The following is a 110943-nucleotide window of genomic DNA, read 5'->3' on the forward strand; positions in this document are numbered from 1 at the left end:
TAAACAAATTAAGTTTTTAATCAGAATTGAGAGCTTGTGGAGCCAACAATATGAAACAGGAATATGATAGGGGTGGGGGAAGGGGGGAGTCCCAGAAAGTGGATATATGAAAATAAGGTTCTGAATGTATATTAACTTTTTACTTTCTGTATTTTTGAAAATTTTAATAAACATTATTTAAAAAAAAAAAAAATGATATGTACATTAATGTGAGGGAACACTTACTGTGCAGATTAGTACATCAGCATTTGTTATCCCACCGTTCTTGTTTTGTAGAGGACAGTTTAGTGGGACTTTTTATAGATAGATGTTTTTCCTTTGATGGCAGTGTTAATACATCACTCCTTGTGGAAAATGGAAGTCCCATAGTGGCAGGGATATTTGTTAATATGAAAATGGGAACACACTCACGTAATAACAGTGAACGTTTCCAATGTACTTCAGTAAAATGGATATCATGCTTCTCGTTGAGGCATGAAAAAGCTGGACAAACAGCAGTCCTAGGCACGAAGGACATGATAAAATTAAAAAACACAGAGTTAGCTTTGTGCAAATGAAAGATATACAGAATGATCTTCTAATTTGTAGTTTGATTCACTGAATCCCTGGCAAATGGCACCAAGCATAATGTAGCAGAAGTTCTGCCTTTTATTTACAGACCTGTGCATATTATAGTCAGACCCTTAGTTACACTTCATTCATATAAGACAGCTGAGCTGAATGAAATTATTGCCTTTGTGCTGTGGAGAAGATGATAATTAATGAATTGAACAAGACTGGCTAAAATTCTCCAACTTTATCTTCAAATGGAAAATAATAATAATGGCAAGTTCCACTCCGCCAAGACATTAAAAACCATGTACAGTCACACAGTTTCCTGGTGTGTTTGAAAGTAGCTTATTATAGGTTGTTCCAAGGTCTACTCATCCAAACAGTATCGACATAAGTTTTTTGGAAAGGCAGAGCTTATGCAACACTTCTTCAAAACAGCACCTGCCGGTGGAATCTTGCGAGTATTTACTCAGAAGTAAGTCCCACTTTGCTCAATGGGGCCTACTCCCAGGTAAGTGTGCATAGGATTGCAGATCAAATGTGCAAACGTCACTATATCTCACCAACCTGAATACAACACTAGACAGGTAACATGTTTAAATCTGTTCTGTCTGTTTGATATGGCTGTATCCTGCTCCCTCCCAAAAAGGTCTCCTAAAATCCTCATGGTTAAGTTTTTGAGGGCTCCACAGCAACCTATATGAATCTGAAAAGAAACCACACACATTTTTTTCTTTGTTAAAAAAAAAAGAAAGAACTGCACTCATGCACAACTGCAGCAGATTCCTGAATATACCGAATCTGAAGCACAGACTCTAATGTCCGGAGGGGTTCCTAAGGCTGTGTGATGAAGGAGAGCCAGAGAGGCTTTGAAATGTTTCTAGAAATGCAAATAACCCCACACAGAAACAATTCCCCTCCCCCTGAATATTATTGCTATTATGACTTGTTGTTGTTGTTTCTTTTGAGCAGCTCCTCCTAGTGAACGGAGGAGTTCTATACTTCTAAACCCACGTTGTTTTGATTTCCAAGGTCCTTGGGTGAATGTCATTTAGGCCTGTCAGGTTGAAGGCTATCAGTCAGACACTTCAGCTGCTCCTCCCCAAGTTTGATTTTGTCCTCCAGCTCTCGCTGTTCGATTATGAGGGCTGACTTCATTTTGACAAAATGCTCATAATCGGCAAGGCTCTCGTCGCTCAGGTAGTTGGCCAAAATGTCAAAGACAATGCGTTCCCTTCGGTCCAGGTTCTCCTTCAGTTCCTTTGCATCTTCGTGCTGCTGTGTGAGCAGCTTCTTCTTCTCCACCAGGATCCGCTTGAGGGGGAGAGAGCAAAACCATTCCAGGTCATTTCAGGTGCAATTTGGCAGGTAAGTCAGCCTGGTCTCACTGCTACATGGCTGTAATAAAATCTGCTAAGAAACCTACTCACTGAGAGCATATCGAGAAAGCATAGTGAAGATAAGAAATGTGCATGATTACAAAGATGGCATCAACAGGACTTGAAAAACCCCTTTAAAAACAAAACACCACCACCCTCCTTACTCCTATGCTTAGAGAAACACCCAGTTCTTAATTCTCTCTTTTGCACACATGTTTACTTGTGCAAAATCATGAGGCTTTCAGGGGGGAAAAACAGAGGAAGAGGTTATTAAGTACTGATGGGTTTATAAACGTCAGTTAAATAAACTGTAATCAATTTGAGCCCCTTATATTGGGGAAAGAAAAACTGTGGAGGCCAGCAATAGGACAGTAATATAGGCTGTGGTTGTGGAATAGAGAAGGGCTGAAAGGTGATGCTCACAGGATCACAAGAGAGATCAAAGAAAGGCAAGGCAGAATGGAACAAGTTTTAGGAGCTATATAGAAACACAGGCTTTTAGTTTTCAGTTTTAGTTCCTTGTGTCACATGGTGAACATTTTAATTTCCTTGCTATAAAGGAAGAATGCTAGTAAAATCTAAGCACATCTCATAGGCAAATTGCGGAGCACCTTTTAGAACATCATCATATTCACCAAGACATTTTGAAACTTGGAATGATTCTTCTATGTCTCAGCTTGTCTTAAAATCTTGGAATCGCTACCCCTCTGCCACCTGTGTCTTTTTTGTGGTCTTTGGCTAGCTTTTTTGCTTTGGATATCCTTGCTGGGGCTTTTTTTTTGTTTTATTTTTTTAAACTTAAGGTCAGCTATTGTCACTGAAGAAATCTACTTGCTATCAAGAGAGCAACATTAGATAGGAGCTCTTTTAAAAAAACACAAGACTTACCCGCTCTTCAGGAGAGGCATTTTCATCCAAGTTGTTTAGTGCATTTTCTACTCGTGCCAGACGGCCAGAGAGTGACAGCAGGAGGTTGACCACTTTATCCAGGTCCCCAATAAACATCCGGAACTTGTCAAACTCATTGGATTTGCAGACCTCTTTGACAATGGCCTCCACTTCATCTCCAAGCATATTGTTGGCCTGAATGTCTTCCAGGAGCGTCTCACGAGCTTCCCGCAACACTTGCAGCTTTCGACTTATGCTATCTATAAGTTCTTGCTACGGAAGAGAAAAAAAAAGGGGGGGGGGGAGAAGTAAGCTCAATTTATTTGGCATAACGGACGCAATCACAACTGAACCTTCCCAGCCCCATTTCACTCCGAAATACTCTTAAGGCCGCATCCATACCATATTTTTAGAGCAGTATCATAACAATTTGAACAGCCATGGCTTTCCCAAAGAATCCTGGGAACTGTAGTTCATTAAGGGAACTGAGAGTTCTTTGGAGACCCGTTTCCCTCACAGCAATACAATTCCCAGAGTGCTTTAATAACCAATCCCTCTCCCAGGGAACTCTTGCAATGTGCTCTTGCAATGTCTCCTACATGCTTCCTTTTGAGGAAATTTGCAAAAGTGAATAGTCAGGTGTAGCAATTCCAATGCCTCCGGCTCCTACTTGTAAGAAAGTTGTTTAGATTCTACATCCAAGGCGTCACACGCATATTTCAGTTATTCTTGCATAAGTTGCATTGTTGGTTAGTAAAAAAAGGAATTGTCTTCTTTGTCAAGACACAAGACCACACCAACCAGTTCCCTTGGTTTGACTGCCAACTTCACATTTTTGACATGGTATCATCTTCAGACTTACTTCAGACATACCTACAATCACCTGGAGCTGGGAGTTGTTTTCCCATGAGGCAATCCCATGCAGGTGGGAGCTGCATCTGGCTGGCACAAAAGATGGAGGGAGAGATGCAGATCCCACCCAGCAGGGCTTGCTTCATGGAAAATGCCACCCCCCACCCCCGGGCCCGGCTGCAGATACATCTGAAGGACTTCTCTGGTCACTTCACCTATGTTAAGAAAAAAAGGCTGCATATGTAGGTGCGCCGAGGCACATTCCCACGTTCCTCATTATTGGAGGGGAGAGGGTGCATTAAGAACCCAAACTGGAGGAGAGCTGCGTTTCTGGTTGCCAGAGCTTGAATGAACAACCTTTGCACTTGGCCTGAAGGAACACCCATTTAAGCAGAGAATACATATCTCATTGCCTAGGATAAGCAATAATGTAAACAGCAGTTGAGCCAGGCCCTCAGAAGGGCCCTAGTGTTTTGCCAGAGGAAAGGCCCAGCCAATTATGAGGCAAGTCTCCCTTTTTATGAGCCCCAGAATAAAGGAGCTGAGAGACTTTAGGGCTGTGTTCTCTCAGACCTGGCTTGGTTCAGGGAAACCCATAAATCTATATTCAATCAAGATTTTGAAATCTAACCAGAACTGGTTTATTATGAAATGGCAGTGTTGTGTGTTTGTGTGTGTAGGTGTCGAGATACCAACATCAGATAAATAGATTGTTATCTCCAGATATGAACTTGTACTGTATGGACCATGTTTCTGCTGCGCAGTGTTGCTGCATGTCTTGGCCACCATGTTGCGTTGTGAAGTTGGCTCGTCCAATACAAAAGCCAGCTGCTGTTCAGTCAATTGCTCCTCCTGACATATGAGTGAAGTGAGGCAAGGACTCCTAACATTACCAACCCCCTTCTGCATTTAGGGAGGGGAACACAGCTCAGCGCAGAGCTACATTCCTTACATCCAGGAGGTCCCAGACTCAGCTCCTGGTGTCTCTGGTTTAAAATGTCATAAGGGGTGTGAGCGAAGCAACCTCTGTACCCAGTTCCAAGAACCTTCCATTCTGAGTGGACAGAGAATAATAGACTGACTGGACATAAATAAGGTAGCTTCCTGTGGTCCTGCATGGCATATCTGTTTAACTGAAACCTTACTTCCCTGCCCACTCTCCAGCTGGTTGTCCTATAGCTTTCATTACGTCTGAGAGAAACCTTTACCATCCATCTTTTGTGAGTTGCGATGCCAGCTTGCCAGCTCCTGTGCTGTCACACAGCTTCTGGCCTGGCCACATTTGCTTTTGGCTGGGCTGGCTGCAGTGGAGATCTACTAGACGGCTCTAGCAGCATGGATTTCAACAGCATGGGTTGGTTTTTAAAAAAGAAAAAAGAAATACAATCTTACCTTCTTCTCAGATAGATCATGGTCTAGCTCATCCTCAGAATCCTCACTTTGCTGCTGCTGCTGCTGCTGTTGCTGCTGCATGTCCTTCATTTTGTTCAGCAGTTCTGCCTTGGGTGCAGATGTGCTGTAGTAAGTGGAATTGGTTGTCAAGGGGATAGCTGAAGGCAGGGGCTGCTCCTCTTTCCTAAGCCAAGGTGAAAAAAAGAGCAACACCCAATTCTAATTCGCTTCCTGACATTCTGCACATTGAAAGGAGGACAGTAATCATTTCGAAACACTGTTTGCAGCAAGTAAATTGTAGGGCTTCGAGAAAGGCTCTTTCACCCTGGGGCTATTGCAGGGGCTAATGTCTCGCATGAAATAACCATATCATTCTGGCACTCTCAGACCCTAGCTAAAGAGACGGGCAATTAAAAGAAACTGCCAAAATGATTGCCTGAAAATGCTGATTTCCATTTTGCCCCTTAATTGATGCTCCCTTGTCAGTGTTTAGATTTCCACACTGTATCCTTGATTATATGGCCAGTGGCAGGAAGGTAATGTTTAAACCTCTTTGGGGCTCTCATTAGCCCCGACTATATAATCCCATAAGCATAACTTTTAGTGAAAAACACAGCTGCTCTTGTTTCATTATTCACAATTCTAATGCTTAAATTGCAAGCCTTAAGAGGGTCCTGTTACTGAATGCAACCTTTTGGAAAAGCTATTTCATTGCCATTTTGAAAATAAGATAGCGAAGGCACTATGAGCAGGTTCGCGCAAAATACTAAGCTAATGCAAACCTCAGCGAGGTGATGTGAATGCGCAGGCTCTGTGCTCCTCCCTAGTCCTTTTTGCAAGATTTGGCTTAGGGTGTTGTCTGAACAAGGACTCCAAGATAAGCACTCTCTTCACTCAACACTAGCTGTAGCCAAGAACAAACCTTGGAAAACAGAATGTGCTAGCTATTACCCGACAGAAAGGTAAATTGCAATTGGCTAATTTGCAGCCGGATCCTATGCATGTTTAGTTCAAGGTAAGTCCCACTGAATCCACTTGGCTTTACTCCCAAATAAACATGCATACACAGGGTTTTGTCAAATAAGATTTATAGAATTTGCAAACTGGTTGCTGCCTATTTGATCAAGGTGGTTTACATCCCTTCCCCCAAAGGTAAACATTTAGAATGGGACTAGGCAGCCTACCAAGAGTCACACCAGTCTGAGGAAAGACTTGAGAAAACTCAACAGGACCTACAACTCTTTGAACTTCTGCCATAGATAAGACACACTGTTTTCTGGCTTCACCCCCTTGGATGATCTGGACCCAAATAGGCAACACCATAAGAGGAACTATCAGGTGGGCAGGAAGGAGATAAAGACTCCATCTCATTTGGCTAGAAGCAGCAAGAATTTAACCAGTACTTGCTTGGATATCAAATTTGAGATTTACTTTCCCTAGTGAACGCATACTGGGGTTTAAATACTGTGGGGTATTGTTTAAGGAGAAAATGTTTGGGGAAAGACCGTGACGGTTTGGTTTTCCATGCCCTATTCATTTTTAGAAGGGTGCTTGCAATTTCAAGTATGAGTCTCTTCTATTTCCTCAAAATTTCAAGGTCAATCTGATGGTATTTCTAGAACTAAAATACTGCTGAGCATTTGTTTGGGCACCAAGAATGCCCAATAACAATACTGACAATAAATTTATCTGTATATCAATCCATCTATGTGTGTGTAGCTTTCCTCACAAGCTTTGTACTGTAAAGCAGGGTATAAGTTTAGTTGACAGGCAGGTGGTGGATCAAGGCTGCATCTGCACTATACTTTTAAAGCAGTACAATATTCTACCCCTTAAAAAGTCATAGCTTCCCCCAGTGAATCCTGGGCACCACAGTTTGCTAAGGGTGCTAAGAGCTGTTAGGAGTTAGGAGACCCCTAGTCCCTATGCAGAGTGATTTAACTGTGAATCCCTTTTTCCAGGAAACTGGAAAAAGCACAAGCTGGGAGACCCATTTTTTCTTGATTTTCCCTACTGGGTCTTGGTAGATCTAAATTGAGACCCACTCTGGGCCTTATCAGGTCCACAGCCTGGAGATTCCCACCCCTCTTTTAAACTGTGGAATCTACTGACAGAAGGAGGATATATTAAAATGTCAGCAAATTAATGAACTTCCACTGCTACATAAAAATGTCAAGTAACAGTGTTGTCTCTGTGTAGGACGTCGCTGTCAACAGCAAATAGCATATAACAGCATGTTTGCAAGTTATGGCCAGGCTGCTACTGGGCTACGTCCAAGTTGCTGGCGCTAATCTATCGGCTCCTATACAGCTCATAGCCAGGCTCCTTTATAGACCAACTTATATACCCACTCACTGCAGTCTATGTGACAGCTTCTCCTCTACAACCTCCAAAGATATCAGAAGCCCACTTCGCAGTAACACAGAGCAGGGCTTTTAGTGTGACTGCCCCTGTTCTTCGGACCAACATTCCTGTCAAATTATGGCAGGCCACCACTATCTGCGTTTTCCAGAAACAACCAAAGAACTGCAAACAACCAATGAAGGTTACAGAAATCCATGCCCTGTTTGTAAGCTTACTGGAGACGTTTTGCTGCTTCAAAAAAGTGAAACGGACTATACGAACCCACAAGGACACATCTTGATTTGCATTTATATTATAAAAGTCCCTCTTTCTAAACAGAAAATAAGCTGATCAAATGCACACATTGGGCAAAGGAAAGGAGAAAGGATAAAAGGCTTAAGGTTAATATATTTCTACTCACTTGTCCTCTGCAGTTTTTGGTGAAGGGTTTTTTAGAAGCAGCTTTCTGCGTTGCTGGGCTTCTTCCAAGAGATGTTCGTCTTTCGGAAATATTCCCACCATCAGGTCCATTGTAGTTTTTATTTTCGCATTTGGGTCCAGAATGTCCGCTAGTGACTTATCCTTGCCCACAATCTCTCTGGCCAGCTCTTCCGACTTCCAGTCTTCCATGGTCTTTTCTTTGGCCCTCATATAGCTGACTGCATGGGCAGAAGTATCACTGTCCTTTGTGTTGTTCCCAGGCGCTTCGGTGGGCTGCAAACAAGGGAGAAGGCTTTTGTTCTCAGGCTCTGGCTCCACCCCCTGCCTCGTGTAAGCACAGAAACGGGAATAGGACTGTTCAGAAGTGCTGAGCGTTTTAATCTGGTCCTTCTCCAAGCCGCTTGGCAAAGCAGGAAGTTCAATGGTGCTTACAAGGTTCTGCCTACTTTCCTTCTCTGCGTGGCTCTCAGAATGTACAATCTTTATGGGAACCATCTTCACAGTTGTGTTGTTATCCATCACTCTTTCGATTCTTGAGAAAAGAGAACAACGTTAACGGCTCAAAATGGCCCATCACATTTAATTTGCGCAAGATATTTAGGGAAATATATAGGGGCCAACAAATGTAAGGCGCAAACAACACATCAAAGTTTTACCTTTCCTTTCCTTTCAATTGGTTAGGCAGCAGGAAGCAGAGAGTAGGCATAAATGGACAGTTCTCTAGATGGAGGGATGCAGAAAGTGGAATACCCCAAGGATCAGTAATGGGACCTGGACTTTTCAAACAATCTCACATAACTTGGATGTTTGCCCCATTAACATTAAAATAAGTGAGCACAAGATTGCCAACTTTTCATTTGTTTGTAAGCATTCAAAGCTTTGGGTATTTTAAGCCAGGTATGCCAGCGCAGATGATGACACAGCTGATAGGCCACAGCAGCCATTCATAAATGGATTTGCGGTTTGCAAGTAGCATTACAACAGATATGATCTATTCTGATATATGCAGCATGTTGCTATAGCTACATTGATGCAGATCATTTATTGGGCCATATTGTCAGTGCATATCTTGAAGATCAGAAATCTTGCCCAACGCTGGCACAGCACGGTCATGTCCTTGAGACATATGTGATCTATGAGGCACTTATCTATTAATATAAGGTCACTATCTTTGCATGCAAATACTGCAAATATAGCAAGGAATTAAACACAGGATGATAAATTTACTTCTCTACATTTATCAGTTTTGAATATTTAATCTAAATAAGAGTAAAGTTATGTGCTTGCCAGCATATTTTGCATTGAATGTTTGACAAATTAAATTGAATGTCTTGAATGGTGACAGCCAACATTCACATTTGATGTTGACAATCCCAGACAAGTTTTGTGAATGTCTGAAAACTCAAGAGACACTGAGATTTACTCAGTATGAATAGCTAAGAATAAAAAAGGATTGGACTGATAGCTCCATTTGAAAGATAAAATAAATAAATTGCACAGTGTTTATTTGCAGATGATTTATGGACGGCAGTACCCATGAATGAAGAGCCAGGTGAATGTGAAATATAGTTGTACCTTGGAAATCACACAGAATCGTTTGACTTCCATAATGTTCGGAAACCAAAGCACGGCTTCCGATTGGCTGCAATAAGCTCCTGCAGCCAATTGGAAGCTGCGGAAGCCCCTTCAGACATTTGGGTTCCAAAGAACGTTCGCAAACCGGAACAATCACTTTGGGGGTTGTTCGGATCCAAGGTATGACTCTACAACATTCATTCATACAAAATTCCATAGGAGGAAATCAGTAGAGAAAAAAGTGGTCACAACCCTGTTAGCATAAATTCACTGCTGCAGCTGAGCAGGCTACAGGTAACAATAATTAATTAAGGGCAATAATAATGTCAATGTAAATCTTAAGACAAGATGGTTAACAATTCATGTAAAACTGCCTTACCTTGTGGGATTCTCATCCTGAACAGCCACAGGAGGCTTATCTGTCAACTTCTGCGGAGCAAATTGTGGAGAAGGGGACCTTGAGGTCTCCATTCCAGGTTTCAAATGGTAGCGATAAGTTGAAGATGGACCAGGTTCAGGTTTGAGGCGTGCTTTTTCTTCTAAGTGCTGGCAAACATTCTCGATGGGCACCGATTGGCGAGGCTCGGGCAGCTCAGTGCTTTTCAATTTTTCAAAAACCTTTACAGGAGTCTGAGAAGGAGACACGTTAACCTCAACCGCACTGGCAGCAATGGCAGAATGGGAATGAGCTGGCTTGCTGGGCGCTGTCAGTGAAGACTCTGAGGAAGCAGCAAGTGACGCTGAAGAATTGTCTTGTCGCCTGTATTTATTCTCTCGTTTTGAAGGGGAAGGCCTCTGGGGCACAGGCCCATGTTTCTTACTCAGCAGGGCTGGATCTTCCTGCAGGCTTCCCTCTCCTCTGATTTGTGGTGGGCAGAAGCGGTCCCCGTTGGATATTTGCAGCTCAGAAATAGCAAGAGGCAGTGCACTGTAATCTTTGTTTTTCTCCCTCACATTTTCCTGTGAGTATCTGTAATCACTGGGCAGTGTCCCAGATCTACCTCGGCTCCCCTGAGAAGCAAGTGTAGCCTGTACTGCATGTGAGGGCCTAGCAGACAATTTCCATTTGTTTCCTAAGCTGTAATCCTGCTGAGCGGCAGGCTCTTCGGCATGGAATTCTGAGTACCCTGTGTCAGATGGTCTAGAAAAACAAAGGGGAGAATCACAGTTGTTTAGCCATTCCCTGAGCATCACTACAAGTGTACCATGTACCTTCAAACGCCAAAGATGATGATATATAGTGGTACCTCAGTTTTCAAGCATCTCAGAAGCCAAACGTTTCAGTTTTAATACGCCGAAAACCCAGAGGTAAATGCTTCAAACTTCAGAGGCGGCTTCCTGTTTGAGTTTTCTGTACGTTTTGAGGCTTCCGTTTTGAGTTCTTGGTTTTCAAACATTTTAGAAGTCAAACAGTCTTCCGGAACAGATTATGTTCGAAAACCAAGGTACCACTGTACTTTCCTCAATTACTTATAAACAGCACCATGCTACTTATACAAAAGCTGCAAGAAAATATATGGTATTTCTAATAAAATCAAAACACAGTGTCAGGGCACATTCAAGTTATGTTGTACCATGCAAAGTGAGTTAACTCGGGGAGGTATACAACTAAGAAATACAGAATTTCCCCCTCTTTTGCTTGTGGAGGTGGTTGCGTGTATAGAATTATGCACAAACTGCCTGGTTCTCATTGATTAATGGGCTCAGTATCCAATTATATAATGATATTTAAAACAAATATTGCCACCTTCCCCCTTCCTATTTTTTTCTAGGAAGAAATTCAGACAGCTAGGTTATACTACACTTTGAGATGGTGCTGAAAGGGTTGAATAAAGCAGAGAAAATGTAAGTATTGTGCAGAAGAAGGTAACAAGATATGGCAGCATTTGAGTAAGAAGACCAATTGACCTCTACTGAATGTTACTGTGGTTAAAGAGAGCCGTTTGGGATGAGGCAGTAACCCCCAAGGTATACTCTGGTTCACTGAAATGGGCTCAGGGATGAACAATGGGGGAGGGAGCTTTGTCTGAAGGAACAGCCCAAATGGAGGGGACTATTGAGGGCAAGCAGGGGCAAGAAAGAGACAGAAAAGGGGGCAGTTGACGGGGAGACAGTGCACAGTACAGGGGATGGAAAAATGGATGGAGGGCCTGAGAAGGAAGGATTGGGCTCAGATGGAGGAGGAGATAGCAGAGGTGGAAGATTTGGAGGGGAATGCTTAGGTGGGGGGGATCAGTGGGAACAGGAGGTGCACCAAGGCCAAAGACAGCCAGGTCTCAGCATGTTTTAAAGGACTGAATTGGCCCTTTAAAAATGTACAGTATATGGTCAAATAGTGGTGTTTTTTTCTTCTTCAAGAATTAAAGAATTAAAAGCAAGCGGAAGTACCTCTGAGAACCAGCAAGAAGGCAGGTTTGCTCTCTGATTAGAGAAGGCTGGAGAGATACTGTGAGAGTAGAAAAGAAGCTGAAACAGAAAAGCAGGAGTCTTTAGGAATTCTGCTTCTTTACAGAGCAAGTGCAATGGTCTACACAGTTTCACTTAATGAACTAAACACATATGCTGAAATTCTATGAGTGTGGATGCTGAAGGAAATCTTATAGAAAGCCATGATTTTACTTAAATCTGCCATCATTAATTAAAGCTAAATTATACAGGTCTATATTTATTGAATTAATGTCAGAACTACTCTTGCTGTTCTGGAAAGAATACTGGTTCATGGCACCCAGAAATAAGTGAAATAACTACAAACCATTATTACATATTAGTTAAAATATATGTTCAAGGATGCTGCTCGCATTCCAAACACCTTAGCATTCCTTTAAGACTTTGCATCTGAAAAATGCCTTCTAACAAAAGCAAACTCCAGATGCTACTCTGGGTGACAATTTAAAATGTTTTTAATGCAGATAAGGCACATTAAAACATCGAAGTTACTTTTGGGATTATTCCAGCGTCATTTATGTGGGTTGCCTGTATATCCTGTAGCATGCTGTTAGCAATCACTCTGAAAATTAAAGAGAAATGCCAATTGTGGTGGCAACTAATATAAATGCATTAAAAAGATTTAGATTGATATGTGGATGATAGAAATATCAAGGGCTAGAGGGTGTGATATATCCTTAGCATGTCTCCTATTAACATCAAATTGCTTAAGACAGGCTTAGGTATTGTGTTTAGCACTGAATTTTATGAATTACCTGTCTGGCTATTTTAGGTAAACAGTGTATCAACCAAGGTAGAACAGTGATCTAATTCATCACTTCTTACCTCCCTCAAAGAGTTTCCTATGCTTTTCTGGGAATGAGGCCAACATTAGAATCTATTTGAAACTAATATATATGTGAGATTGACAGATTTTATACCTTTATGTATTATTATATATATTATAATCCTTATATATTCATTAGCTGCAGTATAGGGATGGGGAATCTGTGGCCCTCCTGATGTTATTGGACTTTAACCCTCATCATCTCTGCCATGCTTGCTGGGTCCTACAATATCTGGAAGGCAACAGATTTCCCACCGCTGATTGCATGTCTAAATCATTTTTAAAATTTTATTTATATAGTTGGGTAAAAGGGATCTTAGTATGCTGCTTCAGCTTCCAAATGTTACATTATTTTACCCATCTTTCTGCTAAAGTGCACCTACCATAAGGTTACCATACGTCCCCGTTTCCCGGTGAGAGTCCCCGGGTTTACAAATCAGTGCCCTGACAAAATCCATTGAAGTTGAAACCTTAACCTACCATACATACTATCGTCCTCTTCATTCCAACTTTTGCCACATACTTCAAAAATATACATTCTAAGTAATTATTATAATGAAAGTTTGGTTACATTAGCATTTTGGAGGTTGCTGTTATGGTTAGCACTGTTAAGACACCGACCGGGTAAAGGAGTCATTCTTCATTCTGGTCAACAGTTGAGGATGCCGGCTTCCATTCTAAAGCACCCTTACATAAATGGCTTTTACAGAATCCAGCTTTCCAGATGCATCTGAACACCAGCTGAGGTGCCAGAAGCCATCCTGCTCTGGAAAGTGAATTAGAGGAGGAAGAGGCAGGTGGGTCTCTAGCGGGAAGGGAGTTCCATGAGTGGAACTTCTATTCTAGTTATAGAAGCAAACTTAACGTAATTTGAAGAATTAAATATGGATGCTAAGGACCCTTGGTTGATGGAAGCCAATGGTCTGTCTGCCCATTAACTTCAAAAACAGAAGAATTTCACTCAAATGTAGGTTTATTTCATCTATAAGCCACCCCAAAGCATACTGAAGAAGAATGAAATTGAGAGATCAGACGTACATTAAGTAATTGGTACAGAGTTATTATATGCTAGAAAATGGCCACTATGATGACACAAGGGGGGGGGTGTTGCAGGGGCTTGTCTGCTGCAAATACCCCAGGGGGTAGGTTGCAGTGTGCCTGTGTTCTCTGCACAGAGATATGCATTGGGCTTCCCTGTAGGATCCTTGTCAGCCTGGCACTGCTTTTGTCATGGTGACATTAATATATTAAATCAAGTGGTAGGAAATATACAAAGGGAGCTAGCAAATGGAAGTAACCTGTGCTGTACTCCTACTGAAATGGCTTATAGAAAACTTTTTTTTAAAAAAGGCATTAGTATACATTCATTTTGTTATTATATTGTTTGAGATGAACCAAGGCAGACAAATCCTCATACTTTTTTTAATTGCACGTTTGAATGCGTGTTCATGCAAGGAAGATGAAAACAAGAAACTGGAGAGGTATTTCAACATGGAAAAGAAAGACACTCTGCATCTCAGCATGCAAATTTGAGAAGGGCCTGTAAGGAAGCCAAAACCGACAATATGTACGACTGACATGGCATGCTTGAACAAGAGTTTCAGTCTCAGATACAACTTCTTTAAGGATCCTTTTGGCTTCTAGCACAGTTGCAGAAGTAGCAAAATGAATACAACAACGTTGTCATTCGGATGACCTTACGAGATTTTCTGCTTGGCACCAACAGAATACTGTTCAGAGCACCAAGTAATTTCTTCAGAAGTGGCTGACCATTAGGGCTATAAGGAAAATCTAACCAAATTCAACACAAAGCGGTTTACACATCCAGGGTGGTGGTTTCTCATGCAACACATGCCAAGCATATTACCCCTGAAGAGACTGGATCTTACTGTTCAGAAAGGAGAAAAGAAAGAAAGCTTCAAGCAGCAGAAGAACCCAGAGGCAAAACCTGCAAAGTGTGACAGCAGAGTTAAGTATCAAGAAGTCCATACTGGGGTGGAGGGACCTACTATTACAATGTCCAAGACTTTGCAGAACAAACACACACAAGAAATGTAATTCAGAATGCTTCGTGTATCAAGGTCACATCTGAACAAAGGGAACAATTCCCACTGAAGAAATCCCCTTCTATAAAAGATAGCCTATCAGCCCTATCTCCCTATTCCCCAACAGAATCCCCCCGCCCAAATTAGGGCTGAAAACTCAACTTCTCCTAGCCCAGGCTTTTTTCGCCTCCACAGGCATGCGTACACAGAGGAATCACTTACTTCTGGAATTCTTCCGCTGGCTCTTTGGCCTAATAGGATCACAGAATTGTAGAGTTGGAGGGACCCTAAGGTTCACCTAGTCTAACACCCTGCAATGCAGGAATCTTTTGCCCAACATGGGGCTCAAACCCACAAACCGGAGGTTAAGAGTCTCCTGCTTGACTGCCTGAGCTTTCAGGTGGCCGGTGTTAATATTAAAATTCAAACCCACAGGCAATATTTCAGAGGCAATATTTTGAAAGCAGTGTTTATATCGAGGGGTGTAAAGCAAAGCTGCACATCTCACCTCCCACACTAATGAGTTAATCATCATCAACATCAACACCACCACCACCATCATCTAGTGCTGCTTTGTGAAGTGGCTCTTATTTCATTATCCCAAGAAGGTATACACAGATTACTTTCCAGTTCTGAATCTAACTGCAAGTAGGCACAAATGGGCCCAGGGATGGTAATTTAAGTACAGTAGAACCTCGGGTTGCGAATGTGATCCGTCTGGAGGCACGTTCGAAACCCGCAGTACTGTGTCTGCGCACGCGCAGGTCGTGATTTAACACTTCTATGCATGCGCGAGTGCCGAAACCCAGAAGTAACCCGTTCCGGTACTTCTGGGTTTGGTGCAGTGCGCAACCCGAAAACGCGTAACCTGAACTGTCTGTAACCCAAGGTACCACTGTACTAATGGCTTCATTTTTGTATAAGCATTCTACGGCATACTCATTTGTGTGTATGCGTGTGTATAGATATAGATAATTAAATATTTTCTTTGGTTACAAAAGTACATGCATTGCCTCTTTTTTCAAGTAACAGAATCATTTCTACTGATCAGTTACATTCAGTGTGAGATGTTAATGTTGTATACAGTATAAGGTTGGGGGAGAAGAGAAGTGGGGAGAAGGGGTAGTAAATCTTACATTATTTTACTTAATGTATGGGGGGGGTTGTGTCTGTGTCACTTGGGTAGGTTGTCTTTCTATTCATTTATTATTTTTCCTTGGCAGTGAGTGAGGTGGGGGGGCAGGGCATGGTTGGTTGTCTTTAGTTGACTGCAGTAAGATTTGTTTTGGTGTGTGAGGGGACAACGACTGTTAGGTCAAGTCAGCCATACTGATTCGTATGCTGTTGGTAGGTTTTTGTTGTTGTCTTGTTGGGCTGTGTATGTAATAAAGCACTATTGAAAGTGTTTGTGTTTAACTTGCATTTGGATAGCCTCCTTCCCCCCTCCCCTCTAGTTACACTGTAATGGCTATTGACTAAAAGCAATAAAAATCTGATTGACTTAACTATGGGCCATTATTTGTGGCGCTGTAAAAAAGTAATTCAGAGATACTCTTAAGGATTCCTCCCAAAGCTGTATAATAACGTTCCATGCAGTAACAGTCAGGCTCTGTAGGGATACATCTAAATTGTGCATTGTTCTTCCTCCTAATCCCTGTTCTGCTGAAAACCTCTTAATGCTCACCCAGTTTGACATGAGCACAGACTGAAAGCACATGATGTAACCATACTGAAGCTAAGCAGTTCTGTGTCTACCCAGTGCCTTAATGGGAAGGCATCTGAAACCCTATGCACACCACTTTTGAGTTTTATAGTGGGGGGAAACACATATATCCGAATGCTGTTGTTTATTTGGCTGTATGGGCTACACATAGTTAGAAATCATAAAGGTGTGTAACTATGTAGCCGATACAGCCAAATAAACAACAGCATTCAGGGACACAGATATAAATATATATCCTTAATAGTCTAAGATATTAAACAGAAATCCCATTTGATTGCAAAACACGTAATAACTCCCAGCTCAGTTTGTAAACTCCATTGAAGGGCATTGTGTCCAGGTTACATGCATGCATATGAGATATGTGCAAGCCTGCTCTTAGGAAAATTAAGCTGCAATCCTTTGCATGATTAACTGGGAATATGTCCCCAAGAGCTTATATAATAAGAGTGACTTATGGAGAGTCACTACCAGTGAGTGTGTAGACATTGTTGAGCTAGACGGACCAATGGTCAGACTCAGCATGCGACAGCTTCCTATGTTCTTATAAGGAGAGACTTGCAGGATCAGATCTGGCCCAGCATCCTGTTATCACAGTGGCCTATGAGAATCTCTCTGAAGCCACCAAAGCAGAGGACAGACATTACATCAAGAGAGGACTCCAAAAGTACATTGCTCAGCCACTCTGCATCCCAGCTTCACAAATGAGCTGGCAGAGCTGCCATGCCAGTGAAATGAATGTGTCTGTTTTGTCTCTCCCTTGCCGTTCCATTTTTGGCTGTCGTCCCCACTTCCTCCTTGTGCTGGGGAAAGTTAGCAAACTAATGTGTGTGCCTCGGTGCACGTGACAGGATGCTTTCCATCTCAAGCACTGGGATGTGGGGGAGAGTTGGAGCTACAGCAAGGAAGCAATAGAGCAAGCCTGGACCAATTTTTGCTGTTATGGTTACCCTGTCACCTCAGTTGTGATGCTGGGAAGGACCCACTGAGTTTGCTGCACTTGGTTTGCACCTGGCTCCCCCCCCCCCAAAATGCTCAACATTGAAAATCAGGATGAGTAATAAAGGTGGTTTTCAAAGTAATGATAATCATTATTCCCACTGCTTGACCCAAAAGTGCCCAGGTCACAAAGCAGCAGAATTCAGGTGCCCTAGGATTCTTACAGGTAAAATGGAACTTGGAGAAGCCTCTGAACAGTGTGCTGTGGGTTGTGGAGATGCACAGATTATTGGTTTGCAGAATCACAGAACTGTGGAGTTGAAAGGGACCACGAGGGTCATCTAGTCCAACCCCCCTAAAATGCAGGAATCTTTTGCCCAATGTGGGGCTCAAAGTCACAGCCCTGAGATTAACAGTCTCATGCTCTGACAACTGACAGCACTTCCAATTAGAGAATTTCAGGCAGCAAGGCCTAAGGCAATAATGGGGAACCTATGCCCCACCCCCACCCCTGATATTGCTGGACTCCAGCTCCCACCATCCCTGACCATTGGGCCATGCTGGCTGGGGCTGATGTGAGTTGATGTCCAGGAATATGGGGCAACAAGTTTCCCCAACCAATCCTGGCCCTCTTTGAAACAGCTAGCAGAGTAGACAGCTCTGATAATGCAATGGTTGGATCCAGCTGTTTGTTTGTTTGTTTTTTTAAAAAGCTTTGCATTTCTTATCCCATTGGAAGATCATTTATTTATGTCTCCTTATGATCTCAGAACACTGCCCTGGGAAAACTGATGGGAAGTATTGTTAAAGTGGACAACCAGATGGCTGTGGGAAGCAGGAGCTGAGCGCAACCACACTCTGCCCACCTGTGATTCCCACTAACTGGTATTCCGAGGCATACTGTCTCAGACCGTGGAGGTGGAACATGGGGGGGGGGGGGGAGAATGTGTGTAATGGAGTATCCCAGAAAAAGATATGACTGGCTGAAACCCTGAAGAGGAGGACTCCACACTACAACATTCTGTTGCAGGTTCCATTTGTACATAATGAATGCACATATATGCCATACTGTTCAAAGCATAGACAGCCTAAACAAACTGAACTGGAATAAGATAAGGTGTTCCTTTTTTTTTCAAAACAAGGAAGGGGAAGAGCTATGTTACAGGTCTGTACCTGGCCCAGGGAAACAATATTTAGGTACTGGTGCACAGACGTACACGCAAACACACACACTGCAATAAGCTCCCTAATTAATTACACATTGCATAGCCATCTCCTCTTGCAATTCTGAGTCCTAATAAGTTCACCAGCATGGACGTGCCAGGGTTTTTCTTCTCACCTAACAAAACATCTCTGATCCTTGAAAAACCAGGGAGAAGTTTTGGCTACAACATCAGGGCACAGGGTTCTTTTTAGCCCCAGGCTATACCACACCCACACAGTATAAATATACTGTGGTGGAAAAAGAATGCTTGTAACAAGCTAGAACAAAGCCTATCCTCATGAACTTGGTTAATGCTTACCTATAATCATAAGCAAGTTGTCATCATTCCCTCTTTTCCCCATTTAAGTCTTTGCACAAACGTAGCCAAAATGGCACCACCCGTGCTCAAGAGGGATATATCAGCAGGCTTGGGGTAACCTGGAGGTTTGTGAGAATATGGGCTTTTTTCAAGGGTTTCTTTGTACTAACAGCCAATGAAGACTGTGCATCCTTAGGGGCCATTGGAATGCTGATTCCTGGGAGGGAGAATTGAAAACTGGGTGGGAGGCAGAAAGAAATGGCTTGTGTTGGAGAAGGGCATGGCTGATTGACAAACAGTGAACAGGAACAGTCTCTGCTGCAGTATTTGTTATGGGTCCGACTTGTGTAGCATTATAATCTACAAAGCAGGTTATGATCAGATGTGTGCTGAAGGCAGCGCAAATCAAACATGGGCCTATTATAAATCTATAACAGTCTGAAACTGATGCATATACAACAAAAAGGCAGAGAAATGCATTTCTGAAACTCGCTGATGACAACTTTGGGTGGCATTCAAGTAAATTTCACTCAGGGTAAATTAATGGATCTAAAATAGTCATTTTACATTTATTTCAATAGGTCTGCACTGAGATAAATGCAGTTGAACGCCACTCTTCGTTATTACCATTTGAGCAGTAATGTAAAACACAAAAATCCAAGGTGAACAAACTATAAATAATAACACTACATTTTCCAGCCTATGTGTTGACAAAAGCTGATGGTTATAATGCCAATGGCTGCATTTGAAATATTTATTATGAACAATAAATACAGCATTATTATTTACTGTTTGATCACCTTGACTTTTGTGTTTTGCCTTGTGGTTTACAGAGATATTTTCTCTTTATTTTGGTTTGTTATTTGAGCAGGCAAGCCTTACAAAATGGCACGTTTACTTCTGCAGGGGTAACAGAGTCTCCCTCCCCTTTCCTAGCCTAGGAACAGCGCCCAGAAGTGCATTGCAGGGGGCTGAACCCTATGGATCCCTTCCAACCCTACAATTCTATGATCTAAGTTGTGTGTTGCAAACAATGCTATATCTATATAACCAATTCTATATCTGTGCGTGTGTGTACAGCTAAATATAAAAAAGGATCTGATCACAGAACAAGCAAATTAATAGTACTGGAACACATGAAGACATATCCAAGGACTTCCTGAGAGATATAAGGGAGAGGGGAGAGAGAGAGAGAGGAAAAATGCAAGTTCAAACATATTACAGAGATTACACGCTATAACCCCTGTAAAATATATTCTGATATTTTAAAATGTATTTCCACGGCCCTGAAAAATGCCTATTAGATGCAGTATCACTATGTCTAAGATGCATATATAATTTAGGTCATGAGAAATAGTATAACTGCTACCTAATAGTTACACTATAAATGACACTCAAATTCAATCTCATTCAGATTTGAACAAATAGTATAACTGCTACCTAATAGTTACACTATAAATGACACTCAAATTCAATCTCATTCAGATTTGAACAAGTCACTTATTTGAGAGCAAGGCTCTGACTCCCACCAGTTTAGCTAGCAGGGCCAATAGGTAGGGCAGATGGGAACTAGAGGTTAACAGCATCTGGAGGGTCATCCAGCTTCCCCATTCCTGATTTAAAGATTGTACTTGCCCTATTGCATCATAAGCTGGTAAAATGGTATGGGGGGAAAATTGAAATTTCTCGGCTTCTTCAGCTGCTCATGTTCCAATGTGACATATACCACCATCTACCAGCGATACCCTTCTACATTCTATTTAGGGCAAATAGGCCAGTTGCTATGCAAAATAATAAATGGGCTGAAACCTCTTATTTTAAATGGCAAAGTTCAAAACCAGTATTCAAAAACATTGCCCTCTCCCAGGACACTGTGAAAGTAGCCTTAGAGTGTCCATCCTGGAGCAAAGGAACTTCAAAGTGAGAAGGCAACATGAAACTACCGAATTACAATACATCAAAAGGGTCAATGCTATGCTACGGCTTGTGGGCTGATTTTTTTTTTAAAATCATATTATGCGTGTTACTTGGCTTACCAATGCCAGGATACCTGTGTTATCAACAACTATTTTGCAGACCTACCACTCTTGAATTCCTAATTATTCATTTTCCTCTGACCTCACTGTTCATAACCACATATATACCTGTAACAGGATAGCACTTCATATATCTAAGGAAGTAGAAAGCCGTCCATGAAAGCTTATGTTGTAATAAATGTGTTTATCTTTAAGGTGAAACAAGACTCTTTGTTCTTTCTGCGGCAGCAAACCAACACAGCTACCCTTCTGGAAATGGTTTCCAAAAGGATTTTATTTCAGCGAACTAAGCCATGACGATACATTGCCAGGCTCTTGCAGCAGATTCTAAACCAGCTGCAAAAAGGCAACCCACTTAAAAGGAGTCAAATCACATTCTATAAATGGCAATCACTATTGGAACAAAAGAAAAGAATACTTCGCATTGCTGCAAAAGGGTTGATACAAAAATCATTTGCATTCCTTGCACTTAGTCCTTAAAAAAAAGATTGTTTTGTGTGTGCGTGCGAGGGAGAGATTAACCCCCTCTTTTGAAGTCTCAAAGCAAGGCATACTGGTATTAAACGTTAAAAAAAGACCAACACTACACCAACAGCTAAACACTAGTAAATATGACAGTATAAGAGAAAAAATAAAATTACGTGTTTTACTAATAGCTGATTCTGCACAAGGCTAAAGAACAGGAAGCAAAAATAAATCCATTCAGTTCTCCCCCACCCCCCTGACCTATTTTCATCAGTTAACAAAGCAGGCACACCTTTCAATATCAGTTTTTCATTCCAACTAGGGTTTTGGTTTTTTTGTTTTTACTCACCAATTGCTTTCAGAAACCCCAGCCAATGCTTCCGTATACTAAGCCTCATCTTTCCAGATGCTTCAGCAAAAATAAATAGCAATCTCCATCTGAACCTGCACCACGCAGTGACAATTCTACTCAAAAAGCTGTAAGTATGGAGATCTCACATCACGCAGCAGCAGCAGCAGCAGCAGCAGCAGCAGCAGCAGCAGCAAGACAGGCTTGAAGCCACATAAATGAGGGATGGACAGGCTACGAGGCTCACACCAGAAAACAAACGTTTTTTGAAAAGCGCTGCTTTCTAATTCCAGACTGCATTATGCTAACTGTGAAAACAAAAGCAGCCACAAACTGCACACACAGCCCAATGCCTCTTGCTGCAGTGAAAGAGTTCCTCTGTCACAGTGTTCCTTTAAATAATGATAATAATAATCGGGAACTAGAAGATACATTAAAAACAAAAGTACTATATCAGGCAGTGCCTCACCCACTGTAATCTTTTATAGTACTTTCTGCAGGCAGGGATGGGCAAACACATCTTGCACGTAAAGGCAAGGGCTGCAATCCTGCCTACGATTATATGGAGAGAAGTTCCATTGATTTTAGTGGGATTTACCCACACATAACTCTGTGGTCAGGATTGCATTCTAGAAGAACAAAAGGAATACAGAGCGCTGCAGCGACAGCAAGAAAAATAAGCTTTGAACTTACTAATTAAGAGTCAATGCAGTACTTTATAGACCTAAGTGCTACCGGAGAACTAAGATTTGTCAACTTACCAGAATCTATAAACATTTTGCTGCTATTCAGATGGATTCAGGAAGGCTGCATCCTTGCAAATACATCCCAGCGAGGAACAGTGAATGGAATCTGCCCCAGCCTCTGTTTCACTCGCTGACATACAGATGGTTTTCAAAGCCATGCCTCACAACAGCTGGCTTGTTTTTGCCTTCTCATGTGACTGACAAGTTCATACAAGCACTGTCAACTTTAACCTCAGTGACAGAAGGCTCGGCTTGTTTTATACATTACATCACCAGAAATTATTGACCTTCAGCAGAAAAGGTTGTAGACTTCAAAGCTTTGTGTTCTTTTTTAACCCCTCAAAAAAGAATTTTGCAAATGCACTGTTGTGAGTTTCGTTGTTTTTATTATTATTAAGCATTCTAGTGTCATAAACAATAGGCGTGGAACCTGCAGAAAACATATTCTTGTGCTTGCTTAATTATTGCCTAATTGTGACAGGTACAAGGAAGGTATCTTTTATAATTGCCTTCAAAATCTCACACACTGCCCTGCAAATTACACCTTCACACTTTTTGGGTTTGGTCAAAAAAACAAAACAATGGAAGCTATCTTGCACACAGACACAACCAGTTTGACCAAAGATGAGAGAGCCACAAAAAAATTTGAACACATGTAATGCCAGAAACAATGGCTCTATCATGTTACCTTCACATCTCAGGGTGAGGGGGATATCTGTGCACAGCCTTAGTAAAGTGCCCCTGCTGTCAAAATTTAAGACCTTCAGTAGGTATACAGGAACTAAAGGGTTTGCTCATATTTGTGGCACAAATAAACATTCTGTGTATCTTTAAAAACAAAGCAAAAAATATAGTTTGCAATAACCTTTGAGGCTACAAACCATTCTTAGCCATTCACCAGAAAGAAAGGGATGTGCAAGCAGTTCAGTGCCACCAGATACATGTCTGATGAAAGCATGGTGTGTGAACAGGGTCAGAAACGATGCACAAGCTTGTTCCTCGTAAGAAGAGCCCTGGTGGATCACACCAAAGGCCTGTGCGGTCCAGCATGCTCTTTCCTACAGTAGCCAACCAGTTGCCAATGGGATGCTGAGCAGAGAACATGAGGGCAACAAACACTCTCCTCTGGAAAGCATCCCAGCGTGGTCTAGGAAGTCACTTCATTGAAGCCTGGGTTTGTAGGTTGCAACCTTAGTCACAAATTGTATGCACATACACCACACAATGTAATTTTATGTTAGAAAATTATTTACTTATATGTTTACTTATAAAGCATCTTGGCAAATCTGCCTAACCAGCATTCTTAAGTCATGAGGATAGTCAGAAATGGTAAAAGCAAAAAAGCAGCTTAAGAAGTGGCCACCTTGTGTGCCCTTCATATAATTTCTATTGCACAGCTTGATAAATTTCTTCTAACTATTCACACATTGGGTAAGATAAGTTACCCTGTATTATTTACTTGGCAACATGAAAAAAGGTGGTGGGTGGGAAAAGATTGTTGTTGTTGTTGTTGTGATTATTATTATTAAAATTCAGGACTGAAATATTCCATCTCTCAGTTTGGCAGTGCAATTTTGAAGTTTAAGAATACAGACTTGCAAACAACTTTTAATCCATATAAGATAAATGAAATCTTATTATTAATGAAGTTGCATTAAGTTTTATTTTTATTCAACTTAAAAACTTGTAAATAAAGCAGATCATAGTTCTTGCTCTTGCAAACTGGGTCATATAACCTTGGCCACAGGCATGACCACAACTCACTTCACCTCTGCTACTTTGTATGGGGAGGGTTATGATAGCATAAACCAGAAACATGTTATAAATGTACACCCTTTTAGTGACTTCTTTGACTAGCCTGAGCCCAACTGATAATCCTTCTCTCCAAGAACTTCGCCAATACATATATGCACAAACTTGCCACCTCGCTGCTGCAACCTGCCTGTGGCAGCATGGCAGGGCTGCACAAAAAACTAGATTTTTTTCTCAGAAGCCAGAGAGATTTCCATGTTTTGCATTAATCACAGTGTAAATATAACAAAACAAATAACACCGCTGGTTCCAGGACTCTTATGTCATATAAATTAACGATTTGTAGCTTACTGATAAAAAGGTAAATGTAAACATAAAATGTCCATGTTCCTTTGAAGTCTGTTAATATTTCATAGACTGAGAGCTTTTTGTTTCCCATGCACACTTCCAGATTACAATGGACAAGTTCCTATCTAGCATGTCAATACCACTTTTCTACAGATGACCTAAAAATGTCCTTCAAACGTGGGCCAAATACAGAAAAAATTAGCTTTGTTTCTTTTTTAAAAAATGTACATGGTAAAGTGACTTTAGTATGTGTAGAAATTTCATTATATTAAAGTAGGTAGACTTCAGTCTTGTATATGTAAGCCCCACTTCTAAAAAAATACTGTGAACAAACTACATACTTTTTCAACTAGGTGGTCACTAAACAGTTACATGCCAAATGTTGAAAGAAAACTTGATTTTAGAAGATTTGGTGTCTCTCTTTTAGGCTCACTGAAATGGGTGGGGAAGCAGTAAAAGGAGCCCTACACTAAACAACTAAGAACACCAATGTCCCATATGTATTTTATCAATGGCTATTATTATTATTAAATTTATTACCCATCCAGCAGCAGCAGCAGCAGCAGCCGGGATGGGTTATAACAATTTAAAGTTCAGAATTTAAAACAGTACTGTACAGCCAAAGGAATGGGTTTATTAAAAAATAAAACTTATAATAAAGTACCGCATCAGAATGTTAAACGTGCAACCCATTTCAGGATTTTAAAAATATGCTTTCAGTGCACATGTATGCATATATAAAAGGTCCCTGAAAAATACCATGACTTCCACTATATCCCATGTTTTTTTGCGTCTGGTCACAGTTTCCTCAGTTTGCTGCTGTTTCTTTCATGCAGCGGATACAACAAGGTCAAACAGACCCTGAGCTAGGGATGGGTGAGTAGGTCAATTTTGGTTTCTTTCAGTTTTTCATTCTTCCAGGATATCTAAGTATGCAGCCATGCTCTGAGGCACACTTCCAATACAAAATCTACCTATGCTTCCTATTTTGCTCCAACATGCTGTGGTGGCCATAATGCCATAGTGAAGAGCAGCAAAACCCTTTTGTGCACTTACGTGTGCTAAAAATGACAAAAATGGGGCCACTTTCCAAGGGCTGTGACAATAGTTCTCAAACTCGTCTCCTTGGAATAACGTACTTTTAGTCTTCTCAGATAGTCACAGTTAGCTAAAACGTGCACACACACACACAAATCTCCAAGCCTACTAAGCAATTTTTGTCCTGTCCATCAACAGGACATAGTCAAAGCTCCTTGTATGCGAAGGGATCAAGTGACACAAGGCTGCCCATGCCAATGTTTTAAGCCAAAATGAATAACCTGACCTAGTAAAGAAAACAAAAACAATCAGGCACCTCCTCTTATGAATGAACTATCCATTGTTCCATTCTTAAAAGCACTTTCGCTGAAAGCACTTAATGCATTCCCCAGAAATACAATTCCGTGCCAAACCTACATTGGCTATAAAGTACATTCTACAGGTTTCTCTCTCTCCCCCAAGGCATGATCTGGAGGCACGAGGCTATCATCTTGCTGAATCTAAGTAGGTCTGAGTCTGGTCAATGCCTGGAAACCTCCTGAGGAACACCAACACACTACCAAGGATTCCATGATTGAAAAAGGTGAGATATAAACAAACAAAACATGTGATAAAAGCGTTAACACTCCCCCAGGAATAGTATGTGAGAGGCTCAAAGGCACCTACAAGCAATCCTAACCACTTCTATCCAGAAATTAGTCCTGTTGAATTCAATAGGATTTATTGCCAGGTAAATGGGATTAGGAATGCAGCCTGGAGTCTTATGTGGATGTAAACAACTCTAACATATATGCAAGAAATATCTGAGAATTACCTCTGTAGTATTACTATACTCTTAACAGGAATTGCATATTTAATAGTGATTTTCTTTTTCCTTGAGAAATAAAGGCATATCACATAGATGAAGAATATTAAAAGAAAAAACAAAAAGACTATTAAAAGCAAGTTCTTTTAATAGTTTCAACTCCTGCTGGATAAAATTAAGCTAACCATATTCTGCAGTATATGCCAATAAGCCCTGTACACAGAAACACATAAAACTGCTTACCTTAAATTGCAGATCCTTTCACCAGATCTTGCTGGAGAGCACGTAAGATGTTCATCTTCCCTTTTATTTTCTGCATGTCTCCTTGCTTCAGCTGATGCTTCCTGAAAAAAGGTTTCATAACATAGTAAAGCACCAAATCATCAAGTTTCAGTCTGCAGAAAAATATATTATTACACACCCCTTCATTTGTGGGTTTGTTTAGAGTCCATAATGTATCCACTCTTATGCTGATTTGGCTTAAAGCACAATAGTATATTCCATGCAACCTCTCAGTTGGCTTTACAATCCTTGTACTCAAGTTACTAATTCATCTGACTGCTCTAGAAAGGAACAACTTTTTTTCACTTTGGCAAAAACTTGCTACTTGCAAGCATTTTAGGACTCTCAAGAACTGTGTGCGTGCACAAATGGGTGTGTTTTGGCACATGCACATAGGAAAGAGGATATATATATATATATATATATATATATATATATATATATATGAATGACATTTCTTTTAAAAGTAGTTAAGACATGGAGCTTTTAGAACTTAATTATCTTAAAAATGCTAAATAATCAAACTTGCAAAAGATGGGTGTACAAGACACCTTGTACAAGAAAGCTATTGCCAGCTACACGTATCTGTGCGCTTACAGCTTCCACACAGAACATACCAAATGTCTACTGTCCGCAGCTACATCCTATGCTACAACTACATCTGCTCCAAGACAGATCCAGAATAAAAAATGACACCACCACCTGTCACCTAGTTCCCAGCTAAACACGTTCCCATTATCCTCACTGATGAGCTACAGTCCATTCCAGATACTTCCCTCTCAAAGGCCTGGAATGGTATGTCCTTGTCCACAGATAGCATTCTCAGCCAATCTAAACCAGCTACTAATCAGCAACAGCAGACCATATATGAACACTCACAAACAAGGAGTAGACCCTCAAACCAACCCAGATATCAAGCTGTCTCTATATCTGGAAAGTTCTCTGTTGAACTGATGAGCAGGTCTGAGGAGCCAAACAGGAAACAACTTTATTAAAGGACTATGTACAACAGGCTTTCTGTCCTTTAGCTACTTTCTCACTTTGCTTCTAGCCCTGCTTCCTGTTTGGGCCTAACCAACTAAAGTAGACGTGGGAGGTGCCCTTAAAGGAACACTCCCTTACAATATCCATCCTGGCAACACTATTGCTGGTCCTAAAAATATTAGCTATGCAACATCAGCTGCTTGTTCACCTGTCCGTGTTCTAGGGTTGCATATGCTGTCATCTGCCACCAAAGGAACATAAAAGCTGGTACATAGTTAGACCACTGGCCCATACATGCCAGTATTGCTGACGCTGCCTTGCTTGTTCAGAATCCGCTGTTTAATAATTTAATTGTGCAACCCCAATTTTTTGTATTACTGGAGGAGAAAAAGTTTTCGCATTATGCATAATCTTATATACCTCTGTCATTACTCCCAATCAGTCATAGTTTTCCTGGACTAAAAAGTCACAAACTCTTTAGTTTTTCCTTGCAGGAAAGGTGCACTGACTCCTTGATTGTTACGGTTGCCCTTATCCGCAGCTTTTTCAATTCTGCAATACCCTTTCTAAGACAGAATGCCCAGAACTATACACCATATTCCAAAAATGGCCATACATAGATTCTCATCAACTCATCATGGTAATGGACCTAAATTGTCTCTACTATGGAATTTTCACTGCTACTGCAATTGTTTTCATTAAGTTATACACCATTAACAGTTAAATTAGGGCTGCCAGTTCATTGTCTGTGAAGTAAGGTCATGTCTGTTCCAATTTACCTAAGATTACATACTTAACATGTGCCATTTTGTTGCCCAAAAGCAAAGCTTAGAGAAATTATTTTGGGCCTATTTAATTTGCCTGGCACTTTACCGTCCTGAATAATTTGGAGTCATCCTGGCTACCACAATGCTCACCCTTGACTCCAGATCATTTATTAATGAATTAAATAGTACCAATCAAAATACAGGTCCTTGAAGGATCCTGTTGCTCACTTTCCGCTACTGGAAGTACTGTCCATTTATCCCTATCCTTTGGTTCTTGTTATGTGACCAATTATAGACTAGCAAGATGATCTGTCCTCTTATTCCAAGACTGATATTAATCAGAAACCTTTCGTGAGGAATTCTGTGAAAAAGTAGATAACGCCTATCAATACAATTCCTGTTTGGCTGGTAAGCCAAGCTGATATTTGTAGACCCTTCGGTATGTTTGTAAGCGTACAGCAGGCTGTAAAATTAAATGAAAATGAAAAGCAATCATGAATCTCCTAGATTACTGTCAGTTGGTCCTGTTAATCTCTTGGTCTTAAACATTTTTTTCTCTCCAAGGCAAAACATTTAAGGATAGGAGTAAAAGTGCCCTTTACCTGTTTGTAGAAATCTGTGGAAGGGGATGACCTGGACCGTTCATGTGTATATGGAGATTTCTCAAGCTGCTCATGGCCAGCATCAAGGATGTTGTCAGCTGAATGGTATCTTCCAGAGTTCCGAGTTTCTATAGGTTTCCTCTGCTCCTTCCATGATGCCTGGTATTCTGCAAAAGTTTCCAACCTAGGAGATTGTCCAGATTTTGCTTTGCGGCCACTGTAATGGACACTTTCTTTGGGTCTACTGCGTGCACCAACCATATTCTCAACTCCAAAAGAAGCTGACCTCATCCTCCTTTCATACCATGACCCTTCAATCTCACCTTCGTAAGAATTGGTATGAGGATCATTAGGAGTCTGTACTTCTGGCCGACCATAAGGTGCATGTCTTTGTGAAGATTTTTGGTAGGCAGGCTTGCTCGTTTCTTCAAAGAACTTCCACCTATCTGCAAAAGAACCCAAAGCTTCCTCAGAAGTAGTTGGACGACGGCGTGGCCGGTAGTCATCATCTGACACCCCCACTTCATTTATCTTCTCGGGCTCAGAATAAGATTTCAATTTTTGTTCCGTTGTGAACCTCTTCCTAGCTCCAATGCGAGAAACGTGGTGAATGTTACTACCAGGTGAAGTCTGTTTAGAAGACTGCCTAGCCCCAAGAAAGCCTGCCTCGTCTTCAGAGACAAGAGCCAGTGGAGAAGAGTTATAATTATTTGTTTTCCGGTCTGGAAGATAATCCGCAGAACTGGGCTCCAGGTCCCTTCGCTGGAAAGAGGTGGCCTTCAAGACCCTGGCCTGGGCCTCTTTCAGATTGTCTTTGTATACATTAGTAAAAGAACTTTCTGATGAGGAGTTTATCTTTTCTGCTGAATCGGGTTTCCAGTTCTCAGCATACTCTTCGGTCTCACTTGACCCCGCTAAGACAGCTGTGCTTTTGCTTTTCTGTAACTTTGCTCTTTTCATCTGGATCTCGTTTCTCAGTGTGGTAGCAAAACGATCACTCCTTCGTGTGTTTTTGCCCAGGTTAGCATCAAATGCAGGCTGCTTAGTCATCTCCGCTTCGGCAGCAGGATCAGCCTGGCTTTTCCCTTCCTGAGCTAAAGAGTGCAACATTGGGGTCTTCTGAGGAGAAATTTTGTAGCTCTCTTCTTGACTCCACTTGAAATCTTTTGGAGGAGCTTTACTGGTGGGCACTAAGGCACATTCCCGCCCATATTCCCGCTCACAGTAACTATCATGGTTCTCCTCAAAGTTCTTGGCTTGCACTGGCTTTTCAGGGAAACTTACCTTTCTAGATTCTTCCATTACAATTGTTCTAACATCCTCTCCTTTATTAACTATATAATGACTGCTCTTTTCACATACATCTAGAGAAGGCTCAACAGGCTGCTGAGGTAGACAGTATTTGGGACTTTGGATCATTGTAGTCATAGCAGGACTCTCCTGTGGTCCAGAGGAAGTGTGGTTCCCTATGCCAGTATTCCGACATTCATCTTTGAGTAGTGGTCTCAAGTTTCCCTGAACAGGCTGTTTCACTGTCACACAGTAATAGCGGCTTAGCCCTGTGTTGTCCATTTTCTCCTCAGCACTCGCGTCAGAAGAAGTGGCAGCAGCAGCAGCAGTACTATCAAGTATCCTAGCGTGGTTTGGATGACAGCTACGTTTGTCAGTGGGCCTTTCTTGAATTCCAGCATAAGTGGAGAGGTGCCGCTGCTCTTTAGGTGATGCAGAGACTTTTGCATTGCGAAAGAAAGTGCTTTCATCACTGTACTGGCGCTGGTGATGGTGGCCATAAGTGGACTGTGCAAATCGAACGTCCGTGCTGGACAGAGATGATTGCAGCCTGCTGAAATTTCCTATGATGTTGTTGTTGACCCTGTCCCCGGCAGAAGACAAACCACAATCCAGACTGAGATCAGATCTGTAGACTGGTTTGCTGCTCTGCCTACCTTCGGAGGCCCTGTCGACTGCTCTGGTATCTCTCTTCTGTTGCTCTACAGTTTCGGCACTCCAGTCACTCTTGGCTTGCAGCCTCTGCTGGACGTCAAAGTGCTGGGCGCTCTGAATACCCTCTGAATAAGGAGCAGCATGGGCTCTCTCATGACTTTTGGTGGCAGCAAAGCTATCACTACGAAGAGGTGGTGGTGGTGGTGGAGGGGAGGGAGACTTTTTCTTCTCTGGGACATACCACACAGGCCCAAAATTTGATCTTCCGGACCCAGAATACTTTGAATCAGAATGATCTTCCAGCCGGGGGCTCCTGTTGTTTTCATATTGAGGCACTTGAGGTGCAAAGCAGGTAGTTTTCTCATCTAATCCTCCATTATCACTTAGAAATGAGGCAGCCTTGCTATTTCCTGATTTTGGGGTTTCCCAGTGACCCACCTTGTACCCAGCATTCTCAACTGAGGCAGCATCTGCACTGGTCAATGTGTGGTCAGGTGTGCTAGAGCTAGTAGAGAAAGAGCCGTAGGCAGAATCCCTTTTGCTGGGATTCCCCAAGTGGTCAATACTACTGTTGGACTTTGCAGAAGACATCTGTCCATATTGATAAACCTGCGGTGTATGATCCCAGCTGTCCATGCTTCCAGCAGAACTGAACTGGTCTGAGGTGCGATGGAGATTTGACTGGTCCCATGAGCTTGACAGATCATGGGAAGAGGAGCTGTAGCAAAATATGAAAAGGGCTCTCGTCAATATTGCACCAACAAAACCCATACTCTCTGCTGGTAGAAACAGCCATACTAGATAATATTACAAAAATGCAAATATTATAAAATCAAAATGCAAATATTATAAAATCAAAGTACACTGTTTATTTACTTTACATATGCTGCTGCCCTTTCCCCACCCCTATTTTTAATAATACATCTGCTGTTAAATATGTATTCTGCCTTATAGCTGTATATGAGACAAGCAGAAAATAAGTTATTAGACTCTTATTTCTCACAAGGATTGAATTGTGGAATTTATTACATCGTGAGTATTTTGACACTGCTGCTTATTATGTATTGCTTATGTGTTTGTTGTATAGAATCACAGAATGTAAGAGTTGGGAAATATTATGTTATGTGTTTGCATTTTGGTGTTTTTGCCACTGAGCTGTAAACTGTCCTGTGACCTTTTGATGAAGGTGTGTGTGTGTGTGTGTGTGTGTGTATGTATACTGTATATATACTAGTATAATCTGCATAGCGTATAAGTCCAACAGAATGCCCTGTGGAGGATGAGTCCAACAGAATGCCCCAGGCCCTAACAGGGAATCCTTGGCATGGGCTTAGTGATCTCTCCGCATTTATCTCCCTACTCCCAGGTTGTCCCTGAGGAAAGTCAAAACAAGTAGAAGTTCCCATGCAGCCAGGACCCATCTGTGAATATAAAGTCCATGACAGGTTTTCATTCTACTTTGTAATACGTGTCAACGAGAGCATTTGAAGAGTATATAACAAAAGCATTTTTAAAAATAAAATAAAATCTGTGATTAGGCACAGAGGAAACTGTTTCTGAAGCCATCCAGCATACTGGACAACAAGATTTATAGAACCGTAGGGGCAGGTTAAGTGTTCAAAACAAGTAAGAAAGCAGCTTTATTTTAAAAGTTTGAATTTGTATTATTAACATAAGCAGTAAATGGTAGCAAATGTCTAAAGGCCACTTAATGCTCTTCTATTTAAAAGTAAACATAGCATGAAACATTTAAGATTACATTACTTAGTACTCCAATAAAACTGAATCAAGTAACACTTTAGGGCCATGAATGGCAAGTATACTTTTCCCAGGTGTTTTTTTTTTTTTTTTTTTTTGTAAATTAAAAGTCTGCATATTCTGAGACATGTTTTACATGCCACCAAAACAAAGAAGCAAATGGAATGCAAGGTCTGTGGCTAAAGGAACGCTTTGTGAGAGCTTGTAACCAGATCATAGTATACCTGGATTACAGAGAGACATTTTACCACCTGAACTAAGATGTAATTTTTTTATTTTTGTCCCTAAAGTAGCTCTCACACAACTCATTACTGAGAAACTTTCAGCGACTGAACAGGCGACAATGTGCCCTACCCAATTCTTATTAATTGCTACATAGCAAGCAGAGATGTAATTAGAGAAAGCAATTGCATGACAATTCTTTAGGCATACACAGAGTGTGTTTTCCTCTTAAATAATTGCTTTGTTATAGGAGATTTGGTTTCTTACTCCTTCCATTGCGTTTTAGTACTTTTAAGGGGCTTTTACACACCTGAAAACTGACGCCTGAAGAAAGGCCGAGAGAAAAGAAAAGAAAACCTGCCGGAATAACCTGTAGTTCACTCTATTTACTTAGCTGCATAATGGAAAATACCCTGCAGACTAAGGGCCATCAGGCCCTTGTTATATCTAAGTTCCCTCATTACACAACTCGCTTCGTGCACAAAGACCAACTTAAAATAAAACCGTGCAGTTGCTGGCCATTTTAAGATAAGGAACAAACCGAGGCAAGCAATTATTTTCTTACCGTTGGAGCTGGATGCATGTTAATTTTAAACAGGAACTCACCTTGCATGGTACCGAGAGTGCCAGGAAGCACAGGGATTGGTTGAGGAGAGCCGTGACGTGGCTGTCTCAGGGTGACTCTCCGTGAATTTGGTCGCATGCCAGGAGTGGGGCCTGCAGGCTAGATCATTCTTTCTGGAATGAGAAAGGAAAAACATAGGCATTTATTGCATATATTTTTTAAGCAATCAACCTCAGACCTAATTAACAAACACAGTAAGTAGGCTCAGGTTACAGAGCAGTGTCTGCTGCTCTAGGAAATCACCTTTGAAAAGAATCCAGGTGCTTTTTTTTTTTTTTTTAAAGCACCTGAAATACAGACAGTGAGTCAAAGCCTGGAATGTTTCATCTCTGCTAGGCAGATAAAAACACCTACTGATTATCTGTGAAATCCCTTATAATATAGACACATACCGTCTATAACAATTAAGTCTTGTATAATTGCATGGAAGTACAGAAATGAGGAACTTTGTGTTTGAGCAACTCTCATTTTTGAAACCAGAGTAGGTGTGGTTCAGTGACAATGGCCAAGAACTCTGATCCAGATTCAAATACCTGCTCATTAAGAGAGAAAACGTAATGTAAAAAAAAACAGAGGGTGCTCCCCACATTTCTCAGTAGTGCTGCAAGCCCAGTTTTGCCAGTCGACTGGCACAAAAGCTTCCTGGGCTATCAAGCGTTTGTTCGAGAAGCAAGCCTTAGGCCTCCCTGTCAACCTTGCCATTCACTATTGCCATCTTCTCATCCAGTAAATGGAGAAAGTTATCAAACTGTCCTCAGTCTGCCTGCTTGAAACAGCACAGCATCCAATTCAGAGGTCCACATTACTCACAAGCACCTTAGGAGGTCGATACACCAGCAGGGGCCTGAAGCCAACCATCCCACCTTGCTCCTGCTTACTGCTGTTGCCTGCTTACTACACCCCTTTTCAAGCATGCAAAAAGTGACAATAGTTTAGAGAAAGAGCCCCTGTCCTCTCCTTGTGAGCCGAAGTAGAGAGTGGGCTCACAGGGAGAAGCCAAGCAAATGGCTAGTGGTGACAGCGGCAGGGAGTTCTTCAGTGGCATCTTGCCCAATGGCCTCCTAAAAACTTGGGAGCCAACAGTGTTCCCCCAGTTTTAGGCACCTGGTTGCAAAGCTTTGTTGGGCATGTAGAAGGAGGAGAGGCAGGGAGGGAGGTTCAAGACCAGCTACCTGCTCTGGTCACTTGACTGTTCTGTTGTGAAATCTGTCACAAAGGACCATGGGGCCTGTTTTCACATGGTGGTTGTCTCTCAACCCATGTCCATAAAGCAGCCAGCATCAGAATCCAATATGCTGAAGCAATAGTTGTCCATTTTAGCTAAATGGCTTGAAGGCTAATTGCTTCAGGGTTTCACACAGCTTGGCATGTGTGGGAACCAACACTGTAGCAGTTGCATGAGGTTGAATAGCCTGTGTGGACATGCTATTCTGTAAGAGCAATGCCATTTCTAAAAAACAACAACACATGTCCAAGTGCTCCAACTTCCCACACAATGCTGCCAACTTAATGCTATCATGGAGTTCTGCACATGCAAATCTAATCCCACAAATTCAATTATAATTGTTGTGGCTGTCTCCACAGCTGATGAATCATGCAATTGTCTAGTTTAAAAACAGTAGCCTCACAGTGGAATCCCATTCATGTCTATTTAGAAGCCCCTTTGAAATTCAATGGAACTTACTTTCTGATAAGTGATAATTGGTAGGATAGCAGTTTAACCACAAACTTTTTGTTTGTTGTTTGCTTGATATATATGCATGGAGCCAGAATGGTTTGTACAAAATGTGAATGAAACATGAGATTACAGAACGACTACATGGCCAGATGCTTATCATGGAGAAATGGAAGTGGGAATGGAGGATTTCAGAATGGATTCCTGGATTACTGAGAAGGGTTTTTCTATTAGGAGAAGGGATAAGGAATGCTATCTTTGTGAAACCAACACCATACCTCATGGAGCTTCTCAAGATCTTCGTAAGATAGCTCCTGGCCACATGAACATCACTTTCAGACGGCATTTTCTGTGTTACAATATCCACCACCAAATTCATCTTCCTGAGCCGTCAGGGAAGCAGAGGAGGAACACAGTAGACCAGAAATTCTCAGACTTTTCCATAGTGAGTCTCACCCCACATTAGAAAGAAAAGAAAAAAGCAAGCTGACTGACACTCCATGCTCTCATTCTGTGATTGTGAGCAAGGAAATACAGAGAACATGGTCATGCCAGTCTGCAGAGGAACACTAGAGTAGCATAAAGCCCACTAAAAAGAGAAATTTGCCTAAACCCATTTGAAAACCATGGGGATAGAAACAAAGCAAAACAGAGAAGAGAGATTTGGGGTTTTGCTTCTTTCTGTGGATGAATTTTGGATTTTTTTAAATAATAAAAAACCCCACACGGCATGTTTCTGAAATACTATGTGAATGCTTTCAGTTTTGTTAGTACACTGCTATAGGCTGCTATATAGGAGAGGATTGGTTTACATTATTGTATCATGCCAACATGCTAGTTACTGAGAAGAGCCGAACTGCAGTGCTGTTGCTTTTTAAATTGAAAAGACCCCTTCAATCATTGATTCCTCCTTGCATTTTAGATCACTATAAATAGGCTATCCAACACAGAAATTAATCCCAAATCCCTTGGTGCAAACAGAAAGAAGTCTGAAAAGAGAAAGAGCAAGATATTAACAAAAATTATACCGCTAGAGTGAAATACTTTCCAGGCGACTAGAGTGGTTAGTATTTCCTACAATTCTGCTGTATTAACTGTAAGTGACAGAATGAGAACACCTGAACCCAGAAAGCAACTCTGTTAGTAATGGCAATAGTAATAACTGCCTGCCTTCGTGTTCCTAAACAGATATGATACACCTATGAAGTCATCCGAGAGAAGGAAAACTAAAGTTAAGATTTGAGGGGACAAGACAATGAAAGAAAATATTTCGGCGTATTTTTTACACCGAGGAGATCACACTTCATAGCAAGTCTTCAAATTTTTACTGCATGAGGTTATCTTTATTAACACTTTCAGTGAAATCTATTTCTCCCCCCACCCCACCCCACCCCAGTATTATAAGAGCTGAAACATAGCAGAGTTCTCTGAGCTAGAAGCTCAGTTCCCGACTACACTTAAAGAGAGTGCCTTCACTATGGCATCTACACATGAATTTGTATAGTTATAAGCATTATTTGCATAGTGTCCCAAAGTGTATTATGCACATAAACGGAGTGAAACAAAATAAACAGGAATTACATACAGGTATTATATATTCTTGTCCCCTCAACAAACACACAGACACACACATACACAATCCCACCAACCCACCAGCAATACTTGCAAATTTAATGACATACTACTACCAAAATACAGTGGTGCCTCGCAAGACGAAATTAATTCGTTCCGCAAGTCTCTTCGTCTTGCGAGTTTTTCGTCTTGCGATGCACGGTTTCCCATAGGAATGCATTGAAAATCAATTAATGCGTTCCTAGGGAAACCGCTTTCAGGCCAGGTCCGGGGACAGTCTGTCCCCGGACCTCTTCTGAAGTCTGGGGGGGGGGGACAAGGGCTTTTCTTCCCACCCCCAGCATTTTAAAAAACCCCGGGACAGCGGAGGACTTCTCCGCTGTCCGGGCGATCTTAAAATGCTGGCGGGTGGCATTTTAAAATCGCCCCGGGACAGCGGAGGACTTCTCCGCTGTCCGGGGCGATTTAAAAGCCCTCCGGGACAGGCAGGCAGGGGGGAGCAAAGACTTTCGCCCCCCGCCCGCCTTCAGAAGGTGTTCCCGCCCCGCCGCCCGGCTTCGGAGCACCGTTCTGAAGCCGGGCGGCGGCGGGAGGTGTTCCCTCCCCCCGCCCGGCTTCGGAGCACCGTTCCGAAGCCGGGCGGCGGCGGGAGGTGTTCCCTCCCCCCTGCCCGGCTTCGGAGGAGCCTTCCGAAGCCCGGCGGCGGCGGGAGGAGGTGGCCCCGCCCCGCCGCCAGGCTTCGGAGGAGGTCCGAGGACAGTGGGGAAGACCCGCTGCGCTTCCCCGCTGTCCCTGAGATTTCCCTATGGGCTGTCGTCTTGCGAAGCAAGCCCATAGGGAAATTCGTTTTGCGAAGCGCCTCCAAAACAGAAAACTCTTTCGTCTAGCGGGTTTTCCGTCTTGCGAGGCGTTCGTCTTGCGGGGTACCACTGTAGAACTGGACAACAAATGTAACCAGTTGCTTTGCGGGATGACTTTCGAACCCACCCACTGGCCTCCTAAAACATGTTTCAGTTTTGAAAAATAAACAATAAACAGTCTTGAAAAATAAACAGTAAATAAAATAGACAAGATCACAAAGAGAATTTATGTCTTAAAACATAAGTTGGTGAGGGTCAGCATTACATATATATATACAGGGTGAGTCCATTAAAAGAGGCCCCGTGGATACAGAGTACACATGTTCCACGGGGCCTCTTTTAAAAGACTCACCCTGTATATGTATCTACCTGGATATTTTACATGGCAGGTGGTACACACACACAATGGAATATCTCTATCTATCTATCTATCATCTATCTATCACTATCTACTTATGTGACAATGTCATTCTACAGATATTTTGTTTTTGAGAAAGTGGCCAATGTTTTGAACAGTAAGTTTATGCTCCTTTCCCCTGAAATACATAGCTGTATGCTTGTATGTTATGTTTGTGCTCATATAGTATTGGATGATACTGACCTAAGTCATATTCAAAGTATTACTTAAATCTATTTATTTCATTGGGTTTACTCTGGTATGAATTAGTTGGACATCACCCACTGTATATTTGTGTATGTTTGTACTGTATTCAAAAGGTGGTGGTTGCTTTGTTTTTTTAAGCTCACACTTTGCAAAGAGACCTAGCTAAAATCTAAAATATGTGCCACTGCTTTCAATGGGACTTAGAGTTGTGACTAAGCCTGGCATATGACAGCTGCCACTTAACATTTTTGCTAGGATATTTACCAATTCCAAGAGATTTGGTAACATTGCTGCTCAGATTTATTTTCATCTCACACAGCAGTTTCGTGCTGTGACACAAACTCGATATGAACTTACTGATGGGATGATAAATTTAGAAAAGAAAATACATGCTGACAAGGAACGAGAATTTTCAATTCATCGTTCTTTTATTCAAGAAAAGCATTCCCACCCTCTTTTTATAAGATGACAGCAATTGCTTGCTGTTCACATTTAGAACAAAATTCCTCCCTCTACTGGCCACCTCCTCTGCAAAATCAGTACCACTTTGAAAAGAAAGAAATGCCAGCTAGAAAATGAGGAGATAAGAACAAATCAGTCTCTAAGTCTTTCTAGACTGAAATGTCTCTCTGCTGATCTAACTCCTCACTGATTCAGACAGAATTACAGTACATTATGATGCTACTCTTCCTGTATAGTAATTCCACGCTGACAAAATCTGTTGCTTTTTATCTTCAAGCTACTACCCTGCATGCTCCTCACAATAACTGTCCCAAGTTTGGACACATCACCGTCAAGCATATACAGTGGTACCTCAGGTTACATACGCTTCAGGTTACAGACTCCGCTAACCCAGAAATAGTGCTTCAGGTTAAGAACTTTGCTTCAGGGTGAGAACAGAAATCGTGCTCCGATGGCGCGGCAGCAGCAGGAGGCCCCATTAGCTAAAGTGGTGCTTCAGGTTAAGAACAATTTCAGGTTAAGTACGGACCTCCGGAACGAATTAAGTACTTAACCCGAGGTACCACTGTACCAACAAAAGTATTATTCTATGGTGCGTCTTATGAGCTTACCTGCTGCCAAGAAAACATGCAATTCAGCATTCAAAATACTCAACTGAAAATGCAGTGGTATTACAGCCATATATTACACATGAATGAAATGTGTTATCAAATGATTCCAGTTTTACGCAGCACAGGTCTGCATTTTTTCGACTTCGGAAGTCTCAGGTAAAAAGTGGAACAATTTCCCACGGGATAAGAATTGACACATCAGCACCCATTACTGAGCCATGCATGACTAAAAGGCGTCTTGGTCATTCTTGGGATTCTTGATGTGGGAATTTTCCCAATCACCAACACTTATGCAATTTTATCAAGTTCTTGTAACACAGTCTAGGCCGGTAAGAGATGACATTATCATCCCTTCAAGAAACATTTCATGCTGCCTGTTCCTTTCAGATGATATGCAGTGAAGAACTATTTGCTTCATCACACAACAACACCACTGTACTTTCCTTAACTGTTCCAGGTACTTCATGAGCATTCTCTCCATAATGCTTTGAACAAAACCCCATGGAAAAAAGTCAGTACCACTGCTGCCTGATATAGATGGTAAGGCCCGTTTTGGGAAATGGCAGCTTGCCCAAAGTCACCCAGGAAACTGCTGAGATGGACCATGCTTGAGACTTCTGTCTCAAAGTTCTTGCTCTTAACCACCAAACAAATTCTGAAAGGAAATTCCTTTCTGATTCAGCTATATCTACTCTCCTCAATCAATAAGACTTCGGCCACCAATTTAATGACTCCAAATTAGCTGCTCCTTTTAATGCAACCACACACTGTTAGATCAATTATATTTTCACCATGGGAGTCAAGTTCTCTGCTAATTTGAAAACAAATATGAACTCCATGTACCTCCAGTCAAATTGAGGTCCTTAATTGATATCTAGTCCTGGAGACTCAGGATATGTGTACTCTAACCAATATATTTGCTCCCCATCATCCCCTTCTCCAGTGCTAGAAAAAATACCATGTCACATGAACTTATGGTGGCAAAAGTACTGGGAGAATTAACTGTGGAACAGCATCACAGATGCTTCTTTCCATCTCTGCTTAATTGAGTGCAAGGGCAAAACACAGCCAAGCGGCTATTGGTCTCTTAAATGTGTGTGCATTTTAGCAGCAACGGACCTGTAGCCTTACTGCTACAGATGGCAATAAAACACCTTGACAGATGGGCAGCCTACTGATGCCTCATGTTTGTCTTATTATGATACAAAAAGGAGATTCATAGCTGTGTTTACAGGATCAAGTTTACCCTTCTACCGAGAGCCCCCAAGAAAGATGTAATGTTTCATTGCTCTTACAGCAAGGTTTATCTTCCTCTGATTTAAGCCAAACACTTTGTTAGTTTAATGATTTGAATGTGTTTCTTGAATTCTGTTTCTTGAAGATTTTCTTGGAAGATGAAGCTATAAACTATACTTTTCACTAAACTTCAGCTTCTACCTAAAAAGGGAAGCTGAAGCAACATGACTGGGTTAGTACTCTGAGGAAACTGGTTGTCCTCCTCTCTGAGGAGGCTTGTATCTCTTTAAGGATAGAATCATTTTTTCTATGTAACCCCCACCCCCTTTGAAGCTAAACAGGACTAGCTAATGTGGTGCCCTCCAGGTGTTGATGGATCACAATTTCCATCATTCCTGAGGATTGGCCGGATAGGCTGGGGCTCATGGGAGTTGTAGTCCATCAAGATCTGGAGGGCACTGCATTGGCAGCACTTGCACAGAACTATAGCATGGAGTTATAGCATCTCCCTATAATAATTCATTTAGTAAGTCACGTGGTTAAATAAAAAGGGTGCACTATCAACATAAAACCATATGGTGAACACCACACACCTGAACTGAACACCTGAACAAAGTAGCAGACTAGGACCTGGGAGACCAGTTTTCTTGTACCTTCTAGACCATGCAGCTCACTGGGTGACCCTGGGCCAGCCACAGTCTCTCAGTCTAACCTACCTCACAGGGTTGTTGTGAGGATAAAATGGAGGGAACTATATACAGTGGTACCTCGGGTTAAGTACTTAATTTGTTCCAGAGGTCTGTTCTTAACCTGAAACTGTTCTTCACCTGAAACACCACTTTAGCTAATGGGGCCTCCCGTTGCCGCCAGAGCACAATTTCTATTCTCATCCTGAAGCAAAGTTCTTAACTTGAAGCACTATTTCTGGGTTAGCGGAGTCTGTAACCTGAAGTGTATGTAACCTGAAGCGTATGTAACCTGAGGTACCACTGTACACCACCTGGAGCTCCTTGGAGGAAAGGTGGGATATAAATGTAATAATCATTATTATTATTATTATTATTTTAAAAATCACGTGGAATTGTATCAAATGTTAATAACATTTGCACATAAGACCCATACTGTGCAGAAGCTACATGCTGATGCAGGCAGTCCCCATCAGTCTTAGAAACTCATTATATATATCATGGGTAGGCAAACTAAGGCCCGGGGGCCAGATCCGGCCCAATCGCCTTCTAAATCCGGCCCGTGGACAGTCCAGGAATCAGCGTGTTTTTACATGAGTAGAATGTGTCCTTTTATTTAAATTGTATCTCTGGGTTGTTTGTGGGGCCTGCCTGGTGTTTTTACATGAGTAGAATGTGTGCTTTTGTTTAAAATGCATCTCTGGGTTATTTGTGGGGCATAGGAATTCATTCATATTTTTTTTTTTTCAAAATATAGTCCGGCCCTCACAAGGTCTGACAGACAGTAGACCAGCCCCCTGCTGAAAAAGTTTGCTGACCCCTGATATATATGCTAGGCATGAAATGGTTCCTTAAACAAGGGTTTGCCGTTCCACACCAACGTTTTAAAGCAGTTTCCCTCTGTTTTAGGTATGCACATTTAAAAGGAAAACTGTTTAAAGAACAAATCTTTAATTCCTGCTTTAAATCACTGGCAGTATAGCAATTAGCAACAGCCTCCTGCCAGTTCCCCAGCTTATTGTTTTGCTTTAATCCCCTGAGTCTCTGTGGATGAGTCTCAGAACAGCAATGACTGGTTCACCATAAAAACAGCCTCTTTCCCCGAGTGATCTTGTATCAAGATAGCAGGGAGACTGACCTGCTTAAGGGACACTGGTATTCTGATTTCATAATGTAATCATTGTTCTATTTTATACAGGAAGCACCTGAAACATTACAACTAGCACGCTGGGTTAAGAGAATAGCAGGGAACCTAGAAAACTAACCACGGGGAGTTTCTTCTGAACTCAATAGGCTTCAAACAAGTCAAACACACTCATTCCCCTTGCTACAAAGAGTTGCATCAGCTCATTTGTCAGGAAGATAAAAATCATTTTTTCAAGCGGGAAGAAAAAACACACCAATGAATTGTTTGCTATAAAAAACAAAAACAAAAAACCTCCTTCTCGAGTGATTTTATATCAAGAGATAAGACTGGTGTTTACTCCCCTTAACCTGGAATCTAGTATCAATCCAGACATTTCCATTAAACAAATACCAAAAAAAATGAAGAGATAGCTAAAAAATAAAAATATTTATTCTCTTTTTGAGCATCTAAATATACAACAACAACAACAACATCAAACAACCCACCTGCGTGGCTAATAATTTACAACAGTTCCATGGAAAGTATTTATACTTACTTCCTTAACTCTCAGTCTTTCCCATGTGACTGTATCACAAGCATAGGTACATACCCTCTATCAGAACCTGAGACAGCCCATCTAAGATTTCCTAGATAAAAATATATGCCATGTTATAAAGTACTTTCCTCAGTGCATTTTCAAATATTGAATCCTTTGACTAAAGATTTACTCAGAGCTCCCATGAACATCTGTGCTAATCGGGCGTTGCTGACTTTCGGACTACCTTGTCAATGGAACAGTCCAAAAGACCTAACTCTGGAGGGGGGGGAGAGGTGTTTATAGATCTGATGTTCGATTATGCAAAAATACACTCAGAAATAAGAAGGGCTAAAAAAAATTATTTTTTTTTACAAACTTACATCTTCAACAATAATGGTTACCGGAATACAAAATTCTCATTTTGCATGTCAGCAGAAAGAGGCTGACCTGTTATTTAAGAGAACCAAATCCCCAGAGGCTTCTAAACTGAGCCTGTCCCCTTCTTGCTTAATCTGTGTGCCGCCTGCAATTGAGCTTAGCGGATATAATTAGAATCACAAAGAAGCCTTATTACAGTATTAAAATAAGGGGCAGCAATGATTCTGATTAGTCATGCACACAATTCTGCTGAGCAATCCCTGGCTACTAGATTCAGGCCTGGGAAAACCGGGTTTTCCCGTAAAACCGTTCTTCATCACAAAAGCTGGGAACGGATACTTGTGAAGCATCAGGCTCAACTGAGCACATGTGTTCTGAAAAACCAGAGAAACTAATATTAGAAATACTACATACGTCTTTCCTGCCTCGTTCCTTTACTCTGGGACCACTGACCTAGACAAAATAATTTACAATGCCAGATGGGAAATCTGGATTCCTTGGACTGATTGTTGAGCAACAGCTGCTAGCTTAGTTGTTTGGTTCATAATTGCAACGTGACATCTCTGGGTGATCACAAACAATTCTGATGTGCTCTAGAAGGCGCGTTAAAGGTTAGACAGCTAAAAAAACAAAACCCAAGCCTCTTTGTTCGCAGACTCTTATACCCTTTTGCACGTGAATGTATATTTCTTCCTCTACTAGGCCTACCAGCAGAATCTTACATTCATTTTTATAGAGCATACTCCTTTAACAGGGACTGTGCTAACTCAGTTCAGTGCCTACACTCGGCTAAACTGGGATGGTAACAATGGACTGAGTCAAGAGTTAGATTGACTCCAGTCCTTGGGGAGGGAGAATCATGTCCTATGTGGAAAACTCATCAAATGGAGGTAAGGTTTCTAAGCCATTTGCCCTATCTTATGCAGAAGTGGGATTTCCCTGTTTGCATGGAGATGGGTTGTGTACATAGTTCTAAAGAAATACTTTTTCAGTAGTCTTTTGATCAAGCCCCTTTTCGCCTTGACCCATTGTTCAGCCCAGATACTGAAGTCCAGCTCTGAGGGCTGGTTATCTCTCTGCGAGAAGTGAAGTTACAGGGAACCAGGCAGAGGGCTTTCTCGGCAGTGGCGCCCTCCCTGTGCAATTCCCTCCCATCAGAAGTCAAGAAGATAAAGAACTACAGTGGTACCTCAGGTTACATATGGTTCAGTTTACATACGCTTCAGGTTACAGACTCCGCTAACCCAGAAATAGTGCTTCAGGTTAAGAACTTTGCTTCAGGATGAGAACAGAAATCGTGCTCCGGCGGCGTGGCGGCAGCAGGAGGCCCCATTAGCTAAAGTGGTGCTTCAGGTTATGAATGGACCTCCGGAACGAATTAAGTACTTAACCCGAGGTACGATTGTACACAACTTTTAGAAGAAATCTGAAGGTGGCCCTGTATCAGGAATTTTTTTTATGTTTGATCCTTTATGTTTTCATATGTGTTGGAAGCTGCCCAGAGTGGTTGGGGTGACCGCGCCAGATGGGCGGAGTATAAATAATAAAATTATAATTATTTGTACAAATGAGCAGTTCTGCTGAGAACTCTGGGCCTGTATGTAATTTGTATGGATAATATGCAAGGAGCACAGGAATTAGCTCCCATCTACTGATGCACATGGGGAGAATTACCCCCTCTCCACTTACTATTCACAGTTAGTTTATGTATTTTTCCTGATACATTACTTAGGAGCTATATAGGCACAGCAACAACAGAACTGAATAAATGTCTGGATCACCGTTCAGCCAACCATCGTCCTTAGTTTTTCCCCCCTCTCTTTCTCTCTCTCGCTCTCTCTCTCTCTTTTTTTTAAAGGCCACCATGAAACCCTATACAGCTTTTAGGCCACAGTGAATACACGGTTGAACCCGATTTTATTTCTTTTATCTAGTACAGCATGCAATTTATTTGTCAGCTGTACTTAAAATCAGTTGAGTCAGGGAACACAATTTCCACTAGAGGGCATGTGAAGCAAAGGACTGAGTTTTCTGAGGTAGGGTTTTGCAAGACTTCAGAAAATAACATATGTAATAAATTGAAAAGCATTTTAAGAAGTGACGTTAAGAAGGCTTTTTACTTTAAGTCTGGAACACATCATTTGGCCATTTTAAAGTGAGGTACACCAAGCAGGGAGGAACAATATTAACCCTGAACTATAAAACATGTGAAAATGTGAAAGAAAGACATGTGCAGACAACCAAACTCTCTAGATTTTTGGCACACTATTTAAAAAAACAAAACAAATCAAGACAAATATGAATCTTAAAAATGTGAAAACATTAGTCTCAAAATAGGAGTATAATATTCTCGTTCCCTTCCAATCACAAAATTTCCTCACTATAAATTATGAGCAAGGGGAGCAGGGGGGGGAGTCCAGATCTTTATTACTACATATTTTATCTATTTCAGCTCTTGCCACACCTTCTTTGAAACACTTTGCACAAGTTGTGCCACTGACTTCCAGGAAAAACCTCCTTTACAGGAACTGGCTGAAATTCTCCACATACTTCACCAGCACAAAGTCCCAGGATTGGAAAATCCATTGTTTCTACTTAACCCCCCCCCCCTTCAGTTCAACAGCCTTCCAAACCACCTGTTTTGTTTGTGACTGTTGGCTTTGAATGCCTTACAAAAACAAAAGCAACCCTCTACCAAATTCCTTTTAAAAAAAAGTTTTTAAGCCAGGGAACATAGTGGTTGTCCTATCTTCTCTCAAGGCCTCCCATGCCTCATCACCTCAGTACTGTACTGTCTGAGTTTAATTCAGATCACCTCACGTGATCCCCAAGCAGAGGTTTAGGCCACATGAATGTGAGATATAAAGGTAAAGGACCCCTGGACGGTTAAATCCAGTCAAAGGTGACTATGGGGTTCGGCCCTCATCTTGCTTTCAGGCCGAGGGAGCCGGCGTTTGTCCACAGACAGCTTTCTGGGTAATATGGCCAGCATAACTAAGTTGCTTCTGGTGCAACTGGACACCGTGGCAGAAGCCAGAGCGCACGGAAACACCATTTACCTTCCTGCCACAGTCGTACCTATTTATCTACTTGACTGGTGTGCTTTCGAACTGCTAGGTTGGCAGAAGCTGGGACAGAGTAACGGGAGCTCACCCTGTTGCAGGGATTCAAACCGCCAATCTTCCAATCGGCGAGGCTAAGAGGCTCAGTGGTTTAGACCACGGCACCACCCGCTCCCCATATGTGAGGGTTAGAGTTATGTGACAGTTGTACACTGATAGCCGCCTTGATATCTTACCAAATGGTCAATATTTACTCACTGCACAGGAACAGAAAGGGAGGGGGGAAATGGAAACCCATACAGTTTTATGGAAATATGCTTAGAAGTTATGTCACTCATCACTGCTACTTGGGCATCCCTTCTCGAAGAAAGGGAATCTTCTCAGTGGCAAACCTGTGAATATTACAGTTGTACCTCAGGTTACATACGCTTCAGGTTACATACGCTTCAGGTTACAGACTCCTCTAACCCAGAAATAGTGCTTCAGGTTAAGAACTTTGCTTCAGGGTGAGAACAGAAATCGTGCCCTGGCGGCGTGGCGGAAGCAGGAGGCCCCATTAGCTAAAGTGGTGCTTCAGGTTAAGAACAGTTTCAGGTTAAGAACGGACCTCCGGAACGAATTAAGTACTTAACCCGAGGTACCACTGTGCTTTTCCTCCTGACAAAGGAAAGTTATACATGGTTCTCTGCTCCACTCCAGTTTTACCCTCCTCATAACCTGTGTGATAGGTTAAACTAAGGTCCAAAATCCACTAGTGAACTTCATGCCTAAGCGGGATTTTGACCTTGATGCGAGTCTAGACACTGCAACACACTGGCTGTCACCAAATCCTATAACCATGTCACCAACAACCTGCAATCAACAGAAAACAGCAGAGAGCACTTTCAATTTCTAGGCAGGAACTTTCACCAAAATATCAGGCCCACTGTCTCCCCATCCCTTTCCTTAAAGACCTCTATAAACACGGTGAGCTTGACTTGTATGTTGGTATCATATGAGCTGAATATACTCGAGATGTCTTGACAATGATCCTCCAAAGTGTACATTCCTAAAGAAAATAACCAATGAATAATTATATAAATTACACACTGCGTTCTATTTGAATATTGTGTGTAGGAGGAAGAAAATACAACAACCATGTCCTTTCTTATAGCTCCTGAAATCCTGTGTCACCCTGACCGAGTTATGACTTGCTCCTTACACAAGAAGCAATGGGCTGCCAGAGAAGATTTATTATTTATCTGTATTTGTTGGTTGCCTATCAGGGTTTCCCCTCCCATGAGGCACCATCTCCCATAACAAAGAGGCTGCAGAGCATCAACCCTGGCCAGTTCAGCTACATTCTTCTGACTTAACATATATCTGGTACTTCTGCACACCCTGAAAACCTGTATAAAATAAAAACAATCATGGAAAGGCTGGAATTAGTATGATCTCACATTTGCTAACCTTGACCTTCCCTCTAACTTCCTCTTGAGAAACATGACTAAGCCACAGTTAATACAAGGGTAATCAAAGAAATGTGCTTTCCACTATGATGCACTTCCTAGTTATAATAAAATGAGCAGCTCAAATTGGGCTTTCAATTTGTGTGTACGTGTTTGCCAAGAGAAAGCATCACCACTTCTTACCACTATTTCTTGCACCATACAAATAGTATAGGTGAAATAATCATACCGGTGTAAAATGAGAACTTTTCTCTCAAGGCAAATAGCAGTTGCAGGGGCTTTAATACGGGCTGCATAATATGGTTAAAGTTTTAAAACCCCTCTGTCCTCATGCCATGGTCCTCATCCACATTGGGGGACCCATGCCCACTTCCTTTTTAAAAGCTGTTCAATGTAGTGTATGGTGTCTTGCATAGTTTGACATGCGATAATTGTATCATTTAAGATTGTAAGCCTTCTGCATGTGTCGGTTTCACCGCATCTTCACCCCCTATCATGAACACTTAGAAGCAAACTTTCACAATAAAATTTAAACAAGTTGCTTACCAGACAATGAAATTAGTAATAGTTTTACTTATGGTTGTGAAGCTTGTAGTGAAGCTGGTACTATTTTTAACAAACATAACTCCATACCCTCCAACATTTCTCCAATGAAAATAGGGACATCCTAAGGCAAAGTGGGACATTCTGGGATGAAATCAGAAACCGGGACATCTTCAAATCTGGGGCTGTCACTGGAAAGTAGGGACACTTGGAGGGTCTGTAAATGATCATTGCTATCTTTTGAACTGGCAAAACCTTTTTTATTAACATTAGCAAAATTTTGCTATTTACTTTCCAGGTTACTGAAGATAAAAACGTATCAGCAGTCTTGTTTTTATTTTGACAGTAAGTATTTCTATATAAGTATCAATCCCTGAAATAGCCACAGTGTGGTACCAAAATAGTTATTTGTAAATGTATATCACTGAATAGTGGCAAGTGCAAGTATTAGGGCTTTACAAGAGAGTTGAATCTGGTGGATTTATGTAACATAAAAGAACTGATATGCATTTGTATGCAATACAAAATAGTGTGACCTACAGAAACAATAGCTCAGAGCTGCAATAACTCTGAAGGCCATTCATGTAATTTAACCAGCGCTGAATGAGGATCCCCTACACCCAAACATACGCATCACATTAGCCACTTGGTTGATTAATGCAGCTTACAATTACCCAGACGATGCTGGCTTATCTTTGATCTTCTTTTACTACTACAACAAGCACAAAACATAGAGTACACACTCTGAAAGACTCCAAAAGAAAAGACAAAGCTTCCATGCTTTTTAGATTAACAGTATTTCCTACAATTTTATCAAGACATCAAATTAACATGCATGGTTCCAGCGAACATAAAAGCAGAAATCAATACTGTTGTCTCCATGTATTATTCAAATACACAGATGGGCTCAACCAATAAATGAAGCACTGGCCTCCACTGTTTACACTATTTGGTTTTTTTCAAATGCACTACCATTCCATTAGCATCCAAATGAAAAACAGAAAGGAAGTTCAGCACCACATGACACTTTCATTTAAAACACGTAGGCACGTAGAATCATGGAATCATATTTAACTCAAAGTCAGCATGTCTCCCCAAAGTGCCTGAATGAAAACACATCAATAGGCTTTAAAGAACACAACATCTGGGAATTGCAGCCTGCAAACAGGAGACTTTGTGTTCTAGACATCAGATATCCCACTCTGTTAATGTCTGTGTGCACGTATTTCAATGACTTGTGACATTAGAGATTCAGAACAAATATTAAGCAGTTCATACACAACAAAGCACCACAATAGTTATCAGCAATATGGTGGAACACAGGAAAACATTTCCTATAATGTTGCTACCCAACAAAAGTGAAATCATCAATGCAACTAATTACCACAAATTGCCATGCAATCATTAGCATCAACTCTTGTAACAGATAAACCCGTTTAACTCAACATGTTAAACTAGATTATGGCTTAATTTGTTTGTTTGTTTATTTAATTAATTTGTATATCGTCCTCCATCTGAAGATCACAGGGCAGTTCACAACATAAAATATATATATAATGAAAGTGCAAAATACATAATAAAGCAGAAACAAAAGCAAACAAACCAATAACCCGCCTCTCCCCACATTTTAAAGGCCATAGAATGTTAATCAGCCAAACAACTGGTTGAAGAGAAACATTTTCGCCTGGTGTCCACAGTTGGGCAGCAGTTTCATTAGTACCAACCGAAATGTCACAAAAATAGTGGCAACCTTCCTTTGTTTAACATCTTTCCTGATAAAGAGTTTTGAAGAATTCAAAAGCTTGCCAATATCTTGTGAGATTTCGCTTGGTCCTAATAAAGGCAATCCTCAGCTGTGGATTCTGGCATTATTAAAATTTGTTATGCAGGCGGAAACCTTACATTGCAATCCCCTACATGCTGCCTGAAAGATATGCCCCACTGAATTCAACGGGGCTTACAAATTAAGTGAGGATAGGGTTGAAACTTTGAAGTTTCTTTTTAATTTTTCTCCCATCTTTCTATTTGTGATGCTTTTTTTTAAAAAAAAAAAAAAATCCTGGTCAATTTATTCTGTTGGATAAAAAGCATACTAACTCCTAAATCATACTAGCTAAGTATGATTTAATGTGTGCTGGGTTTTTTAAAATTTACCTCCAGTGGTTCTAAGTCTAGCCAAAGTATACCTGGCAAAAATTGTGCCAGTAGATGGCACTGTAGATAGCTGGTTTTGCTTCCCTTTCTACCTCAAGCACTTGTAATAGCAAAACAAGAGTCCTGCTAGATCAGGCCAAAGGTCCAACTAGCATCTCACTCTCACATTGGCCAACCTTTGGGGAGTCCCTAAGCAGGACTATGGTTGCAATAGCACTCTCCCCACCTGTAGCATAGCTGTCAAGTGTCCCTTATTTGAAGGGACAGTCCCTTATTCCAGCGCCATGTCCCGCTGCTGTCCCTTATTGATGGATGTCCCTTAAATGTCCCTTAAATGTCAAAGGAAGCAGCTCCTCTCCCTCCCTCCCTGCCAGCCAGGGAGGAGGAAGGCTCCAACTGTGTTGCTTGGCTGTGTTGCTCACCCAATAAAAAGTCTAAGAACGACTGGGGGGTGGAGCTTGCATGCCTTGTGCTGATCAAATCAGGTGCGTTCCCTGGGGACTCGCCTTTGCTCAGCGCTTCCCAGCGGAGAGGTGACGGTGGTTTTCCTTGAGGCTTCGTTAGCCTGCTGGCTGGGCTTTCTGCCTTTGGCTCAGAGGGGCTCAGAAGTTGAACATACCTGTGCTGAGTGCTCGGATCGGAATCGGCCGTCATCGACGGCCCACTCACCCTTGCCAGCGAAAAGGTCTATCTGGAGCAGGGGCACATGGTGGGGGAAAAGGAAAGGAGATCTCGTGGGGAGGGAGGCTGTGTGTGTGTGGGGCTAGTTAATGCAAGCTGAGGGGTTTTTTGAATGCTGGACGCCATTTTGTTACACGTGCTGCTGCAAACTTTGCAGTGCAAAGGCAGGCCAGGGAGCCATCTTAAGTTGAGGCTGCATAGGCCTTGTGGTGCATGTGATTCAGATTCTATTCAGTTGAACCTCTGGTTACAAAGTTGGTTGGACAGTGTTCTCGAAGCTACCAGCATGAGTTTGACCAGACTGCAGGAGGACAGGAAGAGTGGAGTGCCTAGAACAGGTGAGGCTGCAGGTCCCTTATTTTGGCTGCTGGCCCCTTATTTTCAAGGCTGCTGGTCCCTTATTTTCAAATCTGTAAGTTGACAGCTATGACCTGTAATCCTCAGCATACTTGGGTGATTTGGCCTTATACTGGGTGTTCACAAAGCCAGAACCAGCAGCATTAAGGGGGGAAAGTGGCCCAAATATTTAAGGAATGTGTTGCACCCTTCAGACTTATTTGGCCTGTACTGCCATTTGAATATCTTTCTACCCCTCAATTCAGAATGGGATTCAGGCCTGCCTTTGAACATTTCTGATATCCTAACCATGGCTAAGGGAACTGAGAGCATGTCACATAACCGTGGATTTCCATAGTTTGCTTTAACCATGGTGCAGTGCGACATTTCTGCTGGAACAAACCATGGTTGATGGCAAGGAGATGACCACACATCTAGGATTGGAAGTGAGAGTGCATGATCTACAACTGCAGATCTGTCAGATGCCATCATGACCAAATAACTGAATTGCCACAGGTGGCATGCACAACACCAAATTCATGCTTCAATGGGTCAAAACAGCTAAATATATGGTAGTACAATTCTTTGGTTTTTTTTTTAAAAAGTATGTAGGGTTTTCGGCTTTGATGGCAAGCTTTCTTTGGTTAAAGAAAGAACAGGAGTAGTTCCTCCCTCCTAAAAAGTTTCCTGCTAAATAGCACTAGCACAACAGGGCCATCTACTTATTTCTCCATATGCCTTTGCCCATTATAGAAGGAAGCACATCCATTCTAGAAATAAAATCAACACAGGAGAGTTCTAGCGTCTCCCCAAATAACCTTTGCTGAGCTTGATTCAAAGTCAAAATAAAAAAAATCCTTCCAGTAGCACCTTTAAGACCAACTAAGTTAGTTCTTGGTATGAGCTTTCGTGTGCAAGCACACTTCTTCAGATACACTGAAACAGAAGTTGCCAGATCCTTCTATATAGTGAGAAGGTGGGGAGGGGTATTACTCAGAAGGGTGGTGGGAATGGGAGATTGGCAGATAGCTGAGATGAGCCTGCTGACGACTCTTAACGACTGTAATAGGTCTTACAGGAAAAGGCAAGGGGTGAGAAGGTGAGAAATGGCTTAGTCATGTATAATGGGATAAGAATCCAATGTCTTTGTTCAAACCAGGTCTCTCCATGGTTTTAAGTTTGGTAATGAGTTGCAATTCAGCAGCTTCTCTTTCCAGTCTATTTCTGAAATTCCTTTGTAGTAAAACAGCTACTTTGAGATCTTGTATAGAATGTCCTGGGAGATTGAAGTGTTCTCCTACTGGTTTCTCTGTTTTGTGATTCTTGATGTCAGATTTATGTCCATTTATTCTTTGGCGTAAGGTTTGGCCTGTTTGTCCAATATAGAGAGCTGAAGGACACTGTTGGCATTTGATGCCATACACAATGTTAGATGATGAGCAATTGAATAGTCCCGAGATGGTATGTGTGATGTTGTTGGGGCCAGTAATGGTGTTGTCCGGGTGTATGTGGCAGCAAAGTTGGCATCTGGATTTATTGCAGGCTCTGGTGCCAGTGTCCGTGTTAAGTCTGGTTGTAGTATTATTGTGGGTTAGGAGTTGTTAATAATACTACAACCAGACTTAACACGGACACTGGCACCAGAGCCTGCAATAAACCCAGATGCCAACTTTGCTGCCACATACACCCGGACAACACCATTACTGGCCCCAACAACATCACACATACCATCTCGGGACTATTCAATTGCTCATCATCTAACATTGTGTATGGCATCAAATGCCAACAGTGTCCTTCAGCTCTCTATATTGGACAAACAGGCCAAACCTTACGCCAAAGAATAAATGGACATAAATCTGACATCAAGAATCACAAAACAGAGAAACCAGTAGGAGAACACTTCAATCTCCCAGGACATTCTATACAAGATCTCAAAGTAGCTGTTTTACTACAAAGGAATTTCAGAAATAGACTGGAAAGAGAAGCTGCTGAATTGCAACTCATTACCAAACTTAAAACCATGGAGAGACCTGGTTTGAACAAAGACATTGGATTCTTATCCCATTATACATGACTAAGCCATTTCTCACCTTCTCACCCCTTGCCTTTTCCTGTAAGACCTATTACAGTCGTTAAGAGTCGTCAGCAGGCTCATCTCAGCTATCTGCCAATCTCCCATTCCCACCACCCTTCTGAGTAATACCCCTCCCCACCTTCTCACTATATAGAAGGATCTGGCAACTTCTGTTTCAGTGTATCTGAAGAAGTGTGCTTGCACACGAAAGCTCATACCAAGAACTAACTTAGTTGGTCTTAAAGGTGCTACTGGAAGGATTTTTTTTTATTTTGACTATGGCAGACCAACACGGCTACCTATCTGTAACTTGATTCAAAGGAAAGTGACGAAAATATTATTTGATGATCAGTCCAGAAGCAAGATGCTTATCCCTGAAGAAAATACTGAACAGGAAGGAAATACTGAACAGGGTTTGCTGAAACAGTGCCTTACAGACAACACTCATTTATTTATTTTTTTAACAACCTATGGTGCAATCCCTTCCCCACCCTTCCTCATCTTCCAAATGTAGGTAAGAGAGCGTATGAGTCAGTGACCCAGTGACAGAGACAGGGAAAACCGTAAATTAAGGCACCGGGAACTTTAGTCTAGCTTTGCCCACAAGTATTTTTTCATAAAGGGAAGAATTGAAAAATGCAGTTCCTCAAGTGCTTTTTCTGCTTGGGTGTTATTTTTTTAACCTGATTCTTAATTGTCTACATATTTGTCTTGTTCACATGTCACAGTAAACCACAGTCTGAAATGTCTTATCATGAAGAAGGAGCATGTCAGTTTGTTAGAGTAACAAACCACGAATGCTGGTTCCAGGGCTTCTTCCTTTCCAGCTTAGGAAAGGATGGAGTGGGGCAGCCATGATTTGAGCAACATGCAATAGCACACAGCTTGTACGGCATAGGTTTGTTTCAGACTATGGCTTATGAAGTGTGAACCATGCTACTGACAGAAAGAGAAGAAAAGAACAGGGAGAAGGGAGGAGAGATGGGCATAGGGAAAATATGATGAACAAAACTTCAGCTGCTTCAGCTCTTGCAAGTCGCTAAACACACATGTAACTCAAACTGAATTCTAGCTCCTTTTCCAGAAGGTTCGAGTTAATTTCTCCAGTTACTCCAAGTTGTGGATGACAGTTAACTAAATGTGTTGCAAAGCGGTAGAAAGCATCCAGCTGTGGCTTGAACACCCAGAGACATGGTCAAAGAACAGCCAACTACTAGGAAAAGACTAGCATTCCATCACAAGTTAATGGGGCAGACCATTTTCAGTGAGATACAGCTGGACAGAAATAGAACACTGTGACCTTATGAGATAAATTATTATATACTGCTTGTGACTAGCATTTGTTGTTTCAACAACAAACTGAGCAGAGAAAAGTACATTTAGGCTGCAAAGATTTTAGACCAAGGAGTATGGGAACTTATCACTTCACTGTGCCTAAACATCCCTTGTAATGTACAGCACTAAGAATGTGTTCGCACATGGCTGTCCATGATAGCAGCAGCAAGTAATCATGTGTTTGGCGAAGCAACTATCATGGTTCATATGTACAGAAGAAGAGATTGCAGGATCAGGCCAATCAGTTGCCTGTGGGAAACACACAAGCAGGACCTGAGCACAAGAGTATTCTACATTATTATACTGGCAGTTTTATTTTAAACCCCTTTTCTAATATTCCCCACATGGATTTTGACATCTTCACGGCCACAGTAATGGAGAATAGGGCTAGAATATTTTGCCAGCGAGAAGCATTAACCCAGTGCCCAGAAGCAGATTTATGTAGAATATCCAAACATGACTAACTTTCCTAAGTTATGAACGTCTGCATATCTAAAGGAGAGTAATGTCTGGAAACCTAAAGGGAAGCTACCTTAAAGCTGATAGTTCGCTAAGCAATGAGTTATGTTGTGGAATGTCTGAAAATTTAAAGGGCTCCAAATAAACAGATCATGAAGATTGCTCCATTGCTTAGAACATAGATTGTGTATTAAATGTTCTTTCCTCCTTGCCCAAAGTAGAAGCCAATGTAAGATCAAGTAGATATGAATTATAATATATTCCAGATGGGGTTTTGATATAATTTATTGGTTCCTGGGCTATATAACTTTTGGTAGAACTCCCTGAAACTATTCACATTATCTGGGTTATAGTGCCATCTGCTTTCTTTATTTTGTGTGCCAATCCACACCAAAACTATTTTTAAAGAATTATTAACGACTTGTAATATTTTCTCCCAGAGCAAACATGAGAAATAAGCAGGTTGTTGTCTCTAGGAATCTCAGTGATCTCTTTCATTTCTTCCATTATTTTTTGTTACAGATGGTGACTGAGGATAAATGAGCATAGTACATCAATTAAGCATTACTGATATGCATCCAGAACAATATCCATCTTAACATTAAGCTAGTGAAACTGGATAGCTAAGCAGCATAAAAGTAGTCAGTTCTGTGATGTAAAGGTTCCTGGTTTGCACCTCCGTGTTGTGCAATTTTCTGAAGTGAGAAAATTAAAGATGCTAAAGTTCTGTTATGAAGATGTGAGTCTTTTCAAGATGCTCAGGGGGAGATTCGTCTAAATACAGTGGAACCTTGGTACTCGAACATTTTGGCTCCCGGACACCGAAAACTTGGAAGTAAGTAATCTGGTTTTCAAACGTTTTTCAGAACCTGAACGTCCAATGTGGTTGTTGGCTGTTGTTTCCAGGGCGCCTGCGCCTATCGGAAGCTGTGCCTTGGTCTTTGAACGTTTCAGAAGTCGAACAGACTTCTAGAACGGATTACATTTTACGTCCAAGAACCAAGGTACCACTGTAGTTGATATATTCTCTAACAGGGCCAAATGCCGACACATATCAGGTAATACAAAAATAATGATATTGGACATATATCTTATACATATCAAAAGCTTGTAAGACCCTTTTGCCTGGATCACATGTAACACTAAACCGAGGTTTGGTAGTACGTAGATGAGCTTCTATGAACCCAGATGAAGTAAACCACAGTTAGCTAAAACAAGCCAATTTCATAGCCCATGGTTTGAAGTTGGCTTCTTCAGCATCATTGTTTGTATTCAATCATGATCTTAACACTAAGATTATTTGAAAGCAAAATTAAACTTGGCAGAAGTCTTGGAGAAGGAAAGGGATGTGAACAAGACCAATGCTTTGCATCAGTTTGTGGATGCTCATCCATATAATGCTAAATTATATTTTAGAGCATAGGTGGGCAACTTCATGAGGATTCTCCATTTCCCCACCCCACCAGAGTTCTTCCCCTTCATTTCTTCCTTATTCTTCATGGTTTAAAGGTGTTTTCTCTCACTTTCTATTTCACTTCTAACTTTTTTTCCCCTTGTTTTGATGCTTGGTGAAAAGAAGTTATTTCCCCAACTTCCTGAGAACAAATGGGCAGGCTTCTGCCATATGTGTGTGTGTGTGTGTGTGTGTGTGTGTGTGTGTAGCACAGTTATGTCAGAAATGAATGACATTCAATCACATTACAAATCAGAAAAAGGTTGTTCATCCCTGGTTTAGTGTTAAGTGAAAATGCAGCCACTGTATTGTTTATACTGTACAATTGTTGGCATTAAATAGTTATCATCAGGTTATGGTATCAGGGAGCAGGGTAGATAAAAACAAATGATTAAAAAAAAATATCATTTAAAAAAAAAATTAAATTGAAATTTTAAAATAAAATGCTTTTGGAGGAAAAATCTTTCTAAAGATAGTTTTCTATTTAGGTTACATTAAAGTCCAAAGGCTATTTATCAGGAAATAAGGATTTGTTTTAAGTTTTTCATGCATGCTAAAACTCAGTTGTTGGATGTTGTTTTTTTAAAAAAAAGTTTAACCACATCAGTTAACAAACATGGATACATATGCTATAATGTTATTGCTTTAGTTAAACAGTTTAAAATTTTATTAAGGAAATGATTATTTTTCTCCTACCAATAAAGTACGTACAGCAGAAAAGTTGTCCAAATATAAACAGTTAACTTACTTAACCTCACAATAATTTCACAATTATCTCTCTATGTATTTCTAATACTATAACCAAATCAGTAATTTTTGATATAACTGTAAAAGCTACTCTGAAAATTTATTATTCCAAAAATGAAACGTTCATCTGGTTGTAAATATTAAGATTATACCAGCAAGAATGAGTCCTTCTGTAAAAAAATGATTTAAATCAAGTCTTACTCACTTGTGATTTAAATCAAGTCTTACTGACTAGTGATTTAAATCGTGATGTAAATCAATTTGATTTAAATCAAATCCACCCTGTCAGAGACCTTTCCCAACTTCTCTTATCCAACAATGTTTTGCAAAAACAAAAAAACAAACAAACACACACACACACACACACACACACACAAACACAAACAGTTGTTGCATGATGATTACAGTTCTCTGAAGAAAATGCATATACAGTGGTACCTTGGAAGTCAAATGGAATCCGTTCTGGAAGTCCGTTCGACTTTCAAACCATTCGGAAACCAAGGCTTCTGCAGTCAAGCGGAAGCTGCGTCGGACGTTCGGGTTCCAAAGAACGTTCGCAAACCGGAACACTCACTTCTGTGTTTTTGGTGTTCGGGAGCCAAAACGTTTGACTCGCAAGGCGTTCGGGATCCAAGGTACGACTGTATCGTATTTTCATTGAGATCCGGCACCAGCAGTGGAGAGCACCTTGCAGTTATTCAACAGCCTCTTAATTTAGCCCCACAGATTGTATCTTAAGCAGAGGCAGCTTACACAGCGTGCTCAAGATATTGTTGAATTCTATCAGCCCCAGTCAGCATGGCCAACAGTGAACAAAGTGTGAAGCCACGTGGGACAAAGGTACGGATCGACTGACGGTTTAAGAGCAGGCACATGGTGAAATAGGACCTAATACAGAACGTGAGCCAGAGGCTGTAAGGTTGAGGTCTGTTGCTGTGATGGGCTCTGTAGACTCCATAGCCTTCTTTAGTAATTGGCAAGTATTTTTTCCATGCTACTCAGAATCTCTTCATGTGACTATGTGAGCCTGTGGGAACACTGAGAATAAGCTAGCCTTCGCTGATTGCTTGCCATGTCACCCTACAACAAGGCAGTTCTGAGAAGCCTGAAAAGGATTTGTGCAGCTTGGTTACTTGTATATCACTTCTTTTAAACCAGAGGATGTTTACAGAGGTATGCCCAAAGCCTATGAATTGTGAGTGCTTCCAAGGGGGTGCCTCAACATGAGCTGAGGTGACTTAAAATATGCACAAGGCAGCATTTTACTTCATAGATTACTTGGGCTAAGAAGTGCTAACAGAAACCTGAAAAACATTCCGTTTCTCCAGACCATCGGTCCTAGTTAAAACTGAATGGGAATTAACCATTCAACAACAAACAATAATATACCATGTGAAGTTATTTTTTGGGGAAAACCAAACCCAATTACCGTATTTTTCGTCCCATAGGACGCTCCGTCCCATAGGACGCACCTAATTTTTTGGGGGGGAAATAAACGAATTTCCCCCCCTTTATTTCCCCCCCAAAACCAGTTCGGGGAACAGCGGGATGGCGGCGCTGCGCCTCCCCGCTGTCCCCCGAGCTTCTGGGGCTGGCCGATGTCTGCCCGGCGCACGGGGCGCTCTGCTTCAGGGCACCTTGCGCGCCGGGCGGCAGGCTGCTATCCGCAGCGTGGGGAGCCCCGCAGGAACTCCCGCGGGCTCCCCAGGCTTGCTGATAGCTTCCTGAAGCCTGGAGAGCGAGAGGGGTCGGTGTGCACCGACCCCTCTCGCTCTCCAAGCTTCAGCGAAAGCCTGTATTCGCCCCATAGGACGCACACAGATTTCCCCTTCATTTTTGGAGGGGAAAAAGTGCGTCCTATAGGGCGAAAAATACGGTAACTCAGATGAGATTTTGAAAAGTGAAAAGGAGAGACTTGTATCTAGTTCTCAGTCAGCAAGTTGACGATATCAAGAACGAACTTTAGTCTCTGTCGTGGTGAATCACAAACCTTACCTTTTCACTACGAGCTTTAGCGACTTGTGCGAACCTTTCACCAGGCAGATGGCTTCTTGCCTGAACCCAGAGAGGTCCACGTCATTGATGCTGACAATTTCATCCCCAGCCAGCAGCTTGTCGGCAGCTGCAGCTTTGCTGCCTTCTTCGATCTGAAAAATAAAAATAAGTTTGAAGTTAAAAGAGAGAAGCTGCTTACTCTAAAATTGTTTATATTTCACCTCTCTACCCCATAGGGACTGATAACAGGGCTAACAGCGTCACAAACCAAGAAATTAAAAAAGAATAAAACAGTAAAACTTGTATATAAAAGCCAAGGAAGTGACAAGGGGCAGCCAAAGCATTGAACAAAACAACAAATTCAATTTGACCCCAAAGCAGCAACTTTTTAAAATGCTGCCTAACTTCTAATAGTGAGGATATCAAACAAGTCTCCTTTGGAAGGAACTTGCAGTTCAAGTGCCACCACTGTGAAGACCCTGTCCTCATGTAGGCACTGCTTCTTGGACAGCAATTATGGGAGAAAGGGAGTCCTCAAGGTAACTTGTTTACAAACCTTTCAGGTTTTAAAGGCCAAAGGAGAACTTGGAATTCAGTCCCCTTGGAACTAATGAAATTTGTGCAAAACTGCTAAACTGAAATTTTCTGTTCTATATTACTTCTTTATAAAGAATTCCTTAAGTACAAGGGTGTGACCATTATGCAAATAATGAAAAACACATCTGAAAAATACTGGAGGAAATGGGAACTGCAAACATCCTCGAGGTGGAAAGAGAAAAAAGGAGCAGCAGAAGTTTCATATTGTTTTGTCCTTCCAAAGTCTTAAAGAGGATCAGGAGCTCGGAATTCAACCCACAAACTTAACACACACAAAATAACACACAGTTGTTCGCCTCAACCCATGGCAAAGCGCAAATGCAGCTGGAAGGGCAAAACAATTACCAGCAGAGACAGGCTTTCTCTATGTCAAGAATCAAACGGCCCAGCCTTTAAGACAAGAGTTTCTCTAACAAGAATCAGGCCTGCAAGGAATCTTCATTGTTTCCCCAGGAGAGGCTATTTGTTTTGTTTTTTTCTTTAAGGTTGGCAGCACACTGATTGCAGAGGGTTCAGTTACCCCCCTCCAAGCATTTTTCTTTCAGCAGGGGGTGGGGACACAACACATTCCACATATCACATACCCTACAGGCATCTGCTCAAGTACAAAGCACAACGCAAGGGTACAAATAAGCATTCCCTGGGTTCAGAAGCATTTCCCCCCTCTGCTACTAAATAAAGAGAAGTGGGGCAACAATTATTTTTTAAGGGCTAAAATGCATTTTAAATAAAAAAAAGTCTGATGGCTTTTAAAGAAATGTTGATTTTAAAAGATTTACAAAAGATTAGGCTGGATGTTGAAAAGTCCAAATACAAGCATACTTTGTGGGAAGAAATGCAGTCTCCTTGAATTAACAATGAAATCATTTAAGTTATCAAATCTCTGAGGAAATCTTCATTGCAAGGAAGGAATGCAATGGGCATATTCACCCATTACCTACTATTTCTTGCCCTGTTTTAACTCATTACATTTTTTCTATTGCTTCTGATTATTTTCTACTCCAGGCATGTATATCCTTTGCCATATCAGATTACTGTTTATAATGTACACTTTGCCCAAAAGGAAAGAGAAGATTTCTTTGTTGCCAAACACCTTCATGAAAACTATTGCACAACTCCTGGGGGGGAGCTTTAAAGGAAAATATAAATGTCTCAGAAAAGGGAAAATATTTTTCTATTTCTTCATATTTACCAAATACACACAGAGAGAACACGTGATGGCAAAGAGGGAAAACAGGAAAGAAAGAACTGGAACCCATTTTGATTTACAACAGAATGTGGAGTTTCAGCAGGTTTGCTTGAAAACGTGAAGCATTAGTGTCAGACAAAAGCCTATCATACAGAAATTGGTTCCTGCTCCTTTGATTTAGCTGTATATTCAGAATTTTCACCTCCCTTACATAATTGTTTTGACTTGTGTAGAGTTGGAAGGGGCCATGGGGGTCATTTAGTCAAACCCCCTGCAATGCAGGAATATTTCACTCGAACCCATGACCTTCACATCAAGAGTTTCATGCTCTAGTGACTGAGCTTGCCTAGCTAATGTTTAAACCATTCTGTATTTAAATAAAAAATAAAAAAATAATCCTGTCCACAAGAGAAAGGTTAAGAAATGTGGTTTCTTTCCTCCGCCAAAAATTGTCAACATATTTCCTGTAGTCTTCTACAAGCTAAGCATATGTAATGCCTTCTGTATATCTCCATAGGATTGCTGCCCAAAGCCTTCCCAACAACATCCTGTGTTGAATTATCATGTCCCAAACTGAACTGTTCAGGAAGGATGTTGGAGGAAGAAAGCAGTCAACACACATAGCTATCAATGTCCTTTTTTTGGCTTCAAATTCCACATATATGTCTACCCCTACTTAAGAAGAAAATCCATACAAGAGTAAGCCTTTAAAGTAAAATTTAATCAGCACCTTTCTATAATGCTACAGCCCCCCCTACAAGTATTTGTTCTGAAAGAAACTGCATTAGAACTAAATATTAACTTTTAATAGGTTGTCCTCAGTGCTCAGTTGAAAGTACAACAGGGTTAAATTTAAAGATCAGCAGTGCCAATATGCAGACTGATTATGCCGTCTCAGTACTTCTGGGTGGACCACACACAGAGCAGCCAAACAAAATGGAAGTTCATATATTATTGTTTCTTCCCAGCAGATTCTCTTGTTTGATAAAAGACAAAAAAAAGTTGCTCTTAGGTGTGGAAGGGCCCAGGGTTACATGCCTGCTCAGTCACGGATTTACTGAGACGCATTACGACAAGCGGAATACAACTCTTTGAAAAATATGAACAGTGACCATCTGTTAAGGAGGATAAATTAATGCCAGCTTAATGGTACAAAATGGTCTACAGGGCAACCTCATGACAACTTCTATCGTGTCTTCCAACTCATACTCTTTATCTTGCTCTACGCGACACTACGTACAGCCGCCAACTACTTAGTTTAAAAAAAAAAGACGTATTTTGAAAGCCTTTGGTTTAAATAAGGGCTCAATTGCTAAAACAATTTAGTTATTCATTAAAAACAAATGATAATGTACCCGGAAAGTGTATTTAATGAAATAAGGTCAGTTAAATATAAACAGTTGTGTGATGTATATTGCTGATTCCTCTCCGCTTTTTGGGGGGTGGGTGGGGGGTGCGAAGTAGTGTCAAGGAGAAAAAAACAGCTCCCCATAAAAGGGAGAACAGTTTTAATCCAGAAGTGGTAATGCCAAGAATAGTTACAAACCTTATTTTCCAGGGTTGATAACACACATGGGGCTGAGGGGGGAGGGATGAGGACGATAGCTGCAGATTTAAACAGATGAAGGTTGATAGAGATGCTTCAGTCTCAAGAAAGGGAGAGAGAGGGCCATTAGCTTATCAGCTTTCATTGGTTCAGCTGAAGTGCCCACATTCCTCCACAGACACCTGTATAAACAAGCAAGAGGCTGAGTGCGGAAGCACAGCATCGCATGCTATCTGGTTTCACGTGGAATGATGACTTTGTATCAGGTTCTTGTCCTTGGAGATTTTGCCTTTTTTTTTTTGTTTCTTCTTAATAATCTCCCAACACAGGAAAAAATAGTTTCAGTTATCAGCCGTTCTTTGTTATCAGCCATGACCTCATGAAAAAAAAATGAAAAAATCTCCCACCAGCCAAAAATAGATTGGGGACATCTGGCCTGAACTTTTGTTTTTCATGTTAAAAAAAGAAAGAAAGGTTGTCAGAATCTGGGATTGTGTGCTTAGGTGTTGCCTGCATGGATGGCTTACTTCCCTTTAATGCATGTTTAACTTACATTTAATGCACTTCTTAAACCAAATGGCACAATGTGGAATTAGGGCAGCCTTGTCATTTTGAAACCTTGCTTGTATTGAAGAGGATTTACATATTACTGGTCAATTCAGAAAACAATTAAATACAGGAAATTAATTAATCTCCCACCCTTCATCCCAAGGCAGCCCAGGGATCCATCATGATGGCTGCCCTTCTTATGATGATGGTACCACTAGCATGAACGGTAATGATCCTATTTTTTATTTTTCCACAATGTTGACGTACCTGTCTGCCTATGAATTTAGCTTTTCTGTTAAGAGAAAACTAATTTTTATTCAGACATAACTAGTATGTCTCCTTGTCCCCTACTCTTAAAATTCCATTGAGATCCCTATCTCCTTTTCCCAAAGAACTCCAAGGCATATCCTGTGCAAAGTTTGGATCCCGGCCCCCCTTTGAGCAACAAGCTGACATGCCACACAAATAACATTCACTCTATTTACACACAGCATGCAAATAAGACAAAGATCTGGGTCTTAATGGCCAGTTGGAAGAACAACATCTCTAGCACATCTCTAGCGCACAAGGTCAACGAAGGAATTTAATATTTCAATTCTCTTCTTATTAACTACTCACATTCACACCTGAATATGTGAGGATCACATATGGTTCTGGAGCTACAGCTCAGATATGGCAGGTAGGTGTGTGTGTGTGTGTGTGTGTGTGTGTGTCTCCTAATTTTTTCTGTTTTACATATATAATTCAACAATTCCTCAAAGTTTCTAATTACGGTAATACATTACAAAACAACCTTGAGAACAGAGCTCTTTTTAAAAAAGAAGGTGGAACATTTACAGCCAGGCATGGCTGAGTCTGTTCACTGCCTGAGGCAAGATGGGAAGGTACAAATCCATGCGGCCCCCTTCCCCCCAGAAGCAGCTTGAAATTCGCCAGGTGCTAGGCGCATTTTGCACCTGGCTATCAGCCACTTGCAACCAAGTGAAGATGCCCAGGCGCTGAGATGGCGCCTGATGTCCCCACCATCTGGAGGTGGCATGCCTTGGGATCCTTGGATCTTGACTGTTTTCACACACTAGCAACACATCCTGTAGAATTCCATTGTATTTTATCTGCACAATCAGAATTTCAGGAATCAAAAAGTTGTGTTGAAAAATATGGTTTTCAAGTGGTCTGGCACAAAAATGGCAACTAAGCATTCCGTTTCGGCAACTATAACCCTGGTTTAGGGAGCCATTTGGCACCTAGCTTATTGATCTGAGTTTCTAACACTCCCCAGAAGCCTCACTTAACCAGGAATTGCACAGCAGTGGCTTCTTCCTGCAAAATCTTGCTAGAAGAAGCCACTGCCACGGTGCAACCTTGGTAGTGGCATGAGTGCCTGCCCCTGCAGGATTCCACCACCTGAGGCCCTGACTACAGCATTCCTGGGCATGTGGTTTTGCACCTGAGTCTTGCCATCCTTTCTATTACAACTTACTAGATACTAACACAATTTATGATTTTGATAAAAACTGACTTCCCTGGTTAAAACCAAAACCAAGAGAATTTCAGAATCTATCATCAAAACATTTGAGAGAATACGTATCAAACTTTGTGGTTGTAAGGCAAGCAAAAGTAGCAAGAAAAGTTATGAAGAGGCTCCAGTTCTGAAATGCAACTTCCAAATTTCCATGACGTACTTATACTGATCAAAAATAATATTAACCATTGCTATTTCTTGGAATGCTCTAATATCGAGGGTATAATCCTTTTCATTTGTTAGTTAGTTTATTTCATGAATTATGCTTCATATCTGAATCTGGCTACTGCAGCCCCAAGTTGGAAAACAAGCTGAATACACATGAAGTTACTTTAAAAGCTGTATTTCCACATCTGGAGTATTACCCTTTGCGACCTTTACTGTAAGAGATTTTCTGAACACAGCTTACGGCTTGATTGAACCCTCTTTAGAAGTCCCCCCTTTTGAGAAGTCACGCCTGCCTCTTGTGAATCCAAACCGTCTCATTTTTCTGACACTCCCATGTTATAAGAATGCTCATGAACCGCCCTTCCAACAAACAGTAAAATATTTGTTTAAATATCAAGTTTGCCACCCAGGTTGAGAAAATCCGCACATTTTGAAAACCATTTATAAAGCTCATATTTAATTTAGTTCCCATCTCTTTCTCCCAGCCTCTAATCTGGAAGAGAGTGGGGCAAAAATGGTTTATTATTGTGGTTAACATCTGTGGTGTGTTCAAGCATGATTTTATCCACAGCGTTTCACCCATAGAGATTTGTGTTCCTTCCGATCTCCTTCGGGGAAACCATTTCCTTTACAGTAAACGATAAATATCCGTTTACTGTACCAGTGATTTTGAAAAATGTATTGCAAATAGGTGAAAGGATTTTGGTTTGCTTAGCTTAGCTGTATTTCTATGGTCACTTGAAGAAAAAGCAAAAAAGGAAGAGAACAATATGGTAAAGGAAGGGTTGCCAGTCTTCTACATAAGAAGCTACAGGGCCCTCCGATCTCAGTGACTGATCTTCCTCGCCAACAAAGGTGGATTATGTACAATAAAACAAAACCAATGTCCAAGCTGTATTGTTTATTGCACTGCAACTCTCGGCATCTACACTGGAAGGATATAAAGATTCTGCTCCATTTGGTTTTCATTTATTGTACGTAATACTATTATTACATTTTTATCCCTCCCTTTCCTTTAAGGATATCAAGAAAGCACAAAGGGCACTCCACACACTTTAAACCTCCCATCAATCCTGTAAGGTAAATTAATGAGAGTGATTGACTGGCCCTTGGTAACCCATTGAGGTCTCCTCATTCCATAGGTTCAGAAAGGACTGCTGCAGTGCCACAAACAACAACAACAACAACGAATCACAACAGGCTCATACTTAAGGCAGCTAGATAAAGGGATTAGAGAAACAAAAGGAGGAACTGTATACAGTGGACGCTTGGGTTGTGAACGTGATCTGTGCAGGAGGCATGTTCGCAACCTGCAGCGCCATGTCTGCGCATGCGCGGGTTGCAATTCGGCGCTTCTGCGCAAAGCGCAATTTAGTGCTTCTGCGCATCCGCCGAAACCTGGAAGTAACCCGTTCCGGTACTTCCGGGTTTCGGCAGGTCCATAACCCGAAAAAACGCAACCTGAAGCGTCTGTAACCCGAGGTATGACTGTATTTGACTGTATAGAAATGAAGGATTTATAGAAATATTTTCTGTTGTGTAACTTCAACACCAAACATGTTGCAGCAACCTCCCAATTAACTGAAGCACTGTAGCATACATCACTGGACTTCATCAAATGCGCAATACTTCTCGGCACGAACTTAATCCCAATTGGTACTGGCCATGCCACTTTTTATTATGCATTACAGGTTCTTTTAAGTGTCCTGAATGCTTGTGCAACCACATTTCCACACAGAAAGCACAACAGCAATAGCAGTTAAGTGTTAATGTCTGGGGAAGGTATCACATTTCTACAAGGTACACCATATTTATACAATTATAAAATTGCCCTTCATCAACATAGATCCCAGGGGAGTTTACAAACATTAAAGAAACTAGCAACAAAAGACAGCTAAAATTATAAACACAAACCAATCAACGTATCTAAAACCCCTCACAAACTGTAGAACAATAATGTAGCAGCCGTTCATAAAAGCCCCCAAACCATGGGTCATGGGTAGGCAAACTAAGGCCCAGGGGCCGGATCCAGCCCAATTGCCTTCTAAATCCGGCCCGCGGATGGTCCGGGAATCAGCATGTTTTTACATGAGTAAAATTTGTCCTTTTATTTACAATGCATCTCTGGGTTATTTGTGGGGTCTGCCTAGTGTTTTTACATGAGTAGAATGTGTGCTTTTATTTAAAATCCATCTCTGAGTTATTTGTGGGGCATCAGAATTTGTTCATAATTATTTTTTCAAAATACAGTCCGGCCCACCACAAGGTCTGAGGGACAGTGGACCGACCCCCTGCTGAAAAAGTCTGCTGACCCCTGCCATGGACAATCAGATAAAATTCTGTTAAAGGTCTGGAGAAACAGTTGTGTCTTAACCTGGCATCAGAAGTCCAAGTCTGTTGTGGCCAGCCACACCTCATGGGGAGCAAATTCTATTATATAGTGGGGGGAAACTACAAAGAAAGGCTATCCTGTGTCACCATACAGCAAGCAATCCCCACTGTCAGTATAATGAAAAGGGCCTTCCTTCCATTCCAATCTCAAGGCCTGGGTTGGCTGATATGGGGAGAGGAGCTTCATTATATACTTGGTTTCAAGCCCATATTTCTTTCTTTATTATTACAGATTTCATAAAATCTGTGCACCTCTTGACTGTAAAAAAACCCCAAAACCCTCAAAGCGGTTTACAAAATATGTCAATGCTAACTAACACCTTATATTGGACCAAGTAACACATAGGCAACCTGTCATGTGGAAGACAGGACTCCATACAGATGTTGCTATCAGCATTCTAGCAGCTGCCTTATGTGCTACCTTGAAGTTTCTGGACCATCTTCAAGAGTGGCCCCATAAAGAACACATCACACTAATCCAGGTGTGAAGTTTCCTAGAGCATGTAGTACGATGGCAAGGCTATCTTAGTACAGGAACGGTTGTTGCTCTCAATCAGCTACAGCCTGGAAATAGGAACCCCTTGCAACTGACACCACCAAGGGCTCAAGTGACAATGCCAGATCCAGGAGTACTCCCCCCCCCCAGGCTACAAACCTGGTCTTTCAAGGGGTGAGTGACTGTGTCTCTGTCTAGCCATGATTCAGCATCATTTTACTAGCCCTCATCTGACCCCATTACCACCTCCAGGCTCAGGAACAATCACAGTTTCATCTAGTTCAGATGGCATAGATCAGTGATGGCCAAACTTGGCCTTCCGGCTGTTTTGGGACTGCAATTCCCATCATCTCTAGCTAACAGGACCAGTGGTCAGGGATGATGGGAATTGTAGTCCCAAAACAGCTGGAGGGCAATGTTTGGCCATCACTGGTATAGATGAATGCAATCCCCATGATGGTGGCACAAAACCTCAAATCCTGATGACTGCTCACAACAGCTTCATATAGATGCTAAACAACATAGCGGACAGAATAAAATCTATATGAATCCACAGCACAACTCTTATGGGACCAGGGAGGAGTCCCCCAATGCTGTTGTCTAATAACAGCCCTACAGGTTTGACTGAAAACACCACATCATGGTGCCTACAACTCTCTACCTGCTCCAGGAGGTTACCATGGCTGATGGCACCAAAGCCTCTGAATGGATCAACAGGGTCATCACATGCCTCCTATTCCTCTCTCAAGATAGCTCACTAACCAGAGCTCTCTCAGTACTAAAACAGAATCAAAAGCCAGACTGAAATGGGTCCAAATAATATTTTGTGAGTACTCAGAAAATGTGATTTCCTCACAATTAAAGCACCATCTTGAGGGAAGATGTGACGAATGAAAAAAATGAAGAGTTAGTAAACGTAAAAGATGTTGCTACTAAAAATCCTTGATTCACTTTCTTCAAAGTAAGTTCTATTGAAATTAGTGTGGTTTAACTGGGGGGTGGGAATGAAAAAGAGTAGGGATAACAAATACCCCAGTTTGGATGGTGACCGCCAAAGAATCAATGAACCAAACACTTCTGATTTACCACGGATGAGTGAATTTGGCAAGGACTCGCTCAAGGACCATTGACATTTCATGTTGGTCATGAAATTTTTGAGACTAAAACTCTGGAGGCTTGCTCTGTGTGGTATAGGAAGTACTGAAACATTCAAAGAGAATAAAAGAAGGAAGCGGGAATATAAGAAAGAAAGAAAGAAAGAAAGAAAGAAAGAAAGAAAGAGGCAAGCAGGCAAAAATCTGGAAGCACTCACTTATTCTTTGAAGCTGGACCTAAGTAGATCTGAAGAAAAGAGATGGAAGATTGCCACATAAGCATGGTCAAGGGTCACTTAAGTTTAGGAAGCATGGAGCAAAAGCATTGCAAAAGTTTACGTTTTCTTCCTTCCGGGCTGAAGCCAGCAGGAGTGTTTTGGCCAGGTGTGACAAGGTGCAGGTGAGGCAGCAAATGTTCAGAGCCAATGACAGATCATGTGGGGTGCATTCAAGACTGGGCCAGACTCACTGAAAGCAGGAAAATTAGTTTCTTCCAGCATTTGTTAAATTCTGAAGGTAGAGGGGTATGTGTGTGTGTGTGTGTGTGTGTGAAGTCTGGCCCACATGGTCTGTGCTAATTTCTGCAGGGATAGGAGGCCTTCTGCAACCCTTGCATGTGGTGTGATGGTGGAGGGTCCTCCTGGGCTGCAGGTAGTCCTGGCAAGGATTTAAAAAGTCTTCAGATGAGGGCAGAGTTATCTCCTTACAAGAAGGGGATGGGGGCCTTGGGCTCCTACATGAAAATCTTCAGTGGGGCAGTCATTTTTCTATCTGCCTTAGATGGGGATTCAGGAACGCCACCTTCTTCACCCTAGGAGTCTTCAGAACTTTCCATCGAAGGGTGAGAGGGATTGTAGTCCCGGGCCATGACATATGGAACCACTACTGACAAACAACAAGCTATTCATGTATTTACTTGGAGCCTTTATAGGATGAGTTTTCTCAAATGATTTCATAGCAGTTTACAAAAATTCAAGTAAAAAAAAAAAAAGACAAAGAATGGTGGCCTCTTGCATTGCAGTGAATAGGAGATGGCAGTGGATCGGTATTTTGTACATTACGCAAGGAAGTATATCATTTCACTTGAAAGGATTAGGGAGGTGCTAATATTTTGCAATAATTCCCCGACCAGTTTTTAACGGGATTTAAACACTATTATCTTATTAGACACTGTTTGGAAGAGCTATACTCCTACTTCATACTTTATCCCCCCGTCTCATCAAGCCATCACAAATAGCGCATACTGCTGCATATACAACACTTGGAAAGTATAATTGCCATGAAATCACTACATTTTTTCACATCTGATAGAGGCAACTGCAGGGATCTTTTTTATTTTTGCTGCTTTGTCATGAGCTGCCTTCTTCAGATGAAAAGCAGACAATTTTTAAAAGAAATAAATGCAGCAGTAGATAAAATGGGGGGGGGGGGGCAGATGGTCTTCAAGAATAATCTTCTTTTATTTTATTTTTTTACATAATCTGCTTAGGATCACTTGGAGCAACCCGCCCATAAGATTTGTTATGGGAACACCTCTAACAAAGAGTGAACAGTGTGAATAATTCAAGGCAAGGTTTTTAAGGTAGATAAAACCTGTTGCCTCTGTAATCTAGGCTTATCCAGGAAGGCAGAATGCTTTCACTACATTATCAAGCTATGATCAAATATTAATCCTGCAGTTCTGTTTTCCCACATTATGTGTAATGAGAAATAAAATTAAAGTTAAATAATTAATTGGGTTCTGAGAGACCAAAGTGTCAAACAATAAGAGAAGGCTGCCTGTTGCATCTTTGCATGAATCGAGAACGCAACCACCCCGTGCTACCGGAGGGGCAGACTCAAAACAGAGAAAAGCAGAAAGAAAGAAATAAGAATAAAAATAAGAACTTATTATTTATACCCCACTCATCTGGCTGGGTTTCCCCAGTCACTCTGGGCGGCTTCCTACAAAATATTTAAAACACAATAAAACATCAAACATTAATAACTTCCCTAAACAGGGCTGCCTTCAGATGTCTTCTAAAAGTCAGATAGTTGTTTATTTCATTAACATCTGATGGGAGGGTCTTCCACAGGGTGGGCGCCACTACCGATAAGGGTAAGGGCTTTTTCGGAGAGGAAAGGTGGTTTTTACTTTTTCACATTCTAAAATAAAAGGTTAAGTGTAAGAATGGTATGTGCTTCAGGGATCAAACGTTAGGGAAATAATGCTTTTTTAATTAGCGGCAGAGTACGAATTGGTACCGGAGGCTATATGAAACCTCAGACCTCATAGGCATCAAGATTTCAGGACTATGCAATGCTTAGTCATTTATTCCTGAAGTTCAGATATGAAAGAAGAAATATATGATGGCTAACCATCTTTTTTTTTAAGCTAGTCACTACGTTTTAGAAAGATAACCTGCAACTGACTCTGTGAAAACAATTACAGTAACTTTTCATATAAAGGAACGTGGAAAGCATGCTTGATCAAATATTTACCCCCTTCCCACCAAAGATTTAAATGCTGAATTGAAAACCTTATATTAGTAAGTTTGCTTCTGAATTTTTCACGTGTTATAAGACTTCAGACTTTGGATTCAAAAAGGTGCCTGGCCTTTTGTCAGAAAAAGGAAAACTTTTGGATTCTACCCATGGTGGTAATTTTTGACAACTGAGGAAGATTTTGTTCAGCAGATCATTTTTTAAAAGTGCTGGAATTAAATGGTGAGTTTGTGTGTGTGAATCTACTCCCCCCCCCCCACAAAACCCCACCTCAGTAGTGTCCCGTTCATATTTTTTTAATGAGAAGCCAGAGCCACAAACCAAAATTTCTCTGCCCAGTTCCACAGAACTGCAGAGGCCCCAGGTCAAGCAACAATCCTTAACTGATGGGGGAAGTCACAATTCCTCACATCTTAAGAGCTGTAGCTCTCTGCTTCTGTTCCAGTCCGGAAGTGAACACTGACAGCCCTTTGCACTACATGGTGTTTCACAGTACTTGGGGCTTGCTGGAGCTTGTCTGGCAGACAGAAGCAGCTGTTTGCAATTCACGCCCTAAGTTATAATATGTTGTTTGTAGTATGAAAACATTCTAGAGACTCTACCATGCCTCCCGACACTGACTTTTAGACATTTCAGATTATTATAATTTATGAATAACCTTTTTACATTCATCTCAAAAATGACACACATGCCATAAAAGCAGCTAAAACCAAGTTTTAAAGCAGTATGAAAAGCCAGAGATAGGTATAGCTCAGTTGGCTAGACTTTAACCTAGGGGTCAGCTACCTTTTTCAGCTGTGGGCCGGTCCACCATCCCTCAGACCATGTGGTAGGCCGGACTATATTTTGAATTTTTTTAAAAAATGAACAAATTCCAATGCCACACAAATAACCCAGAGATGCATTTTAAATAAAAGCACACATTCTACTTATGTAAAAACATGCTGTCCACGGGCCGGATTTAGAAGGCAATTGGGCCGCATCCGGCCCCCAGGCCTTAGGTTGCCTGCCCTTGCTTTATCCATTAGAGAATGGTGTTGGTAACGCCAAGTTTGCAGGTTCGATCCCCGTAAGGGACAGCAGCACATTCCTGCATTGCAGGGGGTTGGAACAGATGATCCTCAGGGTCCCTTCCAACTCCTGTTTGTTTGTTTGTTTGTTTGTTTCCAAAGCGAGAAACCATTTCATCCTTACTCATTTGTTGTATGTGTGTACATACAACCACAAGCTAACAATGGCTGCCCAACACTTGACCTCTGCCCAAAGAAAAAGGTTGCAGAAGTATAGTTGCTACAGCAATGCAGTAGAACGAACTGAACACTCTTAGAATTTACACAGATGAAATGATATTGGCCAACTGAACATATACAGTGCTACTGATGTTTTATTTCAGGAACAGGCAACCATTCTCTTAAGTTTTTTTCTTGGCAATGCAGAGGACTGCTTTTGAAAGAGTGATCAGGAATTCTTCATGCACAGCCTTTTTGATATCATGCAAAGCACGAACCAACGGTATAATAAATTATTTGCAGGAGGAAAGGATGCTGAATAGCCATGGGGGAAGAAAGGTACCTTTAAATATAAACATGGTGGTAAACAAAAGTTCAGATTTAAAAACTCGTCTGGGGGAACAGGAATTAGAGAGCCATTTTTTGCAAATTTCTCAGAAACATATGACCCTTACATTCAGTTGCAAAGCTTCTTTCTATTGCTGAGTTATTAATTGGTAACATGAATCCTCTATAGTGGTGTAGAGTTACACTGAAGCCCTTTATTCTACTCCATCCAGAAACAGGACACTTTCTTTTTCTTCTTCAGGACAATTAACTAGATTAGAAACTAATGGATGAAGCTCCTCAATTATATACAAGGTTAAGAGCACATTAATTTGGTTTCCTTGCGAATTTATAAGGCACTGGGTAATCTAACCAACCCAAGGCATCTTCACTTGGAAGAACAGAAGACAACCACTCCACCATGTTTTCTGAAAAAACTAACATTTCATCAGCACGTCCAGTTAAAATATGCACACAGACTTTCAGTATGACACAATCCCGTTTCCTAAAAAGAATGTGCTCCTGCTAGTATATTTCAAATACGGATGGGGGCCCTTGGCTCTCTAGTTCTGGCTCTGCAACATATTTGATTGACAAAGTAACTTTTCATACCTGACACTATATTATATTCAGAAAGTTGATGAGGATGAACACTGGTCTTCAACACATGTGTGGACATGCACTACTGAACAGTGGCCTAATTCAAAGTGTGTCACAGCAGCAGTACTACCACTATAGGTAGAAAAAGAAAATGAAATGAGGCCAGAAGTGCATGTTTGGGTTTAAGGTAGGGCCTAGGTCTGGAAAGGTTCAAAATTACTGGCACTGACTATGCATTTAACATTCCGTAGATGGGACTCCCCAGGTGTACCTCTTAAACACTTGTTACTGACGCCAGAAAAAGCTGCCTTTTGTAATGGGAGTATTTTTATTTTATTTGTTTGCTTATTAAATTTGTATACTGTACCGCCCTATATTGGTGGATCTCAGGGCGGTTCACAACATAAAATCATAATAGGAAAAAGCACAGAATACATAATAAAAACAAAAGCCAATACAATCCAATAATCCCCACTTCCACAACACATTTTTAAAGGGCATTGGCTGTCAATCAGCCAAAGGCCTGGTTGAAGAGGAGTGGTATTGCCTGGTCCCCAAAGGTGTATAATGAAGGCGCCAGCAGAACTTCCTTAGGGAGGGCATTCCATACGCAGGGAGCCACTGCAGAAAAGGCCTATTCTTGTCCTGCCACCTTCTGGACCACTCATCCACAATTTGATATACAGATTTATTAAATATGCACGTTTAGAGCAAGCCACAGTTCCGTGAACAATGGGAAACTGTGGTTGGTTCAAAAGCAAAATAGGAAGCTTTTGATGTGCTCTTCTCATTCATAAAGAGGAGATGGGTTAGGGGGAACATACAAGCCCAAGGCCTGCATAAGCTTATACAGTACCTTTAATAGCAAACCATGGTTTGCGGTTCTGTCTAAACTGGATGTTCGTATGTTAAAGACCAGCCTTCTGTTTCCATAAGCCTTGTGTTATGAAGGCTGTTTTTCCCACAGCATCCACTGGCACAGAGCTCTGCACATATACAGGGATCTTTTTTCTAGCTACATGGCAGATGAAGTATTGAATGTAGAAGGATTTTTTTCTCACCAAATGCAGTACAACTTGCAATGCTCATAGGAAAAGCCCTAGCAGCCAACACATAAACAATTTACATGCTTTACAAATACGAACCTTGTCTGTTTGGTGATACTTTAGAACATTATTCCTGTAGTAGTCTAAACATGGAGGGAAATATGCATCGCATTAATCTAAAGAAGTGCTTGGAGCAGGAAAATATTATTACTCAGATTTCTACAAAAGAAAGGGACTAACAAGCTAACACAAAAGTGCTACAGTGGAGGATTTTATCCTAAAGGCTAATGTAATGCAAATATTTGGTTTGGCACAGACCACTTTAAAAAACACAGTGTTAAATGCACTAACAGTGCAGTCTTATGTGGACTACTCAGAAGTAAGCCCCATTTGCTTCAATGGGGTATACCACCAGGGATAAATATATAAATACACACACTCTCACTCTCTATATATGCCTAAAGCAGTCATTCTTCTGCATTGGCTTGAAAACAAGCAATTTTCTCAAAAAGTAAAAACAAGAGTAGATTTTTTTCATTAAGAACAGCTGAATGTTAATTACACTTAAGGCATCTCCTTATAAAAACAACTTGTCAGAATCTAGGAGCGGCCACGTTAAACTAGCTCACTCGACAGAAATGACCTTTCACATAGAACAACAGCTCAATTGAAGGTGGCTGAGTAAAGTCTGGACTAGCAAGACAGAGGAGTACAACTGGGAAAGTCCCTAACAATCATTATTACATTGGTGGGATCTCAAACTGTGATGCGGACTGTCAGTCCCATGAAGTTTTCTTGTTATGTTTAACAATGCTGGTTAACAAATGGATGAACTCAAGTTCGCAAAAGTTGGCCTGGTGCACACGACACGGTAAACCTAACTATGGCTTACTGTGGCCACATAAACATGCAGGGTTTTGGACAGGATTTTGTGGTTCTTTTTGTCCTAGCTCCACACTGGGCTAAACCAAAGTTCGGCTTAGTGTGTTATTCAAAGCAGGACTCCTGGCCTGTTTTGGGCTACAATTTGTGGTTAGTGAGGACTAAGCTTGACCTCGAGTCCTGAGTTTGGGTTACATGTTAAGCCAAACCCTGACTTAGCTCACCAGAGAGGACCAAAGTGGCTGCAAGCGCTTCTCTGTGAGCCCACAACATTTGCATGGTCCTGATAAGCCATTGTTCGGCTTACTGTGTTGTGCAAACCAGGCCAAGGCACCATACGCAATGCACTTCAGTGCTTTCTAAAAGTCTTCTAACCAAAAGATGCAAAGAAAATGTAGCATGGCATCCAACTAAGTCACTGGCTCAGAATGACTAAAGAATATGACTCTGCGTTTCTATAATGCCTTAAAAAGAAGATAAAGACATATCCTCCACACATTATTTTAAACCCACCATTCCTCTAAGGCAGAGCTTTCCAAACTTTTCATGTTGGTAACACACTTTTTAGACATGCATCATTTCGCAACAAAGCAATTCAGTTTTACAGTGATACCTCGGGTTAAGTACTTAATTCGTTCCGAAGATCTGTTCTTAACCTGAAACTGCTCTTAACCTGAAGCACCACTTTAGCTAATGGGGCCTCCTGCTGCCGCCGCGCCGCAGCAGCACGATTTCTGTTCTCATCCTGAAGCAAAGTTCTTAACCCGAGGTACTATTTCTGGGTTAGCAGAGTATGTAACCTGAAGCGTATGTAACCTGAAGCGTATGTAACCCGAGGTACCACTGTACTAGCAAACTGGAGGTTACACCAATACCTTTCCAGCTCTGGGAGGAGCGTGGGGAGAGTTCACGCGACACACCTACACATTGCAGCCAATACAATAACGTGTTGTGACACACAGTTTGGAAAGCTCTGCTCTAAGGAGCTAACAGAGATTTTTAGCTTCACAACAATCCTGTAAGCAAGGTTACAGGCATCTAAACACAGAGGGTTCCTGCCTGATGCTATTAGGCAAGGCCTTTCAAAGCATAGACGCTGCCACACTTAAAAGAGCAACTTCTTACAGAGGCACATGAAAGGTGCATTATTAAAACTCGTCTAAAAATGAACCTACCATGATAAACATGCAGAATGCAAGAAGCAGCCTGGATGAAATCTGCTTGAACTGTCATGAGTCTTGCCTCCCACAGTCTTCAGTGCCAAACACAAACCAGGGAGACTATTTAAAGAAAACAACAGAACCTACTATTTTCAAGCTATGCTTTAAACACACACACAGGTCACAAAATGGGAGTATTTTACAGATCTCTGAAAAATACATAAGCATTTACAGGTGTTTATAGTTACAAAATATGCTAGGTTGTGGAGAAATGGGGACTGTTTTTTATTTCCTTGACTGGCTGTGCCGTAATTTATTTAGGAGTTCACCTTAAACTCAAGGTTATTGTGTATTACTGGCCCCAAGCAGAGTTATTTGAACACATGCCAACCCTGAGCAATAAGTTACTGGATTTCATGCTCCATGAGGGGTATTTTAAACATAATTCATGGCCTTCGTTTCAGATCAAAAGCACCAAAGGAGTGCAGAGAATTAGATTACAGATATTACTGACTGACTAAAGGAGTTAGGGAAGGCAAAGTCACAGTCACCTACCTTCAGAATACATTCCTCCATGTGTATATGTGTGTATGCACACAAACACAAAGCAGTAAAGTTAAACTTTGCATTTTAACAATATCGCCTCAGTTATAAAAGTTCGCAATTAACTCCAGCAGAGTCTCATGTCCCTCGTCTGTCTTAATTTAAGATGAGATGTTGTTTTCTGCTGTTGCCCGTTTTGTATAATGAAACAACAGATGGATTAAAGTGAAAGACATTTACAAAAAAAAAAAAAAGAATGCCACAGAGCTGGAAAATGCAATCAAAAGGATGAGGGTGCAATTCCTCTATGAGGGAAGGCTTGCTTTTTAGCTTGCCAAAAATGGCAAGACGGGACAGGACAAAGGTTTCTACAAGGTGTGGGCAGTGTTTCTCCTTCTCTCATAACCGAAGAACCCAGGGTCATCCAATGATGCTTAATTGTGTGAGACGCAAGACAGACAAAAGGAAGCACATGCTTCAACTATGGAACTCACTGCAACAAGAGGTGGCGACAATACCAACCCAGAGGGCTTTAAAAGGAAATCAGACAAATTCACAAATGATATGCTACTAACAAGTATGCCCCTAAATACTAGTCACTGGGAAACAACAGTGGGCAAGGGCTATTATCTTCACATTTGTGTACTTGCCATGTGATTGATACAGGGTGCTGAATTAAGATATTCTTTTACTAGGACTCTTATTTACTCGGAGTAGATACTAAATAAGCTCCTTCTCTCTCTCTCTTAGAATTATGCTTCTTCCCACTCAAAACCATGCAGTACCCAAAGTACTGCATGAAACAGGAATGTATTTGCAGAAACATCAATATCCGTTTTAAAAGGCGCAACCAACTTCCTCTGGTTCTTTTCCTTTTTTCTCAAGCCAGCTGCATCTATACCTTAGGGATGTCCTTCCCACTTAGAAAAACATGCAGTGTTGCCAATACTCTCAGATTTCTCTCCTGGACAGAACATTTATCAGAAACGCATGTCTGAGCCAATGTTCAAGCTAAATTTTAAGTGGTAAATTTATTTGCTCAGCACCATTGTTCATTTCAAGGAATCAGCCACTTATGTGAATAAATTAGCAAAGTGAGCCTCTTATCCTAACTTTGAAAGCAGTTCTGTGAGAACCAAGAGTGTATCATCCCTCACAACTATGCAAATAAATACAGTGGACGCTTGGGTTGCGAACGTGATCCGTGTGGGATGCATGTTCGCAACCCACAGTGTTTGCAACCCGCAGCAGCGCATCTGCACACGCGCAGGTTGCGATTTGGCGCTTCTGCACATGCGCAAAGCGTGATTTAGCGCTTCTGCGGATGTGCGACTGCCGAAACTCGGTAGTAACCCGTTCCAGTACTTCTGAGTTTTGGCGGGTACGTAACCCGAAAAAACGCTACCTGAAGCAGCTGTAACCCGAGGTATGACTGTAATAGCACTAGAATTCAGTGAATATCTCCTATCCCAGGACCAACTGCAAATAAAGTACTGCAAATAAAGAATAATATGTAACTATGCCTTTGTAAGCAAAGCATGTGTGTGACAGGCGCACCATTTTCAGCTCTAAAGGGGGGCGGAATGGGGCAAGGCAGAACAGACAAGAATGGACTTCCATGAATCCTGCTAACGTGCACAGTGGCCAGAAATGGAACCTCAGCATAGGTGGGAATTCTCCCATAAGCCAATAAGGCCTATTAGCATTTTTAGTAACTTCTGAAGTATAGCAGCAGGTAGTATTGAAATCTCAATCACAACAAGGCAAACATCTGCTTGGCCTAGGAATCTTTTCTTCCTATGTACATAAAAATGTAAGTTCATCATCACACAACCCCCATTGAAGGATCTGTAGTGCTGCAATACCATTGAGCAAAAGGGCATTTATGATTTTTGAAACGATTTCCCATGAAATCCCTCTTTTCAGTCCTGTGTCTCATACTCCCGAGACACTAGTGATTCTTAAGTAGTAAATTATAAGTTAGTGGATCCTGCAGATAAATATTCAAGTTGCTGGTGGTTTATGCATTAGGTGTGTATGAGGTAGGAAGGCAAATTATTGCTCGATGTGCAACCAATGTTCATATTCCTCCTGGCCATGAGCTTCTCCCAAATGAGTATGCCCATCCTTTTATATTTAAGGGATAGCTATATTTAAACCAGAATTTTATGCAAAACAGAAGGTAATGTGTTAAGTTTTACTGATATCCATCTGTACATACTTTCTGAAGTAGACTTAGTGGCACCAAAAGACTGGCTAGAAGATCATAGGAAACGTAGTATGACCTATACATTTATTTATTTATTTCTAGAAGTATTTATTTACTTACTATCCTAAGGACCTCTTCCCACATTATATTAGTAGTACTAAGAAAGCTGAAACAGGTCTAACTTGTTCTCATGCCTTAGTACAACTAACAAAACACAAAGCTGTCCCTTCCCAATTACATCATCTAGCTGGACAGAAGGAATTCTTCCTACCGCAATACTGGTTGGCTGAACACAGTGTTAAAGTGTGAATGCAACAAACAGGCATTTTACGAGTGCACCTATCTGATACACATGTTTTTGGAGAGTTGGAATTGGCCACACTCTTCAATGCACACTTGATGACAAAGCTGAATCTCCAGGTGCATATGATGTGTGAAAGAGAAGCAGGATAGAAATGACTTGATTTATTGAGCAAATAGCATGAGGCCCTTATCAGTTCACACAGGTTCTTGTTGGCCCACAAGCAAACGGGCAGTAACAATATCAAAGTGTTAAATTAAACTAACATTTATTTATTTTTTCAAAATATACCAACACAAGCATTGCATAAACACTGTAACTTTTATAGCTAGAGACAGGAGGAAAGGTAATGTTGCAAAATCCCATAACGGGCTGGTAAGTTTTATATGAATATGTGGTGCTACCTTAATTCAGTCAGTGCAGTCACCCACTGCCTCAATGCATCCAGCTCTGATTTGCAGCAGAGAGAGGTTCCAAGGCCTGCTTTAACTGGACATATTGATGACTGTGCTTAGGAAATGCTCTGTTACTACTAAGCTATATTCTTCCATGTATTGCAGCCAGGTGGATCCTGTTACCAGGTAGGAAAGTGGAAGGGTATAACATGTCTCATAAAATAAATCTTTAATGTCTCTCTGGCAAGATGCATGTCACTGCACACAAGAATCTCCACAAATTTACCTGCTGGTTTGAGGGGCAGGATTTTAAAATAGAGTAAATTTAAGCCTCCTCACTAGCGCCACATTTTTAAAGTTTGAGAAACATTCTTGTTACAAAGAGATACATACACAAGTCATCCTGAACATAAATCCCCCCAGGATAGCTGGAGATAGATTGTCCAACACAACAAAAAAGCATTCCTTGTCATTCTTTCAGATAAACTAAATAAGCTTGACTTGAACATTTCTTTCCACAAGATGCTTGTTAGGTAACTACGTCTTGAATTAATAGGTCACATAAAGATTGAGGAAGCCAATAATGGAAGTCTACTTTTTGAAAAAACAGTGAAACTTCAAGCTAGATTACTAAAACAAACAGAAACAACAACAGCTATGTACATTTTAATTAAACAAAGCCATATGGCAGAGGATGCTTGCCCGATAGACTGAATTGTGTCACAAGATGTTCTGTTTCAAGATCATGCAACAATTCCTGGCACTGTTGCTTATAAAAACCCCAGAATTATACCCCTTTTCCCACCACCAAGACACTAAAAAAGTAAAAGGAAACACATTCCTGAGCCCCCACGATAAAAATGGCTCAGCGTGTGGAATGCAAGGCGAACATTCCTGTATGAACTCAAAGGTCTGATTTAACTTTGGAGCAGTAGCCATAGCTTCAGGGAAGGGGGGAAATGGAGACCTTGAATGTTGGTCTTTGCCTCCAAATCCCTTGCTCCCAACACCACCACATTGTCTATCATTGTCTTTTGTAGAAGGGGAAATAGCAGCTTCCTTAAGGCAGGGCACAAAGACAGAATTCATCCCGCATTGTGGGAGAAGAAACCAAATGCTGAAAATATACCTTGTTTGAGGAGAGTCCATTTTACTGACTTTCTTTCTTTTTTTACTCTGGAATGAGAAAGACCAAATCTCTCTAAACAAACAAGAGTAATTTATTTACAGTTTGTTAAATTATCTCGGTATCATTGCCAGGAGTGGCTTCCGTCCAGCTTTTAAAAGCCTAAACCATGCGATTTTCTAAAGAACAGAGGTTCTATGGTTTAGAAAACAAATTCCAATGGACAGTTGGCTGGTTTGGAGACCATATTTGCAGACAAGGCTGTTCCGTCTCCATGCTTTCCACACCTATGTGAGAAAGGTGAAAGCTTGAAACATGACATTTTAAAAAATGAAAGGTAGCCGTGTTGGTCTGCCATAATCAAAATAAAAAAAATAAAAAAAGGTGCTACTGGAAGGATTTTTTTTATTTTTAAAAAATGAAATTTAGGCTTAGAAACCATGTGGTTTCTGCTTATATGTTACATTTTGGCCACACATAGACTCTGTGCAAGTGTGATCTCCATGATCGACTTCTGTCGCTCACTGTTCAAGTTTGTCCAAACGGGTCGAGAAAAAGGCTTGAAAACAAGAACAAAATATTTGCTTCTTGCAACAGCATATTCCCAAAAAGGTGAACAGAACACTGTCCATTTTAAAGCCTATGTGATTAAGTGCTACTTCTCTCCCTCTCTTACACCCCCCCAGAACAGTTAAATCTACTACCTATTTTGTCTATCAAAGATAAACATGTATAAGAAATTAATTCTGGGAAGAACCGCCCCCCAATTAATTTGCAAATTAAATAAACCAGAAAAAGAAAGCTTTAAAGTGAATTGATCTATTTATGAGGAGTTTCCAGCCACATTGGTCTGTAGGATAATTTTTAAAAATCAACACATTGATGGGACACAATATCTTTATTAGGACAAATCATGAAGCTACAAAGCAGCCAGCAGCCTTTGTAGGACCTTTTTCAGGCTGGTTCATATTAAAGAAAAATAGTGAAGAGGGCTGGCGTAGGCCACAGCAGAAAATTTCAGAATTAACAATGGAAACTCATGAGACTGTTTGCATGGCATGGGGTTGTGGTATATGTGTGGGAGGAAGAAGTGTTACAAGCTTCTCCTGAGTCACCTTTCCACCCCCACCCTCAAAAACACTTGAGCTCTGGGGGTGAGAGTTAGGAAAATTGAAGCCAACAAGATCAATCTACAACCTGCAACAAGATTGTGTCACACTAAAATACAGGCAGAACTGTCAGCAGGACTCTAAAGTGTGAAAACATGGAACTATACTCAGTACTCTGAATACAGCATGACATCAAATCCATTGTTCAACATGGTTGAGCATGGGCCAAAGTGTTCCATGGCTTGGTGGAGCTATAGCCATTTGAGAAATCATGCAGCAGCAGCCCATCTATCATGCAACTCAGTACAGGGAGCAACATTTATCTACCAACCAGATTTACTTAGTTTCTAAAACACGTAACTCACATATCAAAGGCACAAACATCTGGGGAGTCATCGTCTGGGCAGTAAGAATATGTTTTGGCTTTAGATACTGTCTTATTTTCTCTGTTCAAGCCGAGAACATTTCTCCCCATTACATTCTGAACTGTCTAGCATTAAGCCCAGTGCTTTCAATTATATCGTGTTAGTTGCCAGCTTCTGTGCTTCCATGCAAACTCTAGAACAAACCTCCCCACCACACCAAAAGCAAAGCTCTCAACCGTAAGAGCAAACGACGATCATAACTGAGTTTTTAATGTTTTACAAGATACGATTCTAAACTTTATTTAGGTTCTCATTTTGCGCTTATGAGTGTAAGATTTGCATGGGGACTGGCATCTTTCGTAACCATCATTTGGTGTGTGTGTGGGTATGTGCGGATTCCTGTGCCTAACAGTGGATTCCTGTGCCTAAAAAACAGAGTTCATTTTCTGTAAGGTGTACGTGTGTGTGTATGCACACATGTACATTTAACAACCTCAGCAACATTACCCCGGTTACCTTAAGCTCCATTAATCTTAATGCAGTCCTGCAAAACAAAACAGTTTCCTTTAACAACCGGATTCTTGACCTTCTGCTACTCTGGTGCATGAATGGGGGTCGCGGTGGAAAGGATACTGTCCAATCCCGACCGAGAGCTGCAGTATTAAAAACAGCACACGTGCCACAGAATAGCCAGGAGAAAAGACAAACTCTTCCCCTGTAACACCACCATGGCAACAGGGCCCGTTTGCATTCCTCTTCCGTGCTCTCAGAGCATTAGTAATTCAAATTCACAGAAAATGTTCTTTTTATAGTATCTGTCTATTATGGAGGTGATCAGGAATATATATATATATGCACATCATTTCCAGTACAGGTCAGTCTTCAAAGCCAACCCCAAATATCTAAAAAATGCAAACAGATTTTAGAAGGTGAAGGTGGAAAAGGCAGTTTGTGACAATTATTTTTTTCCTCTCTGTGAAAAACCATCCTGGAGCCTCAGAACTTGGCTTCTTACTAAATTCTTCCCTCACATATATTGAGTAGTTAGTTCTACTGGATAATCAATGAAGAACCGACATGCATTATTGCTATGGATGCTAATTTAAAACTTTTCCCTTTTCCATATTTATTAGAAGCACAACTGCAGTTCAAAAGATATCAGAACATTCTTTTTAAAAAACTTGTTACAGTGATTCCCAAACTTTTTGCCCACTTGACCACTGCTTCGTTATCTTGGTGTACTACTTCACAATTTTTTCACCTGCCTGTTTTAGCAACTAAAACCATAGAACCATAGCGTTGGCAGGGACCCTAAGGGGTCATCTAGTCCAACCCCCTGAAACGCAGGAGTCTTTTGCCAAACATGGGGTTTTTAAACCACGACCCTGAGATTAAGAGTCTCATGCTTTATTGACTGAGCTATACCTGCTGAGCTAAATGCACTTCTAGACGATGTACGATTCTCAACTGAATCTTTTATTGCTTCTTTTATTTCCTTTGTACTGTATTTTTATTATGCTACAGTTTGGGCTTCCATAGAATTCTAACTGTAATAACAATAAAATACAATATCTAAGAGAGGGGTGGGAAAGAAGCATTAAAAACGCAATCAAAAACAAATAGGAATATTTAATGCAATGGGTGAGCAGTTTCCCATCTTCAACAACGATTCCACAGACCACATGAATGAAGCTTATATGGGCCACTGGTGGACTTCATGGATCATAGTTTGGGAACCCACAGCCTAGGATATAATCACCAAAAAATAAATAAAAATGAAGCTATCCTCTGTTACTGAGGTGCTTCCAGACTAGAGTTTTTAGCACTACACAGTCATTGCTCTCCCACAACGTAACTTTCTCTACTGCAGCAGGCACACCCCTCAAATTTTCTCTCATGTAACTTTTCCACATTATTATTAACAGGTAGTGTGGAAGTACCCTGGCTGGTCGCTCATTGTCCGCCATCTCCACTAATAAAGATTTATGCAATGCTTAATTCTATTACTGCAAGCTGTCCAAAGTGTGGAGGGTGTGGAGGAGCTAAAAATACCTTTTTAATAATGCATTATTTAATTTGTGGCTTTAATATAGTTCCAAATAATTCAAGACCGGTACATCTAATAATACATTGCTATACTTAATACAGTCTAGAATAATGATTGTTTACCTCACAAATGTTGTCATGCAGGTCCACTGTAATGCTTGTGGTAAAAATTTTTTTTTAACTCCTTTGTGGGTTTGTTGTGATGAGTTTGCAAACAGATTTCTTGTGGAACAGCAGGGATTCCTGTGTAAAGGAGCCCTTATTCCAATAGTCACTTTTATTGTTCAGGTTAAGGTAAATCTCCTTAAAGTAATTTAGCTTACTGCAATCTCATTTGCCCTGTTAAATGAACATAAGCATATGCTGGAGACATGGCTTCCTTTGTGTAGTTTACACTTATTTCACTGCAAGAGATTTTTTTAGTAAGTTCAATGCAAAAACTCAGTTTCCCTCATTAACAATCACTTGAAGTTCTACTTAAAGATGTGCTTACATTAAGCTCTGCTTAAAATGAGCTGGTTCCAGAGTTGTGCTCAGAGGCATACTGCTCAAGATGGAAGAAGAGGACAGAGGGACTATCTTCATCGGCCCCCTCACTCCACACACTTCCTGAAAAATTGCCCCATCAATTGTTTTTCGAAGCCACCACATATGATAGCAGGATGGTTTTTCCTATGTTGGTGAGCTATATCCAGCAATTATGCCTAAATTATAGGGACGTGGGTGGCGCTATGGTCTAAACCACTGAGCCTAGGGCTTGCCGATCAGAAGGTTGGCAGTTCGAATCCCCGCAATGGGATGATCTCCCGTTGTTCGGTCCCAGCTCCTGCCAACCTAGCAGTTTGAAAGCACTGCTTCAAAGTGAAGGTAGATAGTTACTGCTCCAGCAGGAAGGTAAACAGCGTTTCCGTGCACTGCTCTGGTTTTGCCAGAAGCGGCTTAGTCATCCTGGCCACATGACCTGAAAGCCGTCTGCGGACAAACGCCAGCTCCCTTGGCCAGTAAAGCGAGATGAGTGCGCAACCCCAGAGTCGTCCATGACTGGACCTAATGGTCAGGGGTACATTTACCTTTATGCCTAAATTATATTGTCTATAGCTGTATCTCCTGCATAATTTTATATAATTTAAGTAGCGGCAATAAATCTGGATACTGAATTATATTCAACTATTCTGCTGAGGAAAGGATTTGGTGTTATCCTACAAAGCAAGAGATAGGCATAATTATTCATCCTTATTTATTTGGTAAAGTTTATATCTCACTCCATCGTAGCAAAAATATATATGCATATATGTATATACACAAATCATATACATATACACATGTATGTCTAATCTCCAGAAAACAATATTCAAGCTGTTTTCTCTAATGAGAATGTGGCTATATTCTGGTATCGTGTTTTCCAGTCCTCCAAATTATATTTTGTTTGGAACCAGCCATGCACACTCGTGCTCCCCTTGTATGCTCAGCTTACCAAAAGATTTCCTGGTTGTTAAACTCTTACATATGACATCTTCCATGCTAGCCAGCTCTCCCAAGTTTACCATTTTTCTCGAAATGTTTTTACCAAGTCTTTACACCTCTACCAGGTGTCCAACAAGCGTGATGCCAAGGAAGAAATCATTACAATTACAAAAAATATTTTATTAGTCAAATACATTAATGGACACAATAATGCTTTAACTATTCTTAACATTAATGCACAGAAATGGTACTCTTCCACATTATCCACAACATAATGGAAGAAATCTACTGTGTGTTTTGTTGCAACTTTTTAAGATGTTGACATCATCTCATATATTTACAATAAACAGTCCAAGGAAAATTCCTACTGCTTAGCTACAGCGATATGTAAACTGCTTTGCAGTGAAAATAAAACACACAACGAAAGAAAACTTCTCAAGGGTCAATGAAAGCCATTTAGCAATAAAATCTATGAAAAACCACCAGCATGGTGTGTTAACTGCTGTTAGATAGTGGGGAGGGAATTCCACAACTTAGGAGATGCCACATATAACAGCTTCTTCCTGGCAAAATGAAGGTATGGGGCTCACATGGCAGAACAATCTGCATGAAAAAGCATCTTTACACATAAAAATCTAGCATGTTGGGGGAAAGGCTAAGCCAGTTTTCTAAATGCATAGGGTTTTGTTTTGTTTTAGTAAGGAGAGCTATTCAGTTATGTAATTTGCCTGACCTTGAGTTTGTAGTGATACAGCCCAGGATCAGCTTTACCACCTCATCCGTAAGAACAAGATGTAAACTGTAAATTATGGTACTTACGCATTTAGTGGATGATCTAAGACATTCCTACCAAACTTAATGTCATTTGCGTTATGAGTGGCACAGAGAGTTTATACATATCTGTTCAGTGTGTACAATTCTGTTCTACTTATCTATTCTGCTCATAGCTGTCAACTTACAGATTTGAAAATAAGGGATCAGCAGCCAAAATAAGGGATTTTCCGAACACAGGTATGTTCGACTTCTGAGCCCCTCCGAGCCAAAGGCAGAAAGCCCAGCCAGCAGCCAAACAAAGCCTCAAGGAAAACCACCGTCACCTCTCCACTGGGAAGCGCTGAGCGAAGGCGAGTCCCCAGGCAACACAGCCAATTTGATCAGCACAAGGCATGCTCCACCCCCCAGTCGTTCTTAGACTTCTTATTGGGTGAGCAACGCAGCCAAGCAACACAGTTGGAGCCTCCCTCCTCCCTGGCCGGCAGGGAGGGAGGGAGAGGAGCTGCTTCCTTTGAAACCCGGGAAATTTAAGAGACACCATCAATAAGGGACAGCAGCGGGACATGGCGCTGGGATAAGGGACTGTCCCGCCAAATAAGGGATGCTTGACAGCTATGATTCTGCTCTTAATTTTTTGTGTACTGGTATACTTCTTCCTCATCATGGCTTTTACTTCATAATAAAAAGTTGAGGAAATACGTAATCTTGGAAGGCAATGAAAATCCATTTTCATTTTTTGCTACCTTGTTTAGCTGCTTCATGTCATCTGAAGAAGGACTCTAGACTGAGGTTAAACCTTTCAGCTTATCTACCTGGCACACCCAAAATTATTTTAAGGTCTACATTAACTTACAGATAATACTTCCACCTCCCCCTTCAGAGGAAGAAGCTTCCATTTTAAGACTTTTTATCAGTTTCAAAGGGCAGTGTATGCAATAAAGAAACCACACAGACTTTCATGTTTGTCCGAAGATCTCAAAGGAGATATAGCTGCAGAAAACTCAACTGTGCAAATAAATACTCGAGACATTTGGGATTCTCAGATTTAAAAAGAAGTTTTTAAAATGCAGATATGTGGTTCAGTTTATGAAGGGTTCTAGGCTCAAGTCTTCTCTGAGTTCTAAAAAGATAGGACAACAACCTTTTAGAAAAAGAACATTTTTTAAAAAACCTCCCAAAATGTAAAATGAATTCTTCAGAATTTAAAAACAGATGTATGACGTTAGATGTTTCATAAAGCAAAGAGAGTGTGAAACAATTCCAATAAGCCATTTTATACTTAAACAAGAACAAAAGATAACTGTTTCATATACCATTATAGAACATATTGTGTAATTTCCATGTATAACATCCAGCACAGATATATTTCATTGCTATCTGAGTAGCTCTGTTTTACACACATGTGCAATGATATTATGTGAAAGTCTGGATTTCTGCCTCGTTTGAACTATCCCCAAGTAACCAGAAGTGGACCACATTTCTTCTAGCCGGAAATTTTATCTTGGCATAGTTTGCTTACCATGATGGTTTTCGGCTAATTTCTTTTCTTCTTCTTCTTTTTAATGCCTTACATGGCTAAAAGTGTCAGACTTCCTTCTTCTGTGGCTGGATTATTTATTATTATTGCTGCTGTTAAGAGACTCACTTTGGCTTTTCTATTCATTACTAATAGCCTCCACTTGAAGTTATCAATGCCCCAAGTTTGTTTCAGAAGCAATGTAAGACCTTTTTGTTCCAACTGCCATTCTGCGTGAAAGAGTTTTAACTTGCTTGTTTTTTACAAATATAGGCAGATATTCATAAGAACAGTAACAACCAGATTTAGTAATGGCTAGCATGTAGGGAATGGAATGTTTAGAACTTTTTTCTTTCTTTGATTAGCTCGTTCGCTACTATATCTTCTCTTTTGAAATCTTCCTTGACTTCAAAAGCAGTTTACTGAAAAGAACTGGAGACCAGGAAAAAACAAAATTTGAAAGACCTCGGGGTTCACAGAACTATTTACTTGGTTCTTTAGATTAATAAGTTTAGCTTGGATAGGATCCAGACTGGCCAGCCCTTTTTAAGCAATTTTCGTGTTTGTTAAAAAACAAGAAACCCAAACTTGATAGTATAGTTAATGTTTTGGGAACTCTATTGCCTTCACCATTATGTACTGAAGCCAACTGTTTTGACTTTGGATCATGAAGAGACAAGGGCCATAAATGGCAGGTTTGAGTGGCCACCACAAGCTTTGCCATGTATCTAGTTATATAGAGAGAGGCAGTGTGGTGTAATGGTTAGAGTAGGACTTGGGAACCCAGGCTTCAAATGTCCATTCAGCCAGGAAGCTCATTTGCTGACCTTGGGCAGCACTGTCTCTTCAAAGGGTTGTTGTGAGGACAAAATGATGAGAGGAGAACCACATACTTCAAATTGTGATCCTTAGAGGAAAGGCAGGATATAAATATAATAATTAGTAAGTTGTGGCAGGGCTAAAAATAGTACACTTTGTCACTGGAACTGTACTGGTGCAAAATATTGAGATCTTGCATTTATAAATGAACTTGTGAGTGGGATGTTTTTAATGTGTTCCCTGCCCCTGCCCCCAGTTTTAACATATCTCTGTGGGCCTGTTTTTCTTTGGTTCTATGGTTGTTCAGTTAAGCGAAGTAAAGCAACTAATACATTTACTTTCATAAAAATATAGCAAAGGCAGGAATTTTAAAAGTACGATACTAAGCATATCTACTTTGGATTACGCCACACTGAGTTCAGTGTGTAAGACTGCAGCCTAAGACAGAGGAAAGAATCTTCCAAGTTTCAGATGTTTGCAACATGTCTGTCTGAAGGTTAATGCATGACATCGCGCTGGTATTTCATAGCAAGAGCCTCTCCTTTTACCTTAAAAATAAATAAATAATAGTTGCCACCTTATCAGGATGACTGAGCATGTATAATAGTACCTAATGCCTGTGGGAAGAGGTTTTAATTGCTCAATAATGTGGTGGGAAGCTAACTTACAATACAGTGCAAAGACACAGCAGAATACAACTACAATTGCCATTTGTGAGAACCAGGCCTATGTGGAACTAACCTATAAAATCCACTACAAGAGACTACCTTTCGCCTCATAGTATATACGGTTGTAATTGTGGACTGTGATTAAGATATAGGGTGTCAAAGATTCCACATAAGCTCCCAAGGCTGTATCCTTTCTGAGAAGCACCTTCCAGTCCCCCCTCTCTGCCCCAGATAAAAAGTAAGAACCTCCCAACTTTGTAGAACAAGCACCAAACAGAGAAAAGCATGTCTGCTGTGAGTGGAAGACACTGTATGAGAACATGTGCATTTGCTTTGGTCCATCTAGTTCTGCCAACACAGACTGGCACGTCAAGATATCAGTGCTTGTACCTTCGAGATATCACGAGATATCTCTGCACGTCGAGATATCAGTGCTGGGACCTTCAGCATGCTACACCACTGAAATACCCCCCAAAAAAGAGAAACCTACTAATCTGAATTTCTCAGTCAACCTATCATATAGGTCTACCTGCCAACAAGCCCATACGCAGAACTACAAGATAGTCACAGATTTCTTCCTTGACAAGGTCTGCCAGAGTTTTATTTTTATAGATGATCCTTTTAATTACTCAGCATGTTTGAGGAACTGAAGCACGCACACCTATTTGCACCCCACCCAAAGTGCAGATTAAGCAACACAGGAAATAAAGTTTCGGGTTTTGATGTGACAGGAGTGTTCGCTAATTATATCCACTCCTTTTAGCTATTTATAAATCGCGTCTTTCCATAATTTATCGGAAGACACCAACACAGCATTTTGTTTGGAATTTTGGAGCAAAGGCTGTCTGGTTTTGGAGAGGTGGAACAGCACATTTATTCACACATGCTCAGAATGCAGACCATAGTCATAGATCTAACAGGAAAGAGCACCATTCTGCCTGGGCTTACTGCCTTCTCAGCAAATTGGTACCTGTGCTTTCATCGGTTGCCTCAAAAGTATGTCAAGTTCTTCAAAACTGAGCAGAAAGCATCATGTAATTTATTATCCTTAAGAATAAATGAGATCATCCTTCCTTCTTCTAGGTGTAGTTTTCTCCTACAACTTAGGATCAGTTCATGTCCTAAATATTTGTTACTACTGCAGGCTTTTCCCAGAGAAGATTCCCGTATCATGCTAACTATGAATCTGAATTATGAATATGAATTATGAAAGGGCTTGGAGGTAGTTTTAGGAAAGTTTTCTACATTTAGCTGGAAGTTGATATCTGCAAGCAGGGTATTCATGTGTCATGCATTACAGAAAACAGTCTTCTGTTTGAAGAACCATTATTCTGGCCCAAGTCCAGTTTAAAGAAATAGAGGAGACAGCAGGGGCCTTAAAGATGTCCAAATGACAGCAAATGGACAGCGGACTACAGGATTTTTTCTTGCATTTTTAATTAAATTATAGCCGTGGTTCCTAAATTTGCATCCATATCTATGAAATATAGCACATTTGAACTTTATACAAATCATTTCCCTCTTTTGTTGAGATGGTATTCGTCTTTTCTCAGAGGGCATTTTCCAAACTGGTGCCCCAACTGTAGAGAACCTTCCTCCCTGTTGAGGTCGATCTGAGGGCGACCTTAGCTTAATACTGGTGTCAAGATAAGAACTGACTATATTCTGAAGCATTTGTGATTTGTCTGTGACAGTAAGGGAATCAGTTGCCCTATGCTTTAAGAATGCTTTATTTATTGTTTCATCTACTTGAAATAAATGAAATGATTTTAAATGTATTCTTGGACACTGCCCTGAGATAAAATTGATATGGCATAGTATTTTTACTGCCATGATTTTCCAGGGTTCTAAGGCGAAAATGTCACGTGTGGATTTTATGTCTCATAAAATGTTAGACAGGATGGACAAATTACCATAAAGCAGACAAGATAGGGCACACAAAAGCAGTTGTTGGTTTAAAATATTATAACAATAAGAGTGTTCTCTGAATCTGGAAGAATCTACAATTATTATTATTTACTACTTTACATGTTGACTAATAACACATGGCCTAAAGGCCATTTATAACCCAGAATAGGGGAAAAAAAGAGAAATAAATACAATTAAATAAAACCACCATAGACTAAAAACTACCATACTTAAATGTGAAACAATTTAGAAACCTCCCATCACCACCACAAACATTAATTAAAATGTCTTAATAGTGATTATACTAACAAAGCCATCAAACTGTGGAAGATATAATCGCAATGAATCCATAGCTTATGTAACACAGGGGCGGGCAAGAGAAACAGAAAATAAAAACGAGCAGCGATATCTGAATAAACCATTTAATTGCTTTAATTTCCCATTCAGATAATATTTTCCTCAACATATTATTTAAGTCTTACAACACAACCACCACATCACAGACTGGAGAAAGATTTAAGGATCAGGCCCTGATATGAGTCATGATTCATGTTCTCTAAAAATGACTTCATGTAATGAGACTAGATATCCTAGTTGGCAGAGCATGTTCGACCTGTTCTTGAAAGTCTCCAGAGAAGAAAATTTAAGAGCCTCTCAGGCAACTTTCTCCACTACTAACCCCTAGGCCACTTTGTCTTAAAGGGCTGGCACAGAAAACAATGCAGGAGCTGGCCTTGGGAACGCACACTAGGGATGCGCACTGATCACAAGACTTGGTTCAAACCCCAATTTGGTGCTTTGGAAAACAGTCCTCCTTCATTTGGCCCTGGGTCCAAGTCTGCTTTGGAATAAGCAAGGTCTTGTTTTCCAACACCACACTTCACAAGTCGGAAATCAAAATATAGCGACAGATAGATAGATAGATATAGAAGTTAATGGAATTTGAAGCCATAGCAGGCCCTTTATAGTGGATACCTCTAATTATTTTTTCAAAGCTAACAAATATATATAAGTATGTGCCTGTGTATGTATGTGTGTGTGTGTGTGTGTGTGTGTACACACACACGTGTGTGTGTGCATGTGTGTGTATAATTAGCAGAAGCAAATGAAATTTGCCAACATGGTAGGCTTCTGAGGGGATGAATTTCATAAGACAACTGAACTCCAGTATCTCCTGATATGCCCCGCCCAATTTACAAATACCTGCCCTGCTTAGCAAGGCTCTGTGTTAAAACATTTGCTTTCTATTTACCTACTGAACTTATCTACCTGGTTCTAAACCTCTTGGTTTGCCTCTCAGATTTTCTCTTTCTTCACTCAGAAATGAATTATTTATCCAGGAATAGATCCAATCTTGCTGACATCTATTTTGCCTCATCCACACAATTATGGAGCTGACAAACCTCTAGATTTGTCTGTGTTTAGCATTTGAATCTCTGTGTTTAGCATTTGAACTCTACAGGGGAAATTACCCAACAGTGGTCTTTTATCATCCTAATTTAAATTAAGGACAATGATCTTGAAAGCAGTATCACTCATTCATTGAAGAATAAGGACGAATGTCATAACCGTCCATTTTTTCACACAATAACGTAATACGTATTTCACATTTAGATTAATTTCTAAACACAGACATATATTACTGCAATACATCAACACTTTTCAGGGGCTCATAATTCAGTTAAGAGTTCTGAACCAAGCTTGTAACTCTTAAAAAAGAAATGAGATTTGTCCAGCATTACTTGTTCCTGAGAAACACATGCTGAGTCATAGTAATCGCAGCATCCTTTTCTTAGTGCTTACAGACCAACTGTTTAATTATCTGTTCTGGGACCTTTTTCCTGATATTACAGTCAAGCTCACTGGTCAGTAGTTACCTGGGTATTTTTTCCCTTTTTTGAAGATGAGGACAACATTTGCCTACCTCCAGAGTCTGCAGGGACCTTACCTGTTCTCCAAGAATTCTCAAAAGATTACAGACAGCGGCTCTGAGATTACATCTGCAAGCTCCTTTAGTACCCTTGGGTGAGCTCACCAGGAGGCCCTGGAGATTTGAATTCATTTAAAGTAGCTAGGTACAGTGGTACCTCGGTTTAAGAACTTAAATTCGTTCTGGAGGTCTGTTATTAACCTGAAACTGTTCTTAACCTGAAGCACCACTTTAGCTAATGGGGCCTCTTGCTGCCGCTGCTGCACGATTTCTGTTCTCATCCTGAAGCAAAGTTCTTAACACGAGGTAACATTTCTGGGTTAGCGGAGTCTGTAACCTGAAGCGTTTGTAACCTGTATGTAACCCGAGGTACCACTGTATTATAATTCCTATTGAGAACAGCCTGTGTATGAATAGCATTGGATCATAACCCATTTCCATGCGTGAAGGTGCTTCAAGTGCTGTATTATTATTATTTTTAAACTGTAAGTCAGACCAAGTAACTTTTTATGTGCATCTGCTGGGGTGAAGGAAGACAATAGTAACTGGAGGTTATATATCAAGAGGTAGTACTTTTTGAGAGTGACAAATATTTTTCAACCCCACCCCAAAACAACAGAACGTCTCTTTGGTAATGTCCGGACATTACACACACAACAATTAGGAAATTATATGTCAGCCAGGACACACTCATACAGTACACTAAGGAGGAAGAAACCTTTACCTTGGAAGTAAGGTTCATGATGTTGGCAAATGCTTATAATTTGGGCCGCCCTTATAATTTGGGAGGAAGTACAGGATAGAAATTTGATACAATAAACACCAGCAAATTCTAACAAGATTTATTCCCTAGCCACCATCAGACTATTAGCACAATACAAAGAACTACAGAGTGTAGCCTTAAACTTTTCCTGCCTGTTATATTTGCATTTTCATCAGCCTACTGTTACAAGACACCTGCTGTGTACTTCAAGTGCAGGTAGGGCTTCCAGGTTGTAACCTGGACAATACTCACACACCTTAAATTATTATGCAAAAGGAGAAAGGGCAAAAAAATATTCCACAAACACACACACCACTGGACCATATAAGCTTTGGAGCAACAAGCTCACTGTGGATAAAAACAGAACAAAGCAGTTATGCAAATAAGAAACAAATATATACTGTACTAACTACTGGAAAAGCTTTTGCTTTGTGCTGGAAGAGACACATTTCTCTTTCTATGTTTGAGACTTTAAAGCAATAGAAACATTGGGCTCTAGCACAAAGCTGAATATTCAAGTGTCTTTGCTTAGCAGAGAGGTTCCATCTAGAAGACTCGAAGCATGCACAGAGCATTGCTTGCATTAACTGCTTTTACTTGAAATGTGCTGACCCTACAGGTGAGCTCCATGTAGCCCCTAACCTCATTTTACATAGCCCCATGGACCTCTTGAAACTGCCTCATTCTTCCATCCCATCAGAGTTTCTTCCGTCCTTATTTCCTCCTCTTTGTATGAATAATTGGAAGGGGCAGTATTTAATGTAATAAAATTGTTTTTTTAAAAACCCCACACCTTTTTCCTGGCTTTATGGCTTTAAGGAAGTAACCGTGGTGAAAACTGAAGGATAGTTTTAATTCCAGATTAGCTAAACCAAGACACTTTTGTCTCTGGTCCTGCCAAGCACTTAGCAGAAAACTATGGCAGAAAAAAAGGTTGCTTACGCCTGGCTTACACACAGACACAACACATTAGTATTCATGGAAGGCGATCCCCATCGAGATAACATCACACACATCTGCACCTGAGTTTCCATTAACAGCACAGTAATGAATAATCCCTACAACAGTGGGGAAAGCTGTTTATTTATCCAATGTCCTGCAGCCTATTCTCATACAGTGCTGCTTCCTTCATGCTAATCATACACAAGCCCGTTGTTTTTTTTACACTAAACTTCTACCTCTCACAACTGTCCGTTTGAAAGAAAGGTGATGCTACATTATGGAAATATTCCCAATACGAGTCTGAAACATCTAGCTCATGATTGTAAAATTATAATGGGCTGTAAGGGCCAAATTTTCCACCCAGCAATTTTCTTGGTGGCGATGCCCATAAATATTGAGTCCTTATGAATGAGGCAGCAAACTATCCATTCTCCCCATTGGAATATTAAATTTGAAAAACTATGGCATATAGCATGACATGGTTGAAAAAGTATGGCATACAGTCACTGCCAGCAGTGACTTAGCCCTTTGCGCCAAGCAGAGCATGTTTCTTAGCTCTAAACTTTGAACCAATGATGCAGAGTGTGGTAAGAGTTGCAGCTGGTCTCTTTGGAGACCCCTGAAGGACATTATACATCCCCAAAGTTCAAGATTTACAGCAGTGGTCCAGCCCAGTGTTTCCCAAACTCGGGTCTCCTGCTGTTTTTGGACTACAACTCGCATCATCCCTAGCTAGCAAGACCTGTGGTAAGGGATGGTAGAAATTGTAGTCCAAAAACAGGTGAAGACCCTGCCAAAAACAGGTGAAGACCCTGGAAAACACTGGGCTAGCCCACTATATCCCAAAGGTTTGTTGCAGGTAGGTAGCCATGTTGATCTGCTGTAGTCAAATATATATATATATATATATATATATATATATATATATATATATATATAATTTTGTTCCAAAGGTTTATGACAGACCACTGTACATGTTATTAAGGAACCCAGGAACAGTGCCTGCCCTGCATCAACTACCACCAAATTTGGGTCTATTGAGAGCAATGTCTATGAGCAGACTTAGAAAATACCCAGTTGCCTAAGAGTCCAAGTTTTTAGAAACCCAACACCAGTGCCTAGGAATACCAAATATATCACTGTTTTAGATTGTGCCAGGAAGACAAAAGCATTACATCTTTCATCGCCACAACAAGTATATTGCAGTATCTACATATGCACTGATTCAACAAGGAATCCCCTAATTGAATAAGCAAACCCACTTTCTGCAATGAAATTAAGTTTCACTTAGCAGTTCCCCACCCAAGTATTCGCCAGACTCACTCGACATGACTCATCTGCAATTTACTGCTGCAGGCAGTTTCACAATGGGGTTCTGCTGAAGAGAACCTGCACAGGAATACATCAGAATGCTCCAAATATGTACCGTGAATGTCTTGCATTACGTTATCAGGATGCTTATCTTGATCAAGTTAATCTTACCTGCAATTTCAACATGTTTACATGTAGTTAGCTAGTCAGCTGACCTGAACTCCACTCAGGAGCTACTGAGTGAGTGAATTATTGCAATTAGGTTTGCTGTCATTTTTAGTGAAAAACTGAAATGGGTCTTTTCTGGAAAAGTTAAAGCTTTTTCACCCTCCTTTTTCTTTAATAGATCAATCATTAATATATCAGCATTTGAACTTCACCACTGAACAGCTTCTGCTAATTAAATATTGACCTTCTGTAAACCATCAGAAAAGTGTAAGAGTTATAACATATTGCTAAAGAACATGAACATTCAGGTGTGATACAATCTCAGTCAGGTTTCTTTTTTAATCTCAGGCATAGATTAAAACTGCCAGAGTAGACAAGAATAGTTTGCCTTCGGGAAAGAGATTTTTGGAATACTGTGGATAAGCACCCTTTACACCTAGAAGTGAAAAAAGAACAAAAGGTAACACTATTTCGTTTCAATGCTCTGATCTGCAAGAACCAATTAGACCTCAGAAAGGACAAAAGTCAACTCCTTCCACAATTCAAAGGGACATTTTTTGAGCATTAGTCAGCAATTCTGACTAAATGGGTGTGGGGCACTTCAAAGACCAGCTACGTAAAAATGTCTGCTTAACAGCTGATGCCATCCTTGCTGCTTCCTTGACAAGGTCTTAGGTGGCTACTCCTGTCCTGTGACAAATGTCATAGGAGCAATCTTGCCACCATCATGGCTTTGGCTGGAATGGAGATGAGCAAATGAAGACAGAATGGGACCGCTGCCAGGAACTGTTGGCTGCCAACGGTATCATACACCTGAAGAACCAGCAACAGGCTATCTGTGCAACTTTCTTGTACTAGCCAAGTGCAGAAGAGTTGCTTGAACAAAGGGTCTTCCAAGAAATAACTTTGAGTGTGTGTAACAAAACCAGTTCTAGCCCCATCATTTTCTGCAAACACCCAGTATTTTTTTTTATCAAGCAAATCCGTACTGCTGCAAACAACCCAAAATCTTTTAAACTTTATATATGCTATCTACTAGATGCATGAACTCTAATATACAGGGCCCTGAAGGAAAGGAGAAATAAACAAGAAAACAATGTAAGGTAGCAATAGTTCCGTTGAGATCTGGCAATGTAAAAATTGCCCAGCCGGATGAGACTTAAGGTCTATCGAGTCCAGCATCCTGTTTCTCACAGAGGCAAACTGGGTGCTTCTATGAAGCAAACAAGCAAGGGCACAAAGCCAACTGTGTTGGTTGTCTGCAACTGGTACTGAGCCCAATCCCAGAAGTAACATATAGTTATTAAGGCTAGTAGCCACTGACAGACTTATCCTCCATTAATTTCACCAGTCTCCTTTTAAGCCATCTTTAGATGTCAAAGGCCCAACCTACACACCTGCATTTGTTCTTTTGTAAAGTACAGCTGTGCTGAGCCTGGATTCTGATCAAAGTCTTATTACACAGGGAGGAGAAGTTTATCCCTTCCCTCTTCAGCTGCTAGCCCCCCTCCCCCATATCATCGCCACTTGGCTATGAGGCTTAGTTTTGCTTTGTTTTTTAAGTGCCATACTCACTGAATAAGTGCCATAAGTTTTAAGCGCCATAAGTCACAAGAGCTGGCACGGTTCACAGAAAGACTTGTTGCTGGGGCATCTTTGAACAAATGTTTAGACTCATCTGCTGCCCGTTTAGGAAAAAGCACATGGAAAATTAAGTTTGTATATGAGTGAGAATTCTATGTTTTTAAGAAGCTTGCCCTTGTAGTACTCATAAATTCTGAGCACCGTGTTTGCAGAATGAAAAGGGGGGAAGTTCACTGACCAAGTAAAATATAGCACATAAGCATGCTTCAGCATTCAAAGAACTTAAATGGCTTGCTTCTGTTTCCTGAGTCAGGCTTTTTTGGCGGAATGACAAAGCTAAATTATTACCTTAACTCGGAGCTGTCAACCAGCGGGTACTGGGCTGGCTCTAGCCCCCTGGAGAGCACAAACAAGCATACTACTTGCCAACCAAGAAGTGAGAGGAAAAGTGGCGTTGGTGGTGTGAGGAGAAAGAGAAAGCACCCTTTCCTCTCAAGTTATTCTTTCATCTTCCCTCTCATTCCCAGCAAGGCACTGAGGAGAAGGGCAAAGAGAATCACAGACAAATGTGAGGACAGGTGCAAAGTAAGCGGTATAGAAATTGTTATAAATAAATAAGGACGGAAGGGACGGACTTACAGACTTTGGGACTATGAATGCTTTTTTTGAAAGGCAGTACAGTATAATGCAGGGACGCAGGTGGCGCTGTGGGTTAAACCACAGAGCCTAGGACTTGCCAATCAGAAGGTTGGCAGTTCGAATCCCCGTGACGGGGTGCGCTCCCGTTGCTCGGTCCCTGCTCCTGCCAACCTAGCAGTTCGAAAGCACGTCAAAGTGCAAGTAGATAAATAGGTACTGCTCTGGTGGGAAGGTAAACGGCGTTTCCGTGCGCTGCTCTGGTTTCACCAGAAGCGGCTTAGTCATGCTGGCCACATGACCCAGAAGCTGTACACCGGCTCCCTTGGCCAATAAAGCGAGATGAGCGCCGCAACCCCAGAGTCGGCCATGACTGGACCTAATGGTCAGGGGTCCCTTTACCTTTACCTTACAGTATAATGCAGTTACAAAATCAGGAATTGAACCATGTAATACTTTTGCTTTAGAACTGGATATGGAACAACTGATTGGTTCAAAATTGGGAAAGGAGTACGACAAGGCTGTATTTTGTCTCCCTGTTTATTTAACTTATATGCAGAATTCATCATGCGAAAGGCTGGGCTGGATGAATTCCAAGCCGGAATTAAGATTGCTGGAAGAAATATCAACAACCTCAGATATGCAGATGACACAACCTTGATGGCAGAAAGTGAGGAGGAATTAAAGAACCTTTTATTGAGGGTGAAAGAGGAGAGCGCAAAATATGGTCTGAAGCTCAACATCAAAAAAACGAAGATCATGGCCACTGGTCCCATCACCTCCTGGCAAATAGAAGGGGAAGAAATGGAGGCAGTGAGAGATTTTACTTTCTTGGGCTCCATGATCACTGCAGATGGTGACAGCAGCCACAAAATTAAGAGACGCCTGCTTCTTGGGAGAAAGGCGATGGCAAACCTAGACAGCATCTTAAAAAGTAGAGACATCACCTTGCCAACAAAGTTCCGTATAGTAAAAGCTATGGTTTCCCCAGTAGTGATGTATGGAAGTGAGAGCTGGACCATAAAGAAGGCTGATCGCCGAAGAATTGATGCTTTTGAATTATGGTGCTGGAGGAGACTCTTGAGAGTCCCATGGACTGCAAGAAGATCAAACCTATCCATTCTTAAGGAAATCAGCCCTGAGTGCTCACTGGAAGGACAGATCGTGAAGCTGAGGCTCCAATACTTTGGCCACCTCATGAGAAGAGAAGACTCCCTGGAAAAGACCCTGATGTTGGGAAAGATGGAGGGCACAAGGAGAAGGGGACGACAGAGGACGAGATGGTTGGATAGTGTCTTCGAAGCTACAAACATGAGTCTGACCAAACTGGGGGAGGCAGTGGAAGACAGAAGTGCCTGGCGTGCTCTGGTCCATGGGGTCACGAAGAGTCGGACACGACTAAATGACTAAACAACAACAACAACAACAATACTTTTGCTTTATACCAGGGATGCAGAACCTGTGACTCTCCAGATAATGCTGGACTCCAATGCTCATCAGCCCTAGCCAATATGGTCAACAGTCAGGGATGATGGGAGCTATAGTCCAACAACACCTAGATGGTCCCAGGTTCCCCATCCCTGCTTTATAGCCACTGAAACTAGATAGCTCTGTAGGTGTAGAGCATGGGACTCTTAATATCATGGGTCGTGAGTTAAAGCCCCACACTGGACAAAAATATTCCTGCACTGCAGGTGGTTAGACTAGAAGACCCTTGTGGTCCCTTCAAACCCTACAATTCTATTATTCTAATACAACAGCCCTTTTGAACTGAATTTTCCCATCTTAGAGCTTACAATATCATTAGTGAGTTTACTCCTTTTTTATAAAAAAAAAGGTATGTGGTACACTTGACAATCACATTCTACAATGCAGTCACAATAGTTGTATGTACAATATCTGAGAAGATAATATTACCATCCTCAATAACAAAATATAGCATACTCAGTACTGTGAAAATGTGCTATGCTAGGGCCAGAAGTGCTGATTGCATACAGGAAATACTTAACAGGTGCATATCTTTTGCACTTGAAAACAGGGTATTTGAAAAGGTCCTCGATGTCTACATAAACATCAGAAATGAACCAGCCAAGTCACTCAGTTATGGGCTGTGCTACCCTATTATTATCTGGTTTAACAATGTGAATTTGGCTTGACCTTCCAAGAAACCGCTATAACATTTTATACACCCAGCATTTCAGTACCCAAACACATGGTTTTATTCCATCTTATATTTAAAATAGCTACAGATGGGCTTGTCGAATGTTTTTAGCATTTCAAACTTCTCGTAGATTGTTTACATCTTGTCCTTTGCTATCTTTCCATGCACTAAGCAAAAGTTCATAAAAGTGTGTGGTGTACAGAAGGAAAACAAACCTTACGCCTCTCTCCACCTTATCACCACTCCCTCAGCAAACCTGCCTATCAGTTTGGAAGCAAAATGGGGCCACCAAAAATTGGACAACATTTCTATACTCTCAGGGAACACACAGTGTACATAAATTTGTAAGTGAATGTGTTTAAGTCCCTCAAAATGGTCTGGCAAGTACCTGTTAGCTTTCTGATGTATAGAAGACTGGGGTGTCAGCCAAGAGAAAAAGAAACGGGGGAATCTGCCAGGTCTAGCAGGCATCTTACAGTAAATATCTGGAGTGGAGGGGTAGAATCAGAATTGTGGCATCCATGCTGTAAGCTCAAAACCCTCCTTTCCCTGCACGATACAACAGGTTACATGCTTTATCAGTATTTCAAACCAGTTCATCCCTGTCTACTTTGACCATTAGATCCTGATGGTCTAAGAAATTATTGTGCAAGTGAATCTTTGAAAAACCGCTGCTGCTGCAGGTGAGGGGTAATTTTGCTGAGGTAGTTGCATGGACTTTTAAAAAAGATAAAGAGCTGCCTTCAAACACACAGCATTACACATGCTGACCACGCTAAGCCCATACTTAGGATAGAAAAATTGGGAATTGAGTGTGTGCAAAATCCTCAATAAGGCTTACTCACAGGTAACTGGGTGCAGAATTTCAGCCTAGATTACACTTTGATTCAACTGAATAGTTTGGCATGATTAAGTCTCCATTCAAAACAGCAGGAAGCGCAGGTAACTTAGTTGGCTCCAATTCTATAGTCTTGGGAGAACAAGCAATGTCCTCCTGGGCCCCACAGGCATTTAATAAAATCTGAGCATCTCTAACCATACAATAGTAAGATTCTCAGTACATACATGAACAACAACAGATACTCAACACTATTTTAATTTCTTAATTAAACTACAAGTTTCAACTATTAATTCATCATCAATATAAATAACAATGACAAAAATCACTCATCTCTTAAGTCATTTCAGTGCATCTATTAATTATATTCCAAGCCTCAAGTCTCTGCTTTCTTCCTTGCCTAAAACTTAACAATATGTCAACTTCAAACTTTTCAATAAACTCTAAAACCCTCGGCCATTTTTAATCCCCTAAAGCATTTAATTACTTCTATCCAATACACACATATTGTTGTACATAGTATGAATAACACATGGATTTGGGTTCCCCTATCTGCTTGTATATGTTTAATACAATCTAGGGCTCCCTAGAACATTTTTGAGTGTTGAAGGCAGGAAGCAGTGTTCTTCTCAGCTGGCCTCACAGTGATCAGGACACAAAGTGAACAAAAGGCAGCCATTTCCCAAATGCTAAGTGACTGTCTATGTATGCTTGGTAAACCAATCCTGCCAAGGGATGAGAATAATTTTTATCACATTTCCACACCTAATCAAGATTCTGGAAAAGCAAGGGTGTGGTGCAAATGTTCTCAACACTTTGCAGGATATTAAATGCACACTTTGGAAATTCCTTGTATTGTCTGTATTCAGCCACCTATAATCAGATTATCAGACACTGACATAGGTAGGTAAATGATGAGAGCCACACGAATTTTATGGGACAGTGGCCATGGAGATTAGATTGTGTCACAAGACACAAACCTGTACTCCTTCAGAGAAGGCTCACATAACTGAAAGTTTCTTCATACATCACCACTAACAAAATATCTCTGAGCTGGACATGGATGCCAGGAAGAAGAGATTTAGCCAGGGGGGCCTGGCGTGCTAGCTTTCTACGTCCGAGGAATTGTTTTTGTATGAACTAGACCCCAGCTTCCACCAGTGAAAGAATAAAACATTATCTAGCAGCAAGCAGCTCCCCTTGGTTCTCAAGGTCTTAAGAAATATGATGGACAGCCAATTGTTGTTTTTTAAATGGTAAGAAAGTACACTGATCCAGAAACAAAACTAATTCTGCACAGAGCAGATCAGGGGGTTGAGTTTGGATAAAAGTTTGGCAAACAAGTGAAAACAATGAGCATTTGAACAACACATGTTTTAACACTGAGTGGCAATACTGAAAGACACATGCCCTTCTGGAAGGCCTAGGGGAGAGGAAAAATAAAGTGAAATAATCTGCCTAAGCAAGTCTGATGTTTGCTTTTCAGCTGCTCAGGTAACATGCAAGTGGGTCTGTCCTGTTATCACATATGGCCTTGTGAATGGCTTTTGGGAAATGGAGGAGGATTTTTCTGACCAAACACAGCTAAATAATCTAATCCAGTATTCAGTTGCAACAATGACATAAGCAAGAAAGAGATGCAAAAAAGCTTTGATAGCTCTCCCTCCACCCTAGGCCATTAGGGAATAAGCCACAATAACTGGAAAGTTAAGAAATTATCTTGACCTGTGCAGTTTAGAGCAATTCAATCTGTAGTTAAATGTTCATTCAGCACAGGAGAAATGACAGTGAAGAGACATGCAGTTCTATGAGGAGAAAAAGGAGGAAACTGTACCACTTCTATGAGGAACAACTCGCCATTCTTAATTGAGCAGTATTGTGTGACCATTCATGAAATTAAAATAGGCAAATAAGATCACTTACTGTCATTGAATCATCTTTTTGTACTCATAACAAGAAGTGTACTTTTCTCCAGCTAGTGCAATGGCTGAGTCTACTATGAATTCTGATTTGGTGATTGTGTGATGACACATTAATTAACCTGGAATGCTATTCTGGATTAAAAAGGGGGGTTTTATGTGAACTCTGCAATGCAAGCCTATATGCAAACTTACTCAGAGATAAGCCCCACTGTGTTGAATAGGGTTTACTCCCAGGAAAGTGTTCCTAGGATTGCTGCCTGAAGCTTCCCTCCATAATGGAATTTACTATTAAACCGATGGGACCACCAGTGAGTATGCTAAACTGAAAATGTGACCAAAAACAAACGGTAAAACCACATTATGGCAATTAGAGCCAAGAGAACAAAGCCAACCGGGCATTTTCAGGCATATTTGAAAGCAACCCTCAAAGAGTGGCGACTGGAGTACGCACTCCAATGTCACCAAGACCAAAGTAAAGAAGAATTCAGCCGCTGCCAACAACAATCGCAAGAGTTCCCTGTTGAGGTGAATCGAAGCGATCACTTAGTAAAAAGTGCTTCCAGAAAAGAAAAAGCACTATTTGTATGTGCAAGCAAACTGCTCGGCCAGGGGGCAGAAAACTCTGGAAATCGGTAGGATTACAATAGTCAACCGGCTACATCCTGACATAAACAAAAGAGGCTGGGAATCCCCTCACCCACCCCGCCACACTGTGGCACCCCTTGGATCACCTACGCGGAGAAATACGCGCGCGTGTAACCTTACCTTGGTGATGATGAGAGGCTCTCCATGTTCTCTTCCTCCTTTCAACGTGAATCCCCAGGGAGCCCCGCCGCTCAGTTGCACTTCCACCAGCTTGTACGCGTCGCCTCCCCTCTGCTCCCCTATCAGCAGCAGAGGCTGGTGAGGGTGCCCTTGGGTGTCCAAAAACGCGGGGTTCAGCCTCGGATCTTTGTCCGGGAACCTCTCCTGGCCGCCTCGGAACTCCACGTTCTCCATGGTCGCCCGAAACTGCCCCCCAGCTCCTTCCTCCTAGCTGGATCCAGCGTGCCGCTGACCTAGGAACCACATACCTAACAACAGTTTCCAGCCCGCTCCCATATGGTGAGGGGAGGGAGTTGCAAAACCCCCTCGCGCAGCCTTGGCTCCTCCTCCGCTTCCCTCCGGATCCCGTTGGGTCGAAGAGGAGCCCGGGCAAAGGGGAGGCGGGGAAAGCGCGCAGGGAAACGGCGAGGCTGCAAACAGGCTTGCTCAACTCAGCCGGGTGCAGCTGGGCAGAGCCAAGCCGGGAGGGAGGAGGCGGCTCACGCTTGTGGGGTGTGTTGTAAAATATTCCAGCCCAAATAGTAGTCGCTGCGGCGGCTTGTGGCCAAAGGATTTCTCTTTCCCTCTCTTTAAAAGCCAGGAGATAAGTTAAGAAAGTCTCCCAGAACTAGCGCAACTTTCGCCCGAGGGTTTTCTTTAGGAAATCGGTGGGTGGGAAATCGAAAAGGGGCTGGGTTGGAACATGCTGGTGGGGAAGTGGGACTGAATCTCCAAACAAAGCGGCGGGTGGAGAGCGAGTTTCCCCTGTTATGTATTGAAGAGAAATCTCTGTGCTGACTGCTATTTCCACCCACAATTTAATATTCCCCCTTCCCCCATCAGCGAAATAGGAGGGCTGCAATGCTAAGCTCCAACATACAGAGGGAGAATGCACGCAACGATTTAAAAAGAGAAAAGGGGGAGAGGGTCCCTGCGTTTTCACGTGGGGAATGTCACAGCCGTGTTAAAAAGGCAGCGGGAAACCACGCCTCCTGGATTCAATGGGGTTCCGGCCCCAAGGAAGAGACCTGCCGCTTTCGGCATTGCTAAAAGCAATTGCCTCTCAGCCCTTCGAGGAGTCAAAGGGGAAACAGACCCCCCCCCAATAAAAAACACACCCGGCGGCAGCCGCTCCTATCAGCTATTTCCGCTTCCTCCTTTTAAAATAAATAAATAAATAATAATAAACCTTTATTATTTTGCAATGGCTTCTTGTCGTCGAAGCACAGCCCCGACGCTCGCCGCTTAGGCGCAGCGAAGAAGCCCTTTGTGTGGGTGGGGAGAGGGAAGGGGCGAGGGGGGTGGGAGGCCGAGGTCTCGCGGGGGCTGCAGCTGCTGTGGGGATGGCGTCGTCCCCGTCCCAGGGAAGCCCCCTCGAAAGGTTTCGGCACTCCTCGCGGGGGGCCAGGCTGGAGGGGTCGGGCGGCGGCGGCACAAAGACGAGCCGGGGAGAGGCGGCGCTTGAGCCGGCCTCCCCTCGAGCAACCTGCGAAGCAGCAGCCCAAGCTTCTCCGCGGGCAGCAGCAGGTTTATCCTCCGCGACCCTCTAGTGGCGGCTGGCGAGAGGAGCGGCTGAGGGAGCCAGGCGGCTTCCCGCGCGCTGCCGCTGCGCCTGCCGAGCAGAAGGCCAGGCTTGCACGTCACCTACACGCCTTTCATCCTTCACCTTTCCCACACGCACCTGATATAGATAGAACTTCTTGCACTTGCTCTAGAGAACAGGGAAGATCGCCACATGTAGTATTAACGGACGGTGCTATTTTTCCTAGAAAAACAGGTGCCAGGACTGTTAAGTTGTGGGTGAACATATCAGACGACACAGCAATTCTTCAAACAGCTCTTGTTTATTCACAGAACAGAACTGAACTGAAGGGTTCAGTCAGCCTGCTTATATAGAGCTCCAGTACAACGTAACTGTAACAATTTTCTAAAACTATCCAATCACTGAATGTCATTTTCGATCCCTTATTTGCATAACTATCTACAGTATCCCCCTGCTGGCCCAGGGTGAGAACTTCAGTACATAACAAGGACACCTCCCTCGTTCTTAGAATGGCAATGTTGCCCACCTGAGAGGTGCCGGAACTGAGCTCCTGTAAATTCCCCTGGGGGAAAAGCCCTGGTTCTAATAAAGGTATTGCCCAACTTTATAAACTTTATAAATGTCTCCATCCCATGTGTCTGAACCATGCCTTCAGTCATTTGTTTAGCATACAGCTTTTCTCACAAATGATGCATTTATAACACATTCAGTATTGGAAAATGTTTCTCATACGTCATCTAAATAATCTGTATACCATCCCTTTAAAGGCAGTGCAGGCTGACTGGAGGAAGTCTGCAGGGTTTACCTCCTGCTAAGTTCATGGCAGAAGAAACAAATTTTAGTTGGGGATTTCCTAGTACATAGTTGGCGGTCTTCAGCCACTACACCACACCTAGTGTCTAGTGAATACACTGGCGCCCGTTTGTAAGCTTAAAATAAATCAGACTAACAATGTACTGCTGTGCATATTTACATAGGATGTTAAATATGGCTTCCTTCTGTTATATGATTGCAAAGTCTACATTTGGAATCTTCCACATTCATAATCATCACATGCCCTTCAGTTTCAAATAGGCAACCGGTACTTGAGTGCTGTAATGGTTCAAGGGGTTGCTCGTGCGTAAGCCGGTGCCCACACCTGGCTGGGTTGCCTAAGTGAACCTTTTCTGTCCGGACAGCCACTCACCCGTGGCTGTCTCAATCGCTGGCAGAATCCGTCAGTGGGCGTTTCTTAAACTTCTTCCAGCATAGAAGTTCTTTCACGCCCAGTCGCCTCCTACTTTCCCTGCGCGGAAGCCTTCTGCGCAAGGAAGGCGTAGGCAGCGGAGGACCCTTCCTCCCCCCACTGGTCCCAGGCAAGGAGTCATGTGACTCCCTCTCAGATTCCCCCATCTGCCCCCCTTCTCCACTGGAGCTGAGCTGATTCCCTTCCCCAGAAGATGGGCTGCCTCTCCCAATCCCTTGACGCTCTCTGGGATCCCTCTGGAGCTCTCTCTCTCCCTCTGGCACTGATGGCAGTTCCCTGACAAGTACACATTACTTCTCCGATGCACCAATGTGTAGCTAGCTTCAGACTAAACTGAATAGGTTTTGAACTCTGAAACACTGGCATGACCAAAGAGATTCTACTGTAGTCATATTCCAGCATTTTGCAAAACTAGAGGACAGAACTGTGTAGAATCCCCCGAACAGAGATATTACTGATTTACTTATTCTGAAGGAAATTCTGAAGTTTGGAAGTCACAGAGTTGAATAGTAAACCAGTAAGAGATTGGATAAATAACTATTTACTTCATATTAATTATCCCTGGTATGTTTAGAAGGCTTCTGAGTTATGTAGCATCAAAGTTGTTGCTAGTAAACACACACATACGCCCTGCAACCGGTTCCCTTTAACAATAGTGTTTTATTACTGCATGGAGAGTGCTCATGGTTCTTAAATTTCATCACAATATTTACAGCTAGGCATTGCATCAGAAATCGTACTGCCCTTACACTGGCTCAGCCATGAATTTGAAAACAGCTTCTCGTTTTGGTATAAGGAGGGAAATACTCCACTAAATAATGCAAGTCTACTGAGAAAACAAACTTATAGTACTTGCTTTCAAATCAAGTGATCTCTGAAACAGTACATTTCTGGAAGCTTCAAATGGCAACATGCAGTGACAATGCTCTTAGTAATACATAAGGTTAATTTGCAGGATAATACGCAAGATTAATTTCCATCATTAATTTCCAACGTATGTTTCACTGACCGTTAACCATATGCTCTCAAAACACTATGCCTGAATGCCATTTCCCATTCACTCACAAGGGCATGTGCCTTAGACCAGGGTGGGTGGGGAGAACCATTTTCTGCCATATCCCCCCCTGAAAAAAATAACAATAGCCAGAGGTTTCTACACATACACACCTCACATTATCTCCATCCTCCTAATGAAAGCAAGAGGCTTTATCACAGTTCAAGGACATGTTCCACACAGAAAGAATAATTCAAGGAAAGTGTGGAGCAAGGCTGGTGGAGAGGGGGTTGTCTGGGGAGCATGAATGGCTTGGGAGAGTCCTGAGGGCCAGGCAGAGAGGTCTGAAGGGCCACATTCAGGATTGGAGGCTGAGGTTCTCCACCACTGTCCAAGACTTTTATTGTGGCATGGTAAGCAACTGTCAACCTCATTAGAGGCAGGAACACAACAGTAACAACATCATTTGTTTTAAATAATCATTCTGTCTCTTTCTGCAGTTCTTTGCCCCGTTTCTTTCCCCCATTACACCTGATTCCTACATATCTCCAGACTGCAAAATATCACAGACAATAATAATACTGAGGTCAGTAGAAAAATACTGGCTTAAGAAAGCAGAGGATCTGGGCCTCCTGCACTTGTACTGACATTCCTGCCACAACAGCAAAATGTGTTCCACACTTGTCTGGCAGTTCCCGGGAGAGAATTCCTCCGAACGACATTTATAACAAATCTGTATTGCTGTTATATTTTATAACCATTCATATGGGGGAATTTCTGTCTTCTGTGCAGTTCCAAAATACTTTATTTGGTCTGCAACCAACTGCAGGGTGTATTTTAGAAAGAAACAAAAATGAAGTATCATTCTAAGAATCAGTCCATAAATGTTTTAGTCACTCCAAACACATGAATTTTGAGGGAAATGGTTATAGGGGTTTTTATCTTTAGAGCAGCTGGATTTGAAATGCTGTGGTCAAGGGAGATAATCAACAAAGGTAAAGGGTCTGTGATGTTCAATATAGGCAAAGAAATAAGCTATTTTAGGATTGCAACCTATGTTCTCCAAGGGCATTTGACAATCCTTTGTCATACCTGGGATCAATCTAAAACCTTATAATGAATTCTTGACTCTGCTCATGCAAATAATACTAGTGATTGTGTGGGGCAATTACTCTCAAAAAATATGGATGATGGCAGTAAGGTAGTGATATGCTATTGTTTATACCAGGAATGGGGAACCTGTGGCCTCCAGATGTTGGACTCTGAACAAAACAGACTGACTTGGGAGATTACCCTTGCTTTGCTATGCTGTTGTCTATGCCAACTAGGGCTGACAGGAGTTATCTGGAGGGCCACAGATTGCCCATAACATCCCTACACTCTTCCTTTAGGTAAGTTCCATTGAATACAGCGTGGCTTACCTCTGGGTTAGATATGCATGGGATTGCACTGTTAATGCAGATCAGTTACCCAAGTTTCAACCACTTGCAATGAACCCTCTTCATGCCTGCTCGTAAGGCCAATCGAGTTAAGTGGAACTTACTCCAAGGTAAGCATGGACAACCTCTGTCACATGCAAGGTTTATCCAATGAAACATACTTGAAACTTTACATGGTTGGACTTTTCACTCTGTGGCCGTAATATCTATAAACGGGAATCAAAGTGGGTCGGGGTAAGAGGATGTCACTGGTTTCTTCCCATGCCAGCCACAATCTTGTTAGGGCATTGGCATAGGAACCAGACACATAACAGAAACCTAGTTGTGCGGAAAACTTCAAAGTTCCTCTAGTGTCTAACCTAACCCCTGCTGATGAAGGAAATCTGCTGTCCTAGCATCCCTGACAGGTGGCTAGCCAGCTTCTACTTTTAAAATTCTAAGGAAAGAGCAAGGCAGTCTGT

General features: G+C 41.4%; 1 protein-coding gene and 2 long non-coding RNA genes across 6 annotated transcripts; 2 read left to right on the forward strand and 1 right to left on the reverse strand.

Annotated features, from left to right (window-relative positions):
- Positions 1–630: 630 nt before the first annotated feature.
- On the reverse strand, positions 631–106319 carry SHROOM2 (shroom family member 2). Of its 3 annotated transcripts, XM_081001276.1 has the most exons (13): positions 105222–106319; positions 59679–59830; positions 35597–35701; positions 33625–33756; positions 29095–31756; positions 26703–26803; positions 14561–14641; positions 11811–11888; positions 9802–10563; positions 7828–8379; positions 5064–5247; positions 2820–3092; positions 631–1866 (listed from the first exon to the last, which is right to left on the reverse strand). In XM_081001276.1, exons 1-13 carry the CDS (start codon positions 105453–105455, stop codon positions 1600–1602), a joined length of 5583 nt encoding a protein of 1860 aa, XP_080857402.1. In that variant the 5' UTR covers positions 105456–106319; the 3' UTR covers positions 631–1599. The 3 variants fall into 3 exon arrangements, with proteins under 3 accessions (XP_080857402.1, XP_080857403.1, XP_080857404.1); XM_081001277.1 differs by lacking the exon at positions 14561–14641 and having other exon boundaries at positions 105222–106318; XM_081001278.1 differs by lacking the exons at positions 11811–11888; positions 14561–14641 and having other exon boundaries at positions 105222–106317.
- LOC308474894 lies at positions 45681–61798 on the forward strand. 2 transcript variants are annotated; one of them, XR_013985012.1, is made up of 4 exons: positions 45681–46258; positions 48743–48789; positions 58402–58523; positions 61481–61798. It is a non-coding gene; the product is annotated as an uncharacterized lncRNA (long non-coding RNA). The 2 variants fall into 2 exon arrangements; XR_013985013.1 differs by lacking the exons at positions 58402–58523; positions 61481–61798 and adding an exon at positions 56006–56190.
- On the forward strand, positions 73084–78607 carry LOC308474900. The gene is made up of 2 exons (XR_013985019.1): positions 73084–73282; positions 78252–78607. It is a non-coding gene; the product is annotated as an uncharacterized lncRNA (long non-coding RNA).
- Positions 106320–110943: the final 4624 nt, after the last annotated feature.

This window comes from Podarcis pityusensis (genome assembly GCF_964106645.2).
Source record: "Podarcis pityusensis genome assembly, chromosome: 4".
Lineage (NCBI taxonomy): Eukaryota > Metazoa > Chordata > Lepidosauria > Squamata > Lacertidae > Podarcis > Podarcis pityusensis.

Coding starts and splice junctions, on each gene's coding strand:
- SHROOM2 (XM_081001276.1), bottom strand. CDS start 105,455: ATGGAGAACGTGGAGTTCCGAGGCGGCCAGGAGAGGTTCCCGGACAAA. Junction 31,757..33,624: donor CACTCTCGGTACCATGCAAG/GTGAGTTCCTGT, acceptor ATTTTGCTACAG/CTCCTCTTCCCATGATCTGT. Junction 14,642..26,702: donor GAAAGGATCTGCAATTTAAG/GTAAGCAGTTTT, acceptor CACACTTTGCAG/GTTTTGCCTCTGGGTTCTTC.